Source organism: Bos indicus, chromosome 5 (genome assembly GCF_029378745.1).
Source record: "Bos indicus isolate NIAB-ARS_2022 breed Sahiwal x Tharparkar chromosome 5, NIAB-ARS_B.indTharparkar_mat_pri_1.0, whole genome shotgun sequence".
Taxonomy (NCBI): domain Eukaryota; kingdom Metazoa; phylum Chordata; class Mammalia; order Artiodactyla; family Bovidae; genus Bos; species Bos indicus.
The window spans coordinates 96,700,835-96,845,013 of NC_091764.1; the positions used below are offsets into that span (position 1 = coordinate 96,700,835).

Here is a 144,179-nt window from a genome sequence, read left to right on the forward strand (position 1 = left end):
GGAGCTGGTGATGGACAGGGAGGCCTGGCGTGCTGTGGTTCATGGGGTCGCAAAGAGTCGGACACAACTGAGCAACTGAACTGAACTGAACTGAACGTTTCAGTTTGGTAATCTTGGGGCATTTACAGGTTGAGATTCTGATCTCTTTACATAAGCCACCTCGACATTAGAGCCGCCTCAGTCTCACAACCTCTTTATTTAACCAATTTAATGTATTTATTAAACTTCTATTCCCATTTTAATTGAGTAACTTCAGATGATTCTAGGTTTAACAAAGTCTTCCTGGTTGTTATGTATAGGAAATAAAAAGTAGATAGCACCATCAGAGAGAAATATAATGTGACCCACTCATGTCATTTAGACAAAATAATTTTAAATATATTATGGTTAACACAATTTTCTAAAATATTATAATTTCTATACATCAGTTCAGTTCAGTTGCTCAATTCATGTCCGACTTTTTGCATCCCCATGGACTGCAGCTTGCCCGATTTCCCTGTCCATCACCAACTCCCAGAGCTTGTTGAAATTCATGTCCATCAAGTCAGTGATGCCATCCAACCATCTCATCCTCTGTGGTCCCCTTCTCCTCCTGCCTTCAGTCTTTGCCAGCAGCAGGGTCTTTTCCAATGAGTCGGTTCTTCACATGAGGTGGCCAAAGTATTGGAGTTTCAGCTTCAGCATCAGTCCTTCCAATGAACATTCAGGGCTGATCTCCTTTAGGATGGACTGGTTGGATCTCCTTGCAGTCCAAGGGACTCTCAAGAGTCTTCTCCAACACCACAGTTCAAAAGCATCAGTTCTTCGGTGCTCAGCTTTCCTTATAATCCAACTCTCACATCCATACATGACTACTGGAAAAACCATAGCTTTGATTAGACAGACCTTTGTTGGCAAAGTAATATCTCTGCTTTTTAATATGCTGTCTATACATTTGTATACATAATCAATACATAATCAATATAAAATTATTAGTAAATCTAATAATAAATCAATTTTACTAACTCTCCAAAATACAGCATGTATTTGACACTTAAAGCACTCCTCAATTTGGACTAACCTTATTTCAAGTATTATATAGCTCAGGTCTAGAAGAAAATGCATACAAAGTGGTTATGTATAATTGAGGGATTAGATGTGAGAAAATATTTTCATGATTAACATTTTTTAGACTTTGGCTTCAAGTATATCAGATTTTTAGCCTTCTTTTTTCTCTTACAAAGGTAGTATTTTTTCTACATCTCTCATTTATGGCTTTGATATTTAAACAATACATTTTTTTTCTGCTATTTTTTCCTAACGTTCTTCACTAGTTACATTTCATTTCCTACTTTGGCTTTTCTGGTTTTCTCAGCAAATTATTTCCATTTTTTTCCATCCTTTTCTCTGGTAGCCTGGCAAACTTCCACTTCTGAGATCATTTTACAGCAACCCTTGGCCACACCAAGTTAATTTCCTTCTACCCTTCCCTGCTTTCTCATGGGTCGAGATCTTTTTTTCATATGTTATTGAAACCATATTGTTTTCTTATGAAGCAAGCAGTTCTCTTACATGTCTATGTCTTTTTAAAAAACCCTTCCCAGGAGACTCTTTAAGCTACTGGAATTCACTTTGTTGATTTTCATTCTTTCTCTCCTTCAGGTTTCTTCCTGTCCTTCAGAACCATACATTTTAGAATGCATCAGCTAGGTTGCTAAATTAAAATCTCAAATACTTTATCCCTGAACACGAGTATCACATCAAAAGTCCTGTTTCCAATCCAGTGCTTTAACTTCTCCACATCTTGCCATAAAGGGCTATTTTTCGTTAAATGAGCCCGAGAACTCATTTTGTATCACTTCCACACTATCCCCTTTCACAGAGAGAGACACAGAAACTGCAGGGCTACACTATTGCATTCTGTATTGAACATTTTGGGGTAAGGCGTTCAAAGAAAAATGGAGCTTGATCAAGAGATGGTGTATCATTTTCTTGAGGGTAAATTTCACTTTTCTGATGTCCCTAAAATCTCTGAGTTAGATGAGAAAAGCACTGTCAATATACATATTGGGTTGGCCAGAAAGTTTCTTCAGGCTTTTCTGTAGCACCTTATAGAAAAATCCAAACAAACTTTCTGATCAACCCAACATAAGCAAAATAATGTTGAAATCTTCCTAATATATTAGGACATATATTTTTATGTAATATATTATTGATTGTACATTATGAATGATATATTCCTTACATATCATTAGAACTTTCCCTGTGGCTCAGAGGTAAAGAATCCGCCTGCAATGCAAAAGATTCAGGAGGCCCAGGTTCAATCCCTGGGTGGAGAAGATCCCCTGGAGGAGGAAATGGAAACAACTCCAGTATTCTTGCCTAAAAAATCCCATGGATGGAGGAATCTGGCAGGCTACAGACCACGGATGGGGATGCAAAAAGTCAGACACGACTGAGCACGTTCCTTACATACTATTACTGCAAGACACTACACACTCAGAATATAGAAGGTACTTGTGTGTGCTCAGTTTAAATAATAGAAAAGAACAGAAAGGGGGAAAATAACAGAGATGCTAGGGAGAGGTACTCAGGTAGCAGCTTACTGAATACTAATATATTCCTGAATACTAACAACTTACCAAAGTGATTCAGACACGACTGTAGAGACAAAATCTAATTCTCAAAACATCTGCTTGGAAACCCTCAGAGGCCACCCACAGAAAACAAGAAGATCCTTTTTCTCCCCTCGGGGCTGGGAGAGGAAGACTGTGAATAATAGCTTCTTAATGAAGGAAATGGAAAAATAAAATAGAACAAACACTTGAATTTGGGGTGGAATGAATTCATAATAATTTATATTTGATATGTGATGGTGCTCAGGTGCTCAGTATCGTCTGACTCTTTGTGACCCCATGGACTGTAGCCTGCCAGGTTCCTCTGTCCATGGGATTCTCCTGGCAAAGACACTGGAGTGGGTGGCCATTTTTTCCTCCAGGGTATCTTCCCAACCCAAGGATTGAATGCATGTCTCCTGCATTTCCTGCATTGGCGGGCAGATTCTTTACCACTAGCACCATCTGGGAAGCTCCATGTGATATGCATTGTGGGTAAAAGTGGTGAAACAGATCAAATGAGGTCATTTGAGAGAACCACATTATCTGTTTATTTTCTGCCCCTCTCTATTTAAGGCTTCAAAGGAGACAGGTAGTCATGCTAAAGATGGTAACATTTTGTACACATCACTAGTTAGGAGCAGGTGGGACTTCCCTGGTGGTTCAGTGGTTAAGCCTTCGCCTTCCAACGCAGGGAGTGTGGGTTCAATCCCAGGTTGGGGAGCTAAGATCCTGCATGCCTCACGGTCAAAAAATCAAGACATATAAAACAGAAATAATATTGTAGCAAATTCAATAAAAGATATTAAAAATGACCCCCATTCAAAAAAAAGAGGGGGGTAAAGTACAAACTTTAAAAAATATACTTAGGAAGAGGTAAGAAAGTCAGAAAAAAGAAAGAAAGAAGGGGAAGGAAGAGAGAAAGGAAGAAATTTCAGTTAAGTGTATTTCATTTGTGGAATTGGTTTCCTGAAGGGAGGGATAAAACAAGACAAAATATTGGTTACCATTTGATTAAGTTAAAAAAAAAACATTCATTGAGTACCTGCTCTGTCCTAGGGCTTCCCTGATAGCTCAGATGGTAAAGAATGCACCTGCAATGTGGGAGACCTGGGTTCTATCCCTGGATTGGGAAGATCCCCTGAAGAAGGGAATGGCTGCCCACTCCAGTATTCTGCCCTGGAGAATTCCATGGACTCTGTTGTCACAAAGAGTCAGACACAACTGAGCAACTTTCACTTTGCTCTGTCCTAACTCGCGCTGGGTGTCGAGGAGTGTCACGAGATAACCGGTATGAGAAGATCTCCGCGTAATGCATAAACATGTCTTCCTTCCCTCCATCACATGCTCACAGAGGATGGTTTAGTTTTTACCCCACCACAAGGCAGGAATCCACATTAGGATGGAGCCCAAACCAATGCCAGGTCCTTCTGGGCAAGACCCATCTGGGGGAGTCTCAGAAGGGAGGCATGATTCCAGAATCCATCTGAGTCTTGCAGAGTCAACTTTAATCCAGAATTATTGTCAGCTCATCCAACAGCCATCTCTGACCATTCCCAGGATTCTCTCTGTCTTCTTATTAACCTCTAAGCTGGCTAGAGAGGAGCTCTGGGGAATGACTCAGGCCAGAACAGAATATTTAGGGAAATGTATAAAGCATTATATATGACTAGTAGGTGCCACCTACTTGTGGCAGGTTACTCTCTTCCCCAAGAACAAAGGTGCTATAAGCTAAGGGAAACTGTGTAGTGCCAGGGCTGAAAAAAGGAAGAAGAGGGACTTCCTGGTGGTCCAGTGATTAAGAATCCACTTTCCAATGCTGGCATTGTGGGTTCTATCCCTGGGCGGGGAACTAACATCCCACATGCCATGGGGCAACTAAACTACAGGCACAACTAGAGAGCCTGTGTGCCACAACAAAAAAGCCCATGTGCCACAACCAAGATCTGAGACAGTGAAAAAATACATTTTTTTAAATTTTAATTAAAAAAATTTTTTTTTTAAAGAAAGGAGAGGTAGGGTCTGGGGAAAGCCAAGAACCCTGGATTTGGGAGCCAGTCACCAGCTGTGCACCCTTAAATAAACTACTCAACTTTTCATGTCTGTTTTCTCAAACTCCAAATGATAATATTACCTATATTACTGATGATTAAATGCGTGAAGAGACCTGAATATTCCAGAAATGTCTAACATAGATGTTAATTAATATTTGTGAAATTATGAAACAGATATCTGGGTGGGTGAAAGGATCGATTTCTTAACAGCAAAGGGAGTGAGCTGGAGAGACCAGAGTTCTAAGAGAGCCTCTGGAGACAAAAAAAAAAAAAAAAAAAAGTACTAGACTCAGAAAGTTGGAAGCAAGCACCTGGCTTAATGCATCCCAGATAGAAGCTGCCCAAATAATTAGATGCTGCTCTTTAATTTGGGAATCTGGGATTATATCTGTATAATCCTATTAGGCCTAAACTCTACATGCTGTCTGTGATAGAATTATGAGCAAAGGACATCAGAAGGGAGCCTAAAATCCACCTTTGTCAATGGCTTTACAGTCTGGGGAGTGTTGTATTCCAGAAATAGTAAACATGGGCGGGAGGGAGCTGCCTGCTGACAGCCACCTGGCTACAGTCCCACCACACCCTCATCCCCATCCTGTCTGAAACTGCCCTCCTGGGGCTGGCCTGAAGCTGGACCAGATTCCACGTAAGCTGGGATGCAAAGCACCTTTCCCTGGACAATCCAGGGAGACTCTGTATTTCTTCTTGGGTCCCAGTCCTGGGTTTCTTTCCTCCTTGTCCAGTTGTTTAATTTTGCCATTTACTCTGTTGCATATTTTCAGCCCACACAATAAAGCTGTGAGGAAACCAGTCCTGAGCTGACAAACAGGGCTGCAGAATTGAGCTAAAATGGTCCTTTGGATCCCACTCCTGGTAAATCCTAGAATGACCAGCTTTTCCCTTACATCTGTTTCCTCCTGTCAACTAAATGCCAACAAAGATACATAGCCTCTAAAACTTACTTCTATTTTGCAGACAGTTGCAGAATTCCAAGACACTGTAAGAATTTTGAGCAACATAAAGCAGGAATCATTAAAAAACAAACTGCATTTGGCTTTGGACAATTAATCCAGGTCAACAGGGACTTCACTGGTGATTTGGTGGCTAAGACTCTCGTGCCCCCAGTGCAGGGGGGCACAGGTTCAATCCCTGGTCAGAGAACTAGATTCCACATGCCTTAACTAAAGATCTCACATGTCACAAAGACCTGGTGCAACCTAATAAAAAAATGAATATTTTTAAAAATCTGGGTCTATAATAAGGTGATAATATTTAATGTTTAAATAGCAGGTTGAAGTTTATAAAATGTTTTATACCCATTGCCTCATTTGATGAAGGCTATATAGGTGATGCTATGCTATGCTAAGTCGCTTCAGTCGTGTCCGACTCTGTGCGACCCCATAGACGGCAGCCCCCCAGGCTCCCCCGTCCCTGGGAATCTCCAGGCAAGAACACTGGAGTGGGTTGCCATTTCCTTCTCCAATGCATGAAAGTGAAAAGTGAAAGGGAATTCGCTAGGCATGTGTTTATGGAAGGTACCCCCTGATGGCTCAGAGGGATTCTAGACTCCTGGCATTCTTGCACTTCTTTAGCCACTCCCACATTGAATAGAGCTGGCCACCATAAGAATGTTGCAGAAATGATGGAGTGTCACGCTTCATCAAGACATTGTAACTTTCACCTTACCCTACTCCTGGATCACTCTCTCTGGGAGAAGCCAGCTGCCATCTTGTGAGAACATTCAACAGCTCTGATGCCTAATTTTATGTTGTTAATTTGATGGGGCTAAAGGAATGCCCGGATAACTGGTAAAACATGATTGTGGGATATGTCTGTAAAAGTGATTCTGGAGGAGCTTAGCATTTGAATTAAAAGACCGAGGAAAGAAAATTGCCCTCACCAATGCAGGTGGGCATCACCCAATCCACTGAGGACTCGAATAAAACAAAAAGATAGAGGAAGGGCAAATTTGGTCTTTCTGCTTGAGCTGAGACATCCATTTCTCCTGCCTGTGGACAATGGCACTCCCCATTTTGGGGCTCTTAGGCTTAAACTGGGATTTATACCATTGGCCTCCTGAATTTTCAAGCCTTTGGGCTCTGAATAACATCACGGGCTTTCCTGGTTCTCCAGCTTACAGACAGCAGATATTGGGATTTCTCAGCCTTCATAAATGCATGAGTCAATTCCTATAATAAAATAAATATCTTTCTATGTCTGTGTAACTATTGGTTCTGGTTCTCTGGAGAATGCTGGTAATTCAGCAGCAATGAAGACGTCTACTCTACTTAACGAGGAACAAGGGCCTTCTGACAACAGCCAGGAGCAACTTGAAACTGGATTTTCCAGTCCCCATCAAGAATTCAGGTAATTACAGCCTCTCCCTACATTTTTTCTTAAATAACAGCTATATTGAAATATAATTTACATCTCATACAACTCACCCATTTAAAGTGTACAATTCATTTAAAGTGTACAGTGTCTCTTAAGTATATTCACATATATGTGTAACCATCACCACTGCCAGTTTTAGGACGTTATCATCACCTCAAAAGAAACTTTAGGTGTTACCTCCTATGACTCCATACTCCCCAGCCCTAAGTAACCTATATTCTATTTGGAGACATTTTATTTAAATGTAATTATATAGAATGTGGTCTTTTGTGACTGGTTTTCTTCACTTAGCATAATGCTTTCAAGATTCATCCATGTTGTAGCATGTATCATTACCTCAATCATTTTTATGGATGAATAATATTCCATTATATGGATATACCACATTTGTTTATCCATTCATCAGTTCATGGACATTTGGATTATTTTTAAATTTTGCCTACTATGAATAATGTTACTATAAATACTCATATATAACTTTTCATGTGGACATATGTTTTCATTTCTTTTTGGAAGAAATCCATCATATATATAGGAGTGGAATTCTTGGGTCATATGGTAACTTTGTGTTTAACCATTTGGGAAACTGGCAGACTGTTTTGCAAAGCAGTCAAATTATTTTATGTCCCTAATAGCAGTATATGAATATTCTGATTTCTCTACACACTCATCACTTTTTGGTTCTAGTTACCCTACTGAGTGTGAAGTGACATTTCACTGTAGTTTTGATCTGCAATTCCGTAATGACTAACAGAGTCAGACACAACTGAAGCAACTTAGCAGCAGCAGCAGCAACAGCAGCAATGACTAATTATGTTGAACATCTTTCCATGTGCTAAGTGGTCATTTATACATCTCCTTTAGTGATATGTCCATCTGTTCAGTTACTTTGCCCTTTTATTAGCTGAGTTATTTGTCTTTTAATAGTGAGCTGTAAGAGGTCTTTACATATTTTAGACACAAGTCTCTTAACAAATATGTAATTTGCAAATATTTTCCTCCATTCTGCGGTTTGTCCTTTTACTTTCTTGACAGTGTTTGTTGAAGCACAAAAAATTTAATTCTTATGAAATCCAACTTATTCATTCTTTTCTTTTATGGGTTGTGCTTTCAATGTCATATCTAGGAATCCATTGCCAAATTCAAGATCATGAAGATTTACCCTTGTGTTTTCCTCTAAGAGGCTCATAGTTTTAACTCTTACAGTTAAGTCTTTGATCTGTTTTTAGTTAATTTTTGTATGTGGTGTGAGATGAGTCCGATTTCATAACTTTTGTGAATATTCAATTGTCTCAGTAGTTGGTGTGTCACACACACACACAGCCATCTGAATAGAAGAGAAACTACACACTTACCTCTCCTTATAATGCCTATAGTGGAAGGTTCAATTGACTAGGGCAGACACGGGTAGTTTAAAAATAAGCAATAGCCCAGAAAGCTGAGATAATGCTTCCCAAAAAGCTTCCTCTTATTTCTCAATTAAACAACCAGAGCATACGCCCAGATGTCTCCAAGCAGCCATTCTCGGGGCCAGAAAGAGAGGCTCAGACTATGCTCCCCCGTGACCTGAAGATGAAGAGAAGGCTGAGAGAAGGACCATGGACCATAAACAACCTTTAGGGCAACTTGGCCTCTGAATCAGGAATGTCAGCTTCTTATTGCTATGATTCAACCAGGGAATTTCAGAAGGTGGAAGAGTTTGGGTCCATTTCAGAGCAACACATAGAAAGAACTGACTGACCACCCAAAACCTTATCTGAACCTACAATGTTCTGCAGAATTGGGCAACAAAGTTGAAAGAAACAGCCTTTTCCTTGCAGGCTGTTAGTGCCAAGACTCCTTCTGGTACACTTGTAACTGAGTGAATACAGGAGCCAAGAAAATTAAATGGAATTTTTGGAACTTGAGACTGGGTGTGCTGCAAGCTGAGGACAGAAATATTCAGGTTGATGAAAGTGGGGTGTAGGCTTGTTTGCTTTAGGGTCCTTCCCATCCTCTAGCACTCTGGCCAATGTTCATGGAATCAGGCTGACTTCCAGGCTTCCTCGCAATGACCAAAGTTCAAAGTAATATGTCCCCAAACGTCTCCACTTACAACACAGAATATTAACTGACAACCCCCTTTAAGACAGACTAGGTTCTGAAACTCCATATACCAGGAAAAATGGTTCAAAAAACTGAATTTGACACCATATCAAAGAAACAGATGCAAAAGTACTGATAAGATAGGGATATGGGCAGACGCAAGGGGTACTGCAGAAGGCAAAGAAAAGGCCAGGTGCAGGCCCTTCATCTCCCTTCAGCCAGAACACACAGCTTTCCCTCTTCATAAACCTGGGCTCAGGAAAAGATTTAATTTGAGGGGAAAAGATTCAGATAAGTGAAATGGATAGATGATAGATAGATAGATGGTAGACAGATATGAAATCCATAAAACATAAAAATCCCTGTGGTGTAGAAAGAACACTGCAGTGAGAGTTAAGAGACCAGGCTTCTAGTCCAGGCTGCCCCTAGGTGCCAGTTGACCTTCAGCAACTGATCGTAATGTCTAAGGCACCATTTCTTTTAGCTGATAAATGCCCAGTGTGTGCTAAAAGTTCTCTAACAGTCTTCAGGTCCAACTCCAGAGTTGATTTCTTGACTGCAAGAAAGCTCTCTCTGCCTTTAATGACCACAGTTTAAAACCTACCCTAGTCACCCCGTTTTGAGAAGATGGAGTTTTACATGGAGATAAGCCTGAGAACTGTTAAGTCATCTCTTGGCTTGGAAAACCCCTGTAATGGAGCACAAAATTCAGTTTACAGATGGAATCAGCACACTGTACTTTAAAGAGAACTATATGGTGCCCCGGGCCATAATAATACCCTCAATAATGGTAATAATAAAAGCATACTGTTATTGAGAACTCATCATGGGTCAAACATAGGTCCCAACATCTTATACTTATTGACTCCTTTAATCCCCACAACAGTCCTATAAAACTAGAACTATTAGCATTTCCATTTTACAGATGAGGAAACTAAGGCTCCAAGTAGTTAACTGGCTTATCCATGATCACAGTGCTGCTAATAGCAGGAGCAGACTTCAACACCAGCTAGGCTGATGTCAGTAATCTTGATGACTGCCCTGTTCAAAGTGGAAACCAAGATGGCGACCCTGTTGACATCTGAAGACTCATGAGAGAAGGGAGGAGAAATTGTAAAAGCAACAAAATACATTGTCTAGCAAAGAGGGAGCTACTCAATAAAAGTTGGAATCCAGGGGGATGCCTCAGAGATACTTCAGTATAGGCTGGCCGGACACACTGAGCTATTAAAGAGCGGTGGCTCCAAGGACAGAGGAAAGACAGAGTGAAAAGGAGTTCTCCAGAGAAATGATGAAATCAGATTACTGACTATTGGCAGAACAAGGGAAAGATAAATAGGCAGGCTCCAGCAGACAGGATGAGGGAGGCATTTTGGCAAGGGGAATTGCCAGAAATTCACACCAAGTATCCAGGAGTCTGTCTGCATTGCTTAATAGATCTAGGATGATCTGAATGGGACTTGTACACTACTGGATTCCTGGTTTAGATCTAAAACCAGGGTTGGTTCTGGATCAAGTGAGCTGATAGAGAGCTCTCTCTTCACCTGCTGAGGCAGCTTGTCTTCCATATTTGTGCTGAATTTTGGTGGAAGAGGAGAAAGGGATGTAACATGAGTTAACATTTAAGATATTCCCTCTGACACTGGACTGATTTTCTAAGACATTCCCTTCCCTGGACAACCGTCACCTTCTAGTCCAGAATTTCTACCATCCTAATCTTTCCCTCACTCTCCTTGAGGTTAAATGCATATTCCACATGGCTTATTTCTTTTGAAAAACTTTCATCCCTTGCTTCTTTCCAACCTTGGCAACAAGGAAGCATCGTTGTCTTTCTAGCTTTCTGGAAAAGCTAGTCTGCAGGACAGAGAGAAGAGTCCACCCCAGGGCTGAAACTAATCAGGAGCTGATGGCAGGCCTGGTGCCTCCCAGGTGCAAATGACTCAAGTTATATTTGTAGGAAGGAAGGAAGCAAGGAAGGAAAGGAGGAAAGGAGGGAGGAAGGGGAAAAGGGAGGAAGGAAAGAAGAGTTATTTTGATTACTAGTTATAGCTGATTTAAGGATTTGATGATCTCCAGACCATACTAAGGGACTGACCGAAGCCACTGAAAATTATAAAATGAATTATGTGCATGCATGATAAGCCCCTTCAATCATTTCCGACTCTTTGCAACCCTACGGACTGTAGCCCACCAGGCTCCTCTGTCGTTGGGATTTCCAGGCAAGAATACTGAAGTGGGTTACCATGCCCCTCTCAATGGGATCTTCCCAACCCAGGGATCAAACCCATGTCTCTTATGCCTTCTGCATTTGTAGGTGGTTTCTTTACCACTAGGACTTCCCTGGTGGCTCAGATGGTAAAGTGTCTGCCTACAATGTGGGAGACCCGGGTTCCATCCCTGGGTCAGGAAAATGCTCTGGAGAAGGAAATGGCAACCCACTCCAGTATTCTTGCCTGGAAAATCCCATGGACAGAGGAGTGTGGTAGGCTACAGTCCATGGGGTCGCAAAGGGTCGGACACGACTGAGCAACTTCACTTCACTTTTCACTTTCTTTACCACTAGAACCACCTGGGAAGCCCCAAAATGAGTTAGATAATACATTCTATTTACGACCTTGATGGCTGCTTTCTGTTTCTTCAACCCTAACTCTAGAAATTCTCCTAAAAACAACCTTCCTAATAACAATCTAACTTTATCTTCCTCAGCTCCTATAGGAAACCCTGTTCTCCAGCCAAGTCACTGGATTGGATCTGTCTTTTGAGAATTATTTACATACCAGTCTCCTGCACTAAAGTATAAGCTTCTAGAGGCCAATGTGCTAAAACATTTTCTATTCACCCCTCCAGGTCCACTTTTCACTGTTTTCCACCCTCTCCTGGAGAGGCTGAACTCTTCAGGCTATTACCTAGACTCCCTGCACCTTTGGCTTCCAGCAGGTTTGGCCAATGGGAGATACAGATGAGAGATTGGAGGGTGGGGAGTCACTCCCTCCTGCCGACCATGTTCATTCTGCACATCGCAGCCTCCCTTCCTGGTTCTCTGCCTCATCCCACAGCTTTGCAAACTGTCTATTCATGAAACCTCCATTCGCAATTTTATTCATCCCGGATCAGTCATGATGTGGAGCTGGAACTGCTGGGCACACCCCAGTCTGGCACCAAAAATGAAGCCCACTTTACTGCTCCCTTTGACCTACTAGGGCTCCAGAGCCCCCACCCTAGTCCCACAGCGGCTCCTCCTACCTAATTCCTTTCCCTTTACTGGGATTCTTTTGAAGGTGATTAATGTATCTTTCGGGCTTCCCTGGTGGCTCAGAGGTTAAAGTGTCCGCCTGCAATGTGGGAGACCTGGGTTCGATCCCTGCGTCGGGAAGATTCCCTGGAGAAGGAAATGGCAACCCACTCCAGTATCCTTGCCTGGAGAATCCCATGGACGGAGGAGCCTGGTGGACTATAGTCCATAGGGTAGCAAAGAGTCGGACACAACTAAGTGACTTCACAATGTATCTTTGAGTTCAAGCTTATAAATCTCTCTTACAATGTACACATGGCTTCTGGGAGGAGCACAGTCTTATCTTGATCATTCCGGAAGTGAGCAAGCTTATCAGACTCATAGGAGAGAGTGAATAACTATGACATATTTTGAAAGCCCATGATTATTGGCCATGATTTAAGTGCTATTGCTTATGGGAGTCCCTAAATATACAGTACAGAAGATGATGCTTTGGAGTGGGACAAAGGCAGGGAGAGACTGGTGAAGGCAGAGCTAAGGAGGACCTGAGGGTGGGTGACTAGAGGAGGGCGAGGACATGGGGAACAAGGAAAGGGGATCATGTCCAAGGATAGGGAAGGACCCTGGAAAGAAACTGGATTCATTCACATATTTGTACAGGGCTGGGTTGGCCCCACCCTTTCCTTCCTCCTCTCCACCCACCATCACTTCTCTGCTTGAACTGTTGCTTCCTCCCCCTCCTCTTTCCCTCCTGTGTCCTCAGTTGCCACTCATAGAACGTATTGTCTAGGTGACAGAGGAAATTCACATTCACAATTGCTCAGAAAGGTGCCCAGTACCTCTTGTGTGGCATTCAAACAGCTGAAGGTCTGGGAGGGGAAATTGGGAACAGTCACGCTGATGTTCTCAAGAAACCTGGAGGGCTAGGCTGGTAGCAAATGGGTTGGCCCCACCTTTCCCTGGCATTTAAATAAGCCCAGTGCTAAAATTATCACACTGATATGGGGGTTGGTGACTCTCTGGAGGGCCCCTACAGCTGCTACATGATTCTCTGAGGCACAAGTCTCTTTGTTAAGAAGCAGAGGAGAGAAGTAAGGGTGTGTTCACTCTGATCACATGTACAGTGCTTGTGGGATTTGCACCAGAGGCTGCTAGTTGCTTACTGGAGCATCTATTTTCACCTTGTCAACTAGAGAAATGACAGCATTTCCCAGGCTCCACTAAGTCCTGACCAATGCATTATAAGCAGAAGTGGTGAGTGGCAGCTTCCAGGAAATCTCTATAGGACAGTTGCCAGGTGCCATTCCCCTCACCTTTCCTAATTGTTCCTTCTTTCTGCTGTTGGGAGTGTGGATGTGATAGCTGGTGCTTGAGCAGCCACCCAGGGTCATGAGATGGAAACCACATGCTGAAGATAGCAGAGTATTAAGACCAAAGTCTGAGTTCCTGAGACTGTGTATGATTGTACCAACCTTAGACAGCTTACCCCTAGACATCTCATACTTAAAAGGAAAATAAATTTCTATTTTTTAAAAACACTGTTATTTTGGTTTCTTTGTTATACGTGTGACCTGATCTGATTCTAATTGATAAAGCCTCCTTTCAGGCTTTAACTAAAATACATAAGGTGCTCAGTTATGTCTGACTCTTTGCAACCGCATGGACTGTAACCCACCAAGCTCCTCTGTGCATGGACTTTTCCAGGCAAGAACACTGGTGTGGGTTGCCATGCTCTCCCACAGGGGATCTTCCCAACCCAGGGATCGAACTGATGCCTCTTGCGTCTCCTGCACTGGCAGGCAGATTTTTTTTACCACTAGCACCACCTGGGAAGCTCCAGAGAACACCTAAGTTATCTTTATAAACTCTTGTCCAAAAATTCCATTGTCATTTCCTTAATTTCTCCAAGGGTTCTAAATAGGAAAATCCACTTCCCTTTCTTTCCAGGGATATGAAAAAGGCCACATTTGCATGGTTCCGGAAGATGCTCATCTCACAGTCTGAAAGACAAAGCAGAAAATGGTGTATCATCTAGGCTCCCATCCAGGCCAAACTCTGGTCCACAGATTTCCAGAGAGCATCTGTGTTACAGTCTAACTACTAAATAAGCACATGAAACCCACCGACATTTAGAGCATGAGTGAGCTTAGTAGTGATTCAAAGTTCCCAGATGACTTGGTGACCCTTAGATGAAAAGAGGCTTAGGAAATAGAAACACATCCTTTTCGGCTAGAGAACACCACACAGTGAGTCAGAACTGGTACAGCAGGACTGAGGCAAAGAATGGTTTCTCTGGCCATTTCAGGAAGTAGTTAACCCTGGAGGGAAATGGTCAGTGATGAGAAGGGAGGGTGGAGGTTGGCAGGCTGGGATGGAGCGAACACAGTGTTCCTGATCTCTCTTCCCTCCAGCTATGTTAGCCACGTGGTGTGCTTTGGTCCTTAATGGTCTTGCCCTAATGAACCTCTCTTCTCCAGTAACTCTCCATCTTCTCCACTAACATCCCCTCTGTCCTAAACATAAACTCTAGATCTTTCCCTGAAGAAACTCAGTTCTCCCATAGCTACAGGTCTGTGCATGCTAGTCTCTGTGTTTAGAATGCTCTTAACCCTCCACCTGTTCGAATGACACCTCCTCAGGGCAGCCTTCCTAGACTTCCTATGGCAATGTTAGAACATTTTTCCTCTGTGCTTTCAGAGCACCTTGTATGTTCATACAAATTTCCATCTTAGGGATAACAAAGGGCTGTCTCATATGCACTATAACTTGCGAGGATCTAACTGCACATGCTCAGTAAACAGGAAGAAAGAAAAGAAAACAAAGAGAAAGACATCTTTTTTTTTTTTTTTATTCCCCACCCCCTGCAAAATATACCTTAGATTCATAGGATTAAAAAAAAGGAAGTTCTAGCTGAAATGCAAAGAAAAATGCAGGAAGTTTCTTAGAGTCAGTTTCAGGGATTTTTATGGGGTGACTTCCCCTGGTCATTTCACATTATGTGCTGACTTTGGACTTAATCTTTGAATAAGATGTGACACTTCTGTACAGCATCCTGTGGTGACTTCTCTCTGAGTGTCCCCAGACAGAGGGCTCCAGGCTGTGAGCTTCTGAAGGGCAGAGACTTGTGTTCTTCATTTTGGGGTCTCCTGGGCTTAGAACAGTGTCTGGTAGACAATTGATGCTCACTAAAGGTTTGTTGAAAGAAAAATTGAAGGATTCCAGCTTTTCCCATCAGTTACACTATTGTGTACTGAAGCTGCCACCCTCCCCTGTAACATTTGTGTCGGTGATCTCCCCAGCAACGGATGGGCCGTGGGATCCCATCTGCTGGCCTCCACAGATTGCCTAGTCCAGCGATACTCAAGATGAGGAACTCACACCAAAACGTCATCACAAACAGCTTCTTTCACATAAAGCAGAGATTGGCAAACTACTGTGTCTCCCCCATCCCAAGCCACATTCAACCCACTTTCCATTTCCTGCCTTTACCAACTTCTGTTTTTTGTTGTTGTTGTTTTTTATTGTATTGGAACACTGTCATACCCATATGAGGTGTGTCATCTATGGCCATTTTAGTAGCATTGACTAGTTGTGATAGAGACTGTTCAGCAAAGCCTGGAATTTTTTTTTTTTTTTTTTGGCCCCACTGCGGGACACGTGGGATCTCAGTTCCACTACCAGGGATCCAACCAGTGCCCCCCCATCCCCCTACCTCCCACCCCTGCAGTGGAATTGTGAAGTCTTAACCTCTGGACCACCAGGGAAGTCTTCCTAGAATATTTTTCTACCTGGCCCTTCACAGAAAAAGTTGGCCAAGCTTTGATCTAGAGGTCTTATTCTAAAATGTCAGTAGAACCTAGCAGTGTGCTTAGCGACATGGGTGGCTGGCATTTTTGGTGCAAGCCCCTTCCTTGGGGTAGGCAGACCCAGCCTACTAGGGGTTTGTGGACTGGCTGCCGTTGACACTTCCAGTCAACCGAGCAGTGGGGAAGGGTCGCTACTACCCATCTGTGGGTTCAAAGCTCAGGCTCCAAAAATGCAGAGCCACCACTCTACCCTCATAAGTGCAGTCACCCAGCACTACAGACGCCTAGAACACTCCGCCATCTTAGGCGCCATATTTAAAAGATAAAGGTGTTGAGAAGCCGCAAAGCAGAGGCCCTGCCTGCAGGTTATTTTGATGAGAGGAGCACTTACGTGTGTTTATGCTTGTTTATCTTCATTATAATTAGGCTGCTAACTCCTCAGGCTAAAACTTGTCTAACCATAAGCTTCTCAGTGTATACTTCATTACTAAGGGTAAATAAGTTAATAACAGGAAACCACCAAACTCTTTACTAGGAAAAAAGTTTTATTTTAATTCAATGCAAACTTTTGTGAAGTAATGGCCAATAATAATAATCTGGGTATAATTTGCCCAGTGTCTCCCAATTTTAGTATCTAATTAATTTCTTGTGAGAAGCTCTAGAAGAGATGGAATACTGTTTGCTTTGTTTCTTGGTGGATGTGTGTGTGTGTGTGTTTTAAATCAGAAGTGGCAAGTAGTTTCAGAAATGTAGATTGATTCTGAAAGTGAAAATGATAGCTGCTCAGTCATGTCTGACTGTGCAGCCCCATGGACTGTGTGTAGCCCACCAGGCTCCTCTGTTCATGGTATTCTCCAGGCAAGAATACTGGAGTGGGTTGTCATTCCCTTCCCCAGGGGATTGTCTGGATCCAGGGATTGAACCCAGGTATCCTGCATTGCAGGGGGATTCTTTACCCTCTGAGCCACCAGGGAAGCGCCAGATTGATTCTGGCTCTGGTTCTAATCCTGGCTCTGCACAAGCTGTTCAGTTCAATGCTCTCTGGCCTCCTGGGCCCACAGGCTTCCCTGACACAAGGATGACCTTGCCGGAATGCTGTCCTGTTTTGAACCAGTCCCTCTCTGCTTGGTCAGATTCACCTCCCTGTCCTGACACCCATGGTGTACTTGACTCACTCCCCCAGCCAGGCTGCAGCAGGGCATGAATGCCTGGAGGAGCTCTCTCACAGCCACACCTCCTACAGTCCTTCCAGAAAGGCCCCTCAAGGATTCCAGCAACCAGCCCTTCCAGTTGAGCAGAAATTTCCTGCCTGGGCAACTGAGAAGCATTATGTGTTGTTTTATTTTAAATGCACTGTACATCCCCAGGCAGCCCCGCCCTCTGTTCTAATTCCATTAAATCGATTCCTTTGGCCCTTTATTTTTATGCATTAGAAAGGGGCCTGGGAGAGAGGTGGGGCTTCCCTGATGCTCAAACAATAAAGAGTCCACCTGCAAAGCAGGAGACCTGGGTTCAATTCCTGGGTCAGGAAGAACTCCTGGAGAAGGAAAAGGCTACCCGCTCCAGTATTCTTGCCTGGAGAATCCCATGGACAGAGGAGCCTGGCAGGGTACAGTCCATGGGGTCCCAAAGAGACACGACGGAGTAACACCACTTTGGGAGAGAGGTAGGGAAAGAAGCTAAAAAAAGAAGATTCTCCATAAACAGATGAGCCTTGAGGGTCCCTTGTGCTCCTATGCTCTTTTCTTTCTCCTCTCTTGAATGTGTCACCACGTCTCATCAAACGGCAAGCTTGTATCTGGTCTCCTCACCCCGAGGAGGAAGGGGCTGCCTTAACTGAGCTGAAATATATAATGTCAAAAGAGTTGGCAATAATTAAAGGACAAAAAAGACATCTGTGTCTTCAGAAACTAACACATATGCATACTGCTTTTAATTTCAAACTAATAACAATGTCATGTTAATATAATTAATGTCTCATTTATTAGGTCTAGTGGGAAATGAACTGTTCTACATAATTGATTCTCCCAGATTCCTAGAGTCTAACATTTGGGGACTCAAATTCTTTCAACATTTTTCATCGGTATGGAACTCTTTCTAAATATATGGTATCATTCTGTATCTTTCTAAATAGAACTCACCCAATCATTTATTTATACTTTTCCCTGGTTGCTCAGTGGTAAAGAACGCACCTGCCAATGGGGGAGACTCGGGTTCAATCTCTGGGTTGGGAAGATTCCCTGGAGAAGGAAATGGCAACTCACTCCAGTATTATTGCTCGGGAAATCCCATGGACAGAGGAGCCTGGGGGGCTACAGTCCATGGGGTCACAAAGAGTCGAATGTGATTTAGCAACTAAACAACAAATAATAATATATTTACCCTCCATAAGTGAAAATGAAAGCCGCTCAGTCGTGTTCGACTCTTTGCAACCCCATGGACTGTGAATTCTCCAGGCCAGAATACTGAAGTGGGTGGCCATTCCCTTCTTCAGGGGATCTTCCCAACCAAGGGATCGAACCCAGTTCTCCCACACTGTTGGCGGATTCTTTATCAGCTGAGCCACCAGGGATAAGGACAGAACCATTCCTGTCATTATGTATCTCATACCTGGTGGCATACCCAGTCTTCCAGTATATGTTGGTAGAACAAATAAATGATTATAACCTCCAGTAGTGAACTTTGATGTTCAAAAATAATGAACTGTTGGGCCTGCAAATTATAGAGGGCTATTTGCTTTTACCTTGAATTATGTTTCTTGCATTTTTATTTGTGCTTTTATCATTCTTCTGTCTCCTCCCTTGCCATAAAGTTGCCAGCTTCTTGCTTCTGTTTCTAAAAATTTCTCCCTGCCCCATAAATGCACTGATTCTAATCTGCTGTACAGCAGAATTAGGCTTATTAGGTCATGCCTGAAATAAAACAAAATAGTCTCTGAAAGAGGAGGAATCACTCTATGGATTTTTGATGCCCCTATTGGCCACCCCAAGCCAAGCCCCCTTCCCCGCTTTTTTTTTTTTTTTTGCTTTCTTCCGGTTTCTCAGCTGTGTTTCATATGATTGCGTCTGTTGTATGAGTAACTCCCAGGTAAGTCAAGCATTACCAGAAAAGCGATGATAGAAACTCATGGTAAATGCATCTTTCATAGGTTAGAACCTCAAACCATCCAGGAAAAGAATGCTTCTGATCATAGGATCTGACATCTAAATTAACTGGTTCTTCCAGCTTTATGAACCAAAGCCAACAAAAGTCACACCCCAGACAATGAGGGGGCCCTGATAGGCTACACAAATCCTCAAAATTCAGAAGTAAACCCAATCTTCCATTTATTGGTGCTTTGAATCTACTAGGTTTTCCCTCCCTGCGTCCCAAAGATTCCACATTTATCGTGCCATCAATCCAGCAGTACTGGGCACTTCCCAAATTTCCATGGAATGGAGAGAATCTCTGTGCAAAAAGACAAAACAGATGAAAAGCACATGGGTGGAAATCCTGATTTTGAGCTCACCAAGAAATTATTTAGGCTTCAATCATACATTCTTTCACTCACAATAAGTTCAATGAAGACAGAAGAGAACTGGCCCAAAATAGTGAGGGAGGAAGTGAGGAGGTGAGCTTAGTATCAGCCTTGTTGGACGCTACCCTTGGTGTGCATCTTATATCATCTTGGTTCCAAAGCAGACTAGCTAAGGCATGAGTTTTCTGCCCCCTCAATGGTCTGGTTTAGGGCCAGAGAGTTCCTTGTTGATCAGAATAAGTGAGAGAAGGGCGAGGACACAGAACTCAGGCCTCAGCACTTTGTCAGTGACTGCCGTACCAGCTGACCCTGGGCTGGCTGTCCCAGCACTTTTGGAGTCCAATTCTCAGTCTGTAGAGGAAGTGATGACTGTATCCATCAGCTCCTAGGATGGTGGCGACTTTGTTCATTGGTGTTTGGAAAAGCTAACATCATTGGATGAAGGCGTTTACAAGTTTTGCGCGCTATTCTTAGCTCAGTCTCTGTACAGTTGGGTTTTCTTGGCTGTGGTAATGGGGCTTCTATAATTTCCCTTTGGAGAACTAATTCCATGACCCTAAGAGTGTCATGGTGAACTGATGCCTTTGTAAGCATCTTATGTTTTCCTCAGATTCATTGTTCATCCTATAGATGATCAACACCACTCCTTCAACTCTAAGAAAAATTCTTTGAAAACTTTTTATTTCTAAAAATGTGTGGTATAAACTAGATTTTTCTGGATTGAACACAGAAGTAACTATGCTTGCTTAAAATTTTAAATTTTGAATCTTTTAGAAATGATTATGTTTTTCTAAATGAATAGCTATCTTCTGCTATCATCTTTTTTAACAACCATATTGGGGTATAGTTGACATGTAATAAAATGCACTGTTTAAATTGTACAATTTGAAAAGTACAGACAGAGATATACATCCACTGAGCCATCACCCCAATCAAGATAATGAACATACCCATCACCCCCCCAAACTTTCCTTGTGCCCTTTGTAAGCCCTCACTGTCTTCCCGTCCCCCATAGTCTGCATTTTCTAGAATTTTATGTTAATAGGAACAAAAAACATGTGCTTTCTTTTGCCTAGACATTTTCATTCAGTATAACTATTTTGAGATTTATTCCATGTTGTCTGGTATACTACAGTGCACTCCTTTTTATTGCTAAATAATATTTCATTGTGTGGATAGACCACTTTTGTTTCTCTCTTTGAGTGTTATGGGCTTCCCAGGTGGTGCTAGCAGTAAAGAGCCCGCTTACCAATTCAGGAGACAGAAGAGATGTGGTTTCAATCCCTGAGTGGGGAAGATCCCCTGGAAGAGGAAATGACAACCCACTCTAGTATTCTTGCCTCGAAAATCCCACAGACAGAGGAGCCTGGCAGGCTACAGTCCATTGGGTCACACAGAGTCAGATACAACTGAAGCAACTTAGCAGGCTTGCTCATGGAGTGTTATAAAAATCTGGATTGTTTCCAGTTTGGGGATTTGAATAAAGCTGTTATGGACACTCATGTATAAGTCTTTGCATGGATGTATCCTTTCATTTTCTTGGGTAAGTACTTAGGAGGACAATGGCTAGGTCATATGGTATAATATTATGTTCTGAATAGATCCTAAATAAATAGAGACTGTGGGCTTCCCAGGCGGTGCTAGTGGTAAAGAACCCACCTGCCTGCAATGCAAGAGATACAAGAGACTATGGTTCAATCCCTGGATCAGGAAGTTCCCCTGGAGGAGGGCATGGCAACACATTCCAATGTTCTTGCCTGGAGAATCCCATGAACAGAGGAGCCTGGTGGGATACTGTCCATATGGTCACAAAAAGTCAGACAAGACTGAAATGACTTAGCATGCATGCATGAAAATAGAGATTGTGTTTGGAGAAAATCAGGAGCTCCTGAATATAGTTCTCTTGATTCCTGCCAGTGTTTACCATGAAATTTTAAAAAGTATACTTTCTTTTTCTTTCCTTATGATAATAATAGATTTTGCTTTTGTGTTACACAAAGCAATTTACAAAATGCCTTTGCATATGTTGTCTTAACATATCCTCACAAATAATTTCTTCTTCTGTTTCTCTGATTTACTCCCATTGATTATCTCTCCCTGCAAAACAATGACATCTCCAAGATTGAATAAAATATTCCAGATGTTTTCTCAGAAGAACTACATGTTCAAATTGCTTTTGCTACCTTTTTTCTCAAACCCTGGGTCATACCCCCTTGCCAAAATGTACAGTGTCTCTACCTCAAAAGTGACTCCACAAGGTGTAGATCAGACCCCCATTTGCCTGCTCTCAGCTGCTGTCTTCAGTCTCTCTCTCTCTCTCTCTCTCATTTCCATGGCTACAGACTCATTAATCAGTAACAATACAGGTTTTATCCTACAAACTTCATATTTGAGTTCTAACTCATTCACAGACATCACCACTAAAAAGTACAGATGCTGCAATTCCCAAACTCTGAATCATCTTACCATGTTGTTTAAGTTAGAAAACAGTATTATTTAGGAGATGCAACTAACCCAACTAACTCTGCATGTTCACTGTTCTATGCCAGGAATCATTCCATTCAGTTGTTGCAGAAAATTTTAGAGAGACCTTTAGAATCTCCATTCCAACAATCTTCTGCCTTTTCTCTCTTCATTCTTCCAACTATTCTATGATTTGGAGCAAACTCAGTCAAAGACTACAGCAGAGAATTCTAAAAAGAATGTTTGGCTTTGAGAAAACTGGTTTACACATGGCAAAAGCTAGATTGTATCCCTCCCTATACAAAAATTTAATTTAATGTGGATTTAAATTTTTCTACCTAACACTACCAAAGCACTGAAAATATGAAATGTAAAAAGTAGTACTAGAATGGGAGACATCCTCCTAAGCAAACACAGCCCTGAGAATGAATAAAGAAAATTTTTGATAGATTGACTATGTAAATTTTCCATTTCTGTGTGTGAAAGATATCATAACAAAGTTAAAAAGTAAGAAGCAGATTGGGAAAAAATACCTTATATATATGTGTGTGTGTGTATGTGTATATCAGATCAGATCAGTCGCTCAGTCGTGTCCAACTCTTTGCCACCCCATGAATCGCAGCATGCCAGGCCCCCCTGTCCATCACCAACTCCTGGAGTTCACTGAGACTCACGTCCATCAAGTCAATGATGCCATCCAGCCGTCTCATCCTCTGTCGTCCCCTTCTCTCCTGCCCCCAATCCCTCCCAGCATCAGAGTCTTTTCCAATGAGTCAACTCTTCACATGAGGTGGCCAAAGTACTGGAGTTTCAGCTTTAGCATCATTCCTTCCAAAGAAATCCCAGGGCTGATCTCTTTCAGAATGGACTGGTTGGATCTCCTTGAAGTCCAAGGGACTCTCAAGAGTCTTATCCAACACCACAGTTCAAAAGCATCAATTCCTCGGTGCTCAGCTTTCTTCACAGTCCAACTCTCACATCCATACATGACCACAGGAAAAACCATAGCCTTGACTACACGAACCTTTGTTGGCAAAGTAATGTCTCTGCTTTTGAATATGCTATCTAGGTTGGTCATGACTTTCCTTCCAAGGAGTAAGCATCTTTTAATTTCATGGCTGCAGTCACCATGTGCAGTGATTTTGGAGCCCAGAAAAATAAAGTCTGGCACTGTTTCCCCATCTATTTCCCATGAAGTGGTGGGACCGGATGCCATGATCTTCGTTTTCTGAATGTTGAGCTTTAAGCCAACTTTTTCACTCTCCTCTTTCACTTTCATCAAGAGGCTTTTGAGTTCCTCTTCACTTTCTGCCATAAGGGTGGTGTCATCTGCATATCTGAGCTTATTGATATTTCTCCCGGCAATCTTGATTCCAGCTTGTGTTTCTTCCAGTCCAGCGTTTCTCATGATGTACTCTGCATATAAGTTAAATAAGCAGGGTGACAATATACAGCCTTGATGTACTCCTTTTCCTATGTGGAACCAGTCTGTTGTTCCATGTCCAGTTCTAACTGTCGCTTCCTGACCTGCATACAAATTTCTCAAGAGGCAGATCAGGTGGTCTGGTATTCCCATCTCTTGAAGAATTTTCCACAGTTTATTGTGATCCACACAGTCAAAGGCTTTGGCATAGTCAATAAAGCTGAAGTAGATGCTTTTCTGAAACTCTCTTCCTTTTTCTATGATCCAGTGGATGTTGGCAATTTGATCTCTGGTTCCTCTGCCTTTTCTAAAACCAGCTTGAACATCTGGAAGTTCACGGTTCACATATTGCTGAAGCCTGGTTTGGAGAATTTTGAGCATTACTTTACTAGCGTGTGAGATGAGTGCAATTGTGCGGTAGTTTGAGCATTCTTTGGCACTGCCTTTCTTTGGGATTGGAATGAAAACTGACCTTTTCCAGTCCTGTGGCCACTGCTGAGTTTTCCAAATTTGCTGGCATATTGAATGCAGCACTTTCACAGCATCATCTTTCAGGATTTGGAATAGCTCAACTGAAATTCCATCACTTCCACTAGCTTTGTTCGTAGTGATGCTTTCTAAGGCCCACTCGACTTCACATTCCAGGATGTCTGGCTCTAGGTCAGTGATCACACCATCGTGATTATCTGGGTCGTGAAGATCTTTATGTACAGTTCTTCTGTGTATTCTTGCCATCTCTTCTTAATATCTTCTGCTTCTGTTAGGTCCATACCATTTCTGTCCTTTATCGAGCTCATCTTTGCATGAAATGTTCCTTTGGTATCTCTGATTTTCTTGAAGAGATCCCTAGTCTTTCTCATTCTGTTGTTTTCCTCTATTTCTTTGCATTGATTGCTGAAGAAGGCTTTCTTATCTCTTCTTGCTATTCTTTGGAATTCTGCATTCAGATGTTTATATCTTTCCTTTTCTCCTTTGCTTTTTGTTTCTCTTCTTTTCACAGCTATTTGTAAGGCCTCCCCAGACAGTCATTTTGCTTTTTTGCATTTCTTTTCTATGGGAATGGTCTTGATCCGTGTCTCCTGTACAATGTCATGAACCTCATTCCATAGTTCATCAGGCACTCTATCTATCAGATCTAGGCCCTTAAATCTATTTCTCACTTCCACTGTATAATCATAAGGGATTTGATTTAGGTCATACCTGAATGGTCTAGTGGTTTTCCCTACTTTCTTCAATTTTAGTCTGAATTTGGCAATAAGGAGTTCATGGTCTGAGCCACAGTCAGCTCCTGGTCTTGTGTGTGTGTATATATATATATATATATGTGTGTGTGTGTGTGTGTGTGTGTGTGTGTGTGTGTATTTAGAAAGATTGTTACTGTTAATATACAAAAAGCTCCCTGCACTAAACTGTACCCTTAAGATGTGTACATTAAAAAAAAAAAAAAAAGATGTGTACATTTTACTGTTTGTAAATTTTACTTCAAAAAGTAAGAAGGCCTGTAAACAAATATTAAAGTCTGTTATTGATAAACATCTAGAGTATTTAGAGTACAGATAGTGACAACTTATTTTGAAGTGCACAGAAATAAGGTGGCTTGATAAATGAATAAAAGGATTGATGGAAAGATAAGTGATAAAGTAAAAATAGCAAAATGTTAATGATGATTAAATTGATAAATTTTAAGTGGTGGGTTCATGGATGTCTGCTATACAGTTCTTTCTGTTTTTCAGCATGCTTGAAATTTTTCACAATAAATATTGGGAGAAAGCCCCTGAAAATAAGAATATGCATATAACTCCAAAGAACAGTAAACAAAGCAAATTAACAATTTGAAATAAAGAAAAGCAAATGGACCAAAAAAAAAAGGAGGGGAGATGTTTAATCTCAGTCAAAACAGCAACAAGTTATAAGGCTTGATAACATCCAACAGAAATACACATACATAGGAAAATATATGTGTAAGGACATTTATCGTTTTTTTTTGTTTAAAACAGAAAATATAAAAAGAAAAAAAAAAGGTGGAAGGGAAGGAAAGAAACAAGCCAAACACCCCTCCCTGGGGAAATGTTTAATTAGTGACATCTCCATGGTACAGAGGAGACTTAAGAGACACGGGTTCCATCCCTGAGTCAGGAAGATCCCTGGAAGAGGGCACAGCAATCCACTCTAGTACTCTTGCCTGGAGAAACCCATGGACAGAGGAGCCTGGTGGGCTACAGTTTGTGGGGTCACAAAGAGTCAGACATGACTGAACGACAAAATACATACTATGATAAACCAAAATGGAGCAGAACGACTAAAGGGGCTTAGCACTCCATGGTACAAAAACCTTGGCAGTACTGGAGATGAGTGAGGTAGTTCTGGGTGCGCTGACACGAGATTCCCAAGGTCTGTTGAAAACATGAACATCGCAGAGCGAATTGTATAAAATGATCATTTACATAAAACAATAATAGTAATAGAATTATGAACATATGCAGATGCACAGAAAAAAAATGTCCAAAAGGAAAGTCAATCTGTGATTCATCTTAGGAAAGAGTAAAATTGGAGGGAAGGGACGGAGAAGGCAATGGCACCCACTGCAGTACTCTTGCCTGGAAAATCCCACGGACGGAGGAGCCTGGTAGGCTACAGGCCATGAGGTCGCTAAGAGTCGGACACGACTGAGCGACTTCCCTTTCACTTTTCACTTTCATGCATTGGAGAAGGAAATGGCAACCCACTCCAGTGTTCTTGCCTGGAGAATCCCGGGGACGGGGGAGCCTGGTGGGCTTCCATCTATGGGGTCGCCCAGAGTCAGACACGACTGAAGCGACTTAGCAGCAGCAGCAGGAGGGAAGGGAGAAGAATCTAGAAGGACATGAAAGTTTCTACCTTGTAGACTCTCATCTTATTTGAATTTTTTACAAGTTGGAAAACTTTGGTAACTTTTTAAATTACCTAAATTGATCCAAAATGCTAATAATGACTATTCTCTAAATATCTCTAAAACACCCTGTGAAGTTGCAAAATTCTGTCAAGAATCCACACGTTTTCCCTGACTAACATCAAAAGCCTTAAGTCTCACAGACGAAACATCTGATGATCTTTCATGGGATTTTTCTTTACTTTTCCTCTGAATGTCTCTGCATTCATGTCGATTAAGTTAAAATGGTCACAAGCCTATAAACCATGTGAAAGTTCTTTCTTTTCCCAATTACTCTGCCCGAGGGCTGAACCCAACCCTGGATGCAGAGCCTGGTCTCAGAAGAAACTCCACTGAGAGAAAAAGATTCTGTATTCTGAGCTAAATGCCAAAGAGTAGATGGGTCAGGGAGGGGGCAGTTTTACAAAAACACTGCACGTCAAAGGAAAGAGAGGCAGAGATGAGAAGTGAGAAGAAACAGAAGGAAAAGGGAAGTAGAGACAGCAGAGAGGGAGGACAGGGTTTTGATTTTAAAGGGTGAAACATTTTGATCTGTGAAAGAAATTCAGGTGGAATTTCACAACCTTGGCTCCCATGTGCGCTTGTGCATACTGGCTCCATTCAGGAAACCAGAAGAGACTTTCTGGAGGTTTCAGTCGTGTCTGACTCTCTGGGACCTCACAAACTGTAGTCCACCAGGCTCCTCTGTCCATCGGATTCTCCAAGCAAGAATACTGGAATGGGTTGTCATGCTCTCCCAACTCAGGGATCAGCACTTACAGCTCATGTGTCTCCTGCCTTGCAGGTGGGTTCTTTACCACTAACGCCACCTGGGACCCCTTCTGGAGGCAGGTGGAATGGTAAATCAAAGTGAAGCTTCTGTCCATGCAAATATGCAGACATGGATAGAAGAGTAGAAAGATGAGCAGGGATACACTCTCTGAAAGATTATGTGTCCGTGATGAACAGGCTCTCTCTGCCCAGGGAGAACCTGAGCGTTTCACAAATATTTTGTCATGAGTGGGGAGGGCATTTAGTTTCTTGCCCCCCTGTGGCTTCTCTGGTGTGGATCGGATGGCTTGCATCTAGAACCTACCAAAAATACCTCTGTCTAAGTGAAGATGTGATGTAACCAGTACCAGAATGTCCGTCATTCCCAGAGCACATGTCTCTGCTGAAGGAGAGACTCCCCCTGTGCTTTTGAGGGAGGCAGGGGTTGCCCAGGTCAGCACGTCCTCATGTTACACTTTGGTTCAACACACATGTACTGAGTACCTAATTAATGCCAGACACTGCGCTTTGCTCTGGAAATGCAAAAATGAGTGGCATGACCCTCTCCTCAAGAATCTCACAGTCTGCCAGGTAAATATTTGCAATACGATGGATGTTTGCAAAAGGTGCAGTGTCAGTACAAAGTCAACAGAGATCAACTGCTGGGGAAGGGAAGAGACAGGCCAAATGTCACAGAAGGTAAGCGCTGAGCTACTCTTTAAAAATGAGTAGAAATTCAAGAGAATGAAAAGATAAGCCAAAGACTGCAAGAACATATTTGCCAAGGATGTGTCTGATGAAAGACCGTTATCCAAAATATACAAAGAACTCTTAAAACTCAACAATAAGAAAAGAACAACCTGATTAAAAAATGGGCAAAAAAATCTGATCTGACACCTCCCCTAAGAAGATATACTGATGGGTAATTAACATATGAAAAGACACCCCCCCCATCATATGTCATCAGGGGAATGCAAGTTAAAACAATGATGCCACTATGCACCTACTAGAATGGCACAAATCAAAAACACCGAATGCTGGTGAGGATGTGGACAGAAAGAACCTTCATTCATTGTTGGTGGGAATGCAAAAAGGTACAGCTACTTTTGACGACAGTTTGGTGGCTCCTTAAAAACTAAATATACTTTTTACAAAGTAATCCAGCAATCACAACCTTTGGTATTCACCCATAGGACTTGAAAATACATGTGCACCCAGAAGCCTGCACGTGGAAGTTTATAGCAGCTTTATTCATAATTGTCAAAAACAGGAAGCAACCAAGAGGCCCTTCAGTAGGTGAATGGATATACAAATCATGGTACATCCAGAAAATGGAATAGCATTCAGCACTAAAAAGAAATGAGCCATCAAACTATGAAAAGACATTGAGGAACTTTAAATCCATCAGTTCAGTTCAGTCGCTCAGTCGTGTCCGACTCTTTGCCACCCCATGAATCGCAGCATGCCAGGCCTCCCTGTCCATCACCATCTCCCAGAGTTCACTCAAACTCACGTCCATTGAGTCAGTGATGCCATCCAGCCATCTCATCCTCTGTCGTCCCCTTCTCCTCCTGCCCCCAATCCCTCCCAGCATCAGTCTTTTCCAATGAGTCAACGCTTCGCATGAGGTGGCCAAAGTACTGGAGTTTCAGCTTCAGCATCATTCCTTCCAAAGAAATCCCAGGGCTGATCTCTTTCAGAATGGACTGGTTGGATCTCCTTGCAGTCCAAGGGACTCTCAAGAGTCTTCTCCAACACCACAGTTCAAAAGCATCAATTCTTCAGCGCTCAGCTTTCTTCACAGTCCAACTCTCGCATCCATACATGACCACTGGAAAAACCATAGCCTTGACTAGATGGACTTTTGTTGGCAAAGTAATGTCTCTGCTTTTGAATGTGCTACCTAGGTTGGTCATAACTTTTCTTCCAAGGAGTAAGCATCTTTTAATTTCATGGCTGCAGTCACCATCTGCAGTGGTTTTGGAGCCCAAAAAAACAAAGTCTGACACTGTTTCCACTGTTTCCCCATCTATTTCCCATGAAGTGATGGGACCAGATGCCATGATCTTTGTTTTCTGGCTTCCCTAGTGGCTCAGATGGTAAAGCATCTGTCTGCAATGCAGGAGACCCAGGTTCGATCCCTGAGTTGGGAAGATCCTCTGGAGAAGGAAATGGCAGCCCACTCCAGTATTCTTGCATGGAAAATCCCATGGACCACGGAGCCTGGTAGGTTACCATCCATGGGGTTGCAAAGAGTCAGACACGACTGAGTGTATTACTTAACAGTTTAAATGCATACTACTAAATAAAAGCCAGTCTGAAAATTCTACATTGTATGATTACAACCATATGATATACCAGAAATGGTAAAACTATAGAGACAGTAAAAAGATCAATGGTTGCCAGGGGTTGGTAGGAAGGAAGGATGAAGAGACAAAGTGTTAGTTACTCAGTTGTATCCAACTGTTTGGAAACCCATAGACTGTAGCCCATCAGGCTCCTCTGTCCATGGCATTCTCCAGGCAAGAATACTTCCCAACCCAGGAATCGAACCCAGGTCTCCTGTATTGCAGGCAGATTCTTTACCATCTGAGCCATCAGGGAAGCACTCCAAAAAGGAATTTTTAGGGTAATGAAATTGTACTGTGTGATTCTCCATTGGTGGATGCATGTCACTATACATTTGTCAAAACTCATAGACTGTACAACACCAAGAATGAACCCTAATTTAAACTATGGACCTTGGATGATGATGGTATATCAAAGTTGGTTCATCAGTTTTAATAAATGTACCGTTCTGGTGTGGGCACTGATAGTGGGAGTAACCGCAAGGGAGAAGCATGGAGGGTACAGGAACCTTCTGTACGTTCCACTCAGTTTTGCTATAAATCAAAAACTGCTCTCAACAATAAAGTCTATTGGGAAAAAAAAAAAAAAAAACATGAGTAGCAGGTACAGCATAGTTATTACCACACATGCCAACATGGGCTCTTCCTGTAGGTAAGAGACCCAGGCAAAGTCAAGTCCCCTGGATTGTACATGAAGCACTCCCAATACGAAGATAGACCTTGCCGCTGCTAAGTTGCTTCAGTCGTGTCCGACTCTGTGTGATCCCATAGACGGCAGCCCACCAGGCTCCGCTGTCCCTGGGATTCTCCAGGCAAGAACACTGGAGTGGGTTGCCATTTCCTTCTCCAATGCATGAAAGTGAAAAGTGAAAGGGAAGTCGCTCAGTCGTGTCCGACTCTTAGCTACCCAATGGACTGCAGCCCACCAGGCTCCTCGGTCCATGGGATTTCCCAGGCAAGAGTACTGGAGTGGGGTGCTATTGCATTCTCCAAAGATAGACCTTAAAAGATGATAATTATATTAGAAATATCATATGATATCACTTATATGCAGAGTCTCAAAAAATATATACAAATGGACTTATTTATGAAACAGAAACCGACTCACAGACATAGAGAACAAATTTATGGTTACTGGGGGGAAAGGGTGACCGGGAGGGATAGTTAGGGAGTTTAGGATTGACATGTGCACATTGCTATATTTAAAACAGATAAACAACAAGGACCTGGTTCTCTCTATAGCATAGGGAACTCTGCTCAGTATTCTGTAACAAATTAAACAGGAAAAGAATTTGAATAACTGAACATATGCTGTACACCTGAAACTGACACGACATTGTAAACCATCTGTACCCCAATATAAAATTAAAAGTTGAAAAATGAAATAACTAGATAAATAAATTTCCTGAGATTACAAAAAATATATGACAGTTATGTTTGATGAGTTGGGGAAAGGCAGATCATGAATGTAAAACACTTAGTGTTGAGAACAGTACATGGCGGCTGGTATGCTTATTATCACCCTCCTCTGCTTCGTCATCCTCCTCCTTATTATGAACACCATTCAGAGAGGGGGGGACGTGTTTAAGGCACAGAAATAGAGCACCCCACAAATCTCTTGGGACTTCCCAGGCCATGTTGTATCTCTGGAACACAGGGATGGAGGTAGGAGCAGGAGGAGACAGGCCAGGTCTTGCTGAGCTAGAATCACTCCCAAAGACCTTGGAGCTTTATCCTCCACCTAAACAGAGACGGTCTTAAGCAAGAGAGTCCAAGAGATCAGATTTGTGTTTCTGAAAGACTGGGGGTGGGAGCCAGCCCCGGAGGGTGCTGCCATAGTCAAAGAGAGGAATTATGCTCTTCTGGGCCAAGTAGCAGAGGTGAGAGCAGAGTGGACGGAGGCTGAGCTGGTGATGCTGATAGACTTTCAAGACCACTCAGATGTCACAGGTGAGGGAGAAGAGAGGCAGCTAGGGGTTTCTGGTTTTAGTGAACAAGAATGATGGGGACCTTAGGGGAGGCACGGATCCGGACAGGGCAGTGAGGTGAGGGGAAGTGAGCAAAGGGCATAAGGGTTCTCAGTCCCTGAGCACCTCCTGGATGGCCGTGGGCATCACGGCCTCATCGATGATGAGCAGAGGCAGCATTTAGGAAGCTCTGAACATGATCCCATCACCCTGCAAGGCTTCTGCATGCATTATCACGTTTAATCCTTCCATCAACCTCATGAAAGGGGACACTGTGGTTATCCCTGTTTACAGAGAAGGATGTTGAGGCTTCCGTTGCCTAAAGTCATAAAAAGTAAGTGGTGGGGCAGAAATCTACACCCCTGTCTTCCTGACTGCAAAGCCTACATCTCCTAAACCAAGACACTCTACGGACTCCATGAATTATCATCACCTCCAGCCCTTTCTCCTCTGTGTGACCTAGAGACACGCGGCCTCGTCTTCCTAGCAGAGCCGGGCCCCATCTGGATGCATAGCTTGGTGAGGCAGCCCCCATCCTGAGCTGGGGACCCCTGGCAGGGGGCAGTCTGCACAGCTGGACTTGGGGTCCCCCAGCCCCATTTCCTAAGCATGGTTCCCTTGCTGACACCTGGAGCAGGATCAGGCCCCTGTGAGGACATCAGGAATCTATAAAGGGATTTCAGCGGCTACAGGGCATCAAGTTTCACTCTGGTTAAAGGACAGTTCCCAGAAGAGTGGTCCTTTTCTGGACTTGCTGCTTGCTACTTCCCTTGCCTGGGTGGTATGCACTGCCCCAGGAACTAAATAAGCCCCGCCAATGGGGTGGGGTTTTAATTTAAAAGCGAGAAGTAAAACTAGGGGATAAAAACTGGACCAAGAAGAAATAAAAGATAGCTGTATATTTGATACCTTGGTCAGGAAAACCTTTGGGACTGTGAAATTTGCTTTCCTCAGCAATGTGGAGCAATAAAAATTGCTCCAGTTAATTAATGGTTCTGACTTTTAGCATAGCAGTTTCTAAATGCCAGTCCTCAGGCCAAGTAAGTCCATGATGAAGTGTCATGGCAAGATGAAATGGGAAAAATAAGGGCAAAGCAAAATGCATATGTGTGTGCATGCGCGCACGTGCACGTGCATGTGTAGACTATAACATACAGATTACATACATGTATCCATGTCGGAGAAGGCAATGGCACCCCACTCCAGTACTTTTGCCTGGAAAATCCCATGGACGGAGGAGCCTGGTAGGCTGCAGTCCATGGGGTCGCTAGAGTTGGACACGACTGAGCGACTTTACTTTCTCTTTTCACTTTCATGCATTGGAGAAGGAAATGGCAACCCACTCCAGTGTTCTTGCCTGGAGAATCCCAGGGACAGGGAAGCCTGGTGGGCTGCCGTCTCTGGGGTCGCACAGAGTCGGACACGACTGAAGCGACTTAGCAGCAGTAGCAGCAGCATCCATGTCGGTATAAGTTTTCCAACTGCCTTTCTTGGAAAGAACTCTCCTTTATTCTAAGACTATTATCTTCCCATTTTTAGATGATTTTTTTACCTTCTAAGCAACAAGGCCAAGATTCTGGAACAACGATTACAGTTAGCAAATTTTATTTAATCAATTAGCCAACTCTCGTTAAACATCTACCATCTGCAGAGCTCTGGGGGTATCCCAGAAGGCAAGACCAACCAACTGCTGCACTCACAGAGGTTACCCAGTGAAAAAGCTGAGTGCTGGTGATGTCATCAGGAGCATAAGGAATATTGTGAAGGAGAACATGGGGCGTGACAGGAACAGTGACAGGCAGCTATGCCTCTCTGGGGCTCTGGGGAGGCTTCATGTAGAAAATGGCACTTAGGCTGAGCCCTGCAGGGTGGGGAGGAATTAGCTGGTTGTATTAACCCTAAGTGGCTGCAAAGAGTGAAGCAATGTTGGAATATTGCTCAGTAATAAAAAAGGAACAAAACTGGGTCATTTGTAGTGATGTGGATGAACATCTGAGTCTGTCATACCAAATAAGTCAGAAAGAGAAAAACAAATATTGTATACTAACGCATATACACGACTGAGTGACTTCATTTTCACTTTTCACTTTCATGCATTGGAGAAGGAAATGGCAACCCATTCCACTATTCTTGTCTGGAGAATCCCAGGGACGGGGGAGCCTGGTGGGCTGCCATCTATGGGGTCGCACAGAGTCGGATATGACTGAAGCAGCTTAGCAGCAGCAGCAGCAACGCATATATACGGAATCTGGAAAAATGGTATAGATGACCCTATGTGCAGGGCAGGAATAAAGACGCAGATATAGAGTACAGCGGCAGCTGAGGGAAGGGGTGGGTTAGATGAATTGGGAGATTGGTATGGACATACATACACTACCAGGTGTAAAATAGCTAGCTAGTGGGAAGCTGCTGAACAACACAGGGAGCTCAGCTCAGTGCTCCGTGATGACCTGGAGGGACGGGATGGAGGGGGGTGGGGGAGGGAGGCTCAAGATGGAGGGGATATGTGTGTGCACACAGTTGATTCACTATTTGTACAGAAGAAACTAACACAACATTGGGCAGCAGTTTTACTCCAATAATAAAGAAATAACAACTTTTTAAAGAGTGAGGCATTTTTTGAGGACTGGAGGAAATGGGGTGTGGCTCAAGTACCTGGAGGCTGGCTGTGCCACAGGGGCACTCTACTGGTTTCATCAGGGTTAGACCATATGAAGTACTATATATAAAATAGATAAGTAACAAGGACATACTGCAGAGCACAGGAATTATCTTGTAATAACCTGTGGTGGTGGTTTAGTCATTAATTCATGTCCAACTCTTGCAACCTCATGGACTGTAGCCTGCCAGGCTTCTTTGTCCATGGAGTTCTCCAGACAAGAATACTGGAGTGGGTTGCCATTTCCTTCTTCAGGGGATCTTCCTGACCCAGGAATCCAACCCAGGTCTCCTGTATTGCAGACAGATTCTTTACCGATTGAGCTATGAGGGAAGCCCTGTAATAACCTGTAATGAAGTATAATCTGCAAAAAATACTGAATCGCTGTGCTGCACACCTGAAACTAACACTACATTGTAAATCAACTGTACTTCAACATATAAATTAATTCATTTACTTAAATAAGAGGGTCGGGTTAAATAAGCTCTAAGGTCTACCCTGGGCAAACGTTCCATAAAGATAAATACATAACAGCTGCCATTTATCAAACATTTGAAAATTGAGGTCATGGTGGTAGGTGTATCATGTATGTTATCAACTGTCCACATCACAGCCCCATGAAACAGGTGTTGCTGCTACTGCTGCTAAGTTGCTTCAGTCGTGTCCGACTCTGTGCGACCCCATAGACGGCAGCCCACCAAGCTCCCCGGTCCCTGGGATTCTCCAGGCCAGAACACTGGAGTGAGTTGCCGTTTCCTTCTCCAATGCATGAAAGTGAAAAGTGAAAGTGAAGTCATTCAGTCATGTCCGACTCTTAGCGACCACATGGACTGCAGCCTACCAGGCTCCTCTGTCCACGGGATTTTCCAGGCAAGAGCACTGGAGTGGGTTGCCATTGCCTTCTCCGGAAACAGGTGTTATTACTACCATTTTACAGATGAGAAACTCTGAGACATAGAGCAAAATTTCCAATGTCATCCTCTAGTACCTAGCAGATCCAGGATTCAAACCCAGTTCTGCTTGATTCCCAAATTCATGCTCTTGCCACGAATTGCTGAGCACACTACCATCAAGTCTTACCATGCTCTATAATTTAGTGGTTGTCCCCTGGGTATTCTGCAACCTGGCATTCAGAGTCTCTTCTGTGACGCTCTTCCCCTGGCGCTAATCACCCTGGCCTCTGAGTTGGCCCAATATTGCCATGACCCTGCAGCACTCTGCTCATACTGTTCATCCTTCATCTCCCCATCACCTCCTCCCTCTCCCACTGGAATGAAATCAAGTAAGCAACTGAATGATGACCCAGAAACAAAACACATTTGACACAGTCATATAAGCACATGGAAGGAGATGTTACAGGAAAGGATATTTGAAGCCAACTGGTCTAAGTGGCCTTAGTAGAGGGAATGAGATGACAGTGCTCTTGGTGGGCAGGTCACTATCAGGAGCTCCTGCAACTGTGACCATTGGACCAAATACAGCGGGGTAGGAGACACCCAGAGTCAGGCATGATGCTGACCAAGCATGGGAAATGGAATTCCTGAGGCTGTGGAACTGGGTTGAGAACCAACGCAGGCATGTCTGCAATGAGGAACAAAGCAAGAAACATCACAAGAATGGAGCTAAAGATTAGGACCTGGCTCCAAGGAGCAAAGAAGGCACCCAGTCCTTGACGAGGGATGCCTCATATGGGCCAGACCAGCAGCATAACTCCCCAGGTAGGATGAGGGCTGGTTCTATGTGTTGGGAGAAATTTGAGTCTGATATCTTAGGGAACCAGGGAGACCGTTTCAGTGATCTTGGCTGCTTTGGTTCCAGTCTTAGCCCTGATACTAACTAGCTGGGTAACCTTGAGACAGTCATGAAAGACAGTTCTTCTTGGGTCTCTTGTAAGTTTGCACATCATATGAGAGAGGCACTGACAACTCTTTGTTCCAGATTTATCTTTTCAAAGACATTGGTATAATATACAGCCTTGGAAGATAAGTCTCCCTCTGGAACAAAAATCAAGTCTTAATCCCCATCATAAAAGATTTGGGTTCCCTAAGCTCAAGATTTCTCTTCTGTAATGAAACCCACTTTGTGTGAAGGTGCCATCCAGTCCACTTTGCATATTTACTCAACAAATTCTTTGCCTTCCTTTCACCATCTGTCTCAGAGAGACAATACAGAGATCGTAAAAAGAAGTTATTGTAAATACCAGTGGGCTCCATTATTATTATTAACAGCACAAATTCTACAACTTTTCCAAGTTCCAGCTCATTTCTTCATCTCCATGATGACCTTCCCCAGCCCTCCAGGACAGAGATTAGTCACACAATTTATTCATATCGTCAGACATTTTTATGCTTATTTCTTGAGTGTTATTTTTAACTCCTGGACTTTATTAGTGTTTGAGGGCAGAGATAATATCTCCCACCTCTTTTGAATTCAGCATTTGCACTTAGCTTTATGGTAAAGATGACCAGCAAACATTTGTAAATTGATGTCATCATTCTACATACCTATTACCAGGAGAAGCTTAAGAAAAGTCAATAAGAAAGAATGTTAATTGTTTTTAATCAGTTTTATTGTCTCTGTGATACAGGTTTTATAGCCCGGAGAGAGGGCAGGCTGTTAAAAACTGTTTGTGGGATAACAAGCCCATTGAACTTATCTGAAAGGCTGATTTAGCAGCTCGTGTGTTCATGGGATATTTACATCAAGGGTATTATTAGGCTCAGACTTAAGTATTTATATATGCAAAGCAGAATGCAATAATTCATATAAGTTCCTTTCAGCAACTCATCATGTGGAACAGACCATCTGCCCACCCACAGGAAACAGTCAGGGTCAAACCTCAGAAGCCACATCTTTACCCTGTTCCTGGGACCTCTGAGCCACAAAGTGTGTCATCTATTCAAAAACAATGTTAATGGAATTAAGTTCTTCGCTATTATGGTCAGCAAGCAATTACTCTTCTGAGAAAAAGCAAAACTAAGGCAATAAGAACCAAAATTAAGCTGATACTACAAATATTTATTATGCTATTGACATCATTATGCACGTTCAGGATACGCAGACAGTTTATTGTCTCTGAGATACTTGTCCTGCAAGGTGGGTAGAGGTACCCTGGTCATAGCCTCATCGTCTAACAGTCATGCATCTCAGACACATGATATACGAAATACTGAGAATGTTCTCTCAATGAATTGTGCAAAGATGTTAAATTATTTCTACAGAGTCACCAGGACAAATGCAAAATGCTACTACCATCAGGTGTGACAATCCACAAAGTAATATGAGTCTATCATTTCACAAACCTGCAAAGGAGGATTTGCACTCCCCCAGTGTTAGACTCGGAGAAGGCAATGGCACCCCACTCCAGTACTCTTGCCTGGAAAATCCCGTGGACGGAGGAGCCTGGTAGGCTGCAGTCCATGGGGTTGCTAAGAGTCGGACACGACTGAGCGACTTCACTTTGACTTTTCACTTCCATGCATTGGAGAAGGAAATGGCAACCCACTCCAGTGTTCTTGCCTGGAGAATCCCAGGGACGGGGGAGCCTGGTGGGCTGCCGTCTATGGGGTCGCACAGAGTTGGACACGACTGAAGCGACTTAGCAGTAGCAGCAGCAGCAGTGTTAGACTCTGACCACGTGGCAGCATCTCCCTCGCCTATGAGCAGAGAGAACTGAGGCGGTTCTACAGAGAGAATCTTCCTGTCCCTTTATCTCCTGTGTTCTGGTCTAAAGTGCATATCATCTCCTATGTACCTTAACTTGGATTTTCAAAAAATACCAAGATTCTCAGGCAACATCACAACCTGTGAAATTAAGTGAAATCATGTATGTAATATGTCTGATTCATTATAAGCACTCACCAAACGTTAATTCACTTCTCCCTGTTCTTATCCCTGAAGAAACCAGAAACTAGGAATAAGAATGTGCCACCAAGGTACTTGGGCTTCCCAGGTGACACAGTGGTAAAGAATCCTCATGCCAATGCAGGAGATGCAAGAGATACGGGTTCAATCCCTGGGTCAGGAAGATCCTCTAGAGAAGGAAATGGCAACCCATTTCAGTATTCTTATCTGGGAAATCTCATGGACAGAGGAGCCTGGCAGGCTACAGACCATGAAGTCACAAAGAATCAGACACAACTGAGCATGCACACACACACACACACACCAAGGGACTTCCCTGGGTGTCTAGCTGTGAGGACTCTATTCTTTCACTGCATGGGGCACAGGTTTGATTCCTGGTCAGGGAACTAAGATTCCACTTGCCATGTGGAACAGCCAAAAAAGAATAAATTACAATAAAAAAATTTAATTAAAAAACTAAAAAATGTGCCACCAAACCCAACAGAGCAGTGACAGAGACTACAGATCACTTCACCAAATGCTCCATCCCACCAGCCGCACGCAGGGCAGAGGGCAAGAGGAGACACAGGCATTTGTTGCCACTGAAGATGGGAACACATGGCTTTGAAAGTCTGCTGCCTGAAGAGATCCACCCAGATTAACAGAACCTTTCCTAGAGGGTCAGGTTATCTATCCCCAGGCAAACAGCAGATGACACATCCCACTGGGAGTGTTCACGTGAGCCATCAGGAAATGGAATTTTAGCATCTCTTTCTTTCACCAGATCATGAAGGATTTGCAATGTGATTGAATACAGCCTCTGACCATCACAGTTGTGCATGTGACAACCTCCAAATCCCACTAAGCTGTAGGGAAGCAAAATGTGCTCCCTCCCCCAAAATGTACCTCTTTGGCCTGAGGATTAATTTAGGCTGCTTATTTTTAGGAAACAGAAGACTCAGAAGATCTTCCCCATAACTGCCTAAAAGAATTTAGACAGAGGGAATTTCCTGGTGGCCTAGTGGTTAATACTCCAGGCTTCCACTGCATGGGGGTATGGGTTCCATCCCTCGTCAGAGAAATTAAGATCCCACATGCTGTGTGGAGCAAAAAAAAAAAAAAGATGAATTTAGATAAAAGGACTGTTCCTGGAATAGAGCTGTCACCAGAGGGATCTATGAAGAGTATGGGCTGAGTGGGATAAATTCTGCAGAGCCTGGAGAACAGAGTCTACTTTGGGTCCCATCATTTCTGAATGGCCCAGCAAACAATGGTTTACCAGGCATTTGCTTTTCTAACTCCATGTGAATTGCTTTCCTCCCCTTCAAAATCCCAAATCCCTACCCCTAACATTCTCTTTCATCTTTAGCTGAAGATGAAATCCCTCTTTCAGCTTCCCTGGTGGTTCAGACGGTAAAGAATCTGCCTTCAATGCAGGAGATCTGGGTTCCCTCCCTGGGTCAGGAAGATTCCCTGCAGAAGGGATGGCAGACCACTCCAGTATACTTGCCTGGAGAATTCCATGGACAGAGGAGCCTGGTAGGTTACAGTCCACAGTGTCGCAAGGGAAGGACCTTGGCCAACACTGTGGTGAGTTACCTTGTTTTCCTGGGTCTTTCCCATGTATACTTGTTATTAAACTTTTGTTTCGATTTCATTCTTGTCAACTTCATTCTTAGACCAACCAGAACTACCTAAGAAGGGTAGAGGAAAATTTCTACCTTCTCAACAGTGCAGTCACTTCCTTCCAACCATGCTTCCCAGAGCTGGGGCCAGAGCAAACCTCCAGCATTTCCTTGATTGAGGAACTTTGCAGAGTTAATTAAAAATCAGAAACAATGACTGATCTCACAAACCAATATATCATGCTGGTTGTTGTTTATGCCTAAGAGGTGAAATTCTAACCCTGGGTAAGTTAAAATACTCTCTCTATAAATTATGTGCAATTATGTCTGACAGCAGATAGAGCTATGTCAAGAATAAAGAGCTGTGAGATCTTAAGATGAAAGGACAGTTCTCTTTGCTGTCTGTGATGTTATTTTGCAGGAATCCCAAGTGACTACCTTTGTCCTCTTTTGTCCTGCACCTTCCTTTTCTCCTATCTGAGGAGATGGAGCTGAAGGGAGTGCTCAAAACCTTTGTCTCTGGTTTTCCAGAAGGGAAGGGGAAAAAAAAAAAAGACTCTGGATTGAGCTTCAAAATTTAAAAATTACTTAGAATAAGCTTTTAAAACCAAAACTTCAGATAACAAGCAATTACTACAGATAATAAGCTCTATCAGAAAGACTTCTTGTACCTGCCATGCAAATGTCCATGTTTTAATGAGTGTTTTGGCTTCATTTATTCAAGAGCCTTGGAATAATTCTTTAGCATGAAAGGCCCCAGGAGTCTGAAAGGGATTAATGACAGGCTTTTGGTGTTATTATTTTCCCACTAAGACACCAGCAATCTGAGGGGCAAAGGTGAGTCTCCAGCCTGAAGCACTCAGATGAGCTTTTTGCTTCTTCAGAAAAGCTCTCCAGCTCTCTTCTACCAACAGCATGAAGAAAAAAGAAGGGCAGAGACAGTAAGGTGAAGTGAAGTGTTAGTTACTCAGTTGTGTCTGACTCTATGACGCCATGGACTGTAGCCCACCAGGCTTCTCTATCCACGGGGATTCTCCAGGCAAGAATACTGGAGTGGACAATATCATAAAGTAATTAGCCTCCAATTAAAATAAATAAATTAAAAAAAAAAAAGAATACTGGAGTGGGTTGCCATGCCCTCCCCCAGGGGATCTTCCTGACCCAGGGATCGAACCTGTATCTCCCGCATTGCAGACAGTTTCTTTACCATCTGAGCAACCAGAGAGAGTAAAAACGCTTATAATAATAATAGCACCAGAGAGACTTCAGTGTCACCAGGTACTGTCTTCAGCATCTTCAATTTCATCCTGACAACAGCAGTAAGACTTTACATTTTCCAGATGGAGAAACTGAGGCACAGAGAGAGTAAGTAACTTGCTCGAGTTTAAACATCTTATAAATGGTGCAAGACAGGATTTGAATCTAAGTTGGCTGAGTCTGAAAGCTAAGCCCTTGACCAAAAAAAATCAGTCAAGGCTATTTAATTCTGTCCATTTCATAAATGGCTTCACCAGCTCAATTCAGTTCAATTCAGTCACTCAGTCGTGTCCAACTCTTTGCAACCCCATGGACTGCAGCACACCAGGTTTCCCTGTCCGTCAACAACTTCCAGAGCTTGCTCAAACTCCTATACATCAAGTCAGTGATGTTTGACCAGCTCAGGTGGTCTTTAAGCCTTTGTTCCTCTCTCTGCACCTCTGTTCTCATCACTGATGTACACCAATCCTGCCTACCATGTCCAAGAAAGCATGTGAATGTGCTGCTTCACATGCTTGGCTCTCTCTTGCAACAAAAGGAAGCTCAAGAAAATAAGAGGGTAAGGAAGCTCAAGAAAATAAGAGGGTATCTGCTGAGCCTGTTCTCAGGTCTGTATAAGAAGCTGCTGTGTCAGGTCAAGGTGGGAGATCTAATAGCTGAAGGCTAAAGGAGGACTGCTTTTACTTCCAGGCAAGCACTTTCAAATACAGACAAAGTGAAGCTCTTTCAGAAGAGCGGCCCAGGTGGCAAAAGACCAGGAGACTACACCAAATAAGAAATTGCCAAAGGAACTAGAATGATCTAGCTTGATGAAGAAAAGACTCAGCAGGACGGGAGAACTATCTTCTAACACCAGAGCTGTTTCTGTGGGAAGAAGGTTGAGGTCCTGCCTGATGGCTCAGTGGAGAAAACCCACCCAGAGGCAAAGAAGTTGATTTCAGCTAATGCTCAGAGCTGTCCAGAGATGATTGCACTGCCAAAACTGGGCAGGACCCTATGGGGCCTTCCCAGGTACAAAAGACTTTCCGTGTCTCAGTTTCTTATCCATAGGGAAAAAGCTTCTGTCTCCTAGACCTTCTCTGAGTTCTGAAGGGCAGATTCAAACAGTTACTATTTAGGGAAGGGAAAGAATGAAGAAACAAAGGAGAAGTAGTCAAGAAACAATAATGCAATGATGGAGTAGAGTCTTGGCCCTCCTCCAGGGATGTGCACAACAGTATCTATGAGTTCTTCTGCAGGACCTAAGGCCCCCACTCGGGTGGAGGATGGTAACTTCAGGCTGGGCACATGATTCCTGGCGCACTGCCTGGTTACCTCACCACCAACTAATCAGAAGAAAATGACATAGCCTGCAGCCCTCACTCCAAACGTTGCCTTTAAAAACTTCAAAAACCATCAGAGAGTTTGGGGGTTTTTTAAGCATCAGTTGCCTATTCTCTTGTTTGGCCCTGCAATCAATCTATCTCCGCTCCAAACTCTGATGTTTCAGTTTGTTGGTTGGGCCTCACTGTGCATCAGGCACACGAACTTGAGTTCAACACCACCACCTAGTCTTGTATTTAAGTACATACTAGAAGACCACTGGCATCGTCGATAGCAATGCATTCTTTCAGCTGGGTTGGGTCTAAACTGTTACCAAAGGGAAACCCCTTCCAGAGCCCGAGAGTGGAGTCTTGTCTAACACTCAGAAATGAATTATCCAAGAAGGCAGATGTACTGACAAAGCGAAAGGCTTTACTGGGGAGGGGCACCCAGGCAGAGGGCAGCAGGGCAAGAGAACCCAGAAGAACTGCTCTGCCATGTGGCTCACAGTCACAGATTTTATGATGATGAGGTTAGCTTTCTGGGTTTTCTCCGGCCACTCATCTTGACTGTGCCCACATTTGGTCCAATTCAAGGCCCTTCCTGCTGGCACACACATCTCTCAGTCAAGATGTTTCCCAGCACGAGCGTTTTAGGGAGGTTGGCAGAACATCTTATGGGTTGGCCTCTCCTCCCTCCTTTTGGCCCCTCCCAAGTTTTCCTGGTTAGTTTTCCAGTGGCAGCCTCATGTCCCTTATCAGAACAACTCATGCAAGTGGTTATTTTCATGCCTGGCCAAGGCGGGCAGTTTCGGTCAATGGTTCCCTAACAAAATTACTGGTCACCAGAGCGAGAGAACACAGCCCTTTGGCTCCCGGATAACTTGGGTAGGTTGCAAAACATTTCCAAGCATGTAATTTTTTAATTTGGATGTACCAAACTTTTTGAGATAATAATCCTATGAATGATTTGTAACTATAAGGAGTATACTCCATATCGACTTTTCCATCGTTTCCATTGCGGTAGCTGAGCCTTCACAGGCTTGCTCCGTTTTCCTCTATTTGTGAGCTCCCTGCCAGCAGAGAGAGGAAACAGCCCTGGAATGTTGTGCTGGATGGAAAAGGCAGGAAAGCACTGTTTGACTTGGAATTCCACGCCATGTGGCAGGCAGGGTGGAGGAGAGACCAGGCTCACTGAACAGGGTGTTCTTTGGGGTCTGGGGAACTTGGTGAAAGAATCTAAGTTCAAAACAAATGGGAGGGACGAGCAGAAGGGATGAGCAGGGACCAGCCTGGTGTCCTGACATGCCTGTCGGAAAACAGCACTTGGGATGAAGTTGCCTTGCCACATGGCTGCACAGCTTTGTTTTGCTTCATGCTTTTTTTTTTTTTAAAGAAAATACATCATAAACCTAGGGACTGGAATAGTTATATTTAATTACAGTGTATAGGGAGGGAGGAATTAAGAGTAAAAGCAAGCAAAAAAGAGAAACAGTGAAAGATAGACTTATAAGAGACCTCACTGACAAAACATCATTTAGGAAGATGAAGTAAATAGATTTGCACCCAGTCTGGGTACCAGGTCGATGCTGCCTCAATCCAGAGGTATAGCCGAAGCTCTCTCAGGTTCCCTTCTAGTGTAAGTAACATGCTTTGATTATTGCAAGGAGGAATTTCAGCCACTCACAATGTGAGAGAGCAAGGAGTGTATGGCGGGGAGCCACTTCATCCCCTGCTTTGTTATGAGGCTTTAACTGAATCCCCTCATCTCTTTGAGGCTTTGAATCCATATGTGTCCACATAAAACTTTTAGGACAGCTGTTTGCAAGGCCCTTTCTAATTCTGAAGTTCAGCAAGTCAAACTTTAAGGAAATTATAATTTTTTCAAAATCATGTCCCCATTTTTTTTTCTTTTGAAAAGTCTTTGTTGAATCTGTTGCAATATTGCTTCTGTCTTATGTTTTGGTTTTTTGGCCATGAGGCGTGTGAGATCTTAGCTCCCTGACCAGAAATCGAATCAGCATCCCCTACATTGAAAGAGGAAGTCCCAACCACAGGACAGCCAGGGAAGTCCCTAGAGGAAGTTATAATGGCCCTGGAAATATCTTTCTCCAGGTAAAATGAGGAAATGGAGAGAGTAGCAGGAAGGGAATTTGTCTCATGAGCATCTTGGTGTATTTGTGAAAAGGAACAGAGTCGATGAAAAATATAAGCAAAAAAGTCTCTAGACTTCTCCAGGGGATCAATTACCTCTGTCTACCTTTTTCTTGGGCTTCCCAGATGCCTCAGTGCCAAAGAATCCACCTGCCAATGCAGGAGACACGGGTTCAATCCCTGGGCTGGGAAGATCCCCTAGAGTAAGAAATGGCAACCCGCTCCAGTATTCTCACCTGGGAAATCCCATGGACAGAGAAACCTGGCAGGCTACAGCCCAAGGGGTCACAAAAAGTCAGACACGACTTAGTGACTAAACAACAACAACAATCTTTGTCTTATATGTCCAGTGGGAGGGGCAAAAGCAACCTCAGATATCCCCTTCTTTTTTGGAAATGTCCTTGAAAAATGAGGTGATGGGTGATAATAGTGGCAACCAATAGTGTCCCTTCTTCTGAGGGACCTGGGAAGACATAATTGACCCACAACACATCAGTCACCAATTTTGTCATTGGCCAGGTCAGGGGTCATACTCCAAGCACCAGGTGTGCAAGTGGGTCACCCAAACCAAGAGTGAAAGCAAAGAATCTGGAAGAAGTCTGAGGAAATGTGGAATGGCCTGGGGGTGGGTAGGGTAGAAACACTCATAGAAGCATGTGGAAGACCAGGAAGACAGAACAATGAGGGAACGGTTACCCTCCCACAAGGAAATTCTGCTCTGGACTCCTCAACTGCACCCCCAAATACAGCCAGGTGCTGCCTAAATGCTTGCCCTTGGCTGCAGGCATCACTAAGCAGAACAGTGACCGATCAGTGCCGAAACACAAGGTTTGGGTCTGCACTGCTTTGGAAAAATTGATAGCACAGTCTGCGAGCTGGAGAGAGCACAGCCCTGAAGCCCTCTGGATAGCAGCCCCTCCTGGGAAGCAGTGGAGTCCTCGATGCTTCAGAAGTAGCTGATTATCATCTCTGGGCAAGAAGCCACCAAAAAGAGCCATGCCCATAGGGGTGGATGACATCATAACACACCTTTGTGGACCCCATCCTGTGTATCAGTGTGCATAGCTTTTATGGATGCCTTCTCAATGGTACTTGGGACAACCCCGGGAAGCAAATAGAACTGATATTATCACCCCTGTTTTAAAAATAAGAAGATGGAGGCTCAAAATGACTTAATGACACACTCCAGCTCCCACAGTTAGGGAGTGTCAGAGCCTCGACTTCAGTCTCTAAATTAATGAAAGGCACTACTTCAAAAAAGAAAGAAAGGAGGCATACCTAGTCCTTCGGACTTCGCTTCAGAATTGCTTTCCTTCACACCGCTGTGGATGCAACCCTAGGGAGAGAAGTGCATCCTTTCCCATATAAGAGGCTCCCAAACAGGGAAGCCTGGTCTGCTACAGTGCATGGGGTCCCAAAGAGTCAGACACTACTGAGTGAGTGAACGGCAACAATCCTGGCAGGTCTTTGGCATCTCCCTTGCTGACTCCCCTACACACAACTCCCCAGAATCACACTTGGTAGAAAAGTGAACAGTCTCTGCTCTCTGCTCTGCTCTGGCACCAGTGAGTTATTAATAGATTGAACACCCATGCCATTCTCACCAAGCCCCACCTGGCTCAGTGGCCACCAAGGAAATGTTGTCTTTATTCTCAAGGAATTTGCAGTCTTAGCAAGTAGAAGATGCATATCAAGTTACACACAGAGCAAAATGCTTCACAAAGTGTAAGGATTAGTAGGCATATGCGAAGTCGAAATACAGATGGACAATGTCTCAGTTAGGGTTTTGGTCGTACTTCTACGTCTAAAGCTAACTGACCGAACAAGCACCTTCGCTTTGCTCACTGTCAATAACTGATAAAAATGTGTTAGCATGTTTCACAGGCTTGCTTAGATATTGCTGGCCTTGTACCTACTACTACTGCGACTGTTACAGAAAGGTGGGATCCAGCTGCTCGCCTCCAAAAGCCAATAAACGGGCTGGATTGGTGGAAAGGAAAGTTTGTTTTATTTCAGACACTGGCAACCGGAATGGGAAGGGCAGTCATCGGTCCAAAGGCTGACTCCCCCTTCCCTGCTAAGCAGAGGGTGAGAGCTTTTATAGGTTAAGGGAGGGGCTACATGCAGAAACAGCATGTCAGCTCTGACAGTCATCTTCAGATTGGTCATTGGTGGTCTGATCAGCGTCATCTTCATTATTTGGGGTACAGTTAGCCTTCAGTTTCAGGGTCGGTTTGCTTTCATTTCTTTGAGGCCAATTCTTGGAATTGTGGCAGCTTATGTCACAGCTACATTCTGGTCACCGTGCAGTTAACTCCTCCAACTAGTGGGAGTTTCAGTATCTATAAGACAGCTAACAAGATATAGCTCAGACCCTTAAGAAGGAACTAAAGGGCCTTGACTATGCTTAATGACTACATTATTATTACTTGGTCTCCTTGGACTGTTTTCCTTTGTTCCTGCATGTCTTATTTCTTTGATTAAACTTATTCTTTGACTAATGTTTTCCACAGACAAAAGGCAGGCATAGGGCATGGAGGGGAAGGATCATAGGGTCCTGCTTGGTTTTACTATCATCAGTAAGATGCTGCACAATTCCTTTTAAGCATTTAAATTCCTTGTATATCAATTATGACTCAATAATAATAGCTTTCATGAATGAGATGTTTATGCCTGACACTATTAAATGCTTTGTATGAGTTATCTCATTTCATTGCCTCTAAGATCCTAGGATCTCCACTGTTTAGACACAGAAACTAGACTAGAGAGATTTTGAATAAACCAGCTCCAAGTGCTGTAAGTGGACCAAATAGATTAGAACCTAGATCAGTCTAAATCCAAAGCTCTTAAGAAGTTCACATTTCCTCATCTTAGCTTTACAACATACTCATGAAATAAGTAGGAAAGATTTTAGTAACCTCATTTTAAAGACAAGGAAACAGATTTAGTCAAAGTTTCAATGACTTAACCTAAGAGTTTTGGCACTAACCCTATAATTCCATTCTACCTACAATCTATTCCATCATCTTTATACAGTGCCAGCAACTACTTATATCAAGAGGGAAGGACAGGCTATTATAATTGACTTGGAGACTGAAGTATCAGCTGCATTTTAAAAAATTGTTTTTTCACTGATTTATTTATTTGGCTGTGAGGGGTCTTAGTTGCTGTACACATAATCTTTGACCTTCACTGCAGCATGTGGGATGTTTAGTTGTAGCATTTGAACACTTAGTTGTAGGATCGGGTTCCCTAACAGGGATTGAACCCCGGCCCCCTGCATTGGGAGCACGAAGTCTTAGCCACTGGACCAGGGATGTCCTCAGCTGCATTTTTTAGCCATGCCTTTTTTTTTTTAAACTGTTCTTTGCTACATGGCTAATATCACCTCCAAATGTCTAAATTCTACCCTTTACTCAACAGAGAATGTAGATGGTTTAGAATCTTCAAATCCAAACTAGAAATGACCTACATTTGAGAAAACTCCTCTCCTGGCTTCTCTCAAAGCCACATGATGCCAGAGATGGTTGGAACCCTGAGCAGACTTTCTTGAGCCCTTATCCACTTAAAACTGGTTATTTTGAAATCACTGATGACTCAACCGACTCCAAATTCCACTGGAATTCCTCTCCGCAAGCCCTGTCCACTCTCAGTTTGCCTCCATGGAGAGTCACCTTCTCTGAACTTCTGCCAAATCTTTTAATCACCCAGCTAAGCCGGGCAAAATGTGTGTCCAGGTCATGCTTGCATAGCCCTCCACCTAGATCTGCAACCCTACAGTAACTTATCAGAAAGGCGTGAGTCATCCTCACGGCCACATCCTCAAGGTCACCCACACCAGTAAAACAATATTAATAAGCCTACCTGGCTGCTGCGTGGGGATTAAATGAGACAATGAGCCAAATTAATGATGAGGAGCTTAAGTATATTAACTTTTATTAAGGAGAGTATGACTAATAAGTACATGCAATCAGATTCTTCTTTTAAATTCTGAATTGGAGCCCTTCTCAGCCAAATAATAATTTAAGAAAGAAAAGGACAGGATGTAGAATTATTCACAGAATCAATTTGGATCACCTTGAGCCCCTGATGTCTGGATGGATCAGAGAGAGAAGGCAAGGTTGGGAACTACCTAACCTTCTGTATTAGAGGGAGGAAAGGTTGGCATGAAGAGGTTGTATTTTGCAGACCTTTGCATGTCCCTACATATTCTGTTTTCCTATGTTATAAATTACAAGCAGTAAGGCACAGGGCCTTCCCTGGTGGTCCAGTGGCTAAGACTCTGAGCTCCCAGTGCAGGGGGGGCTGGGTTCAGTCCCTCGTCAGGGAACTAGATCCCGCATGTTGCAACTAAGAGCTCACATGCCGTAACAAAAGATCCTGCATAAAAGACCCAGTAAGACTTAGTGCAGTCAAATAAACAAATGAATAAATGTGCTGTTCAGTCACTAAGTTGTGTCTGACTCTTTGTGATCCCATGAACTGCAACGTGCCAGACTTCCCTGTCCTTCACTATCTCCCAGAATTTGCTCAAACTAATGAATAAATAAATAAGCAATAAAGCATAAGAGAGGACACACCTTCCTGAAAGAATGTGTATAAGATGGGAGGGTAAGGATGGATGTTGAAGTCATTTCACTGTGTTAGCTTCTGAAGGCTCCTCTAACAAATGAATACAAAACTTGAAAACCTAAAACAGCAGAAATTTACTTTCTCAGATTTCTGGAGGCCACGAGTCTGAAAGTTGTTTCACTAGACCAAAATCAGGATGTCAGGGGGGCCGTGAGAATCCTTCCCTGCCTCTTCCAGCTCCAAGGGTGTGGCTGCCAGCATTCCTTGGAACATCACTCCAGTCTCTGCCTCCATGGTCTTGTCATCCCCTTTTCTGTGTGTGTCTAATTACCCTCTACTCCTTTTTTTTCTCTCTCTCTTTTATTAATCTATTTTTATTTGTATTTAGATACAACTGACATGTAGCATTATATTCATTTCAGGTGTATAACATAATGATTTGATATTTGTATATATTGCAAAATGACCACCATAGTAAATCTAGTTAACATTCATCACTATACATAGTTACAAATTTTTCTTGTGAAGAAAACTTTCAAGTTCTATTCTCTTAGCAACTTTCAAATATACAATACAGAATTATTAGCTATAGCAACTTTCAAATATACAATACAGTATTATTAACTGTAGTCCCCAAGTTGTACATTATATATCTACAACTTATTTATTTTGTAACTGTGGATTTCCACTCTTTAATCCCTTCACCCATTTCACCCACTTCCCACACCACCTCCCACTTCTCCTCCCCACCTCTGGTAACCAGCAATCTGTTCTCTATATCCATGAACTCAGTTTGTTTGTTCATACTTTGGTTTGTTTTGTTTTAGATACCACATATAAGTGAGATCATACAATATTCTTATATTCTTATAAGGAGTCGTGTGATTGCATTTGGGGTTCACCTGATGATCCAAGGTCATCTCCCTATCTCAAGATTCTTAACTTCACCGTATCTGCAAAATCTTTTTATAGGATATTAGGTGACATTTATAGGTTCCAGAGATTACCATGTAACTATCCTCTTTTGGGGGGAGGGGTGCATTTTGAGGCTACCACAACCACTTTATCTGCTAAACACTGCACCCAGCACTATTTACACCATTTTCGCCAGATCCAAAGGGGAGATCTTGGAGCTGCTGCTGACTAGACAACTCTGCTCGACCTTCAGGAGGTTTCTCTCCAGACCACCCCACAAAATTGTCAGATACTAATACTACTGGGTTGGCCAACAAGTCTGTTCAGACTTTCCTTAAGATGTTATAGAAACACCCAAACGAACTTTTTGGCTAGCTCAATAGGCCAGTCTGGGCTCATTCAATTAATTTCAAGTCAGCAAATGATAATTGAGTAAGTACACTGTGGGGATTTCAGAGACAACTAAGGTTTTGTTCTTTGCCCCCAAGAAGGCAAACTAGGAGGTAAGCCAGGTAAACTAGAGGAAACCATGGTTCCACTTTCCTTTGAACAATAACATGACAAATGAGAGATCAATAAGGATGAAGACCAGGAGTCACGGAGGGACAGATGCCCTTGCTCCAAAGAGATCTAATGGCAACTCTGGATGTATTCACGCCAATTCCCGAAGCATAGCCAAGAACTGTTTAGGAGTCTCTAGAACTTTTAATGTTTTTTGGAGGAGTGAGAGGGGGACAGAAATAATTTAAAATTCATGGGGAAATTGCAATATAAATAATACAAAGAATAGTCATCTTTCTCCAAATTTATCTATTGGTATAATTTATCATGTGTCCTCTCTCTCATTGATAAATAAATTCTCTCTCTCATAGATAAATAAATTTTTCTAAACCTTCTGGTAATAAATTGCTTACATCAGGACCCGTTCCTCCTGAATACTTTATTGTTTACTTTGGAAGAATAGGAATATTTTTTCACACACTGTAATGCAATTAATAACTTTAGTACATTGAGCATTAATATAATACTTGTATTTAATCACTTATCAGATTTTTCAATTAAACTATTGGCTCAATAAAGTTGTTTATCATTAGTTTTTTTTTTTTCCTCCTTCAGAACAGAATCCAGCCTAGGATCAGAGATTGCATTTGATTGTCATGTCTCTTTAAGTCCCCTAATCTGAAATATTTCCCTAGATTTTCTTTCTTTTTTGTTGACTGAAGTTTTTAAGGAACATAGTCCAACTTTTTAAAATAGAATGTTCTTTTTTTTTGGCCATGTCTTGCATCACATGGGATGTTAGTTCCCCAACCAGGAATTGAACCTATCCCCTACATTGGAAGGCAAAGTCTTAACCACTGGACTGCCAAGGAAGTTCAAAAATAGAATGTCATTTATTTATCTATCTGCCTATGCTTTTATCAGTGGGCACTTATTAATTTCTGTTTTTTCAATGGTTTATCATGCAATGCTATGCTTAAATTATTTTGGCCTCAAATTGTACCAGATTTAACTGGTAAGAATCCCTTCAAGGTGCTTCCTGTATCCTTGTGAATACCCCTCATCATTTTTTGTTTTTCAAGAATTTCTTTGCTTTCTGGAAAAATGCTCCAAGTTCATCATGTACCTACCTTGTCCCAGCTCTGGAATTGGCCATTTCTTTGAAGAACTCTTGGAATTAGAGACCAAGGTTTGAGTGTCAGGTGCTCGTTACTGGGGAGTCTTTGCTCCTAGGACCTTTCAGTAGACAAAGCTAGAAAATAAACGTGTATTTATATACATACATGGGCTTCCCTGGTGGCTCAGAAGTAAAGAATCTGCCTGCCAATGAAGGAGACATGGGTTGGATCACTGGGTCGGGAAGATCCCCTAGAGAAGGAAATGGCAACCCATTCCAGTATTCTTGCCTGGAAAATCCCATGGACAGAGAAGAATGCTCATGAGAAGGCTCACTGGATAGGCTACAGTCCATGGGGCCACAAAAGAGTTGGACAAGACTTGACGACTAAACAACAACAAATATACATACATGCAAACACAATACCCATACACCTAGTATATATACATACATATGTGTGCATGTTCAGTCGCTTAGTTGTGTCCAGCTCTTTGCAATCCCATGGACTGTAAGCCTTCCAGGCTCCTCTGTCCATGGAATTTTTCAGGCAAGAATACTGTAGTGCTTGCCATTTTCTCCTCCAGGAGATCTTCCCAACCCAGAGTTGGAACCTGCATTCCCTGCATTAGCAGTGGATGCTTTACCACTGCTGCTGCTGCTAAGTCGCTTCAGTCGTGTCCGATTCTGTGCGACCCCATAGATGGCAGCCCACCAGGCTCCCCCATCCTTGGGATTCTCCAGGCAAGAACACTGGAGTGGGTTGTCATTTCCTTCTCCAATGCATGAAAGTGAAAAGTGAAAGTGAAGTCGCTCAGTGTCCGACTCTTCGAAACCCCATGGACTGCCAGGCTCCTCCGTCCATGGGATTTTCCAGGCAAGAGTACTGGAGTGGGGTGCCATTCACCACCTGACAAGCCTATATATCCATGTACAGAAATACATATACATGTGTATATATTCATGTGCACATGTGTATATACATGTATATGTATACATATGTGTGCATGTGTGTATGTATGCATAAAATCATGAGTTAACCTGATGTCTCTAATTTCAATCCACCTCCATAGGGTTGCTTCCTGCCTTTCCCAGTTCACATTTTGATGTCTGTTGACTGAGCAGCATCCCTGGTAACTCAGATGGTAAAGTGTTTGCCTAAAATGTGGGAGACCCGGGTTTGATCCCTGGGTCGGGAAGATCCCCTGGAGAAGGAAATGGGAACCCACTCCAGTATTCTTGCTTGGAGAATCCCCATGGACAGAGGAGCCTGGTGGGCTACAGTCCATGGGGTCGCAAAGAGTCGGACACAACTGAGTGACTTCACTTTTACCATACAGAATTTCTCACTCCCAACTACATTAGCACATTCCTTCATTTGCCCAACACCACAGTACATCTAAAATAGTTTGAAAATTGCTTGACATACCTTACCCCGAGATAATTAAGAATATATACTAAAACAAGTTCAAGAGTTGTTTGCAGTTCTACCCTCCTCAACCTCAGTCAAGACAGAAGGTAAATAGTCAAGCAACCTTTTCATGAATTACTAAATTCTTTCTTTCTTTTGCTTTTTTTCCCCTCAGTGTGATTGAAATACAACTGGATTCATTCGTTTTCGGTTTAGATTCTCTTTCCCTTCCCGTCTTGCTTTAACCTTATTTTTGAATATGTAGAAGATTAACATGCTTCCAGAAGTCAAACTATACAAACAACATTATTCACAGAGAAGTGTCACTCCCTCCTGAATCACTTCCAACCCCTCCCTCCAGTAAGTAATCAAGTTGATTGTTTTCTGATTTATCTTTCCTGTGTTTCTTTTGGTAACAATAAGGTATACGTATGTTTTATTTCCGTTCCCTTTTTACACAAAAGATGGTGTACTATGTATCCTCTTTTGTACTTTCCATGCTCTCAGTTAGTATTTCCTAGAAATCATTTGATATTAATAGTTCAGAGTAATTGCCCTTATTTTGTGGGGTTTTTTTTCAAATACAGATCACAGTATTTCATTGTGTGTATATACCATAGTTTATTCAACCCATCTCCTGTGCTTGGAGATATAGGTAGTTTCCAGTATTTTACAATTACAAATAACACTGTAGTGAACAACTTTGTGTATATTTATTTTCATACCATTGAGGTGCAACTTCAACGGGAAATTCCTAGTTGAATTTCTGTGATCAAGGGAGCAAGCACTTATCAGTTCAGTTCAGTTCAGTTGCTCAGTCGTGTCCAACTCTTTGCGACCCCGTGAATCGAAGCACGCCAGGCCTCTCTGTCCATCACCAACTCCCGGAGTTCACTCAAACTCATGTCCATCGAGTCGGTGATGCCATCCAGCCATATCATCCTCTGTCGCCCCCTTCTCCTCCTGTCCCCAATCCCTCCCAGCATCAGGGTCTTTTCCAATGAGTCAACTCTTCCCATAAGGTGGCCAAAGTACTGGAGTTTCAGCTTCAGCATCAGTCCTTCCAATGAACACCCAGGACTGATCTCCTTTAGGATGGACTGGTTGGATGTCCTTGCAGTCCAGGGGACTCTCAAGAGTCTTCCCAACACCAAAGTTCAAAAGCATCAATTCTTTGGCACTCAGCTTTCTTCACAGTCCAGCTCTCACATCCATACATGGCCACTGGAAAAACCATAGCCTTGACTAGACGGACCTTTGTTGGCAAAGTAATGTCTCTGCTTTTCAATATGCTATCTAGGTTGGTCATAACTTTCCTTCCAAGGAGTAAGCGTCTTTTAATTTCATGGCTGCAGTCACCATCTGCAGTGATTTAGGAGCCCCCAAAAATAAAGTCTGACACTGTTTCCACTGTTTCCCCATCCATTTCCCATGAAGTGATGGGACCAGATGCCATGATCTTCGTTTTCTGAATGTTGAGCTTCAAGCCAACTTTTTAACTCTCCTCTTTCACTTTCATCAAGAGGCTTTTTAGTTCCTCTTCACTTTCTGTCATAAGGGTGGTGTCATCTGCATATCTGAGGTTATTGATATTTCTCCTGGCAATCTTGACTCCAGCTTGTGCTTCTTCCAACCCATCATTACTCATGATGTACTCTGCATATAAATTAAATAAACAGGGTGACAGTATACAGCCTTGATGTACTCCTTTTCCTATTTGGAACAAGTCTGTTGTTCCATGTCTAGTTCTAACTATTGCTTCCTGACCTGCATATAGGTTTCTCAAGAGGCAGGTCAGGTGGTCTGGTATTCCCATCTCTTTCAGAATTTTCCACAGTTTATTGTGATCCACACAGTCAAAGGCTTTGGCATAGTCAATAAAGCAGAAATAGATGTTTTTCTGGAACTCTCTTGCTTTTTCCATGATCCAGCAGATGTTGACAATTTGCTCTCTGGTTCCTCTGCCTTTTCTAAAACCAGCTTGAACATCTGGAAGTTCACGGTTCATGTATTGCTGAAGCCTAGCTTGGAGAATTTTGAGCATTATTTTACTAGCGTGTGAGATGAGTGCAATTGTGTGGTAGTTTGAGCATTCTTTGGCATTGCCTTTCGTTGGGATTGGAATGAAAACTGACCTTTTCCAGTCTTGTAGCCACTGCTGAGTTTTCCAAATTTGCTGGCATATTGAGTGCAGCACTTTCACAGCATCATCTTTCAGGATTTGGAATAGCTCAACTGGAATTCGATCACCTCCACTAGCTTTGTTCGTAGTGATTCTTTCTAAGGCCCACTTGACTTCACATTCCAGGATGTCTGGCTCTAGGTAAGCGATCACACCATCATGATTACCTGGGCCATGAAGACCTTTTTTGTACAGTTCTGTGTATTCTTGCCACCTCTTCTTAATATCTTCTGCTTCTGTTAGGTCTATACCATTTCTGTCCTTTATGGAGCCCATCTTTGCATGAAATGTTCCCTTGGTATCTCTAATTTTCTTGAAGAGATCTCCAGTCTTTCCCATTCTGTTGTTTTCCTCTATGTCTTTGCATTGATTGCTGAGGAAGGCTTTCTCATCTCTCCTTGCTATTCTTTGGAACTCTGCATTTAGATGCTTATATCTTTCCTTTTCTCCTTTGCTTTTTGCTTCTCTTCTTTTCACAGCTATTTGCAAGGCCTCCCCAGACAGCCATTTTGCTTTTTTGCATTTCTTTTCCATGGGAATGGTCTAGATCCCTGTCTCCTGTACAATGTCATGAACCTCCATCCTTAGTTCATCAGGCACTCTATCTATTGGATCTAGTCCCTTAAATCTATTTCTCACTTCCACTGTATAATCATAGGGGATTTATTGTCCGACTTTTCAGTTTTGCCAATCTGACAAATAAGAAATGATTTTCTTGTAGTTTTAATCGACCTGACTCTTACAATAAATGAAGTTGAACATCTTTTCATGTATTTAGGGCCATTTATATGTCTCTTTTTGTGCCTTGCCTGTTTCTGAATTTTGCCAGTTTTTCTATAGGAATTTTGGCCATTTTCCTTCCTTAATTTTTATAATTGCTTCTATATATTAGGGTTATTAATCTTTTATCTGTCATATGTATTACAGATATCTTCTCCCAGTTTGTTTTTTATTTTGTTTATGGTGATTTTTGCCATGAAGTTTGTTTTGTTTTTCAGTGTAGTCAAATCCATCTTTTATCTACTAGCTATATTTTTAGGCATAGTTAGAAAGCCTGGTAGCTCAGGCAGTAAAGAATCTGCATGTAACACGGGAGACCCAGGTTAGATCCCTGGGTCAAGAAGATCCCCTGGAGGAGGAAATGGTAACCCACTCCAGTATTCTTGCCCACAGAATCCATGGACAGAAGAGCCCGCTGGGCTCGCAAAGTCCATGGGGTCACAAAGAGTCAGACAGGACTGAGCAACTAACACTTTCACTTTTCAGAAAGCCTTTATTTACATCTAAGTTGTAGAGAAATTTACCCATGCTTTCTTCTGGTATTTGTATAATTCATTTTTGCATTCAGATCTCTAGTTCATTTGGAGTTTGTTTTTATATATGGCATAAAAATGGATATACTTTATATTTTTCTAAATGGCTATCAGTTTGTGGCAACACTATTTGTTAGAAGATCATCTTTGCCCTGATGATTACAGACATCAGCCTTGTCAGATGCTGGGTGTTTATTTGTAGCTGTGCTTATTTCTGGACTTTCTCTTCTCTTCCACTGGTCTGTTTATCTAGCCAGGCACCAGTCAGTACCACGTTATTTTAAGTGTAGAAGCTTTGTAGCATGCCATATGTTCGGGCTAATCCCCCTCTGACATATTAAAGCATGCTATAAAGTCTAATGGCAAGGTAGTAGAGAATCTGCCTGCCAGTGCAATTCAGGAGATGCAGAAGACATAGGCTCAGTCCCTGGGTCAGGAAAATCCCCTGGAGGAGGAAATGGCAGCCCACCCCCATATTCTTGCCTGGAGAACTCCATGGACAGAGGAGGCTGGCAGGCTACAGTCTAAGGAGTCACAAAAAGTTGGTGCGACTGAGCACACACACACAATCCCCCCTCTGAGCTCTTTCTTTCCAGTGTTTTCCTAGCTAGTCTCGTGCATTTATTTTCCCATAGGAATTTAATATCAATCTGTCTTGCTCTTTTTAAATGCTCCTTGGTATTTGTATCAGGGTTCCATTAAATTTATAAATTAACTTAGGGAGACCTGACATCTTGATCAAATTGATATGTGCCAAGAACAAGGCGTATTATTCCTTTTGTTCAAGTTATTGCTACTTTTAGATCTGATGTTTTATCTTGGACATTCCCTTAGCTATCAGTCCATTCAACAAAATAATATGTTGAGCAGCTATTACACCCTTAGCACTATATTAAGCACAATAGAAATAAAGAAGTAGGTTCTGTCCTCCAGCAGCTTAGAATTTCATAAGCGAGATGGGCTAACATTCCTGAAACAAAGCAAGCAGTGTGAGAGCCTGTGGAAGAAAGCCCCCTATAGCACAGTGAGACCATCCATGCAATGCAGGCTCTGAGGGTGGGCAGAGAAATGATGGCTAGAATAACAGGGCAAGACTCTGGATGGAATTTAGGGTGGGATCATACGCCCTGAAGGTCATGTAGGACTTAGGTGGGGTGACAGGAAGAAGAAGGAATCTCAGTGAGGGATACCAATCTCAGAGGTGGACCAAGCTGGACACTGCACAGGGCAGAAAGCCCCCAGCCGGACCCTTAGTCGGAAAACACTCTTCAAGCCTCAGTGTTAACAGCTCCAATCCTCATTATGTACTTATTAAAATAACATTAGTGAATATCTACTAGTTTCTTAGTTCTTTTGAGTGCTAATTTCTGTCCATCATGACCTTCTCTGGGGATACTCCAGAGCTGAGCTATCCAGTAGCTACCAAGCTCTTTAAGCCCTTGGAGGAGTGCAACTGCGGCACTGGATTTCTAATTTTATTTCATTTCAATTTACATTTTAAAAATGGAAGCAGGATTTCCATGGTGGTCCAGTGGTTAAGAATCTGCTTGCCAATGGAGGGGACACAGTTTCCATCCCTGGTCCCAGAAGATCCCACATGGCGCAGAGCAACTAAGCCTGTGCACCACAGCTACTGAGCCCGAGCTCTGGAACCCACGAGCCACAACTGCTAAGCCATGTGCCCGAGAGCCTGTGCTCTGCCACAAGAGAAGCCATGGCAATGAGAAGCCCACGTACTGCAACTAGAGAGCAGCCCCCACTTGCCACAACTCGAGAAAGCCCACCAGCAGCAACGAAGCCCCAACACAACCATAAATAAAATAATATTTTTTAATAGAAGCTCCTAAATCCTCGTTATGTACTTATTAAAATAGCAAACTAGTCTAAATGAACTAGAACATTTACTAGCGTACTTTTTCCATTGGACTCAACTTTATTGTTTGAGGGAGGCCTGCCTTTGACATCAACAACAGCACTGCATAAAATATCATTGTTAGATTGTAGTGTGTGTCTCAATTTTACTTTTTTTTTTAATGTGGCTACTGGGAAAATTTAAATTACATCTGTGGCTCATATCGCATTTCTCTTGGACAGCACTGGTCTAAGGTCTTACAGCCCTGTGAGGGCTGGTCAGTGTCCCATGGGAGCCATTCCCAACTTTCAGAAGCTGATAGTTTACTAAGATGCCCAGGTGATTCTTATGCACAGCAATAAAAGCATAAGATCTGGAGGACACAAGAGACATGCTGGCCTCTGGGCGGTAACCCCAGAGTGGCCCCAGTCCTTCTGAGGGTGGGGGCAGGAGGCAGAGTGAGCGGCAGGGAGACCCCTGCCTGCCACTGTGATGTCACAGAGGCAGCCTCCTGGGTCAGCCAGCCCCACCCCAGCGTGTCCTGGTTATGAGAGGACACCCTCTCCAGCCTACCTCATACCACCTGACCCCTCTGCTGGCAAGAGGGGCTCTGATTCATCTTCACACTCAAGGTTCATCCCATGCAACCAATTAAGACATAACAGAAGAAACACTGAAACCCCTCTGCCTCATAACTTCAAAAGTGAATGAGCAATTCCTCTCAGCTGATTCAAAATGTTTGTCTCACCCAGAAGGTAGGTACCTTAAATTTTGAAATCTCATGACTATCTCATGTGTAGTCCCCTTACTATTGGATGTGTAATATGGGTTATACAAACTCATCGTAAGGAGCTTGAGAACACTCGGTAGGATTATCTGAAATGGAGTAAAAATGTGTTACTTGAGCCCAGTTTTTATTGATAAACCCAGTGATGGCCCTACCTTGGCCTCTTGTTCTTTCATCATCTATTAAAACTTCCATTTCTTCCTCCTTTGTCTCTTATCACACCTTTCCTCTGCTCCCAGGGCAGCTTAATGCCTTCTAGGTCTTTTTTCCCTCTCCATCTGTATGATTTCTACTACAAAATCTAGTCCCTGGCAAAGGCCCAGTGGCACGGAAGTGATAGCAGTGATAAACTATCACTCCAGTGAACTGAAAGAGATGCTGAGGCATTCCCATGACCAGCTCCAATCCAAAATCTGCTGGAACTAAGAAAGGACGGCACAATCTTGGGCTCTTCCCGGTCTCAGAATCTGCAGAGACACTTCCAGACCCAGAAAGACACTCACAGCCAACAAAGATATCTTGGCTTGTTTAGTGGAGAAGGCACATCTGGAAGTGACTTGCCTTCCATTTTGAGAAAGTTGGCAACTCCCAACTTGCAGCTCACAGGGTTACTAAAAACAAACAAACAAAAAAAATGATGTTCACTCTCCTATATCTTACCTTTCGCAGGGGAGAAAAATGAAACTTACAATTAGCTTGAGAAATAAAATACACACACACAGAGCAATGTGGTGCGCTGTTTATGGGCTGGAAGTGAGAGATATCTGAAGAAAAGGAGTTTCTTAAAAAAAAAAAAAAAAAAGACACTTCTGGAGCCTCAGAAAAGAGCTCACAGTTCTGAAGAACCACCAGATTATTGGGCTCAGCCCACTTCCCTGGTTCAGAATCTCCCTAAGCGATTATATCATGAATAGGCCAACCCTCAGAAGTGAATACAGCTAGGACTAGCCGTAGTGGAAAAAAAAAATTTATTGGTTTACGAGGAGAGATACAGAGGAAATGATGGGAGAGTCCGTTTATCAGTATACACCTGTGAAGTTTAAAGGAGGCAATCTGTTGCCTCATTCTGAGTGCGCTTTCATAACTGGGCCACGGGTAAGGGTGACCAGGCTTCGCCTTGACCGAGGGGCGGCCTGGCCTTGACTCAGGTGGTTTCCAAGTTGACTCTGCGATTACGAGCGTGTGGCCTTGAGACACTGGGGTTCTGACTTCTCCGGGTAGTGAGGATTAAAGGTCCGTGGCTGCTAAGTCGCTTCAGTCGTATCCGACTCTGTGCGACCCCATAGACGGCAGCCTACCAGGCTCCGCCGTCCCTGGGATTCTCCAGGCAAGAACTGCCAAACCGTCTAGGAGAGGGACGGCGTAACCGAGGAGGACAACTCTCTTTAATTCGCCTCCGAGAAAACAGTCGCTCAGGGAGGTTAGGAAACTTGGCCAAAATCTTTAGAGTCATGGGGTGGGGCAGGGACTAGAATTCAGATCTGCTGTGGGTTGGTGGCCTCGAAGTTCCGTCTCTCGGACCCACGAAATGAGGCAGAGACAAGGCCTTTCTGCAGAACAGGAGCCGGGGCGTACCTTTAGGGGGAGGGGGCAGGGTGCGCGGAGACCTTAGACTTGGGTTTCAGCTCCTCCCGACCCTCTGCCCACCGGCTCGTGAGCGGAATTCAGGGGGATGAACGGGGATCTCCGCACTCCCTCTGCCCACCCCGCCTGGGAGGACCCTCGGGACGCCGTCCCCGTCCCCCCAGGAAGATAGAGAGGCCCCGGGCGGGGAGCCCCACCCGCTCGGGACATCCCGGCGCTCCGCCGCTGGGCTGGGCCTAGCCAAACGATTCAAAACAGGCTCCAAGCGTCACCTTGGCAACGCTCTCCCGTTGCTAGGCGACCGGGCGCCGTAGTAAACCGAGGGCGGGCGTGTTACTAGCGGATGGGAGGAGGCCCGCGGGAACTAACCCGACGTTCCGGCTCTGCGACTGCCGGGGGAAGTCGGGGGAGAGGGCAGAGAAGGAAGGGACGGGGTGGGGCGCGCATGCCGGATGCAAACGGGGCACCCCTTGAGAGGCCACTCCCGTTAGGCCCCTGCCCCGCCAGTCTGTGCCCGACACCCCACCACCCCCGCCCCGCCCCAGCAGTCCCCCGAGAGCTCCGTCACCCCCGCGTGAGCGATTGCCCCACAGGATGCCCAGATGGGACTACCCCTCTGATTCACTCCAGCTGCTGGAGGCATGAAAGAAGGCGGCTTCCTCTCCTGGAAATGACTGCATTCGCAAAAGCCCTCAAACAATTCCATTAAAAAGAGGAACGGGAAAAGCCACAGAGAGGAGAGCCCCCGCAAATGATTTTCTTTGGCCCTCCCCACTGCACAGAAGTAGGTGTTCCCAGAACTCGGGACCCGTATTAGGAAAACTGGAGTCCTTTTCTTATTCTGTGAGTGTCTGGGCCCATGTGAACATAAAGCATGATTACATTAGGAATTAACCTGAAGCTGGGAAACCCCAGAGCTCAATGTCCTGTAGTGGCTTTAGTATTTTGGACACTCGGCATGGGCATTTTAGTGATGTTAGACTTCCCATTAGGGCTGGGAAGCGGATATCAAAATGTCCTGAGCCAACGTTGCTAATCATCCTTAGTAAATGTGTCATGTGTGAGGCATTGAAGTAATAATTGTAATAAAGGCTACAGAACCTCAGAACTTTGGACATTCGCGATCTACCATCCGAAAGGGCTCCAACCAGGAGGGAATCACAGGGCTTGGGAAAGGACATAACATTTCCAGACTGTCACTGGCTTGTGAACAATCTGATTGTACCCCGGTCTCTGTGAACTGAAGATAATACTTGCTTGTGAGATCACTGCTGTTTTCTGGGCTTGGCGCGTCAAACAGCAGGAATGTTTCCACAGGTGGGAGGAAGCGTATTGGCACAGGGTCTGTTTGATGAAACTCAGGGTGCTCCTGTGTAGAAAGGCCTAGGGTGTGTCTGTGGACCCTCTTTGCAACTTCTCCCTGCTCTTTCGTATGTGAAGCAGGAGGATCCCTGTCCCTTTCACCATAGAAGGCTGTTTGGACACTTCTTTAAGATCTTATCTTCAGCCATGGTCTTCCTAATTGTATTTGTGAGCCAGGTTTCCATTATGCACTTCATTCATTCATTCCATTCATTTGTGGCTGTTAGGGCTAGGCTCTGAGGATCAACAATGAATAAGACATAGTTGCCACTGTATCTAGAAAGTTAGTCAAGTGAACAGACCAGCCAAGTAAACCATGTGATGAGTTACAGGAGAAGGCACACAGAATAGAGCAGTGTAGACCAGAGCCAATAACAACTGAAACCTTTACACTGTATTGCAACCTTTCGTCTACTTAGTAACAGAAAAGAATTAGTTAATAGGGCCTGAGTCAGAAATCTGACTCCTGGGAGGACAGAGAGTATACTATCTATGTCCCAAAATAATGGAAATTAACTCTGAATATCATTGGAAGGACTAATGCTGAAGCTGATTCTCCAATTCTCTGGCCACCTGATGTGATGAGCCAATTAGCTGGAAAAGACCCTGATGCTGGGAAAGATTGAGGGCAAGAGAAGAAGGGGACAACAGAGGATGAGATGGTTGGATAGCACCACCCACTCAATGGACATGAGTTTAGCAAACTCCAGGAGATAGTGAAGGACAGGGAAGCCTGGTGTAATGCAGTCCATGGGGTGGCAAAGAGTCGGACACGAGTGAGTGAGTGAACAACTGTTCCAAACAAACCTTTCTCGGGACAAGATGCCAAAATGGATATGTGTGAGAATTAAAAAAAAAAAAAAAACAAAACAAAACCTGGAATCCATAGCCCAGGCTTGGACCTGAGGGAAGGGCTGTGCTTTACAATCTTCCCTGGTTCAGGGAAGCCTGGCCTGCAGTCTGTGGGGTCCCAAAGAGTCAGACATAACTGAGCGACTGAACTGAACTGAACTGGTTCAGCACCTCAGCATTCTAACCCATTGTTTTAATCACTTCAAATCGCCAGAGTAGTCACAAACCAAATTGAATTCCTGTTTACAAAGTATGTGTGGGTGTCCCAAGATCAATTTCTCTTTTTTTCATACCTAGTAAATGTGGTTTTGGACAGTGCAGGGCACAGTAACTGAGGACCTTAGCAGGGATAGGTTGGTCCCAGCCCTTGGCTTTGTGATGTCACAAATGTTCAGTTGCACGTACATCCCTGTGGAGGTATCCTGAGGGGGTCAGGGTCCAACACGCCAAAGTTCAGGAATGTTCTGAGACACGGAATCTTCTCATCTGTGTTGAGTCAGGAGCTTCTGAGCCTACTCAAATTATATTTATGTGGCATTGACTAGCAATTACTTTAAGAGAAGAAAGAGAAGGAACAAAAACCTAACATGCTCAAATTACAATGAAAAGACGTGAGTGGGATACTCGACTCTGATTTTTGTGGTCAGGCAGGCAAACTCATGCTTTGTCAAAAAGAGGAAATTGAACATTGTGGCCCAGGGTTCTTGGGGAGGGCATGGGGGTGGGGGGCACAGTCAAACAAGCATGTACCCTAACTGCACAGCTTCCTACAGGTATGTGCATGTTAAGTCACTCATGTCCGACTTTTTATAATCCCATGGCCTGTAGCCCGCCAGGCCCCTCTCCCAGACCTAGGCCTTAGTGTTAATCTCTCAGTCGTGTCCAACTCTTTGCGACCCCATGGACTGTAGCCCGCCAGGCTCCTCTGTCCATGGATTTCCCAGGCAAGAATACTGGATTGCATTGCCATTTCCTTCTCCAGGGGATCTTCCCTATCCGGGGATTAAACCCAGGTCTCCTGCATTGTAGGCCGATTCTTTACTGTCTGAGCCACTAGAAAAGCCCAGAGCTAGGCTTTGGGAAGGCTAAAATAATATAATTTGGAAGGCCCTCTTTAAAAAAATAGTATAAAATGACAAGTAGAAATTAAATAATAAGCATCTTGGAAGGGGCCTGAGTAAGTGGGGGACCACAGAGCTGAAGTTTCATCAGCTCCACTCTCTAAATCTACCTCTAGACTTCCTCACATAACCCATCTGAGACTCTGCTGCTCCCATCTCCTTTTCCCTGGAGAGGGCATATTTTGGGCTATTAAGGTACAGGAGGTGCAGTTTATGAGCAGAGGTAATAAAAACCAAAGACAGGACTATGCCAAAGGGTGACTCAAGCGGGATATGAGAAGTGTCTCCAAGTATTTGCAGGGTGGAAGCAGAGAGAAGGGAAAAGAATTGGTCACTCTTCTGGGGTGGAAAGGGAATGAGGATACGATTAAGTCAAGAAAAATGTGCACAAAACTCATCAGAAAACATTGTTGAACAGTATTTTCTGATACCTCGGAGTTGTATTTCCCATGGGAAGTATTTGAGGACCTATTGAGTCACTGAAAACTAAAACTGGCCACAGAAAAATGTGCCACAGGAAACAATCTTACAAGATGTTCTCGAGGGAGCAGCTGGATGGCTCCAGAGTTCATTGTGAGCCCTGAATTCCAGAAAGCTGACGCATGGCTTCTATAGATTACTGTGTGGGAAGGAGGCCAAGGCAAGAAAAGAGAGTGCGAGCCTGTGGGGTGGGGCAGCCACCTCCACCCACCTTTGCTGCTGGTGTGGGGAAGCATGCGATTGAAGAAGGAAAATATGGGAAGATAGTGCCACCCAGCGTTGAGATGAAAACTGCAGCCAGAAACCAACAGCCAATTCAATGGCGAACAGGAATCAGAAATTCTCCGCTCCCTTTTCTTAAAGGAGAGGAGGGAAATAAAGGGTCTTTGGGTAATACAGACATCACCCCTGGACTGAAGCACACAGGTGTCAAACAGGGTGTTAAATAAGGCTGACAAATAAGGAGAAATACGGTATGATATCCCTATATGTGGAATCGTATAGTGAGTGAGTGAAAGACAATCAGTCATGTCTGACTCTTCGCTACCCCACAGACTATACAGTCCATGGAATTCTCCAGGCCAGAATACTGGAGTGGGTAGCCTTTCCCTTCTTCAGGGAATCTTCCCAACCCAGGGATAGAACCCAGATCTCCTGCATTGCGGTTGGATTCTTTACCAGCTGAGCCACCAGGGAAGCCCAAGAATACTGGAGTACTAGCCTATCCGTTCTCCAGCAGATCTTCCTGACCTAGGAGGAATCATATATGTGGAATCTAAAAAGAAATTATACAAATGAACTTATTTACAAAGCAGATACAGATTCACAGACCTTATGGTGGATGGGGGAATGGAAGGATCAGGGGAAGGGATAGTTGGGAAGTTTGGGATCTACATGTACACATTGCTATATTTAAATAGATAATCAACAAAACCATACTGTACAGCACAGGGAACTCTGCTCAATGTTACCTGGCAGCCTGGACGGAAGGGGAGTTTAGGAGGAAATGGATACAAGTATGCCTGAGTCCCTTTGCTGTCCACCTGAAACTATCACAGCCTTGTTAATCGGCTATACCCCAATATGAAATTAAAAGTTTTTAAAAAATAGAGTACAGAATATATCGGGTGACAGGATCGAGATCAAAGACTAATTTGGCAGAATGTGGACTAATTCAAATGCTCCAAGGGGAGCCTGCCTTTGAGTCCCCAAACCAACTGCACAAACACAGGATGTGAGCATCATGACTCAGTTGGTGGCAGATCTGGTCGACGTGGCGGAAGGGCAGGGCAGGGCAGGGCAGAGAGGCTTTCGCTAAATGTCAGCCCAAAGTGAGTCAAACAGGTGTGATTTTTATGGCACGTTAATTCCCTATTATATAGTTTTCAGTCTGTTCAGTTTTTTTACTTGTGTGGTCAGAGTGGTGACTCCCAAGTTCCTCGCATGTGGAACTGGAAATTCAGAACTCCATCCCTGGGTGTATGCAAAAAGTTTTCTAAAATTATAGGTTCCTGGGCATCACCCCAGAACCACTATGGCAGCTCAGGATGGAGCCTAGGAATCTGCATATCTTCCAAAGTTGCAAAGATGGTTCTGATGCTGATCAGAATTGACCCCTACTGCTCTCAAATATGGAGCCGACTTTGAGGACTTTACAATCAAGACAAACAGCTGGAATATAGAAAGCACCATGGGAGCGGACAAGGACAGAGAGGAGGGAATGGTCCTTAGGAAGAAGCATTTTCAAAAATGAGTGACTTGAGTTCATCTTGACAAGAGGCAGATCCTTGGGTAAGAAGAGAAGACATTCCAGGAAGAAGGAAGGAAGAGCATCTGCCAGGATGAGGAGGATGAGGTCCTTGGGTATTCAGGGGAACACAGCAGTCTCCCCACCTTCTCAACCCCAATTAATTGGCACAGTTTTTGAGGACAGAAAGCACCATTTGTATTCCTAGGGGACTGACAACAAAAGATATGCAATCAAACCCTTATTGATTTGCCAGGTTTGTTTGCTTTTTGTTTAAGTTTTAGAAATGTACTTTAAAAAACAAATTTATCCCTTTGCCCAAAGATTGGGAGAGACATGGTAGATAGCCACAGCTTTGCTAACCCAGGGATTTATTTCTCTCCAATCCTCCTCCCTCTGCAGGCTTACCCCCAACACTACCTAACACACAGATGGTCTCAGGATGTTATAATTCTTACTAATGTCACTCACTGGAGAGTGGAGACCACCCGTGACACCAGGAAGCCTTTCCATACCCATGGCTCTATGAGGCCCCTGACATTGCAGATCACAGGGCTTATGAAGGGGATGGAAAACCCGACACAAGGGAATGGGAACTGACAAAAGTTACTACAAAGCAATGGTGACTCTGTGATGTTTTGTCTGCCATAAAATCAAGCCCAATCCATTCCCACCAGGTTCCTAGGGAGTGGCAGTGTGATGGACACTCAATCACTGTGCACTTTTTTAATTTATTTTTTAATTGAAAGATAATTGCTTTACAGAATTTTGTTGTTTCTTCACTCTGCACATGTAGGTCCTTGCGTCTTTGTGCTGAATCCCCAATGGCAAGCTCTTCTGTGTAATCGCTCAGGACAACTGGACCATGAGTGCCTTGTCAATTTTTAAATGCCCAAGTTCCCCACAAGGCAGCGTTTAATCATGAAGCACTCCAAAATATATGACAGAGGGGAGGGGTGGGAGGAGGTGGGAGGGAAATGGAAAGGGAGTTTTCTTTCTACCAACACTAAACCAAAGGGATTTGGAGCACAGATGGCATCTGCAGTCATTCTGGACAAGCTGTGAGACAAGGACCATGGTCAAGGTAACCAGCTTCCCTCTCTTATTGTTTGGAACATGCATTTCATAGCTGTTTTGCTCCTGATTTCTTTTAAGAGATGTGCCAGTCTCATCCATTTGTTGTCCTTACTAGTCTGTGTTAATCCTGAGGTTTTGCCATTAACTTATGTTGATGGAAGCATCACTGAAAATTGGTAGAAACTAATTATTGAAAAGTATAGATTTTCGATCTATATTTCCTAGTGGTCTGAGCCTGTGTCTGAAGCCACACACTGTCCCTTTTTTAGAGACTGAAGAGTCCCCTCGGCTTGGGGCTTGTCAGTACATGCAAAGATAGAACGTGTCTGTGGCCGCTATTTCTTCTCCATGATCCCCTGAAGGAAACCAACTGCCAAATTAGATTGTTCTTCTAAATCAAGAGAAAGGCATTTTTAGGGGGAAGAATAAAATATGTTGTGAAGGGTATGGCAGTGTGGGTGTTGAAGACAATTCTTGAAGATTCTTGAACGGATTCTCATTCAGTTATCAAGATAATCGTTGAATGAGTTTCCTTGAGTCTGTCCTTGGTAGACACTCCTGGGAACAGCGTCTTTGGACTTCATTCCAAGCTCTTTTTCTTCTCTTTTCAAAACTTTTTACTTTATATTCGAGTATAACTGATTAACAATGCTCTGATAGTTTCAAGTGCACGGCAGAGCGACCCAGCCATCGTATACGTGTATCCATTCTCCCCCAAACTCCTCTGCCGTGAAGGCTGCCGCAAAACATGAAGCAGAGTTTCTTGTGCTATACAGTAGGTCCTTGTTGGTTATCCATTTTAAATATAGCAGCGTGTACATGTCCATCCCAAACTCCCTAACTATCCCTTCCCCCTGGTAACCATAAGTTCATTCTCCCAAGCTCTTTTTCATTCTCTTTCTCAACTTCTTAAATTGGTTGTCACCTTAGAGCTGCTACAAAGTGGTTGTACTGTGATGAGGGGATTCATGACTCTTATTTCGGAATAACCTGATGAATAATTTGTGAATAGGTATGATTTTAAATGGATTGAGGGTAAAATTTTAAAATCTGATGGGATAGTGGCTAAATCTCCAAGTAATATGGGGTTGAAAATAAAGTTATCAAAAACGTAGAATTGCCTGAATCCTTAGTTCCATCTTTATACAGAATAATGGATGAAAATGTTGTACCTTGAAGTCTGTTTCCTATTCAAGCAATGGATATAAAAATAGAAAAGGTAAGTAATTAAGAGGAGCAGAACAACGACAAAAACCAATAGGATTTTCAAAACTAAAAAACAAGATGAAAACATTCTTTTGGGAGAAGAAAAGGGGCTTATAATGACTTCCATATCTGGCAATATAAGACCACCCCCCCTTCCAGGTATCATGGCTTTTGAGTCCTCACCAAGGTCACCCAGAGTCTTGAACCAACAATTCTTGCTGGAGTTAATTTGTTGAGTGCTTTTAAAAAAAAAAATCTTATTAGCAAATTGCTTTACAGAAGCTGTTTTATCATACATTTTCCTTATTGGCTTATATCTACATATGAATCTGGTATATTTCTTATTGCCATAAAAAAGTGCACTTTGTCTGTGGCATGTACTGTTTTAGCCCCTAAAAATTATAAAGAACAAACTATTATGATTCTAAGATAAAGTTGCCTGTTTAATGTAGAAAATGTTCAGCTGGAGATGATGAGAGAGGCAGATTTATGGGCCTGTCTTATTTAGCTATGGTTTTATTTACATCTCTTAAACTAAGCAGATTTGGGTCTGATTAATTCTGATGTAAGTGATTCCCCTTAGAAAGCTCAAGATGGTTTACTTTAAGAAGTGTCTGTCAGCAACTAAGTATGGGCTTCTTTTCCGTTCAGTATATATTAATATAACAGTACAAACTGCTTCGTAATGCAAAGTGTGAGACCTGTCAGATCTCTTTATTTTTATTAATAAATCAAATTCAATCTGGCTCCACGCCACCACTCCCCAGCACTGAAACATCTAACATTGGACATTTTCATCTCACCCTTCTTTTAGGTTAAAAATGACAAGGCCGAGGGCTCCAGCCAAAGCCACGGGGGCTGCCTTCATTCTGCAGCCACCCACCGGGTCGCCCCCGGGCACTGCAACCACACTGGGCTGTGGAGCTGCACCTGCAGGTTCCTTGTCCACCCGCCAAGGACACCCTCCTATGGCTCCAAGGCCAGGGCGCTCAGTGCCCAGCCTCCATGAGTACCACGCAGCCACCTTGCATTTGAGATTCTCTCAGTTCAGGCATTGTGGGTGGAAGCTGCACTCAGATCTCCACCTCTCTCAAAACCCACCACTCTATTTCCTCTCCAAGGGTTGCAGCATCCCATTGGTCCTCTGCCCTCCCACCCTCAAGAGCCCGGTGCCTCTATCTGCTCCCCTAGGGAGCATCCTCTTTAACATTCATTAATAGGATAAATGGGCTTTCCTGGTGGCTCAGATGGTAAAGAATCTTCCTGCAATGTGGGAGACCCAGATTCGATCCTTGGGTCTGGAAGATCCCATGGAGAAGGAAATGGCTACCCATTCCGCTATTCTTGCCTGGAGAATCCCATGGATATATGCCCCCTTACTCTTCTCAGAGGAATCTAGCACAGGAAAAGTGAAAGCGTTAGTCACTCACTCATGTCTGAATCTTTGAGACCCCATGGACTGTAGCCTGCCAGGGTCCTCTCTCCATGGAATTCTCTAGGTATGAATACTGGACTGGGTTGCCATTCCCTTCACCAGAGGATCTTCCTGACCCAGGGGTTGAACCTGGGTCTCCTGCATTGCAGGTGGATTCTTTACCATCTGAGCTACCAGGGAGGAAGACATCAAAACCTTATATAGGATAGTCGTAAATTAAAACCCATTTATAACTAAAAGGAGTATAAATATTTTTTGTTAGATTGGAGGAATGGAGAATTTAACATGTGAGCCATTATTATATGTCAGATAAGTGCCCAACATTTTGTTTGTATTATTTAAGTAAATCCTCGTAACAACAACAACAACAAATACCTCCCCACTACTTTTCCCTGAAGACAAAACCAAAGATTACCAGCAGGAACATCTGGTGATCGCCCAATCCTTTTTCTCAACCAGATGCACACTAGCTCAGTGGCTTAATCACATTACTATCTGATGCTTGTTCAGATTATCCCCAATAAGCGTTTTAATATAATAAGGTCCGTCTGAAATAAACATCATCGCTTCAGCGCCTGCTCTAGGCCACTCCTGGAGCCGAGCTCGCCCAAGGCTACTTGGAGAAAACTCCTAAGGGCTGGTCGCGCCCACTGTGTTGGAGGAAAGCAGCTCCATGGAGTTTAGGGACCCTCGGGGGAGGGTGCTGATCTCAGATCTCAGATGAGGCTCTAACATCAGGCTCCGCGTGTGTGTGTCTTATTACAGATGGGGCTCCCGAAGGGCTTCTCTAGCCAACGGACACGCCTATCTGCCGTCCTCAACATGCTATCACTCAGCCTCTCCACAGCATCCCTGCTCAGCAACTACTGGTTTGTGGGCACACAGAAGGTGCCCAAGCCCCTGTGCGGGAAAGGTCTACCAGCCAAGTGCTTTGACGTGCCGGTGCCCCTGGATGGGGGCGGCACCAACGCATCTTCCCCGGAGGTGGTGCACTACAGTTGGGAGACCGGGGATGATCGGTTCACCTTCCATGCCTTCCGGAGCGGCATGTGGCTATCCTGTGCGGAGATCATGGAAGAACCAGGTAGCTGCCTCGCCCCCAGCCGCCTGATTTCTTGTCCTCCCTCACAGAGGGAAGTGGCCCTCCCTCGTTCACACCTGCAGGGCTCACCCCTAGCCTCAGCATCTCCCCCCTCTCCATTGTATCCCTTCCACATCAGACTCCTTTGTCATAAGGTCGAAATTCCATCCATCCAGCATTTCACCTCCAGACAGTCGCTGGTTTCAAACAGCATCCCCCTTCAACAGTCTCACGCAGACTTTGAAGGTTATGAGACTTCCCATTCCTGCCAGCTAGAGTTGCCATTTAGAGACAAAACAAGGAGACTATCGTAGAAAAAGCCTGGGCTCTGACCAGCTGTAACCTTACAGGAACAACTTCACTCCTACAGGCATTGATTTTCTCATTTTTGAGATGCAGGCATCAGAGTAGATGGCCCTTAAAGCATCCTAGAAGCATGTTCTCATTCTAAGTGTTATTGTTGCCACTGAAAAGGCAGGGCAAGTGAAGCCCAGGGAGGATAAATACATCGTGGAAGTTCTCCCCAGAGGAGCCGCAGACAGACCCTCTCAGGTCTCAGGTCGCGGGGCGTACACTCTCAAAGCAGGCGCTATGCCAGCATGTTAGGTGGGGGCTTGTCCTTGGGCGAATAGCAGAGAACGCGCCCTCATCCCTGCTCAAAGCTTACAAAGACCCCCTTTGGTGAAATTTTCCTAAAGCCCAGAACTGTGTACAATTTGCAGTCTACAGCTTCTCCCAGTTTGGGCTAAGGCGAAAAGGAGATGGGAAAGGATTATAAACTCTTGGGTATATCCATTTATTTTTACATTTTTAATTTATTTATTTTAATTGGAAGATAATTACTTTACAATATTGTGATGGCTTTGGCCATACATCAATATGAATCAGTCACAGGCATACATGTGTCCCCCCATCCTGAAGCCCCCACCTTCCTCCTCACCCCATCCCTCCAGGTTGTCACAGTGTTGGCTTTGGGTGCCCTGCATCATATGTCAAACTCCCACTAGCTATCTATTTTACATGTGGTAATGTGTACGTTTACACATACATGTAAAGTACAGACTTTTGGACTCAGTGGGAGAAGGAGGGGGTGAGATGATTTGAGAGAATTCCATTTATATTTATTATTGTGCCATTTAGCACTGCTGTGACTCCAGTCCGGGAAACAATTTAGAGCCACTCAAGCAGCAGGAGCAGAAGGAGCTGGTGAACCAACGCTGGAAACACCCCCTGGGTGACTCGGGGAGTGTCCTCTTCAAAATCAGGACTTGAGGCAGAAATTAATCTTGGATGGCTCTGGCCTATTTTGTTCATCCATCCTTGCATCCTTCCCTGCTTCCAAAGAGACATTTATGGCCTGCCTCCCATGTGCTGGGCAGGCCCCCAGGATGCAATTAGGAAAAGCCTGTGTCCCTCAACCAGGGCAGTACCTCACCACCTTGTACCTTGTCTATTTCAGGGGAGAGGTGCCGAAGTTTCCTTGAACTCACACCACCAACCGAGAGAGGTGAGAAAGGACTACTGGAATTTGCCACGTTGCAAGGCCCACGTCACCCCACTCTCAGATTTGGAGGGAAGCGGTTGATGGAGAAGGCTTCCCTCTCCCACCCTCCCTTGGGGCTTGTGGCAAGTATGTGGGTTTGATGATAAATTTAGTTACCATTGAGTTGGGCCTCTGGGGATCTAAACTGTACTGTGATCTCCTGCTTTTCTTTTCTTCTGAGTCTCACAGGGTGACACTAACTCCCACTAGGCTGATTCAAACTCCCACCTGGCTGACACTCATTCCCAGGCAGGAACACAAAAAAGCATCAGCAGGGACAAATAAAGTTCCCAAACAGAAATCTAATCTACTCTGCTCTAATCTACTTCTGTTGCCAAGTAACCATGTAGAAAGCTTGAATTTTTCCTTTTCCAATTTTTTTTTTTTTTTTGCATTTCAGTAGCTTTATTGAAATGTGTATATCCCTTAGTACCAAAACATAATGATAGTTGGTTAGGTTATCTCTACCAATGCAAAATTAACACTGATGTAATACATTTTTTTGTAACATAGAAAGGAAGGAGTCAAGGCCGGAGGGGAGGAAGAAGAGAAACAAAATAGATGGTTCCAGAATTAAAATTTTTTAAGAAAAGAAACAAATAAGTAGCAAAAGTTACATCCCTAAAAGATTTGGTGGAAACTGGATGATTTCTTCTGCAGTCTCCCTAAGAGTATTTACATTGAGTTAAGCATGGTTGTGTATGGGATACTGCGTAGAGTGAGAGCTGATAGCCAAGAGCCCCCTGGTCAAGGACTGTCGCAGCTGCTTTCAACTCTGTCTTCTCCTCTGGTGCTAATGAGGCTCTCCACTTCTCATGGGCAGCATTTGTTCACCGCTCGTTCAGTTATTTAATTGTCAGGGTGAGGGTTCTTCTTCCTCTGGTTTCTGACAGAGATCCTCTGGTTATCACTGGGAGCCCAGTTTGCCTACATTGGACTTGAACTCATCAGTTTCATCCTGCTACTGACGGACTTGCTGTTCACGGGGAACCCTGGCTGCAGCCTCAAGCTGAGCGCCTTTGCTGCCATCTCCTCTGTCTTGTCGGGTGAGCAGGGTCTCAGGAGCTACAGAGCGGGTGGGTGTCCCCTGTTGCCTTTGAAGCCTAGCCGGCAGCTGGAATCTCTGTCCTAAGGGAAGGAAGGAGCCCCGAAGAAAGCTAAAGAATGGAGCCAGGAGATACAGCACAGGCGTCTTTAATTTTTTTTTTTTTTTAATTTAATTTTATTTTTAAACTTTACAATATTGTATTGGTTTTGCCAAATATCGAAATGAGTCCGCCACAGGTATACATGTGTTCCCCATCCTGAACCCTCCTCCCTCCTCCCTCCCCATACCATCCCTCTGGGTCATCCCAGTGCACCAGCCCCAAGCATCCAGTATCGTGCATCAAACCTGGACTGGCATCTCGTTTCATACATGATAGTATACATGTTTCAATGCCATTCTCCCAAATCTTCCCACCCTCTCCCTCTCCCACAGAGTCCATAAGACTGTTCTATATATCAGTGTCTCTTTTGCTGTCTCGTATACAGGGTTATTGTTACCATCTTTCTAAATTCCATATATATGTGTTAGTATACTGTATTGGTGTTTTTCTTTCTGGCTTACTTCAATCTGTATAATAGGCTCCAGTTTCATCCATCTCATTAGAACTGATTCAAATGAATTCTTTTTAATGGCTGAGTAATACTCCATTGTTTATATGTACCATAGCTTTCTTATCCATTCATCTGCTGATGGACATCTAGGTTGCTTCCATGTCCTGGCTATTATAAACAGTGCTGCGATGAACATTGGGGTACACGTGTCTCTTTCCCTTCTGGTTTCCTCAGTGTGTATGCCCAGCAGTTAAACCGAAACAGCATGCAAAATGCTAGATTACGTCATTACATACTTTGCAAAATGATTTCTCTCTGGGTTCTTTCTACTTGCAAGTTTTCTCATTATGTACAATACGGTTTGGTTTATTACTTCTGAGTCGTGACATGCATACAGCTTTGCCAGACTCTGTTGGATCAAGCAAGAGATGCCTGTAAATCAGTGGTCCCCAAGCTTTTTGGCACCAGGGACCGTTTTTTATGGAAGACAATTTTTCTGCAGACTGGGGGCAGGGGATGGTTTGGGGATGATTCAAGTGCATTACATTTATTGTGCGCTTTGTTTCTTTTATTATTATATCAGATCCACCTCAGATCATCAAGCATTAGACCCCAGAGGTTGGAGCCCCTAGTGTAGATGATGAAGGAGAAGGTTCACGTTGGGGATGCAGATGGGAAAGACCTAAGAGGGAGGAGAGCCCAGCGTGCAGCATTGACTAGAAATGTTCCCATAGCTCAAAACAGAACATCTGGGGAACCAACAGTAAACATGCCTTCAAGGAGGAGCCCCCAGTGCAGGGTAGCCCTGATGCCAGATAGGGAATATGATTTGCTCCCAAATCGTAGTCTCTATAGGTAGATGGCAGTGCCAGCCTTTCTCTAAGGGTGCTGCCTCCCTGTTTCTTTTGCAGGCCTTCTGGGGATGGTGGGCCATATGATGTACTCACAGGTTTTCCAGGCAACGGCCAACTTGGGTCCAGAAGACTGGAGGCCACACGCTTGGAACTATGGCTGGGCTTTCTAGTAAGTGCTTATCACCTCCGCCATCTTTCTCTTCTTCCCCGGTCCACCTCCATTTAATGGCAGCCCTCAGCTTAGGCACTTGCTCTCTGTCCTCCTTCCTTCTCTCCATCCCTCATCCCAGACACCTGTCAATCATCCAGAGGGCTGGACCAGCAGGCCATACCCATTCTCTCCCCACCTTCCAAGGAGAGGTACAGAGTGGATTCCTCCGGCTTATTTTTCGTGAGGACATTGTCAAGTTTTTCTGCTGATAAAGCTGTTAAGAAGTGCTTCTACACCTGACATGTAGGACGTCCTAGGGAAATGAGACTGATTTTGCATGGTTTATGGAAATGAGGCTCTACATTTTATATATTCTGTTGCCCACAAAGTTCATTCAGATTTTTCCATAAAAGCTTACAGAGAACCCTGAACAAACTTTTTGGCCAACCCAATATTTTATGATTCAAAATACTTGGGAGACAGAGAAATGAAGAAATAGCCTTGAAATCTGGATTCCATTTCTGTGAATGGCTGCCCACTCTCCTCCTATAATGAATAAGTTCATCCTGTCTCCATTCTTATTCCACCAAACTGTGTTAGAAATGAAACAGTCTCCCCGTAACCCTTAAAGAACTAAGGGCTCAGTTAGTTTGCTGCTGCTGCTGCTAAGTCGCCTCAGTCGTGTTCAACTCTGTGCGACCCCATAGACGGCAGCCCACCAGGCTCCCCCGTCCCTGGGATTCTCCAGGCAAGAACACTGGAGTGGGTTGCCATTTCCTTCTCCAATGCATGAAAGTGAAAAGTGAAAAGTGAAGTCGCTCAGTTGTGTCCGACTCTTAGCGACCCCATGGACTGCAGCCTATCAGGCTCCTCCATCCATGGGATTTTCCAGGCAAGAGTACCGGAGTGGGGTGCCATCGCCTTCTCCTCAGTTAGTTTAGACTTATCTTATTATAAAGAAGGAAGCAGAGACCATGATGAAACACATACATTCAAGGGTAACATCCCCTTTATGTGGGTTTCTTACCTTCTCCCTTGAGGGACACTCTCCATTCAATACACAGATGCCGACTTAGGTCTTTATGAACCATCTGGGCTGAGTGCTAAGCACTTACCAGTGCTGGAAAGACAGTGCCAGGCTTGAGTTTCTGTGCCGAAGAGGCACATGGAAGCCTATACCTGTCTGTCACAGGATCCCATCCCCTTTCCTCATGGTATAAATGGGCTATTGGATTTGGGGGTCTCTGATCTTTCCATCAGCCACCCTACCACAGTTTAGCTCATCTCCAGACTCATCATTTCTCAGCTGTTGTCCATTTTTCGAGCCATTCTTGGCATTTCAACTGCAGGGCTCAGACTTCAAAACTCCCACCAAAGCATCTTAGTCCGTCACAGGCAGCAGAGGGGAACGCACAGCAGCGGCGCGTGGCCTTCCACTGTCACAGCCTCGTGAAATCCACCCCCCAACAATGCCCCCCCAACTCCTGGTGTCCTGGGCTTCCCACGATGGTGAGGCACTTAGGGGTTTGACTTTCCCGGTTCTTAGGAGTGTGTTTGATATGGTTCCCTGGTGTCTTTTTCTCTTTGTTGAATCTATCCAGCTTCTGTTCCATCTTTTACAAATTTCTTTGGGCCAAGAACCACACTGTTTGCACTGTAGGCCTTGTTTCCACTAGAGAAGTCTATACTAATGCCTCTGGATATGTACTCAGGGCTTCCTGAATGCCTCCCAGAGGCTCAACTCTGGAGACCCTACGACAGCTAGGCTGAAAACCAAGGAAGATGGAAGAGGTATCTGAGTGCAGGAAAATCTTTGGCAGGAAATATGTGTGTGTCAGGCTTCCCTGGTGGCTCAGAGGGTAAAGAATCTGCCTGCAATGCAGGAGACCCAGGTTCAATCTCTGGGTCAAGAAGATTCCCCTAGAGAAGGGAATAGCCGGCTACCCACTCCAGTAGACTGGCAGACTATAGTCCATGGGGTTGGACACAACTGAGTGACTCACACACACACGCACACACGTCAGGGAAAGGAAAGAGGTAGTGCGTTGGGCTGCATGTACTGTGTCAGATGAGCTACAGGTCTGTGGAATTGTTGAGATTATATGAGGGTAACTGCAGCTTGGGAAACTGCAGTAGTCCAAAAAATTGTGTGTGGCGGGGCAGGAGTGAGTGTGTGTATGTGTGTGTGTATACACATATACACAGAGCTTCCCTGGTGGTTCAGATGGTAAAGAATCTGCCTGCCAATGCAGGAGATGCATGTTTGATCGCTAAGTGGGGAAGATCCTCTGGAGGAGGGAAATGGCAACCTACTCCAGTATTCTTGCCTTGAAAATCCCATGGACAGAGGACCCTGGCAGGTTACAGTTCATGGGATTGAAAAAGAGACAGACACAACTTAGTGACTAAACAACAACACACACAAACATACACACGTATAAAATAGGCCACCAGGTATGAAAGAACACAGCACTTACAACGAATCAGTGCAGTGAAAATGAATGTTAAACTCCTGACTTTAACCCCATATAAATCATGGTTTTTTACTACAAAACATTCAGAACTTACCCTAGGACAGACCAAATTCAGACCTCTGCTCTTTATCTATATGTGAAAGGTGACACCCTCATGTTCCTAAATCCCTAAGAGGCATCCCCTAGTTGACTAGTAGGAAGGGACCTTGATATTTTTCTTTCAAACCCATGAGAAAACATCTTACTTTCCCATTTTGTGTGTGTGTGTCCCTAGCACGGCCTGGGTCTCCTTTACCTGTTGCATGGCATCGGCGGTCACCACCTTCAACACCTACACCCGGCTGGTGCTGGAGTTCAAGTGCAGGCACAGCAAGAGCTTCCGAGGAGCCCCAGGCTGCCAACCACATCACCACCAATGCTTCCTGCAGCAGCTGGCGTGCACAGCCCACCCGGGGGGCCCCGTGACCAGCTACCCCCAGTTCCACTGTCAGCCCATCCGTTCCATCTCCGAAGGGGTAGACTTCTACTCAGAACTACATGACAAGGAACTTCAACAAGGCAGCAGCCAGGAGCCTGAGACCAAAGCAGCTGGCTCATCTGTAGAAGAGTGTTAGGAGTTAGGGGGTTTGGAGAGCAGACCGAAGCCCCACCTTACACGTTGCTCTGTGACCAACACGTGCTCAAGCCACAGTCTGTTTCCTGAGTGTGACTTTCGGAGGTTAAGAACAAGGGTATTGAAAGTCTAAGTCCAAGGGCTGCATGCCCAGGTGCCCAGCGCCCTGGCTCCCTTTTCCATCACAGCTCAGTCTCACTGCCCCCACTCCACCGCCCCCCACCCCACATCTCACTCATTCAGAAGTTCTTCTCAATTCGATTGTTCATTATGTGCTGGGTTCTGGGAGATAAAAAAAGGAGTAAAATAGAGATCCTGCCCTTTAGGGGCAATCAGGCTGGTCAGGAGAACAGAGATGGGTGGTTGATAGGGCTCAGCTCAGCCGTGGTGCACTTGACTTTAAAGCCACACACGGGGAGGCAGTACTAGGAGCTATGCCATGTAGAGCGGGTGCCTGCCACAGCGTCCTGCACCCATTGGTAGGGACCACATCACACCATGTTAATTACTATGTTAATTACACATTATCCTTGGAGAGACCAGGAGAGTAGGACACGTGAGAAGGCTCCCACAGCCTGCAGGGACAGGCCACCCCCAAAACAGCCCCCCTGAAGTCCCCTGGCGGCCTAATGCTTAGGATGCCAGGCTTTCAGTGCCATGGCCTAGGTTCAGTCTCTGGTCAGGGAACTGAGATATCCGACAAGCAGTGGGTGCAGCAAAACAAAAACAAAAAACCAGCCCACCGAGACCATGAGGACAGGACAGCGGTTCCCCAGTGGAGAAACCAAGGGACGCTTCCCCAGAGATCAGGCTGCAGCTGACACTCCTCTCTGAGCCTCCGGCTCACATCCACCGACTCGCCCCTTCCCTCTTCCATCAAGGAGAACACACCATCCTTGACGGCTGGAAAAAATGTGAGCGGCACACACGTATGCTCCTATACACAGTGTTTATTTGTTCTGTAACAATTCACATTTTAAATAGTGCTTCCTGACAACGTACCAGCCGGCTCTCCTTAAACACGGGTACTAAGGATGGCCATTCACATTCGAAGGGGCGGGGGTGGGGAGGGGAAGCCACTGGACCACACGAGGAAAGGTGGCAGAGACCCTCTGGAAGGGGGATGGTGGGGAAGATGTTATCTAGGGTGGAGGGTTCATAAGGGATGTAAAAAGGAGGTGCTGGGAGAAGGAACAGCCTTGTGTTCTCAGAAGTCAGTACCGTTTCTAAGTAGTGGTTGATGGGCTCTGCTGGCACCCCAAGTGGAGCTCAGGGGAGGAGAGGAGCCCTTCCTGTCTTAGACGTCTGGTCAGGGGGTTGCCTGAGAAGAGAGGGAAGTTCAGGGACATGTTTGACAACAGCCCAGCACCCACACCGGTCAGATGAAGCTTCCTCGATCTTTATCCACCATGTACACCCCACTGTACTGGCTGCAAGAGAAAGAGGAAACCTGTGTCCTGCTGTTTTAGCCAGAGAGAGATTCAAAATGATCAGGGTCAAAACAGTGTATGTTAATTAAGTTGGTTTGCAAACACACCACAAAGAATTTAGGGACTTTTTTTCCCCTGACTGCTACTGATGTGTTTCTGGGACACGCCCAACATAAATACAGTCTTCTGCCCTCAGCAGTCCCTCTCAAACCAGATCCTCAGTAAACAACTCTGCATTTGACTCTTGCCTAAAGTGGGTGGCTTCCCAGTAAGCCTTCATGGGGCAGGGCACCAGGTGGCCCAGCCCCGGGCCATAGGATGGGCACTCAGGCTTTAGGTATTCAGCTGACTGAATTAGTCCTTAGGATTCTCTCCTAGACCAAACTTGATCCTACACCCTTCTAGCCAGGCAGATTCAAACCCTAGAAGTGAATCTGGAATCAATCCCATGCTCCTGGATGTCTTCTAATTGTTCCCCTAAGTTTACAATAAGCTGGACCCACACATGCCTTTCAAAGAGGTAGAACCAAATTTGCTTTCAGGGACTTAAGGCAGAGGGGATGAGAGGGCAGAAACCTGGTTAAAAGACCAGTCTACAGGCTGGGCACCATGGTTGCTTAGAGCTCTGGCTACCAACTTCTGTTAGGTCACAATGCCTACCAGTGGGCAATTCAGACATATCCCTTTAAATCTGGCATCCCAATTTTCTGTAATCTCTAAAGTTGAGTAATCTATTAACACAAGCTAAAAAGACACAGGTTTAAGTCACGAGAGAACCTGAGTGTACTCAGGGATGACTTATCAAAATTATTCCAGAACAAAAGTGGCTCTCCTCCGGCTCATGTGGGACTCCCTGCTGTATGAACAATGGTCTAGACGTTTAACAGAGAACCTGATAAAGTAACGTATTCATACAGAAGGAGGAAGAGGAAGCGCTAGAGATAACTCTAAAGAATTTCACCACTTATAAAAGCTATAGTATTTACAGAGACATTTTCTCAAAATACTCTGCTTCAAGGGCTCTGCAAGGAGGAGGAGTGTACACGGCAGAATGGTTGCATGCTGGGCTCAAGGAGCCAGAGTCAAAGTCCAGAAACAGCTTGGCTCTCGTGCAAGCAGAGCAGAAATTTCCCTGAATAAAAGAGCAGAAAGGAAGATGCCCATGAGGAGAAGATGCTGAGGAAGCAGAGTGGAGATGAAGGGGGCTGAGGCTGCCTGCCTCAGTCGTTCCTGACTTGAGTTTTCCTCTAAGCTGAGGATGGCATACACATAAGCACATCTGAAGTAAACATGATAACAATGACCATGACTGGCAGAGCAATATCAACTGAGACGTAACCTCTGGGCCTTGATGGTGGAGGGGGTGGGGGGAAGGGGAGGGGGTATTTAAACCACTTTTGCTCCCCTTCCGATAGTCAGAATGGGAGAAAATTATTGCAAACAAAGCAACTGACAAAGGATTAATCTCCAAAATCTATAAGCAGCTCACACAGCTCAACAGCACAAAAACAACCCAATCAAAAAACGGGCAGAAGACCCAGACATTTCTTCAAAGAAGATATGTTATTGTTGTTCAGTTGCTAAGTCGTGTCTGACTCTCTGCAATCCCATGGATTACAGCACACCAGTCTTCTCTGTCCTCCACTATCTCCTTGCTCAAATTCATGTCCATTGAGTCGGTGATGCTATCTAACCATCTCATCCTTTGCCGTCCCCTTCTCCTTTTGCCTTCAGTCTTTCCCAGGAAGAAGACATACAGATGGCCAATAAACACGTGAAAAGATGCTCAACAACCTCTGAGCCACTGGGGAAGCCCTCACTCATTATTAGAGAAATGCAAACCAAAACTACAATGAGGTATCACCTCACACCAATCAGGGTTAATTGTTATGGTCACTACATCTAGAGAGAAGGAATATGTGAGGAGACAAGATAGGAAGCGTAAGACGAGGAAGAAATGAGAATTCTGGCTGGCTCGTGCTATCCCCACGTCAGTCTTTCTTGCTGCTGCCAAGGTCAGGGGGCAGGCGAGGTACCAGCCGGGGGAGAATAGGGGAGAGAGGCTGAGGGGCCCTCCAAGTCAGAGGTCGGCGACCTGTCTCAAGAGGACCCAAACCAACAAGATGTGTTTCAGACGGATGAAAACCTGGGTCCCTGGGAGCTTAGGATGTGCGTATCTAGAGAAGACTTCATCACCACACGAACACACAAATGCACGCTCAGGGCGTTAGGCACAGCAAAACGTTCCAGGAAGAACTTCCCTGGAATTTCCCAGCTAGGGTTCATAAATTAGACATACAAAAAATAAAACAGTAAGATTCACAGTTCCCAACTATCCACACAGAGTGCCCAGGAGAAGGGGTTAATCCAGGGGTCGGGCACGCAGGTAAGACACCCCAGCCGAACGGGTGGTGCTGTTACCAAAGAACTCCAAGTGCCTTTCCAAGTGCCTGGCGATGGTCACGCAGAGGAGGTGGAAAGGGGTGACAGAAGTCCTCCTCTCCAAAGAATTATGTTTACACCCGCTGGGGAGGGACAGTGACACTCCGTTCACTTCTTCTGGAACTGCAGAGTCCAGCAGCCTAGATCTAGGGAGAAAAGGGCACGAATCAGTGACTTTAATTTTTTTCATGGTAGAGACATGGAAGGGCTCTCAAGGTCAGAATATCCCTCTATTTCCCTATCCTTTTGTCTTAGCCTCCAGAGTTTACAAGTATCCCTCCAGAAAGGCCCAGAGACCTTATCTTTTTCCACGATACATTCTTGAACACTGAACTAGGCTGTCGTATTGAGGAGGGCAGGAGGTGCATTTTGAGCAAAATAACCAGTCAGTCCTATAGGAAATCAACCCTGAATATTCATTGGAAGGGCTGATGCTGAAGGTGAAGCTCCAATACTCTGGCCACATGATGTGAAGAGCTAACTCATTGGAAAAGACCCTGATGCTGGGAAAGACTTCAGGGCAGGAGGAGAAGAAGCCAGCAGAGGATGAGATGGTTGGATGGCATCGTTGACTCAATGGACATGAGTTTGAACAAACTCCAGGAGATGGTGAAGGCCAGGGAAGCCTGGCATGCTGCAGTTCATGTGGTCAAAGAGACACAACTTAGCAATTCAACAACAACAATAAGAGTTCTTCACAGTAGGTAACTGCCACAAGCCCTGCACAAGGCTGGCATCACCAGCCTTACCCAGGAAAGACCCGGAGTAACAGTAAAAGCCATGACCCCCCACTTCCAAATGTCTCCTTTAAGAGAGAGGGTACCATTTCCAGCTCAGAACAACCAAGCAATATAGTTCAAGGTCATCACTCACCCCTACAAAATAATGCTGGTCTAAAACAGCTGTTTCCTGATACCCAGCAATTCAAGAAGGTGCCCACCCGCACACTTGACCTTCTAAAGAGCAGACTTGGAGTTGGCTGTGTTTGCCCTTCACCCTCAAGAGTAACCACACAATTTCTTTCCCAAGCTTGTCACCTGGTAGGGAGAGTCGACGAACTTTATCCTCGAGAGGAATCTGCGCAGCTCTCCGCGGCCAATTTTGGGGGTGGTCTCCTCCAGCTGGACCATTTGGCCTTCCATCAGCGCCCACCGCAGACTGAGCTTGCTGACCACCAGGGGTGCCGGGTGCCCTTCAGAGCTGGGCCCTGCGGTCCTGGTAACGTAAAAGGCATCTTTCCACAGGTCGTTGATCCCAACTGAGGAAGGATACAAAGGAGAGCAGTCAATGAGGACAGAAGACTTGGACTCACAGGAGAGTGGCTGGGCTCAAGACTCATTCGCTCATTTCCTTCTCTGCTGATTCATACAAGACGTTTACGGAGCGCTAATCAACACAAGGTACCGACTAGACAATGGGTGCATGCTGGTGAGCAGCTGCTGGCCAGCAGAGCGGCAAACTCTCTGTCTCTGTACCTGGCTTCTCCAAAGTGGCTACCTTTTTTTACTTAGTAATTTATTTATTTTGGCTGCGTTGGATCTTCATTGCGTCTCGTGGGATCTTTCACTGCAGCACACAGACTCTCCAGTTGTGGCCCATGGACTCTCTAGTTGTGGCGCACAGACTTCAGTAGTCGTGGCACACAGGCTTAGCTGCTCTGTGGCATGTGGAATCTTAGTTCCCTGACCAGGGGTCGAACCCATGTCCCTTGCATTTCAAGGTGGATTCTTTACACTGAGCTACCAGGTAAGTCCCAAAGCTACTTCTGAGAAAGCCCAAGATCAGGAAGTGAGGGGACTGGCCAACTGTGGTAGAAAAGGGAGCACAACAAACTAGAAATTCTGGTAACTCCTAGACTGTCAGTACCTCGTGGCCTAAGCTATGTACCAAGTTAGTGTTTATTCTGCCTCTATAAACCAGGTGTTGCAATAAAAATGGTCTTGATTCTTAATTACCAGTATGTAATGTTCACTGGAACAATGATTGGTTCAAAATTGGGAAAGGAGTACAGTAAGGCTGTATACTGTCACCCTACTTATTTAACTTATATGCAGAGTACATTATACAAAATACCAGGCTGGATGAATCATAATCTGTAATCAAGACCGCTGGGAGGAATATCAATAACCTGAGATATGCAGATGACACCCTAATGGCAAAAAGCAAAGAAGAGCTAAAGAGCCTCTTGATGAGGCTGAAAGAGGAGAGTGAAAAAGTTGGCTTGAAACTCAACATTAAAAAAAGTAAGATCATGGCATCTGGTCCCATCACTTCATGGCAAAAAGAAGGGGAAAAAGTGGAAGCAGTGACAGATTTTATTTTCCTGGGCTCCCAAATTACTGTGGACAGTGACTGCAGCCATGAAATTAAAAAATCCTTGCTCCTTGGAAGGAAAGCTATGACAAACCTAGACAGTGTATTAAAAAGCAGTGACATCACTTTGCTGACAAAGGTCAGCACTGTCAAAGCTATGGTTTTTCCAGTAGTCACGTATGAATGTGAGAACTGGACCATAAAGGTGTGAACACCAAAGAACTGATGCTTTTCAATTGTATTGGAGAAGACTCTTGAGAGTCCCTTGGACTCCAAGGAGATCAAACCAATCAATCCTAAATGAAATCAGTTCTCAATATTCATTGGAAGGACTGATGCTGAAGCTGAAGCTCCTATACTTTGACCACCTGATGCCAAGAGCTGACTAACTGGAAAAGACCCTGATGCTGGGAAAGATTGAGGGTAGAAGAGGGCAGCAGAGGATGAAATGGTTGCATAGCATCACTGATTCAGTGGGCATGAATTTGAGCAAACTCTGGGAGTTGGTGATGGACAGGGAGGCCTGGTGTGCTGTATGCCATGGGGTCGCAAAGAGTTGGACACAACTCAGCAACTGAACAACATGAAATAGAACACTTGCAAATGTTAGTGGTTATGAGTGGTCAGATTGAAGGTGATTTTTCTTCCCTTTTCCTCTTGGCTCCAGTTTCCATGCACTGGGCATGTGCAGTAAGAAAGTCTCTACTGAGCCTAACCCACTCCAGTATTCTTCCCTGGCAAATCTCATAGACAGAGGAGCCTGGAGGGCTACAATCCATGAGGTCGCAAAGAATCGGACATGACTGAGCATGCACTGAGCCTAAACAAAGGCCCTGAGGAAATATCCTGCCTCTGTTTTATCCTTTGCAGTGAGTTCTGGCTCCTAAGCTCCTACAGGGTTGAGAAACTACTCTGATTTGTATTCCCAGCACTGGGCGCAGTGTCTAGCCCACAGCTGATGATTGGTAAACGGCTGCTGAAACATTAGCTCCCTGAACCCTTGGGGATGGGATAGCACTGCCCCATAGCTTCTAGCATTCTAGCATGTTTGGGGACCGTGGGTCCTCACCCTGTGAGCCAGGTACAACCCCAGAGGGCGCTCTTGGACGGTGGCCCCAGGCACCATGGTACCAAGGGAAATGCAGGGAGCCGCTCAATGCAGGGAGCCGCTCAGGGCACACCGAGTCAAACCAGTGAGATCAAACCAGGAGATCAAACCAGTCAATCCTAAATGAAATCAGTCCTCAATATTCACTGGAAGGACTGATGCTGAAGCCGAAGCTCTAATACTTTGACCACTTGATGCCAAGAGCCGACTCACTGGAAAAGACCCTGATGCTGGGAAAGATTGAGGGTAGAAGAAGAGGGCAGCAGAGGATGAAATGGTTGCAAAGCATCACTGACTCAGTGGGCATGAATTTGAGTAAACTCGGAGTTGGTGATGGACAGGGAGGCCTGGTGTGCTGCAGTCCATGGGGTCGCAAAGAGTTGGACACAACTTAGCAACTGAACAACTTAGAGTCCTGCTCTCATCCACAGCACACACCCTCATCCCCCTCACCTGGCCAGCACCTCCCCTCCCCTCCTCTGCATCACCCCCAGGGACTTACCCTCTGAAGCGGTCACAGTGCCTGTGGCATTGGCCAGATCCAGGAGGATGGAGGGGAAGGTGGGATGCAGGAGGTAGAGGTGGTGAAGGCTGGGTGGCTCGGTTCCCAGGACGACATCCTGACAATGAGAAGCAGGGAGAGCAAAGGTCAGTCCACTCTCCCTCGTACAACGTTGCTCAGATGAAAGGACGGCAGAGACGGTGGGGGTTACTCATCCCCTACGAGGCCAAGACCGGATCCCACACCAAGGTGTGTGTGAGAGAAACTCCACGTACGAGAGACATGTCATTTCAAATCTCAAAACACTGACTAAACACTAACTTCATCAAACCACCTATGCTTTCTCCCTCATAGGAAAAAGAAAGGAAGAAAGAAAATAGGCATGCCCCAGGAGAGAAAATGATGGCGCCCTCAGTCTGGTGCCTCTGGGAGTATCAGGAACGGTTCTTCCCTGGCAGCAGGAGGGGCTTTGTCAAGGGAAAGCCTGCTTATAAAAACACGGTGAACCAAAGACTCCTGCTTTCACAGGATAGCAAAGCCAACTGCAAGTGTCAAGCTAAAAAAAAAAAAAAAAATCCTAAAAATCTTATCTATTCCTGAAATAATTAAGACATGGATCAGACACTCATTAATTACAAAAACAAAGATCCCAAGGTCTCAGTGTCAGTCTCCTGACACCCTAAGGCAGAAGCAATGCACATCGGAACTTTCTTCACCATCTGACTCCATGCAAGGTTGATATTCTGCAGACACAAGGCCGTAGAGCACAGGAACCCCCTGAATGGGTTACCCAGTGCCTCCCCTTGTCAGCCCTGCTCCTCCACTATCAGCAGGCGGGGGTCATTTGGGCGGGAAGCTCACAACCCCGCTCCCACCAGTACCCACAAAGTGTAAGAGGGATTTCCCGTATCCAGAATCCCACACCATGGACAGCTCACATGACAAGAAAATAGCCTATTCACGTCACAGACACCTAAGTTACCAGGGGAGAAGGCTGGGGGGAAGGGATAGTTAGGGAGTTTGGGACTGACAGGTGCACACTGCCATATTTAAAATGGATAACATGTGTGGCGGAGTCCCTTTGCGGTCCACCTGAAACTATCACAACACTGGTAACTGGCTATACGCCAATATAAAAAGTTATTAAAAAAAAAAGGATAACCAACAAGGGTGTACAGTATAGCACAGGGAACTCTTCAACATTCTGTAACAACCTAAATGGGAAGAGAATTTGAAAAAGACGAGATACATGTATATATATAACTGAATCTCTCTGTTGTACACCTGATACCAACACATTAATCAACTATGTGAAAGTGAAAGTGTTAGCTGCTCAGTCGAATCCTACTCTCTGCATCCCCATGGACTGTAGTCCGCCAGGCTCCTCTCTGTCCATGGGACTCTCCAAGCAAGAATACTGGAGTGGGTTGCTGTGCCCTTCTCCAGCAGGGATCAAACCCGGGTCTCGCATCTCCTGCATTAGCAGGTGGGCTCTTTATATTATACTATATTTATTTATATTAGCGCCACTCCAATATAAAATTAGAAGTTTAAAAAAAAAGAAAGAAAGTCCCTCCTCACTGCCTACAGAATGGAGCCCAAACTCCTTCATGTGAAAACCAAGGTCTTACACCATGTAACCTAAATCAGCCTTTCCCAGCCTCCTATGATTATGTGCCTGCACATCCATGCTCCAAGAAGGTCTGTGAAACAAGCTCACACTTCACAGGTTTTACCTGTCCTTGGCCAATTTCATTTCCCTTTGGACATCATCCTCAAGAGCCACTTCCACATTAAAACACTTGTCACGAGGTCTCCAACTCGATGTCATCTCTTGTGCGAAAAGCTCCCTAATCGCCGACCCCCTCCACGAAACGAAGACCCTCCTCCTTTTGTGCTTCCATCTAAACTTTGTAGCTGCATCCCCTTAGAGCATTTGTAGCCTGCTTTTGTTTTGTGCTTATTTGTAGACGCTTACATTTGAGAGTCATCTAGTCTGAGTCCCTCATTTTATTAAGTGAGGAAACCAGGAAGTTAAATGTTAAGTAGAATGTCCATGGTCATCCGTCAGGGAACTTCAAAGTTAGGACAATCATCAATGGAAATCTGATCCTAAAGCGAGGGACTATATTAGCATCTGCATTAACGGATAAAGAGCGTGAGACTCAGAAAAGGTTAAGTTCTAGAGTGCATGGCTGATGAATGCAGGACTCCCCCTCCGTCAGGCTCCCCATCACCCACGATCATCTGCTCGTCCTTCAGAAGGCCACACTGTCCCCAGTCTACCCTGAGGTCCCTGGCACACAGTAGGTGCTGGTCAACTTGGGTTTAACTGAACTAAATCAGAGTGAGTCTTACTCAAAACCCCCTGGCACCTGGCAGAGGCAGCACCCCCATCTCCTCAACCCCATTAAAGCCCCTCAGGATAGTACTGAAGATGTTCTCAGGGCTTCCCTGGTGGCTCAGAAGTGAAGAATGTGCCTGCCAGTGTAGGAGATGTGGGTTCGATCCCTAGTCTGGGAAGATCCCACGTGCCAGAGTGCAGTAACTACTGAGCCCATGCACCACATCTACTGAATTTGTGCTCTCGAGCCCGGGAACCACAACTACTGAGTCCACGTGCTGCAGCTACTAAAGCCCGTACACCTTAGAGCCCATGCCCTGCAAGAAGAGGAGCCACTGCAGCGAGAGAGTAGCGCCCACTCGCTCCAACTGGACAAAAGCCCGCACAGAAACAAAGACCTGGCACAGCCAAAAATTAAGTAAGTAACTGAATCAAAAAGAAACCTGTTCTCAAATCTGCCTTCTGCACATCAGAACGTCTCTCCCGTGAACCCCCAGGGGAACCTTCATCTTCAGCCGATGGAGAGAGTCAGCGATGACTTAGCGACTAGAAACAACAACGTGGTTTCCTCACAACAGTGAGATGGTTTCTGCTGCACAGTGAAGCGAATCAGCCTCATGCACACACACACGCCCTCCCTTCTGGGCTTCCCACCCATCCAGGCCACTGTCTCTACCCACAACCGCTCGGAAGACAGCAGGTCTAATAAGACCTCCAGACCCAGTCAGCTTCAAGAGCAGGTGCCATCTGACATTAGGCTCACTCACGGGATTGGGCGATGCAGCTGACAGCCCTTCAGCCCAGAAGAGGAAGACAGATTTCTGCTCCACAGTGGCTGCTGATGTGGCGGGAGTTTCTTTCATGTGACACGGGATGCTGTAACTCCACGTGACCAGGCCAGAGTCTCCATCCACCACCATCACCTGCAGAAGAGAAGGCGATGAGTACGACCCATCCTCAGACAGACAGCAAAACGCACAGACACAAAACCAGACAAAAACCCACAGACACGCAAACACCACATACATTAACGGAGCTTAAACCAGATGCAAACAATGGGGTGTTCAGGGAGCATTACGTAACTAGGTCCAGGAGTCTGGACAAGGACATGAACTTGGGCAAACTCTGGAAGACAGAGAGGGACATGGAGTCCTGATGTGCTGCAGTCCATGGGGTCACAAAGATTCGGACATGACTTAGCAACTGAACAACAACAACCAGAAGTCTAGACGGAGCCCAAAGGACTGCAGGATTCCCGGTGGGAAGGGACATTATAAATCATCAAGGCCTCCTCTAGTCGTCAGATGAGGAAACGGAGGCTCAGAGACAGGAAGTGACACCGATTACTCTGTACTTGGGGAGGTCCTGGGCAGAGCAGCTATTCTGCTGTGGAGGAGCTAAAACCCAGGCCTCGTCTCTGTCCCTTCCTGCTGGTGACCATGGCCAACCACAGTTAGGAGAACACGATCAGGTGACAGCTCATCCTATCCCCTGACTCTGCCACGTGCATCCTGGCAGGTGCAGCTCAGACCAAGGGGAGCCTCAAATTTAAAAGAGCAAACTCTGAACAGGCAAAAAATAAATAAGAGAAAACTCACTCAGTTGTATCTCTCAAAAGATAATTAAGGGGAATTCAAAATTCCTGGCTGCATGTATATTTGCTCATCACCCCAAATCCCTCATCCCTCATATCTCACAGTTCTAGAACAAAACAGCTTCTCATTTGCCAAAATCTCAGGGACTTCCCTGATGGCTGAGCAGGCAAAGAATCTGCCTACAATGCAGGAGCCACAGGAGACTTGGGTTTGATCCCTGGGTCGGGAAGACCCCCTACAGGAAAACAAGGCTACCCACTCCAGTATTCTTGACTGGGAGATCCTATGTATAGAGGAGCCTGGCAGGCTACAGTCCATGGGGTCACAGAGAGTCAGACACGACTTAGTGACCAAACAACAACAACATTGGTGACCTTGGAATACACGCCACCATCCATCTCAGGGCCTCTGGAGCTCCTGAGTGGATCTGCCCCTCTTCTAGAAACGCAATTCAACTGCCAGGCCCTGATCACCTTTCCCTCCTTCATGAAGTCCTCCATGACAACCCACCTCCCCAGCTGGCCCACCTTCTCTGAAATCTCAGTATATAAACTGAAGTGGTACATTTATTGATACCAGCCTTTCCCCAGCAAGAGACTTCAGAAAGCACATGGACACTGAGAATCCACAAGGAACTGCTACACAAGGAGCAGGGCAGCGAGAAAAGCTTCTGCTGCTGTAGATGTTAGCACTGCATTGTGACTGCTCATTTCACCCACGCAGCTACACTTGGAGTTCTTGGAAGGAAGGGACCGTGTTTTCAGGTTCTTTCTATCTTTCATGATGCCAAGTGCAGGCCTGGACACCAAGTTCATCCTGGATATATGTTCTGACTTGATCTTCATCCCCAGGTTTTACCTTTTTCATCCCAACTCCATTCGGTATCTGCAGAAGGAAATCTATCGTCTCATCATCCGTGAAATACCCCGGAGTAGGCTGGCTGCAAGTGAGAGCAATGTGAGTGATGGGAAGTGAAGGACCAGAAGGGGAGAATGGGACCCCCCTCCCCTTGCACCAGCTCCAGATATTAACATCAAGCAATGGTTCCAGGCGGTTTTGAGTGAATAGGAGTACATCACTAACCTGTGCAGGCCTTGGAGGCCCAAGACCCAGGAAGGGGTGAGGTTCTGCCCCCGAAGCAGGACGAGGCCTTGTGTGGTTGTGATCAGGAGGTTGCTGCTGTTGGAATCCGGCGCCTTCACCATCTGGAGGAGCTCCACCCCATCGCTGAGTTAAACGAGAGACCCCGACAGTCTCAGGCTGGGGTGAAATTCCTGCCCACATATTCTGGCTAATCCTCTAAGTCCAGATGTCTGTACAGACCCTTGCATTAGTCTCCTAGCAGTATCTTGTCTTGGGACCTTCCTGGTGGTCCAGTGCTTTAGACTCCATGCTTAAAATGCAGGCAACATGTGTTCACTCCCTGAGAGGGGGAGTGAGATCCCACATGCTACATGGTGTAGCCAAAAAAAATTTTTTTTTAAAAGAGGGGCACTCTTGCTGTTTCAGTTGAATCTCTTTTTCCTGGCTTCTTTAGAAATCAAGGAGCCCTAGAAAATTTACGCAATTTCAGAAGGAAAAGACAAGAAAAGTGCCCCTCACATTGCATGTTCTGGAAAGATAACAGAGCTGAGAACAATCACAGGGAAGGAGCCAGAGGTCGGGACAGGATGCCTGAAACTGTCATTAAGCTTGGACAGCAGCTCATACTCTCGTCATTGTTGTTGTTCAGTCACTAAGTTGTATCCGACTCTGTGATCCCATGGATTGCAGCATGCCAGGCTTCCCTGTCTTTCAGCATCTCCTGGAGTTTGCTCAAACTCATGTCCACTGAGTCAGTGATGGTATCTAACCATTTCATTCTCTGTCACCCCCTTCTCCTCCTGCCCTCAATCTCTCCCAGCATCAGGGTCTTTTCTAATGAGCTGGTTTCTCCTGTCAAGGGGCCAGAATATTGGAGTTTCAGCACCAGCTCACACTTGACACTTCATCAAATTATTGGGTTGGTCAAAAAGTTCATTTGGGTTTTTCTGTAAGATCTTAAGGGGAAACTCAAATGAACTGTTTGACCAGCCCAATATTTCTTCCTTTGTACAACTAGGACCACTCTATTTAACATCTGTCAAATACACTGACACAATATGATGCTGCCTAAGAAAATGCTGGGTTTCCCCAGTGGCTCAGCAGTGAAAAACCCACGTGCAATGCAAGAGACATGGGTTCAACCCCTGGGTCGAGAAGATGCCCTGGAGAAGAAAATGGCAACCCACTCCAGTATTCTTACCTGGGAAATCCCATGGACAGAGAAGCCTGGTGGGCTACAGTCCATGGGGTTTCAAGGAGTTGGATAGGACTGAGTCAGACACAACTTAGCACTAAACAACAAAGAAAATGCTAGAAGGCGATCTGAAGCTTCTGGTAGAAAAATAACAAAGATAATTATTACACAAGCCCAGGGTGAAATGGATAACATCCACTGCATATGACAAATAACATGCTTTTAGTTAGGAAAAAAATGAGGGACAAAAAAAAAAAAGATTTCATGGCTGTTATTTTTGCCTCTGCCACAATGATTCTTTAAGAGAAAAACTCAGGAATGCAGCAGGGCTGATCCTTCAGCAGAGTTTTACAAGCAGTTCTGTTAAATAAATCCATTTCCCTACCTGAGGTTCCCCAGTCTCAACTGCCCTGCTCTGACTCCCACTGCAAACAAATACCCTTTTCTGCCCGCTGTATGCAAAGTGATCACCCACACACAGACATCAACACATTAGGTCGCCAGGAGAAGAGCACTTCTAACTCCCTGCAACCAGATTGGGAGGTGGTCCATGAAGGCCAGGCACCATTTTTATCCCCAAACCTGTGCCCACGTGTCTGCCAGCCCTCCAGACACCGAGATTCCAGGCATGCATGGGCTCAGGTCTCACCATGGCAGGACCAGGCGGCTGCCCACCTGTAAACATCAATGAGCTCACCTGTAAACATCAATGAGCTCAGAGAGGTTGACGGATCTCCGCTTCTCCCACTCAGGTTCCTCTATCTGCAGGGAAGGTGGTAAGCTGTCTCGATTTTGGGCCTGAACGAAAATATCCCGCAGGGCGACAGCCTGGATATTACCTAACAGCACAGAAGAACCAACGTGGAGAAGCTGAACTCAACAGAACTTTCCCAGGGGGAGGACAGGAGTGGGAGACCCAGAGCCTGGGTGGAGGGATGGATTCACACAGGGAGCCAGTAGGGAGGTGGCTAAGCAGATGCTGGGCAGTCTTCTCATTGGAGAAGGCGGCCAGGGACAACAGAGTGAATACCCTGTGGCAGGGGGTCCCCAGCAGAGGAGGTGACAGAGGGCTGGTGTCAGAGACTCCAGGCTTTCTCCCCATCGCCCAGGGAGACCTCACCACACACCCATGGGGAGAGCAGCAAAAATGAGCCTCGCTTCTTACCAAAGCCAAACAGGATGTAGGCGGCCCCGCTGGTGGTAATGTAAACCTGAGGGCCAATCAGGTTGCCCACTCCCACGATGTTGTACTTCACAGGTCGGCCCACGGGGCTCCCTGTCCGGCCAGACACCAGCAGAAAACACAGATCTGGCTGATGAAGTGAAAGACCGGGGTTGAGTCCACAGAAACCCTGTTGTTACCGAATCAAGTCATGTCTCCACAGTCATTCCTTCCCGTTAGCTAAGGGGTCAGAAACACCTCCCAAAGTTGAAAAGCCCAAGGCCACACCTGCCCTGCTGTATTTCCCAGGAAGTTAGAAAGTGAAACAAATGCCCCATTCCCTTGTTAGATACAAGCCAGGGGCACCTGCATGGTGATTTGGGCAATTTCTCCAAAGTACAGCTATTGCTGAGGAGCAGTCTCCTGAAGAATAGAACTCTAGCCTAGAGCTACATACAGGACCAACCAGTCACTACCCACCCCTATACCCATAAATTCCCAGCGATATTTGGTCCCACAAGAATCAGTGCAAAAAAAAAAGAATCAGTGCAGGCCAAGTGCTCCCATTATAACATACATGTCTGGCCTGGCCACTATCAACCTCACTCTCAAGCAGAGATCAGCAAACCTTTTCTGGGAAGGGCAAGACAGTAAACATTTTATGTTTTTCCAGCCAGGTAATTTCTGCAGCAACTACTCTACTCCACCACTCTAGTGTAAAAGCAGCCATAGACAATATGTGAATGAATAGGCATGACAATAAAACTTTATTTACAAAAACAAACAGTGGGCCAAACTTGGCCTGCATGCCATGGTTTGCCAACCCCTGCACGAGAGGGTTTTCTTTTGGGAATAGAGGCACTGGTTGAGAAATACAAGGACTACATTGCTGTCTTGATTTCAGTAAAGCTTTTCACTGAGTTTATTGTCATGAATACTTATGGACAAGATAAAGAGATATGGTTACCCCAAGAAGGGGCCAACGCCAACCCAGAGGGAGTTTTAGTGGAATGTCACCTCACCCAGCTATTATCTTACTCCTATTATTCATTCTTTTATCAAAGACATGAATGAACAGAATTCAGGTTTATCACAAAGCTGAGAGAGATAGCTAGTATGCTGTATGACAAACTGAAAATTCCAAAAAGTCTTAGGCTGGAAGGTGGGTCAAAATCTGGAAGAAAAAAATTGGCCCGTTAATTAAAAGACATGGATATTTCATGGTAACAAGACTTACTGTGGTGATCATTTTGAAATATATAGAAATATCAAATCAGTATGATGTACACCAGGAATGAACATAGTATTGCAGGTTAATTATATACAAATTCTTAGAAAAAGAAATCAGATTCATGGTTACTAGAGGCAGGCGATGGGAGGAGCGGGCATTGAAGGAAGGTGGTCGAAACTGACAAACTCCAGGAATAAGATAAATAAGTACTAGAGATGTAATGTACAACATAATAAATATAATTTACAGTTTAAGTCATATATGAAAGTTAAGAGAATAAATCCTAAGAGTTTTCATCACAAGGAAAAATTTTTTCTATTTCTTTAATTTTGCATCAGTATGATAACGGATGTTCACTAGATTTCTTGTGGTCATCATTTCATGATGTATGTAAGTCAATTCATTTTGCTGTAACACCTTAAACAGTGCTACGTATCAGTTATACAGTGCTATTGTGTCAGCTATATCTCAATAAAACTGGAAGGAAAAAAGAATGAAAGAAGTAATGTGAAAGATATGGGTGTTTTAACTGATTATAAACAAAAGCAGGAAGGCTATCACCATCTTTGGCTGCATTTATAGATATATGGAGTCAATATCAGAAGAAGTAACAATTTCTTTATTTCATATAACTGGTTATATTACAAACAGAATACTGTTTTCATTTATGGGTACCACATAAAAGAGATATGGACAAAGTGGAGTGAAAAATGAAAGAAATCAAGAAAGAAGGGGTCTGGATCATGTTACATGAGGAACAGTACGAGAAACTAGCTATCTAGGCTTCCCTGGTGGCTCAGACAGTAAAGAACTTGCCTGCCAACGTAGGAGACACAAAAGATGCAGGTTCGATCCCTGGGTCAGGAAGGATCCCCTAGAGGAGGGAATGGCTGTCCACTCCAGTATCCTTGCCAGAAGAATTCCACGGACAGACGACCCTGGTGGGCTACAGTCCATGGGGTCACAAAGAGTCAGACACGACTGAGCAACTAACACTTCCTCTTTTTTTTTCAGCCTTGACAGTAGCAGGCTTTAGAGGAACCAGGCTTCCAGCAAAACAGCGTTCATGTAGAAGAGGATTAGATTCATTCAGAGTGTTCTACGGGGCTGATGTGGGCACAATGAATGGAAGCTAGGAGAAAGCAGATTTCTCACCCATAAGACAGAATTTTCTAGAGTGAACCAAGAATGAAATAAACTATGTCACAAATCAGTGCTATTGCCATCAGCCTGAGGACTCAGAGGGTATGGCTGCCCACGTGTCTGGAACAGTGTATCAGTGACTACAGCGCAGTGTGAGAGCGTTAATGTCATGGCTTCCAAGGTCCACTCCCTTTGACGTGCTAGCCCAGATGCGCTCTCTAACCCCAGCCGGTCCAGACGTCCCAAGGCCGCCTCACTCTAAGCCCAGATCTAAGAATGCCGCCCCTCGAAGTCAAAGACCTGACACGCCTCATTCCCCCTTCCACGTCTACAGCGGACAGCAAGCGTGTTCCTCGGGTTCTTTGTCGCTGGTACAGAAGTCAGAAAGGTCAGTATGAAGACAAAGCGACGGCTCTGAACCCACCACTCCTCCAAGATTTTGCTGCTCCTGCCTATCACTTTCCAGACAGAATGGAGACTGGTCCACATCCACACCCCTACCCCCACCACCAAAAAAAAACCAGGCACAGAGTAGGACCAGGTGAGAAGTCAAGTCTTCTAACAGAGCCTCCTCAGCATGGAGGGCCCCTCAGTCAGGTCTGAACCATCGTCCTGTCCCCTGCTGCTGGCCAGCAAGAAGCCAGACGGAGGAGTCAAGGCCAAGATTTATAACCTTGTTCGGGACATGTAAATCTGTCTGAGGTTTCGCTGTGCTTCTGCTAACAACCACAGTTCCTTAAAAAAAACAAAAAAAACAAAAACTAAACTCCCCATACTTCCCACTCCCTGACAGATGAACCTTCTGAGACTCACTCCCTGATGAATGGAATTGTTAAAATGTTCCCGACTCCCCAGTCTCTTTATTCACAGAGACCAGAATGAAAAAAGATTATGTGCAGAATTCTAGACATTTTGGTTCAATCTTCTCTGAGACCAACTGGCCAACTGAAGAAAAACAAACAGAAAGGACCCCTAAAAGTGACTCATCTTTGGAAATTTCCCTCACGATCTCTCTTCTTTTCTCTCATCTCATGAACATAAAGTATCATCTGAGGTACCAGCGCACGGCTCCTCAAACTTGTGACTGGTAGGGCACTCTTGACAAAAAACCATAAAGTACTGACAAATTCAATTCCATTCTAAATAATCTCACTTGCATATTTTGTACTAATAACTCTATTCCATGTATGCATTACAAAAATCATGAGGTCTAGTCAAATTACAATAAGCCACAATGTTCTATAGACACATTTGTCCACAAATATTCTTGGCCAATACTTCAATTCTTTTGTCCATGAGACTTTTCTGGCAGATTCAGGCTAGACAGTCCAAGAAAAAGTCTAAGAGAAAGTCTGACAGAAGTTCCGAGAAAAGCTTCAGGAACAAAAACTTAAAACTGAGACAATTCTGGCCATTAATATATTCCTTCCTGTGATTTAGGGAACATACTATTATTTTATCTGTGCAGAGAATAACTAGTTGCCGGGCACTGGAATTCCAACAAAGCAAAAATTGAGGAGCAAAATTTAGGGATTACTGTACCAGAATCAGTCTGCAGTCACAGCCTAAACAACAACTCTTTTTTTTTTCTGGTCCCTGTTGTTATTACTTGTTTCACTTACAATTTTATATATGTATATATATATCCTATGGACTTTCTATCAGTCTGTCTCACTGATTTATAGTTGCAATAAAAGTTAAACATATTAATATATTCTCATTCCTTTTGTCACTTATGTCAAATGTGATAAGATGATAAGAGGCCAAACCAACGTGCCTCCACAAACCTTAGTTTCTTCACTGTCACATTTTTAACTGGTTAATGCCCAAGTTCACATGTCAACCCTTGTATGTTGAATACAAAGAGACAAAGCTCCACTGCAAAATCAACAATACAATACATACTCTTGGTGAAAAATAGGCACCACTCCAGGCATTTGAAATATGTTAGTTCTAATTTTCATAACAATCCTGCAAGTAGAATAACATCCCCACTTTACATACGATGTAACCAGAGCTAGGACAGGCTCTGTGGTTTACCAAGAGCACAGAGCAGTAGAGCGGGAATTCAAACACAGACCTATTTGGCTCCACGTCAATGGAACCAGGTGAATGGGTTCATACCAGCAATTTATTCACCTGATCTCACAAAGAGAATTTACTGAAAGCTAAGCCCTTACAATGAGGCGGTTTCAAGCAGCGTTTCTAATAATGATACTAGGAAGTGACCAAAGTTGCCTTCCCTGTAAGAGACAAGGACCACTGAGCATGGCACATACCTGCAACTCCCCAATAGCCAGAACCGCGAGGTCTCTAACACCATCTTCATCCACGTCCGGCAGTACCACGGCTGGGGCGGCCAGGGTCCCATTGGATAAGTAGTTTGGGTTTAAAGTCCACATGGCTTTCCCTGGGGAAGGATCAATATGCTGATCACAATGAGCGCTTTCTGCCTCTGCAAAAGGCAGATGCTAGGCTCCCAGGCCAGAAAAGAGACTCCACGAGCTGAGCAACAGACAGAAACTCCTACACATTTTTCTCTTTAGTTTGTACCTTGCTGGGGAGAAAGGCAGGGAGTGTGAACCGAAATCTGCAAGCATCTGGCTATCAAGCCCATATAATAACCCAACACCTGGGTTTTTTAGGTAATATGGACATGATGAAGTTTGTTCAAGAAAGAAAAGCCCCCTTGTCTGGAATGGAGGAATTGATCTGTTAAAGATGATTCCAACTACTAAGGAACTATCCAAGGACAGCCAAACAGAAGCCCAACCCACTCCTTCTGGCACATGTTCAGAGGAGTAGAGAAACCATAAAAGATGACTTCAGTTCTGGAGTTAACTCACATGCAAAATGTTTTTTTTCACTCAGAAGAACCCCATTCCCAGACTCCAATCTTTACATCTAGGAGAGAGGCTACTTATCCAGCTTTATTTGAGTCCAAGGTTAAGAGCACGTTGGAAGTGAGTCATTTCCTAGGCAGGTTGATAGGGAGTCTAGGGGTCCCCAAGGAGAGCGGGGTCTGGAATTCTCAAGGAGGAAGAAAAGACAAACTTTTTTTCTTTCTCCACATTCCTTAGGATTATATACCAATAATGTATCCTGCCTAAGGACAGTCTTTGGATTCAACCTTCTATTATCTTAAAATGTTAATTATGGGAGTAGACCTGGTCTTTACAAGGATGTATCTTGCCTGAGGACCGTGTTATCTTAAAATGTACATTATGGGAGCAGGTCTGATGAGGTCTTTACAACCTCCAGATATTCTTTGGATTATATAACTTCATTGTTAACACTAGCAAGCAGGTACTCTTTCTGCCCCCTTCTGATGCCTATGTCAGAAGCTTTCTCTATCTCCTTTATACTTTAATAAAACTTTATTACACAAAAGCTCTGAGCGATCAAGCCTCGTCTCTGGCCCCGGATTGAATTCTTCTCCTCCGGGGGCCAAGAATCCCGGTGTATTCGCGTGATTCAACAACAACCTTTCAGAAGTATAAGACTCTGTAAGGAGCCTTCATAATACTTGACTTTTTTCTATCTCTTTTGTCACATATGTCTGAATCCAATAAGATGAGAAGAGGCCAAACCAACACGCCTCCACAAACCTTAAGTTTTTTCACTGGCCTATTTTTAACTGGTTAATGCCCAAGTTCACATGTGAACCCTTATATATCAAATACAAAAGAGACAAAGCTCCACTGTCTTCTGTACAAAGAACACAGTAGGGAGATTATTTCAAAACCGAAAGCCCTGGGGCAGTTTCTGTTTGGATAACTCAATTTAGCCCTATCCTATCACCAAACAGGTTGAACCATGGATGTGATACTCTACTTAAACCCTTTCTCTTATTTCCCTTAATATCCACCTTCCAGAGCAGGAGATCAGACCTCCCACCATGGGTGAGTGGAACGGTCCCTTCCCTACCGGACTGTTCTAATCGAAGACGAGGGCTCCCAGGGCCCTCTCGTGGCCAACGATCTTTACCTGATGTCCCGTTGAATGCACTGAGCATCTTGTGTGTCCCTGTCACCATGCAGACAGTTTTGGCCATGTTCCCTGGTGTCAGATCCAAACAGGTAATATCTCGGGCTTCCTCGGGGAGGGGACTAGACCACAGTGTGCTGCCGTTCATCCCCGAAAGGCACACGAGGACAGCAGGGGGTCTTGAGACACCTAAAAGCACACAAGAGACAGCAAAGGGAGGAAGCCAAGGAGATGAGAAGGAGATATGAGCAGGGGACCAGAAAACCTAAAGGACCTGTGTGCTCAGCTCCCTCCCGTATTTCTGGGGAAAAGGTCTGCGAACGGGGCACCTGTCACATCTGTGCAACACATCTCTCATGTAAGGTGAGCTGCCGTGACCTCCTCCAAGGACCTGTGCGCGCCTTCACTCTCACAACATGTCTATTGACATGTCTGTCACCTTGGTCCTGCTAAGCAGGGGTATCCTTAAGGCTAAAGCCTGTCATATTCATTTTTGCATCCTCAGTGCTTTGCAAAGCACCTGGCACAAAAAGCAGCCAACTGCTTTCTGAATAAAAGGAGCAAAATCAAGAACATGAAAAAGGAGTGGTTGGAAACAAAACAAACAAAAAACCCAGAAGGCAAGGTTATGCTCAAAAATTCAAGACTGATCGAGGGACTTCCCTTGTGCCCCAGTGGTTAAGACTCCGAACTTTCAATGCAGGTGGTGCAGGTTCGATCCCTGGTTGGTCAACTAAGATCCCACATGCTGCATGGTGTGGCCAAAAAACACGAAAATTAAGACCAATGTAGAATATGTGGAGAGAAGGGAGCAAAGTGCCTGAATTGTAATCACTGCTAGCAAATGCTGAGAGCAGAAAAAAATCTTTTTTAAAACTAAACCAGAAGATGACACATAGCGATATCAGGAGGTCCCCTGGTCTAGAGTTCCATGGACTCAGCTGATTTGGTCCCAGCAGGCAAGAATACTTGGGCAAACTTAGTACTGAGGTCCAAGGACAGCTGATAAAGGATAAACGCAGCTCACTTCTTTAACAAACAATCCTCTACATTAGGCAGCAACCCTATCAGAAGCATCGTGTTCTCTCTTGCCAGTTTCACATTCACTTTCAGGACGGGCAGACGGCCCAACTCACTTCCCCATTTCTGGCAACAGCTAATAAGGACTGGACATGTAAGTTTTACAGCTTCACTGTACCTAGTCCTTGAAACTGTTAATTAAATATATACAACCAAGGGGACTTACTGGGGGCGTGGAGTGGTTAAGACTCCAAGCTTCCACTACAGAGGATACGGGTTCAATGCCTGGTTAGGGAACGAAGATCCCACATGCCACATAATGTGGTCAAAAAATTGAAATAAACAAACAAGCTAAAAGCAAGTAACAAACTGGCTCACTCTTTCAGAACTTGTTGCTAGAAGCAGCAATTTACATGGTAAATTGTGGCAATACATGTTATCTCCCAGACTTCCCAGAGATTCTCTCATTAACAGACTTGGCTGTCCTTCCCTCTTCACGTCCCTACCAACTCCACATCAACTGTGACTCATCTTTTTCTGGGTGGTGATGGGTAAGCCCTTCTCTACCAGACCACGACTCCTTGAAGCAGAGACCACTCTCCTTGTTAGCTCAACAGAACCAGTGCAGCTCTATGTAAGGAGCACAGCAGGTCATATAAGAAACACAGTCCTCCTCACATCCAGTGGCACAGATCTTTGAACCCACTGGCTGGGGTTACACGCACAGCAGTCTGACATAAGGGTCAAGGTCATGAACTCCCCAGAATCTCCAGGCTGTACAATTTGGATCCCAGTTCTACCACTGCCAGCTGTGGGGCTTCAGGCAAGCTCCTTCACCTTACTATGCCTCAGTTTTCCCCATCTGCAAATAGGGATAATAACATTAGTCTGACTTACAGGAACACTGAGGGACAAATCTATTCATAGTATGTATATACAACAGTACATAGCACATACAAAGTACCATGTGTTCACTTTATTATTATTTTTTATAATCTATAACCAAATCAGGCTGGTCCATCTTATGTCCAAACTCATGGCCTTACCACTGACTGAGTCCTGATATATAGCAAACCGTGCAAAATACCAAATGACTAAAAATAAAAAAAATCTCCAAAAAGTGAATGGGGCAAGTTTTTACTTCAAAAGCTGATCAATCATAAGCATAAAAAATATATAATTAAAGTTCAACCATATAAGTCAATTTCTAGGCTAGAGGTTCTTCCCATAAAAAAAAAAAAAAATTATACCCAAATTGCTTCTACATATTGCACAAGCCCTGGGAAGATATTTCTAATGCTCTCTACAATGTACCTAAACTTTTAATTATTTATGAATGATTAAAAAGTAGCTAGGAGGTTGTGCATACATGCTCAGTCACTCAGTTGTGTCCAACTCTTTGTGATCCCATGGACTATAGTGGGGCCAAGCTCCTCTGCCATGGAATTTTCCAGGCAAGAGAAAATTTCTAGGCAATTTTCTCCTACTGAAGAGGGTTGCCATTTCCTCCTCCAGGGGATCTTCCCAACCCAGGGATCGAACCAGCATCTCCTAAACTGGCATCTCCTGTGTCTCGTGCATTAGTAGGCAGACTCCTGGGAAGTCCTAGGAGGGCGTTCTCTGCCTCCAACCATAGCTACTGTATCAGTTTACAGACTGCAGTTCAAATCCACTTAAATGAAGACGGCAGGACAAACCCAAAGGCCCCATGTACCTATACTGAAAATGTAACTTTTTTGTTTCTGCAGTTGACATGCATCAGCTGGGGTCCCCCCAAAAAACAGCCCACTCAAGTAGGGTAAGTTGTGAAGGTTTAATAAAGACATAAAGATGTGGTCAGGGTGTAGAGAAATCACAAGAGACAATACAGTCCCTCAGAACTGTGACCACTCCCAGGGCCCAAGAGATAGGGGAGGAAGGGAGTCTCAGAAGCCAGAAAAGGAAGGTCCGTAGGAGGACCACCTTGAGATAGACTGTGACCTCTGATCAAGGAGACCCAGCGGGGAAAGCCCAGGAAATAAATACCCTCTTGTTACTCTGCCTCTCCTCCAGCTTATGGCCTGTGCTCCCCACTGGCCAAACCTAATGGAAGCCTGCAGACTGGGGAACCTGCTGACTTAATGCATACGGGTCCACTTCTCATCCCTCAGGGAGTAGGACGGGGAGCAGAGACAGAGGAGCAAACAGATGGGGTTAGAGGAAAACACCCAGGCAAGACGTACATGCGTAAGGATATGTTAGAACACCAGTAAAAGCTTTCTTCCAGGGATGAGAGCCTATGTTTATTATCATCTAAGAGGCCTGGTAGAACTGACTCAGGGAAAATTCAAGCAACCTAAGCGCTGGTGCTATTCACGGCAGGCGTGTGGCCAAGAAACCTTGTCTCTGGATCTCAGGGTCGTCGCTGAACAGGGAGGCCACTGAAAGTGCCCTGCAGCTCTCACCTGCCATGACTTCTTCCAACAGGCATTATGTACAAGCTCCTGCGTGAACTTGGCTTATGTTTAATGCCCAGGGTTTCTAGCTGCCCTTAGTGAGAGGCACAGGCAGAAGTGGGTCTGTGTATCATATCATATCTAGGGATGACCAGTTTCATTGGGTACGAGGGATCGCCAAGGGCTTTCTCCTCACTGTAGACCCATCAGCTCACAATCCCAATGCCTCTCTTATCTCACACCCTCCAATCAACCAGCTCTTCCCACCCAGGCCTCCAAAATCCACCCTCTTACCGGCCGCGCTCCCGTTCCCTGCTGGTACGAAGGAGAGGAGCACATCTCGCAGGCCGTCTCCATTTACATCCGCCAGGTCCAACGGCGACAGGTCCCCACCTGATGGACACAAGAGGCACAGAGCCCTCAGCAAGTGACACAGGCCAGCGCCCTGTGCCAGGCTGGACAGGGAATGCGCCATAAAAACCAGGCAGATCTCAGCTCCTGGATGAGATACACAGACCCAGTTCTGCCTGTGCCTCTCACTAAGGACAGCTAGAATTTCTGGGCATTAAACGTAAGTCAAACATGAGAAGATTCTGGAAGGTGGAGAGAAGGCAGATCAGCTGGGGATGGTAAGCCCCGAGTAAGGACAATCTGGGGGTTCCCCTGGGCTTTCTTTGACCTCACATATCCCAGGCAGGGTGCTGCAGAAACTGGCACCCCAGAAATGCCAACAGGGACACATAGGAAGGCCCCAGAAAAGCTGGTCTCCAGCCAAAGGACAGGAAAGGTGCAGCCCAGCAAGACGAAGAAGTTTTCAACAATAACCATTCTACTCCAGGCAAAAACCACAGATAAAACTGTGGCCCCACCCAGGCCCACAGGACAGGCCAAATGGAAACCCTTTCTAAGTAACAAGGCCCCTCTCGCCCCAGGGTCATGTCAGAGAAGTCGGGTGAGGAGGCTGGACTCTCATCCTCGCCCAGCAGCACTCAGGCTTCCACACACAAGGGAAACCTAGAGTCCTTCCTCCACCAAGCATTCACGGGGCAGCCCCCCACCCCTGGTGTCCTCAGAGGCCTGGACTTCCTCGTCCACCGAGCAGTGACAAGGTAGGCAGCATCACCCCTCCACACACACACACACAGTGTGAGTCAGAGGCTGACTGTCAAATTCGGAGAGAATTCACACGTGGCTGGTGGAAGTGCAAACTGGTACAACCACTATGGAAAATGATTTAATATAAACTCCTAGATGTGTGGGCTTCCCGGGTGGCTCAGTGGTAAAGAATCTGCCTGCAAAGCAGGAGACACAGGTTTGATCCCTGGGTCAGGAAGATCCCCTAGAAAAAGGAATGGCTACCGACTCCAGTATTTTTTTTTTTTTTCACTCCAGTATTCTTGCCTAGAGAATCCCATGGACAGGGAAGACTGGCAGGCTATAGTCCATAGAGCTGCGAAAGAGTCTGACACAACTAAAGCAACTTAGCACGCACGCATGCCTAGACATACAACACACCCTGCCAACCAGCAATTTCACTCCCAGGTTTATGCTCAAAGGAAATCCTTACATACTCCATCAGGAAACACATTCTGGAATCTTCTTAGTGGTACTGCTGCTGCTGCTTAGCTGCTAAGTCGTGTCCGACCTCTTTTGTGACCCCATGGACTGTAGCCCGCCAGACTCCTCTGTCCATGGGATATCCCAGGCAAGAATACTGCAGTGGGTTACCATTTCCTTCTCCAGGGTAGTGGTATTAATTTTTTTTTTTTTTTTTTGGTATTACTTACTTTTAAAAAATAGAAACCACCTAAATGCTCGCCAACAGTAGAATGGATCACTAAATCACAGGATATTCACACCACGGAAAATTAGTGGTGAAAATAAAGAAATTCTAGTGACAGTACATTGATAACAGATAAACCTCAAACATTTTCTTTAAATATGCTGAACAAAAAAGCAAGTCACAGAAGACTGCATGATTATATTTATATGACATTCAAAAACAAGCAAAATTAAAGGATGGATCATTTAGGGATACAAATCTATGTGGCAAAACTTTAAACACAAGGAAAGGAATACTTACAGGAAACTCAGGACAGCAGAACCCTTTGGTGGACAGAGGGGATAAGGTGAGGAGGTGAAGGACACATGGGGAATTATAAGGTCTATGTGCACAGACTTTTCTCGGCCTCAACCTCAGGTGATAAGATTGTTCTTTTCTCCTGCTATACAGAGAGCATCTTTCTTTCACCTGGGAGTTTCATCTCCTGCTTTTAGGAAGGCTCGAAGATCAGTGGCCCTCTTGCACCTGTTGCTGTTCAGACACCTTCAACATACAACAGCCAATCCGCCAAAGTGCCACAGTTGGGCTTGTGTGTTCTGAGCCCCTTCCGCCTGGTTCAGTTTACAAGAGACAGGACCACTCAATACTAACAGTTAGATGGGATCTCCAGACTTGATTCAGAGTAAGTTGTATTAAAGAAACCTGCTTTACCACCTAAGTGTCCATCGACAGCAATGGATAAAGTTAAGATGTGGTACACTGCTATATTCAAAGTGCATAACCAACAAGGATCTCAATAAAGATACAGCACATGGAACTCTACTCAAATTATGTGGCAGCCTGGATGGGAGGAGGGTGTGGGAGAGAATGGATACATCTGTAGATATGGCTGAGTCCCTTGGCTGTTCACCTGAAACTATTACAACACGTTAATTGGTTATATATCCTGATACACAACAAAAAGTTTAAAAAGAAAAGATATATACCCTGTATACAAATATGCATGCTGCTACTGCTAAGTCACTTCAGTCGTGTCCGACTCTGTGTGACCCCATAGATGGCAGCCCACCAGGCTCCCCCATCCCTGAGATTCTCCAGGCAAGAACACTGGAGTGGGTTGCCATTTCCTTCTCCAATGCATGAAAGTGAAAAGTGAAAGTGAAGTCGCTCAGTCGTGTCTGACCCTCTGCGACCCCATGGACTGCAGCCCACCAGGCTCCTCCGTCCATGGGATTTTCCAGGCAGGAGTACTGGAGTGGGGTGCCATTGCCTTCTCCGATTACAAATATGCATACATATATACAATGGAATGCTACTCAGTCATAAAAAAAATGAAATTTGCTATTTGCAGCAACATGGATGGACCTGGAGGGTATTATGCTAAATGAAATAAGGCAGACAAAAGACAAATACTGTTCAGGATCACTTATATGTAGAATCTGAAAAATACAACAAAACAGTGACTATAACAAAAAAAGAAGCAGACTCACAGCTACAGGGAACAAACCAATGGTTACCAGTAGAAGGGCAGAGCAACACAGATTTTTTTAAAAGAGGTTATTATGGGATTATAAGAAACTACAGGTGAGAAACTTCTGAAAACTGTAGAGCACCATAAAATTTAAAGACTCTTTCCTTCAATAAAAAATATAATTAAAATAAAAAGTAAAGAAACCTGCTCCAAAATGAGTCAAATAGCCAGAATTACTTGGGTAGCACCATTCCAACCATTAAGAGCAGGAAAAAAAAGTTACCACAAGAAAGCAACCCTCTTTTTCTGGAAAAGAAATTATTTCATAAACAACAGTGTCCTACTGCAAAGCACAGGGAACTATACTCAATACCCTATGACAGCCCACAGTGGAAAGAATCTGAAAAAGAAGCTATAGATATAGATACAGCTGGGTCACTTTGCTGTAGGGCAGGAACTAATGCAACATTGTAAGTCAACTATGAAAGTGAAACTGTTATTCCTTCTGTCATGCCCAACTCTTTGTGACCCCATGAACTGTAGCCCACCAGGCTCCTCTGTCCGTGGGATTCTCCAGGCAAGAATACTGGAGTGGGCTGCCATTTCCTCCTCCAGGGAATCTTCCCCACCCAGGGATTGATCCCAGGTCTCCTGCACTGCAAGCAGATTCTTTACCCTCTGAGCCACCAAGGAAGCCCCCCAAATCAACTATATTTCAATAAAAAACTAAATTTTAAAAAAGTATTCGAAAATTCAATTGAGACTGGGCTTCCACAATCAGCGACCGCCCAAGTGCCCTACAGGAGCCCTACAAGGCCTCTGGCCTGGCCAGGACGGGAGCTTTACTTTGTGAATCCTCCTTCCCCCGGCTCTGCCCTCCCCTGATCGAGCCTCAGCTGCACATCTGGAGCCCAGCAAACCAGGGCTTTCTCCTCTCTGTGTCCAAATAAGACCTTCCCCCAGTAGAAACACAGCCAGCCATCCTCCCAAGATTTTGGAACCATAGCGATCCATCTTTTTGTCTCATGTCCAACCTTAATTTCCAAACCGTCTCTGCACACAGCAAGAGAAATGGTAGGTGACAACGCGTTAACATGTAAAGACTTGAAAGAAATTTTCAGTGTCATCAGGCACTTTCCAGAATGACACGTGAAGGAGTTTTACAGACTGAAACCCCCCCACCCTACCCCCTCCAGCCGCTTACCTCCCTGGGGACCCAGGTGGCGGCTCCACGTGCTGTGCAGGTCTCGGGGGGGACAGGGGATCAGGAAAGCACACACGAGCACTAGGACCATGGAGACCACCAGCATCAGCAGAAAGACGGATGTGCGCACACAGGACACGACGGAGGAGGCTGCCTTCTGCTCCAGGGCCCCCAAGGGCTCCAAGGGGTACCCCTCGGGGGTAACCTCGGAGAGACGTGGCTTCCCAGCCCCTGCAACCTCGGCATCCGAGTCGGGCTCCGGTGCCTCCCCCAGTGGGCTCTTCCCGTTCTTGACCCCTCCGTTCTTCTGCTGCAGGTTAAGCACCAGATCATCTTCACTCTCATCGCTGTCGGCCTGTGTGAGGGGGTCATACTCCCCCAGGTCCGGGCTTTTCTTCCCTGAAAAGACAGAAACCCAGACGGTCAAGGGGGACTTGCAAGGAAGACCCCTCAGTCAACACATGGAAACTGGAAACACCTAGGAGAACACACAGAACAGAACAGGTCTAGGCTGATAAGCCTGGACCGCGGAGCCATCTATAAAAACAGATGCCAGTGAAAGGGGGAAAGGATGGGGGAGAAAAAGAAAGAAAATCACAGTGTTCTGGAACAGGGCTCCCCAACAGAGAACTGGGTCACACAGCAGGAGGCAAGAGGTGGGTGAGCAAGTAAAGCTCCATCTGTATTTATAGCCATTCCCCATCACTCAGCTTCCCCTGTGGCTCAGCTGGTAAAGAACCCCCCTGTCAATGCAAGGGATGTGGAATCCCTGGGTTACGAAGATCCCCTGGAGAAGGGAATGGCAACCTGCTCTAGTGCTCTTGCCTGGGAAATCCCATGGACAGAGGAGCCTGGCAGGCTACAGTCCATGGGGTTGCAAAGAGTCAGACGTGACTGGGCGCTCGTGCACACGCGCACATACACACTCCGTCACTCAAATCACTGTCTGAGCTCTGCCTTCTGTCAAATCAGTGGCGGCATTAGATTCTTATAAGAGTGTGAACCCTACTGTAAACAGCCCATGAGAGGGATCTAGTATTCCACCAGACCAGTCCCTGGTGCCAAAAAGGTTGGGCACTGCTGTTCTAAAGTTATCACTTTCATGAATTTAAGAACATTCAAAAAGAAATAGAAAATAGCTAACTTCAAATACTAGTTTTTTTTTAAAAGTTCTGTTAGTTTGTGTGATTCTCAGTAACGAAACGACCATGGCTCTTCCATGGATCTTGCATACACCTAATGTGTATATTTCCTTTGATTTTCATAGAGTGGTAATGTTCCAATCTGTCCCATGACTCCTCTAAACTTTTAGAACCATTGTTCTCTGCACACCGCTCCTCACAGGCCAATATGTGTGACTTCCCAGTAGTTTCTGGGCTTCGCAGGTGGCGCTAGTGTTAAAGAACCCTCCTGCCAATGCAGGAGACATAAGAGACTCGGGTTCAATCCCTGAGTCGGGAAGATACCCTCTAGGAGGAAATGGCAACCCACTCCAGTATTCTTGCCTCTGTCCGTGGACAGAGGAGCCTGGTGGGCTACAGTTCATAGGGTCCCAAAGAGTCAGACACAACTGAAGCGACTTAGCACAAAATTGTTTCTACAGAAACCACGAAGAAAGTCAAATGCTGAAAGTCACCTGGAGACATCTTACCAAAAAAGTTTTGAGAATCTTCCTGAGAGTCTAACACCCTTTCAGTGCATGTTTCAGTAAACAGTGGTTACCTGAAAATTGCTATTCTGATCCTGCAGGCTGGGAGTGGTGGAATCTAGCAGGCATGTGGAGATGGAGGACTTGTCTTGACACTAGTTTACACAATAAGCACCCCAGTTTTATTTAGACCGTGTCTTTGCTGGGGTGGCAGGAGGCGGACATTTATGAGGGTAGAGGGGGTTAAACCTTCCTCCTCCCAAGCCGCCCCCTGCTCTAAGTGCCAGCAACTGGAGGAGTTTATGCCTTTATTTCAGGCTTATTATGGTTGTTTAGTCACTAAGTCGTGTCCAATTCTTTTGCAACCCTATGGACTGTAGCCCACCAGGCTCCTCTGTCCATGGAATTTCCAAAGCAAGAATACTGGAGTGGGTTGCCATTTCCTTCTCCAAGGGATCTTTCCAACCCAGGGATTGAAACTGTGTCTCCTGCATTGCGTCTCCTGCATTGGCAGGCAGATTCTTTACCAATGAGCCACTGTTATGAGGATTAAATAATACATGCATGGTTCTCGGTGCTGACGTGAGAGTCAAGCTCAATAAATTTCAGCTTCTGTTATTACTGTTGGTATTCTATCTCTCCTCTGCCCTCACCCCATCTCCTCATCCCCAGGTTAAATATCTCTACCTCTTCAACCCATTACTTGAAGAAGCATTATTTCAGGTGTCCATGACACCCCGGTCCCTCTCCTCTGGACACAACATGTCCATGCTCTTCAAAGGACAGTTCCCAGACCTGAATATGGTCCCAGGGGTGCAGTCTGACCAGGGGAGGGCAGAGGGGCCACTACAATTCAAAACCTGTAACTAGGATCAAACCAGTCAATCCTAAAGGAAATCTACCCTAAATATTCATTGGAAAGACTGACACTGAAGCTGAAGTTCCAATACTTAGGCCACCTGATGCAAAGAGCTGACTCACCGGAAAAGACCCTGATGCTGGGAAAGACTGAAGGCAGGAGGATAAGGGGGCGACAGAGGATGAGATGGTTAGATAGAATCACTGACTCAATGGACATGAATCTGAGCAAACTCCGGACATAGTGGAAAACAGGGAAGGCTCACATACTGTAGTCCATGGGGTCACAAAGAGTTACAACTTAGCAACTGAACAGCAACCACCACCACCTAGGATCAGGCCAGCTTTCTTGGTCATCCCATCACTGATTCAGCTAAAACTGATTCAACAACTGATTCAACTAAAACTCCAAAGCACTTTCTACATATGCTCAAGCCATCCTACAATTACATGATTTTTAGCATCAAGTGAAAAATGCAGCATGAACACTAACTGAATTCCATTTTCCTAGTCAGTTTCCAGCATGCAACAAATACGGCCTAAAACAGCATCTCTGCCAAAGTGAAATTATGACTGTAATACTAGTGAAAAAAACAGTTTAAAGGAAATCCATTTTCATTTTATGATATACTATCACAGGGAAGAAGAGAACTTGACTGCAAATGCTGCAGAGACTTGTACAAATTCTTTAATAAATCTATAAATTACAAGCATTGTTTGAAAATCAAAGCCTCTGTCGAACTGGTCCCTCTAAAAAGATTATGTGCTGCTAGTTAACGATGGCAAAGGATGACCTTTCTGTCAGTCTCTCCCTAAAACCAGAGGGGAAGAAAAAGAAACAAAAATAGAAAAAGAATAAAAAAGGAAACAGCCACATCCCCAAACTGTAATTTATGAAAAGTCGTTGCCAAAGGCAGTGAAACTTGCATCCAACTGAGGAAGTATATTAAGAATAGGGACATACATCTCAGGTCTCCAGCAAGGAGCCGAGTTCACGCAATTAATAATAGTGATGACATGGAGGACCAGTGGAAATGTACTAAGAGCTACTATGCCAGGCACTGGTCCATGCGCTTACAGGGGTTAACGCATTTAATCCTCACAACCACCCCAGGAGGTAGGTGCCATTATTATCCCCACTTTATCAACAAGAAGATTAAAATATAAAGAGGTCAGTTGCCTGAGATCACAGAATTAACAAGAAAAGCCAGGATTCAACATCAGGCAATTTGATTAGAATCCACGGCTCTAACCAATCAGTTGTGCTGCCTCCCTCGTTCCCCAGATATAAAGCCAAACCAAATAATCTTTTGCTCAGAAAGACAAAGCGTGGGGGTCCCAGAAGCATCAATGAGCCTCATTCAACACCACAGTGTGAACAGCCAAGATAAGACTGAAGAAGAAAGAGAACGAGCTTTTCTCTTTACAAGAAGCAGGCTGGCAGTGCAGCAGGTTAGAAAAGGTAACATTGGCAGTTCTCAAGGGGCGGATTTTTTTGGACAGTGTGGGTCCAATCAGGAGACAGAAACCAGCCACTAATTCAAACAGGACAGTTTCATGCAGAGACTGATTAAACAGTGAAAGGAAAGTAAATATAAACCTGGGAAGAGAAATCCAAAAGGTATCCTGGAATGGGGAGACTGTAGCCCAGAAGAAGAATTGGAATTTAAAGGGTCCAGATCCACGTTTACAGATCAGACAACAAAAGCGAACGTGGAGCTCAGGGTCAATAAACTGACAACTGGCACAAGTAACAAGGGACTTCCCCAAGGGCTTACAGTGTAAAGAATCGGCCTGCAATGCAGGAGACACAGGAGAGTCAGGAAGATCTCCTGGAGGAGAGAATGGCAACCCACTCCACTATTCTTGCCTGAAAAACCCATGGACAGAGGAGGCTGGTGGGCTACATCCATGGGGTCGCAGAATCGGACATGACTGATCATGCACGCACAATAAGAAACAAAGAAGTAAATGCTAAACCAGCATTCTGAGGCCCTGCGACAGATGCCAGCCTGTGACGAAAGCAACATCCACAAAGGAAGAGCGCTGGTGGGAAAGGGATTTGAGTTGACAGCCTAGCTTAGGTTCCAGCCTCAGCTGCCCAAATTCATTCGGCCTCTGCCCACCAGTCAGCCAATAGCTGGCTGTAAAACAGCCGCCCATCCAAATACGAATAGAAATCAGAACACAGCCATCATTAGTACTCAGTCCATAAGCTACTGCAAAGTTCTACAAACACTCAAGAAAGAAATTACAACAAAACCCAGCAAACAAAAACCCAGCTACAGAACAAATGCTGGACAAGTGATACCACGAAATGGAAGAAATAGTGAACAGATACTTCCCCCTAGAATCCAAGAAATTGAAGCAATTGCCTTCTCTGAAATAAGGGCTCATGGAAAAACAGAACATTTCTAAGAAGAAATGATGATTCAACAGAGAAGATGTAAAGTAAACAAGGAGGACTCAAGAAAATGATGGAAGGAAAGAATAAAACAATCTTACAAAGGATATCCTTATTGGGATTGGCAAAAAGAGCTGAAAGGCTGAAAAGAGCATCAGAGATGTAAAGGTTAGACTGTGAAAATCAAGCAAGATGAAACAGAAATAACAAGGGCTCAAAGTTTTGAGCACTTACTATACTCTCTTTCAAGCCTTTTAACTGCCTTAGCTCAGTAAATTATCATAGCAACTCTTTGAGGCAGACACAATTTTATCTCCATTTTAAAGACGAGGAAACTGAGGTTTGGAAGTTTAAGGCCCATAGTTAAACAGCAAATAAGCAATAGTACAAGGATTCAGTCCCAGGCAGTGTGGCTTGAAGGCTGTACTATCTCGGCACTTCATAAGAAAAACAGCAAGGTATTTAAAAGGACTAGAAAGAAAAGGACAGATACAGAGGATAAAAGTGATCCAATCACGTAACTGAAGAAGAAAATAGAAAAGAGAATGGAACCAAAAATTATTTAAAAGACATACGAATAAAGCTCCTGCAGTTAAGGGTTAGTTGCTCAGTCATGTCCAACTCTCTGGGATCCCATGGACTGTAGCCCACCAGCTTCCTCTGTCCATGGGATTCTCCAGGCAAGAATAGTAGAGTGGGTTGCTGTGCCCTTCTCCAGGAGATCCTCCCAACCCAGGGATCGAACCCAGGTCTCCTGCATTGCAGGTGGATTCTTTATAATTTGAGCCAGCAAGGAAGCCCATACGAAAAAGGTTCCTACAGGAGAGCAAGACCTGAAACTGCAGAATAAGGTGTCCACTGAGTCTCAAGAAAAACTGATACAGAGCAATCAATACTGAAATATATCCTAGTAAAGGCAAAGAACGTCAAGGACAAAGACAGAATCCTATGAGCAGCCAGTCAGTCCAAGAGAAAAAAAGCAAGTCACGAATGGTGGGAACAAAAATCAGGCTGACTTCTCCACAGCAAAACACATTACTAAATGACAGTGTGGCAATATGGAAAAATCCTCAAAGAAAGAAAATGAGACCGCAAAATCCAAGAACTGACCCAGACATGATATTTCTGAAGTACAGAGGCAAGCACAAAAGATCACACACGCTTTCTTTAAGGGATCACAGATTACAACCAGTGCTTGGCTAAATTACAGAGGAAAATAAATATTGACTTTTTTACTATTAATATGTATTTTTCCAGAACGTGCAAAAACAACCTTCCACTTAATTACAGCAAGTTTCAATTACAGAAGTCCTAAGTAAAATATTTTTTCTATCTATTCACAGAAAAAGAGTGAAATATATAGTACATCACTTGCCTAAAGTTACACTCAGGCTGAGGAGTAACATCCAATCCATGCTTCAAAGCTCAGGGAACTTTACCAACATCTTGTCTGCTGATTTCAGCCACCACCCACATTTTTAGTCAATGAAAGGTTTTCAGAAAATAAAGAGAGGACACTGATTTCAGAATGTGCTTAGACTCTCAGTTGTGTCCAACTCTTTGCAACCCCTGGACTGTGGCCTGCCAGGCTCCTCTGTCCAAGTGGGTTGCCATTTCCTTCTCCAAGGAATCTTCCTGACCCAGGAATAAAACCTGTGTCTCTTACATCTCCTGCATTGCCAGGTGGATTCTTTACCACTAGTCTCACCTGGGAAGCCCAATTTCAGAATGCTGCTGCTGCTGCTGCTAAGTCACTTCAGTCGTGTCCAACTCGTGCGACCCCATAGATGGGAAGCCCACCAGGCTCCCCTGTCCCTGGGATTCTCCAGGCAAGAACACTGGAGTGGGTTGCCATTTCCTTCTCCAATGCATGAAAGTGAAAAGTGAAAGTGAAGTCGCTCAGTCGTGTCTGACTCTTAGCGACCCCATGGACTGCAGCCCACCAGGCTCCGCCGTCCATGGGGTTTTCCAGGCAAGAGTACTGGAGTGGGGTGCCATTGCCTTCTCCGAATTTCAGAATACATCAGTGTAAATAAGCTTCCCACGACTGTCACTTTTAGAAAGACAGAGGATGCTGGGCAAATAGCAATCCAAAAACGAGACAGAGGAAAATATCAATAGGAAAGAGATGCAACTGTACCAGCCCCAAGTGTTTTCAGGAAAACATACTATAGTGTGTCCTACTCTGTGACATGCACTATACTTTACACAGACTTTCGCCTACACTCTACTGTAGCTAAAGGTAAATCACTTCCATCATGAATTAGTTTATCCAAGGGCACAGAATCATTCCATGTTACACATAATAAAGCAAACCATTACAATAACATTATGCTCTTCTATTCCCTTCAGTGTTTGACCTTTAAACTTTTAAATGGACTAAAAATATATATTCTTAAGAGATAAGATGCCCCACCAGCTGCTTTATGAATCTCACATTGTCCTTCTGTTACTAATTAACTGCATTCTATGCATGTCGGCCAAACGTCTTTCCATCTTGAGCTTGATGAAAGGATATGCAACTGAAAACATCCCAGGGACTGCTCTTTCTTCACCAGGTTGATGGACACTGGCCATGAGCACATTACATCAAGCCTCCCTCCAGTTACCACATTTGTAAAGATCATACTGCTGCTGCTGCTGCTAAGTCGCTTCAGTCGTGTCCAACCTTGTGCGACCCCATAGACGGCAGCCCACCAGGCTCCCCTGTCCCTGGGATTCTCCAGGCAAGAACACTGGAGTGGGTTGCCATTTCCTTCTCCAATGCATGAAAGTAAAAAGTGAAAGTGAAGTCGCTCAGTCAGGTCTGACTCTTGGCAACCCCATGCACTGCAGCCCACCAGGCTCCTCCGTCCATGCGATTTTCCAGGCAAAAGTACCGGAGTGGGGTGCCATTGCCTTCTCCGGATCATGGTGCTAATGATGAAGATAATAATGCCTGACACTTACTGAATAATTAACATATATCAAAGGTCAACAAACTTCTTAAGCACATCCATCTCTTTTACTATCCCAAATAACCCTACTGTATGGCTAACAGTGAAAGGTTCCATAATAATATTATTAGTACATATGAAGAAACTAAAGGTTAAAGAGAATCTGATAAAGAGTGGATTAATCCAAGTCGGTCTCATGCTCTTCACCACCATTCTGTTCTGCCTCCTTACACGTAAAAATAGTAAGGATGTCATTGTGGTGATTTTGCAATATCTACAAATATCAAATTATTCGTATACCTGAAACTAATACATCAATGATATTATACATTGATTATACATCAATGATACTCAATGTAAAAAAAGAAAAAAACAGTGAGGATGTTAACTAAAGTAACATGATACAGTAGCCAAAACAGGATAACAGCTTCACAGACCCAACTATAGAGTACCCAAAAAGGGCTTTCAGAAAGCAACTTCCATCTAATATAAAAGCTAACAGTTGTATTTGTGGTAGAAGGGAGAAAGGGTAAGGGGGAGAAAAGCAAAAGCATGAGAAAAAACCCCCTAAGACCCACATCACCTAAAAAAACATACAGCCTTTGTACCTGGGCCTAGACTCAACATTCGAAAAAGGAACATCATGGTATCTGGTCCCATCACTTCATGGTAAACAGATGTGGAAAAAGCGGAAATGGTGTTAGATTTCATTTGGGGCTCCAAAATCACTGTGGACAGTGACTGTAGCCATGGAATTAAAAGACACTTGCTCCTTGGAAGAAAAACTATGACAGCGTGTTAAAAAGTTGAGACACCACTTTGCCGACAAACATCTGTGTGGTCAAAGGTATGGTTTTTCCAGTAGTCATGTATGGATGTGAGAGTTGAGCCATAAAGAGGGCTGAGCACCGCAGAATTGATGCTTTTGAACTGTGGTGTTTGAGAAGACTCTTGAGAGTCCCTTGGACAGCCAACAGATCAAACCAGTCAATCCTAAAGGAAATCAATCCTGAATATTCATTGGAAAGACTGATGCTGATCCAGTACTATGGCCGCCTGATCGAAGAACTGACTCATTGGAAAAGACCCTGATGCTGAGAAAGATTGAAGGCAGGAGGAGAAAGGCAACGACAGAGGATGAGACAGTTGGACCCATCACCAACTCAATGAACATGAGTTTGGGTAAGTTCCGGGAGTTGGGATGGACAGGGAAGCCTGGCGTGCTGCAGTCCATGGGTCACAAAGAGCTGGACACGACTTAGCGACTGAACAACAACAGCCTGGACCTCAAAGTGTCGAGAGTACCTGAGTGCTCAGGGCCCTACTGCCGTCCACACACACAGGTCCAGGACCAGACTGTGCTTCCCCCACCTGGTCAGCTGACACACTTACTGCATCTGAATACTCCAGGAGCAACGATGAAGCCTCAGCATGCAAAACAGCTCAAGAGTTTCAAAAGCAAGATTTTTTGTTTTGCATTTCCAGCCTTTGAGAATGACAATTAGCTATATGAGAGGGGGCGAGGGGCTTCCCTTGTGGCTCAGCTGGTAGAGAATCTGCCTGCAATACAGGAGACCTGGGTTCGATCCCTGTGTTGGGAAGATCCCCTAGAGGAAGGAAAGGCTACCCACTCCAGTATTCTGGCCTGGAGAATTCCATGGACTGTACAGTCCATGGGGTCGAAAAGAGTTGGACACTACTGAGCAACTTTCACTTCACTTCACTTCAGAGGGGGCGCGAGGGGGGAAAAGAATCTAAAAGAAAAGGAGAAACAAAGCTAAATATGTCTGACATCCCATTACCCCTTAGGAGGATATCTATGCTATGCTATGTAGGCGTGCTCAGCCATGTCTGACTCTTTGTGACCCCATGGACTACAGCCTGCCAGGTGCCTCTGTCCATGGGATTCTCCAGGCAAGAATACTGGAGTGGGTTCTCATTTCCTCCTCCAGGGGATCTTCCCAACACAGGGATCGAAGCCGAGTCTCCTGAGTGGAGTCTTTATCACTGCATCACCTGAGAAGCCCATGGGAGGACACTACCCTACACTAAGGATATACACGGCTACTCTCTTCAAAATAAATCCTGCAGGTTAAGGGTTATCCCCATTCTATTCCAGTGTTACATACACACTCCAACAGAGAGATCAACGTTCCTTCCAAAGTTATAATGAGACCATGTGCAAAGAAAAAGTGTCTGAAGTCATGAAATCTGGGGACAGAAATGCAAATTCATATCAAATTCACAACCAACCCAGTGTCAGCTGTGGCACAGTATAGCAGACTGGAAACTCCTTGAGAACAGGGACCCTCCACTGGGTATCCGCCAGACACCCAACCAGCCCTTTCTACCCATGCTGGGCAAGCAGCTGCGTTTCTCACTAACAACTTACCAGCAAACAAACAGTTTATAGTTTAATGTTTAAAATGTATTTAGGTGGGACTTCCTTGATAGTCCAGTGGTTAAGACTTTGCCTTCCAACGCAGGGGGTGTAGGTTTGATCCCTGGTCGGGGAGCTAAGATCCCCCATGCCTCACAGCCGAAAGAAAAAAAAAAAAACCAAAACATAAAACAGAAGCAATACTGTAACAAATTCAATAAAGACTTTAAAAATGGTCCACATCAAAATAACAACAAACATATTTAGATAAAAGCATAAATTTTTCTAAAGCCTTAAAATCTAAAATGTATTTGAGCAGAATAAATATACTTTTATTAAAATAGCAAGTTTCTAGCAGGACAGTTCCATTCTGGAGGTTTAAAAGGAAAACCAAAACCTTGGAGCTGTTGCCCCCAAGTACTGAATTAGCTCTGACTTCACCACTAGTGCCTCCTTAAAAGAATATTCCATCCATTATCTGCAACTTACCGGTGCAAATAAATTATCCTCATAAATGCTCAGGCTTGAGAGCCTGAGGCTGAACAAGTGGAACCCAAGGCCCAGAATCTAAAGTCAGAAGACCCCCCATGTTCAAGTCCAGGCTTTTCCTATGCTGTTTGTGCGACCCTGGACAAGTCAATTTGACAGATAATTAATTTTTTAGAAGGGGAAATACCTGTTCCACCTACCTCACCGCAGCATCAATGTTGTCATTAAATGGAGAGGCTGCTCCAAAGGCGTCATTCGCCATCCTGCCGCCCTCTTGCCCCCAACCCCCAGTCCAGCCCAAGACGGAGAGTTGGAGACACTCCCGTAGGTCCTTCGCGGCGCTTGGGAAAGGATGCTAACCTCATCGCCCTCCCCTGGGGACGGCGGCGACGCGCGCCCTGACATCCGCCGCCGCCGCAGCGCCAGGCCACCATCCCGGCGCGCCTTCAGGGTCCTTCCCCCAGCGTTTCCCAGGTTCGCCCCGCGCCGGCAACCTCCGACCCGCCAGGCGCCTCTTTTGCCCCCTGGTGGCGCGTGGACCCCAGCCCACGGGGGGCTGCGCCGTCTCGCCTCCGCGCGCCTGCAGCTCCGCTCGGGCTGGGGCCAGACTCCGATAGGCTTCGCCCCCGGGAGCCTGGAGTCCCCACCCCCCCAAGTCCGGCGTGGGCGGGGTGGTCGCGAGGTTGCAGCTTACCGGGGAGCTTGAGCGCCCTGGACAGCACGGTCGCCATGGTGGAGGCCCCGGTGCGCGTGCGCGCGCTCGCGTCCTGCCGGGAAGTGTAGTTCGCAGTCGAGGTGCGCGGGGCCGGGACCTGAAAAGGTGGGAGCCGGGCGGCGTGGCAGGGCCTGGAGGAGGCGTCCGCTGCCGCCTCCGCGCCCACGTGCGCGCTCCTGCCCCTCCACCCCGCCCCCTCCGGGACAGATGCCTTACTGGGCAGGTCACGTCACCGCGCTGAGCCTCACTCTCCTCCTCCGTGAAATGGGGATCTGATACAGCCCACTGCTTGCAGTGAGCACGGAATGAGATAATAGATAGGAGGCAAGGGTTGTGAAATACGCCTGGGCTTTGGAGTCAGACGGGTTTGAATTCCGCCCACATCCCTCGCAGGGCAAGTCACTTGTATGACTAAGCTTCAGCTTGGATATGGAGATAATAGCACCTACTTCAGGAGCATATTGTGAGGATGATATTACATAATCTATTTAAAACACGTAGCACACAGCAGGCACCTAGTAAGTGTTTCTCTACGTTTCTCAGGTTAAAGGCGAGGTTTCCCCTGGAGCTCTAAGCTTCATCTCTGGTTACCAGTTCTTTACAGGGATCCACTCAGCACCCTACCCCGCAGCTTCCAGCTTGAAAGGTCTAAGAACGCAAGATCAGACCTGTTTCTTCCCCTCAGGCACCAAGAGGTAGGCATTTTAGTCCAGGAATGCTGAAGACATTATTTATCTTAGAACTGAAGCAGACCTTAGAGACTTCATGTTTTACTAAAGAGAAAACTGAGATCTATAAAGGTGATGTGACTTGCTGCTGCTGCTGATAAGTCACTTCAGTCGTGTCCGATTCTGTGCGACCCCATAGAGGCAGCACACCAGGCTCCCCCCATCCCTGGGATTCTCCAGGCAAGAACACTGGACTGGGTTGCAATTTCCTTCTCCAATGGATGAAAGTGAAAAGTGAAAGGGAAGTCGTTCAGTCTGTCCGACTCTTTGCGACCCCATGAATCGCAGCACGCCATGCCTCCCTGTCCATCACAAACTCCCGGAGTTCACTCAGACTCACATCCATCGAGTCAGTGATGCCATCCAGCCATCTCATCCTCTGTCATCCCCTTCTCTCCTGCCCCCAATCCCTCCTAGCATCAGAGTCTTTTCCAATGAGCCAACTCTTCGCATGAGGTGGCCAAAGTACTGGAGTTTCAGCTTCAGCATCGTTCCCTCCAAAGAAATCCCAGAGCTGATTTCCTTCAGAATGGACTGGTTGGATCTCCTTGCAATCCAAGGGACTCTCAAGAGTCTTCTCCAACACCACAGTTCAAAGGAATCAATTCTTCGGCGCTCAGCCTTCTTCACAGTCCAACTCTCACATCCACACATGACCACAGGAAAAACCATAGCCTTGACTAGATGGACCTTTGTTGGCAAAGTAATGTTTCTGCTTTTCAATATGCTATCTAGGTTGGTCATAACTTTCCTTCCAAGGAGTAAGCATCTTTTAATTTCATGGCTGCAGTCACCATCTGCAGTGATTTTGGAGCCCAGAAAAATAAAGTCTGGCACTGTTTCCACTGTTTCCCCATCTATTTCCCATGAAGTGATGGGACCAGATGCCATGATCTTAGTTTTCTGAATGGTGAGCTTTAAGCCAACTTTTTCACTCTCCTCTTCCACTTTCATCAAGAGGCTTTTTAGTTCCTCTTCACTTTCTGCCACAAGGGTGGTGTCATCTGCATATCTGAAGTTATTGATATTTCTCCCGGCAATCTTGATTCCAGCTTGTGTTTCTTCCAGTCCAGCGTTTCTCTTGATGTACTCTGCATATAAGTTAAATAAGCAGGGTGACAATATACAACCTTGACATACTCCTATTCCTATTCGGAACCAGTCTGTTGTTCCATGTCCAGTTCTAACTGTTGCTTCCTGACCTGTATACAGATTTCTCAAGAGGCAGATCAGGTGGTCTGGTATTCCCATCTCTTTCAGAATTTTCCACAGTTTCTTGTGATCCACACAGTCAAAGGCTTTGGCATAGTCAATAAAGCAGAAATAGATGTTTTTCTGGAACTCTCTTGCTTTTTCTATGATCCAGCGGATGTTGGCAATTTGCTCTCTGGTTCCTCTGCCTTTTCTAAAACCAGCTTGAACATCAGGAAGTTCACGGTTCACGTATTGCTGAAGCCTGGCTTGAAGAATTTTGAGCATTACTTTACTAGCATGTGAGATGAGTGCAATTGTGCAGTAGTTTGAACATTCTTTGGCATTGCCTTTCTTTGGGATTGGAATGAAAACTGATCTTTTCCAGTCCTGTGGCCACTGCTGAGTTTTCCAAATTTGCTGGCATATTGAGTACAGCACTTTCACAGCATCATCTTTCAGGATTTGAAATAGCTCAACTGGACAGCTTTGTTCATAGTGATGCTTTCTAAGGCCCACTTGACTTCACATTCCAGGATGTCTGGCTCTAGGTCAGTGATCACACCATCATGATTATCTGGGTCATGAACATCTTTTTTGTACAGTTCTTCTGTGTATTCTTGCCACCTCTTCTTAATATCTTCTGCTTCTGTTAGGTCCATACCATTTCTGTCCTTTATCGAGCCCATCTTTGCATGAAATGTTCCCTTGGTATCTCTAATTTTCTTGAAGAGATCTCTAGTCTTTCCTATTTTGTTGTTTTCCTCTATTTCTTTGCATTAATCGCTGAGGAAGGCTTTCTTATCTCTTCTTGCTATTCTTTGGAACTCTGCATTCAGCTGCTTATATCTTTCCTTTTCTCCTTTGCTTTTTGCTTCTCTTCTTTTCACAGCTATTTGTAAGGACTCCCCAGACAGCCATTTCGCTTTTTTGCATTTCTTTTCCATGGGGATGGTCTTGATCCCTGTCTCCTGTACAATGTCACGAACCTCATTCCATAGCTCATCAGGCACTCTATCTATCAGATCTAGGCCCTTAAATCTATTTCTCACTTCCACTGTATAATCATAAGGGATTTTATTTAGGTCATACCTGAATGGTCTAGTGGTTTTCCCTACTTTCTTCAATTTCAGTCTGAATTTGGCAATAAGGAGTTCATGGTCTGAGCCACAGTCAGCTCCTGGTCTTGTTTTTGTTGACTGTATAGAGCTTCTCCATCTTTGGCTGCAAAGAATATAATCAATCTGATTTTGGTGTTGACCATCTGGTGATGTCCATGTGTAGAGTCTTCTCTTGTGTTGTTGGAAGAGGGTGTTTGCTATGACCAGTGCATTTTCTTGGCAAAACTCTATTAGTCTTTGCCCTGCTTCATTCCGTATTCCAAGGCCAAATTTGCCTGTTACTCCAGGTGTTTCTTGATTTCCTACTTTTGCATTCCAGTCCCCTATAATGAAAAGGACATCTTTTTTGGGTGTTAGTTGTAAAAGGTCTTATAGGTCTTCATAGAACCGTTCAACTTCAGCTTCTTCAGTGTTACTGGTTGGGGCATAGACTTGGATTACTGTGATATTGAATGGTTTGCCTTGGAAACGAACAGAGATCATTCTGTCGTTTTTGAGACTGCATCCAAGTACTGCATTTCGGACTCTTTTGTTGACCATGATGGCTACTCCATTTCTTCTGAGGGATTCCTGCCCGCAGTAGTAGATGGCAAACAAAAGTTCTAAGAGATCTCTCACTTGGACTGCCTCATTTGCATGAGAAACAGTCCTAGGACTGTCCTGTGGGGGTAGTCCCAGCATTCTAACAGTTATCCCCACTGCACTTTACCCCACACAAAAATATAATATCACTCATGTCAACAGAGGGAAGATTCTGGAGCCAGGCCATGTTTGCATGAGCATGCATGGTGAGTCGCTTCAATCTTGTTCCATGCTTTTTGACCCCATGGACTATAGCCCAGCAGACTCCTCTAACCATGAGATTCTCCAGGCAAGAATAGTGGAGTGGGTTGCCATGCCCTTCTTCGGGGTATCTTCCCCACCCAGGGATCAAACCTGGGTCCTCCATATTACAGGTGGAGTCTTTACCTTCTGAGCCAACAAGGAAGCCCTTGAGAATTAAATGGACGCGTGCAAAGCACACAGAACCATGTGTGCCACTGCGTGTTTTGTGTTAGCTCTCCTTTTTATTAATAATTTACTACTTTTTGACAATGTAATTACTTAATAATAAATTTAATAGTACTTTAGTTAGTTAGTTAAGTCGCTCAGTGGTGTCCAACTCTTTGTGACCCCATGGACTATAGCCCACCAGGCTCCTCCATCCATGGGATTCTCCAGGCAAGAATACTGGAGTGGGTTGCCATTTCCTTCTCCAGGGGATCTTCCTGACCCAGGGATCAAACCCAGGTCTCCCACAATGCAGGCAGACGCTTTCATCTCTGAGCCACCAGGGAAGCCCCCTAATTAACTTAGTAATAAATTTAATAATACTTTAAGAGATTAGTAAAATTAGTTGTTTATTCTTTGTGTGTACTACCATTCCCGAAACGTCCACTGACACTTCTCTGGAGGTATGATTAAAAACCACGTTTGACATCTATGTGGGTCATCTAAGAAAAGCACCATGACAGGTCACAGTAAACCAGTAGAGGCTTACCTGATATTAGATTAGCTAACTGGAACACATTCTTGAGATATAAAGACTGAGAAAAATAACCTTTAAGCTGAGTAGAATCAGTTTCTGCTGTAGGATAGGAACTTGAGTTTCTGGGAGACGATGCCTGTGAACTGAAATAGCCAGAAATACAGGAGAGCAGGGAAGGAGAAAATCTGTCCATTTTTCTTAGTGAAAGTCCCTTTTTATGTGATGAAAGTAAAATAAATTGTACAAGGGAATTTCCTGGTGGTCCAGTGGTGAAGACTCAGGCTTTCATTGCCTTGGACCGAGGTTCAGTCCCCGGCCAGGTAACTAAGATCCCAAAAGCCGCACAGTATGGCCAAATTTTTTTTTAATTTTTAATTAAATTGTACAAAGTTTCATTAAAACTTTGCTTAAAACTGTACTGTTGGGACATCCCTGGTGGTCTAGTGGCTAAGAATCCACACTTGCATTGCAGGGGGCACAGATTTGATCCCTGGGTCAGGGACCGAAGGGTAAACACTCTGCCTGCAATGCAGAAGACCTAGGTTCGATCCCTGGGTGGGGAAGATGCCCTGGAGAAGGAAACGGCAATCCACTCCAGTATTCTGGCCTGGAGAATCCCATGGACAGAGGAGCCTGGCAGGCTGCAGTCCATGCAGAGGCACTGAGCCACGAACACCTTCACTTTCACTTTTCAGGAAACTAAGGTCTTACAGGTGTGGTCCCCCAAATAAATCAAATAAATAAAAATAAAATTCTGAAAAAGAAAAGAGAATAATAGCATGCATTAAAAAAAAAACCAACTATCATCACCCACAGCACTTACATTTGTGCAGCACATAAGTGTGTGTAATTGTATATGCATCCCACAGATACAGCATCTCTAGCCCTTTTTATGCCCAATCTTTTGGGCATTCCCCCTTTCCCCATCATCACCCCAGCTCTCCCAAAATGATTTTCAGGGGGACACAGATGCCAAGGAGTCCCTCCCTCATGGCTCCCTGACCTTACCTCCTCTTTGGCTCTCTTAACTCCAGAAATCTCTCCCATCCCCTGCACTTTTTCCCCCCATTTTAACACAGGAACCACAGCTTTAAAAAGCGTTTCTCACATTTAATGTACTTTCGTTCAATTACAAGAAAAAATTCAAAGCAGCCACTGAACAAATCAGAATCCTCAACTTTTACCTAAAGAAAACGTGTGACATGCTCTCTGTCACCTGGCGTTCTTAAGTGCCTTGCTGTGCAAACCGCCCCCCACCCCACCCCCCACACTGAGGGCACCCTGGAAAATGCAAACACCTGGGCTTCCTGGTTTTCTTAACTGATCTCTCTAGGAGGAGTGAAACAAGGGGGGCTGGGGAGACAAGCCTGAAGACAGCCCCCCCTCTGACCACTGTGCCTGCCATGAAGAAAAGAAATTCTATATCTGACAGTCACAGCTGAAGCCACGGAACCTATTCTGGTCTCCCTACAAGCATCTGCAGTGGGATTATTCTTCCTCAACCGCCTAAGCTTCCAATACTTTGTGGTGGAAAACCGTATTTGCTGATTTTTATGACCATTGTGATGCCCAGTGTGTTAGTCCCTCAGTCATGTCCAACTCCATGACCCCATGGACTGTAGCCCACTAGGCTCCTCTGTCCAGGGAATTCTCCAGGCAAGATTACGGGAGTGGGTAGCCATTCCCTTCTCCAGGGAATCTTCCCGACCCAGGGATTGAACCAGGGTCTCGAACATTGCATGCAGATTCTTTACCGTCAGAGCCACCAGGGAAGCCCTCAGTTCAGTCAGTTCAGTCGCTCAGTCGTGTCCGACTCTTTGTGACCCCATGAATCACAGCACACCAGGCCTCTCTGTCCATCACCAATTCCCGGAGTTCACTCAAACTCACGTCCATCAAGTCGGTAATGCCATCCAGCCATCTCATCCTCTGTCATCCCCTTCTCTCCTGCCCCCAATCCCTCCCAGCATCAGAGTCTTTTCCAATGAGCCAACTCTTCGCATGAGGTGGCCAAAGTATTGGAGTTTCAGCTTTAGCAACAGTCCTTCTAAAGAACACCCAGGGTTGATCTCCTTTAGAATGGACTGGTTGGATCTCCTCGCAGTCCAAGGGACTCTCAAGAGTCTTCTCCAACACCACAGTTCAAAAGCATCAATTCTTTGGCACTCAGCTTTCTTCACAGTCCAAATCTCACATCCACACATGACCACTGGAAAAACCATAGCCTTGCCTAGACGGACTTTTGTTGGCAAAGTAATGTCTCTGCTTTTGAATATGCTATCTAGGTTGGTCATAACTTTCCTTCCAAGGAGTAAGCATCTTTTAATTTCATGGCTGCAGTCACCATCTGCAGTGATTTTGGAGCCCAAAAAAATAAAGTCTGACACTGTTTCCACTGTTTCCCCATCTATTTCCCATGAAGTGATGGGACCAGATGCCATGATCTTAGTTTTCTGAACGTTGAGCTTTAAGCCAACTTTTTCACTCTCCTCTTTCACTTTCATCAAGATGCTTTTTAGTTCCTCTTCACTTTCTGCCATAAGGGTGGTGTCATCTGAATATCTGAAGTTATTGATATTTCTCCCGGCAATCTTGATTCCAGCTTGTGCTTCTTCCAGTCCGACATTTCACATGATGTACTCTGCATATAAGTTAAATAAGCAGGGTGACAATATGCAGCCTTGACGTACTCCTTTTCCTATTTGGAACCAGTCTGTTGTTCCATGTCCAGTTCTAACTGTTGCTTCCTGACCTGCATACAGGTTTCTCAAGAGGCAGGTCAGGTGGTCTGGTATTCCCATCTCTTTCAGAATTTTCCACAGTTTCTTGTGATCCACACAGTCAAAGGCTTTGGCATAGTCAATAAAGCAGAAATAGATGTTTTTCTGGAACTCTCTTGCTTTTTCGATGATCCAGCAGATGTTGGCAATTTGCTCTCTGGTTCCTCTGCCTTTTCTAAAACCAGCTTGAACATCTGGAAGTTCATGGTTCATGTATTGCTGAAGCCTGGCTTGGAGAATTTTGAGCATTACTTTACTAGCGTGTGAGATGAATGCAATTGTGCAGTAGTTTGAATATTCTTTGGCATTGCCTTTCTTTGAGATTGGAATGAAAACTGACCTTTTCCAGTCCTGTGGCCACTGCTTATTGCTCAAAAATCTCTGAGCGTCCTCCATGGGCTCATAAGCAAATCTGATCATCTGGTACTTCCCATTCTCTAGACAATATGTTCCGTTTTACTGATCATGACTCTCCTACAAGCTTTCACCACTTCCTCTTGAAATCAGTACCTCTGTGTCCACAGCAGCTGCCACCCCTCCCTCCTGGCACCACTGGAGCCACCCCAAGCCTCATGGCCATTTCTGCCTCCTTTCAGAAACTGTTACTTCTTCCTGTATCTCCCACCAGCCAGTGCCACCTCATATTTGAGCGCTGTTGAAATGTCAAAGCTGTTCAGGGCAGAGGCAGGTGGGAAAGACTGTACTCTTCTTTCTGTGTTACACTTGATTAGAAAAACAAATGCCATGCTGCCTTTCTTCAAGGTCAAATGTAGTATTTTCATTAAACAGTGCTATTTGTTTTTACCCAGTGAGTCAGTTGGAGCAAGATTATTGCCATTATCAACAATCTCAAAACTTCAGTGGTTTTCAAGAATCAGGTCATTTCTGCTCATGGCAAGGTCAAGGTGAAGGTGGGGATAATCAGCCCTGAGACTCTATTCCTCCAGGTCATTCAGGGAACCAGCTTCTTCTGCCTAGTGCTTCTTCCTCCCTAGGGCCTTCGAGTCCCCCACTGGATCATCTGTTATCTTCTGATCATGCGGGAAGCTTTATGGGCCAGGACTGGAGGTGATATATGTGACCTCTGCCCACATTTATTTAGCCAGAGTTTAGAAACAAAATGGGCTTCCCTGGTGGTGCAGATGCTAAAAAATCTGCCTGCAATGCAGGTTTGATCCCTGGGTTTGGAAGATCCCCTGGAAGAAGAGATGGCTACCCACTCCAGTATTCTTGCCTGGAGAATCCCATGGACAGAGGAGCCCGGCAGGCTACAGTCGATGGAGTTGCAAAAGAGTCAACACAAGTGAGCAACTAACTAGATGCAAAATAGGTTTGCCAGGGAGGGTATGGGTATAGGAAGAAAAGGAAACAGTTTGGTGAGCTTCGAGCTAGTCTCTGCAACCCTAGTCACCCCCTGTCTATACAGGATACAGACCTGAGTTCTCGGTTTTGGGGAGGGTCTTCAGGCTCTGCTCTACTTAGAACAATTCTTCTTTTCTAGGGACTAAAGCTTCACTCTGGAACTGAGCTTGTTGTCCTGAGTTAGGACTTGCTGCTGCATCTAAGGACAAGCTCTCCTGGGAGGCTCCTCAGCCTCTCCACAGATGACCATTCCTCCATCTGTCAGCAGGGCCAGGACCAGTCTGAATTCTCTGGCAGACATGCCTCAGGCTCAGAGTATTGTCCCCGCTGCTACAGGGGTGCCAAAGAGACTGAATCAGGGAGCAATACCTATAAGATCAAAAAGAAAAATACTATGGGCTTTCCTGATAGCTCAGTTGGTAAAGAATCCGCCTGCAATGCAGGAGACCCCGGGTTCATTCCTGGGTCAGGAAGATCCCCTGGAGAAGGGATAGGCTACCCACTCCAGTATTCTGGCCTGAAGAATTCCATGGACTGTATAGTCCATGGGGCCGCAAACAGTCAGACACAACTGAGAGAGTTTCACTTTCTTTCTTTCACTATAGCAAATAACAGTGATAGCATGGGGACTACGTTGGTGGCAGAGAGGATAAGAATCCACTTCCCAATGCAAGGGACACGGGTTCGATCCCTGGTCAGGGAAGATCCCACATGCCAAGCAGCAGCTAAGTCCAAGCTGCAACTACTGACCCCGAGCTCTAGAGCCCACACACCACAAGAAAGAGTAGCCCCCACTCTCCATAACTAGAGAAAAGCATGCCAGCAGTAACAAACACCTAGCATAACCACAAATTTAAAAATAAGTTATTTTTAAAAACAGCTCACTCTCCCTCTAATGTTTAAGAAATGACAGCAGGGAGATGGAGAAAAGAAAAGGAAGTGCTCAGCAAAAATCTGGGGATGAGATGCAAATGCCAAGGACCCTATGATACCAGCCTTGCATTTAGAGCAGGAAGTTTGAAAAGGGGAGGTACAAGTGGCATATTTACTTCTCATCACAGAGAACCTCACTCTCTAATCAGGAGTTGCATGGCTTATCACGAAGACAAACAGGTTTATGTTCTGAGTTTAGTTCAGTTCACTCACTGAGTCTCGTCTGACTTTTTGAGACGCCACGGACTGCAGCACTCCAGGTTTCCTTATCTGTCACCAACACCCAGAGCCTGCTCAAACTCATGTCCATTGAGTCGGTGATGCCATCCAACCATCTCATCCTCTGTTGCCCCTTCTCCTCCTGCCTTCAATCTTTCCCAGCATCAGGGTCTTTTCCAATGAGTCAGCTCTTCACATCAGGTGGCCAAAGTATTGGACCTTCAGCTTCAGCACCAGTCCTTCTAATGAATATTCAGGACTGATTTCTTTTACAATTGACTGGTTTGATCTCCCTGCTATTCAAAGGACTCTCAAAAATCTTCTCCAACACCACAGTTCAAAAGCATCAATTCTTCAGTGCTCAGCTTTCTTCATGGTTCCACTCACACACATACATGACTACTGGAAAAACCATAGCTTTGACTAGATGGACCTTTGTCGGCAAAGTAATGTCTCTGCTTTTGAATATGCTATCTAGGTTGGTCATAGCTTTCTTCCAAGGAGCAAGTATCTTTTAATTTCATGGCTGCAATCACCATCTGCAGTGATTTTGGAGACCAAAAAAATAAAGCCTCTCACTGTTTCCATTGTTTCCCCATCTATTTGCCATGAAGTGATGGGATCAGATGCCATGATCTTAGTTTTCTTAATGTTGAATTTTAAGCCAACTTTTCACTCTCCTCTTTCAGTTTCATCAAGAGACTCTTTAGTTCTTCTTCGCTTTCTGCCATAGGGTGGTGTCACCTGCATATCTGAGGTTATTAATATTTCTCCCAGCAATCTTGATTCCAGCTTGTGCTTCACCCAGCTGGGCATTGCGCATGATGTACTCTGCACAGAAGTTAATTAAGCAAGGTGACAATATACAGCCTTGACATACTCCTTTCCAATTTGGAACCAGTCCATTGTTTCATGTCCAGTTCTGTTGCTTCTTGACCTACATACAGGTTTCTCAGGAGGTAGGTAAGATGGTCTAGTATTCCTGTCTCTTCAAGAATTTTCCACATATTGATGTGATCCACACATTCAAAGGCTTTAGTGTAGTCAATGAAGCAGAAGTAGGTGTTTTTCTGGAATTCTCTTGCTTTTCTGTGATCCAATGGATGTTGGCAGTTTGATCTCTGGTTCCTCTGCCTTTTCTAAATCCAGCTTGAACATCTGGAAGTTCTCGGTTCATGTACTGTTGAAGCCTGGCTTGGGGAATTTTCAGCATTACTTTGCTAGTGTGTGAGATGAGTGCAACTGTGTGGTAGTTTGAACATTCTTTGGCATTGCCTTTCTTTGGGATTGGAATGAAAAGTGACCTTTTCCAGCCCTGTGGCCACTGCTGAATTTTCTCAGCTGGCATATTAAGTGCAGCACTTTCGCATCATCTTTTAGGATTTGAAATAGCTCAACTGGAATTCCATCACCTCCACTAGCTTTGTTCCTAGTGATGCTTCCTAAGGTCCACTTGACTTCACACTCCAGGATGTCTGGCTCTGGGTGGTTATCTAGGTCATTAAGATCTTTTTTGTGTAATTCTTCTGTGTATTCTTGCCACTTCTTCTTAGTATCTTCTGTTTCTGTTAAGTCCATACAGTTTCTGTTCTTTATTGTGTCCATCTTTGCATGAAATGTTCCCTTGGTATCTGTAATTTTCTTGAAGAGATCTCTGTTGCTGCTGCTAAGTACCCTCAGTCGTGTGGGGCTCTGTGCGACCCCATAGACGGCAGCCCACCAGGCTTCTCCATCCCTGGGACTCTCCAGGCAAGAATACTGGAAAGGGTTGCCATTTCCTTCTCCAATGCATGCATGCATGGTAAGTCACTTCAGTCGTGTCTGACTCTATGCGACCCCATAGATGGCAGCCCACCAGGCTCCTCTGTCCACAGGATTCTCTAAGCAAGAATACTGGTGTGGGTTGCCGTTTCCTTCTCCAGAGAAGAGATCTCTAGTCTTTCCCATTCTATTGTTTTCCTCTATTTCTTTGCATTGATCACTGAGGAAGGCTTTCTTACCTCTCCTCGCTTTTCTTTGGAATTCTGCATTCAGATGGATATATCTTGACTTTTCTCCTTTGCCTTTCGCTTTTCTTCTTTTGTAAGGCCTCCTTAGACAACCATTTTGCCTTTTTGCATTTCTTCTTCTTGGGGATGGTTTTGATCACCGCCTCCTGTACAATATTATGAACCTTCGTCCATAGTTCTTCAGGCACTCTATCTATCAGATATAATCTCCTGAATCTATTTGTCACTTCCACTGTATAATCGTAAAGGATTTGATTTAGGTCATACTTGAATGATCTTGTGGTTTTCCCTACTTTCTTCAACTTAAGTCTGAATTTTGCAATAAGGAGTTCATGATCTGAGCCACAGTTAGCTCCCGGTCTTGTTTTTGCTTACTGTGTAGAGCTTCTCCATCTTCAGTTGCAAAGAATATAATCAATCTGATTTCAGTATTGACCATCTGGTGATATCCATGCATAGAGTCGTCTCTTTTGTTGTTGGAAAAGGGTGTTTGCTATGACCAGTGCGTTCTCTTGGTGAAACTCTGTTAACCTTTGACCTGCTTCATATTGTACTCCAAGGCCAAACTTGCCTTCTTGACTTCCTCCTTTTGCATTCCAGTCCCCCATAATGAAAAGGACATCTTTTTTTGGTGTTAGTTCTCAAAGGTCTTGTAGGTCATCATTCAGTTCACTTCAGTTGCTCAGTCATGTCTGACTCTTTGCGACCCCATGAACCACAGCATGCCAGGCTTCCCTGTCCATCACCAACTCCTGGAGTCCACCCAAACCCTTGTCCATTGAGTCGGTGATGCCATCCAGCCATCTCATCCAATGTTGTTCCCTTCTCTTCCTGCCCTCAATCATTCCCAGCATCAGGGTCTTTTCAAATGAGTCAGCTCTTTGCATCATGTGGCCAAAGTACTGGGAGTTTCAGCTTCAACATCAGTCCTTCCAATGAACACCCAGGACTGATCTCCTTTAGGATGGACTGGTTGGATCTCCTTGCAGTCCAAGGGACTCTCAAGAGTTTTCTCCAACACCACAGTTCAAAAGCATCAATTCTTCGATGCTCAGGTTTCCTTATAGTCCAACTCTCACATCCATACATGACCACTGGAAAAACCATAGCCTTGACTAGATGGACCTTTGTTGACAAAGTAATGTCTCTGCTTTTTAATATGCTATCTAAGTTGGTCATAGCTTTCCTCCCAAGGAGTAAGCATCTTTTAATTTCATGGCTGCAATCACCATCTGCAGTGATTTTGGAGCCCAGAAAAATAAAGTCTGACACTGTTTCCACCGTTTCCCCATCTATTTCCCATGAAGTGATGGGACCGGATGCCATGATCTTAGTTTTCTGAATGGTGAGCTTTAAGCCAATTTTTTCACTCTCCTTTTTCACTTTCATCAAGAGGCTCTTTAGTTCATCTTCATTTTCTGCTATAAGGGTGGTGTCATCTGCATATCTGAGGTTATTGATATTTCTCCCGGAAATCTTGATTCCAGCTTGTGCTTCTTCCAGCCCAGTGTTTCTCTGATGTACTCTGCATATAAGTTAAATAAGCAGGGTGACAATATGCAGCCTTGACGTACTCCTTTTCCTATTTGGAACCAGTCTGTTGTTCCGTGTCTAGTTCTAACTGTATGCTAACCTGCATACAGGTTTCTCAAGAGGCAGGTCAGGTGGTCTGGTATTCCCATCTCTTTCAGAATTTTCCACAGTTTCTTGTGATCCACACAGTCAAAGGCTTTGGCATAGTCAATAAGGCAGAAATAGATGATTTTCTGGAACTCTCTTGCTTTTTCAATGATCCAGCGGATGTTGACAATTCGAGCTCTGGTTCCTCTGCCTTTTCTAAAACCAGCTTGAACATCTGGAAGTTCACAGTTCACGTATTGCTGAAGCCTGGCTTGGAGAATTTTAAGCATCACTTTACTAGCATATGAGATGAGTGCAATTGTGTGGTAGTTTGAGCATTCTTTGGCATTGCCTTCTTTGGGACTGGAATGAAAACTAACCTTTTCCAGTCTTATGGCCACTGCTGAGTTTTCCAAATTTGCTGGCATATTGAGTAGGTTATCACAGAACTGTTCAACTTCGGCTTCTTTGGCACTAGTAGTTAGGGCATAGACTTGGATTACTGTGATACTGAATGGTTTGCCTTGGAAACAAACAGAGATCATTCTGTCTTTTTTCAGACTCTGCCCAAGTACTACATTTTGGACTGTTTTGTTGACTATGAGAGCTAATCCATTTCTTCTAAGGGATTTTTCCCCACAGCAGTAGATATAATGGTCATCTGAATTAATTTCACCCATTCCAGTCCATTTTAGTTCACTGATTCCTAAAATGTTCACTCTTGCCATCTCCTGTTTGACCACTTTCAATTTACCTTGATTTGTGGACCTAACATTCCAGGTTCCTATGCAATATTGTTTACAGCGTCGGACTTTACTTCCATCACCAGTCACATCCACAACTGGGAGTTGTTTTTGCTTTGACTCCATCTCTTCATTCTTTCTGGTGTTATTTCTCCACTGTTCTCCAGTAGCATATTGGGCACCTACCAACCTGGGGAGTTCATCTTTCAGTATCATATCTTTTTGTATTTTCATACCATTCATGGGGTTCTCAAGGCAAGAATACTTTCCATTCCCTTCTCAGTGGACCACGTTTTGTCAGAACTCTCCACCATGACTTGTTCATCTTGGGTGGCCCTACACAGCATGGCTCATAGTTTCATTGAGTTAGACAAGGCTGTGATCGAAGTGATCAGTTCGGTTAGTTTTCTGTAATTGTGGTTTCCATTCTGTCTGCCCTCTGATGGATAAGAACAGGAGGCTTGTGGAAGCTTCCTGATGGGAGGAATTGGCTGTGGGGGAATCTGGGTCTTGCTCTGATGGGCAGGGCCATGCTCAGTAAATCTTTAATTCAATTTTCTGTTGATGGATATTCCCAGAGCATCCCTTAATAAAACATAGGGGCTCAAGGTCATCCTACAATTTGTTCTTACTCTGATATGGAGAAGGAACAATTTAACTCAGTAATCACTGGACACGTGGTATTGCCGTAAGTACTGGGGACAAAGAGGGGATTGTCTTCTCCTCTATTTGACTTCTAATTACTGGAATATTTCATTGCTCAATCCTGGGATCTTTCTTCTTGTCTCAGAAACTGTATGTCCATTTCTTTACATCTATTATTACACATTTTTTCTCCACCTAAACGTCTCCATAGACTTCCAAGCTTGTGTGTACCAACTGGCTACTTGAAATATGTATTTGGTAATGTAATAGATATCATAATTAATATGTTCAAAATAAAACTGTTGTTTCCCCACTCATCAAAAATAAACAAACATAAAACAATAGGGCTCATCCAGCTTCAACTCATATAGACTTCTAATCAATAGAACTTTCTAGACTAGTCTAGCGTAACCTAGACTATAAAATGTTTCCTGGGCCCTGAGATTTAAACAAAGTCTTAACAAGTCCCTAGCTGGCACATATGTTGAAGAGTGACAATTGTAAAAAGGATAACCAACAAGGACCTACTGTATAGCACATTGAACTCTACTCAATATTCTGTAACAGCCTAATCAGGAAAAGAATTTGAAAAACAATAGATACATATATGTGTATAACTGAATCACTCTGTCATCACACCTGAAACTAACACATTGTTAGCCAACTGCTGTCCAATATAAAATAAAAAGTTTACAAAAAAATAGAAAGACAGTAATTAAAGACAGATCCACCAGAATTGACGCTTTCGAACTGCAGTGCTGGAGAAGATTTTTGAGACTGCCTTGGACTCCAAGGAGATCAAACTAGTCAGTCCTAAAGGAAATCAACCCTGAATATTCATTGGAAGGACTGACGCTGAAGCTGAAGCTCCAAAAGTCTGGCCACCAGATGCGAAGAGCTGACTCACTGGAAAAGACCCTGATACTGGGAAAGATTGAGGGCAAGAGGATAAGGAGGAGACAGAGGATGAGATGGTCAGATGGCACCACTGACTCAATGGACATGAGTTTGAACAAACCCTGGGAGACAGTGAAGGACAGGGAAGCCTGGTATACTGCAGTCTATGGGGTCGTAAAGAGTCGGACATGGCTGATCAACTAAATAACAACAAAAAATGGAAAACTATTTGCTTCATTTATAGCATACTAGCCAAAGTAAAAACCCCTTCAAAATGGTACCTGATTCTTGATAGGTATTCAGTGTTGAAAGTGACTGATATTTGGCCAACATTTGTTCTAATTGGTTGGGAATTCCTAGCTGATTAGTCAGACATGTTCTGATTTGTCAGGACATGTACTGATTTGTTAATATTTATATTAGACCTTGGTTAAGTCTTTTTAGTTCTACACTTCCTGTTCACTGATTGACTCCTGAGTAATGCTCTCAAAGTCAGTAAGTTAGAGTGCTGCTGATTGTATAACTAACATACTAGAAGACTTCATTTTTCTTCCCTTCTCAGAGGATTTATCATAAGCAGCAGTGTTGTAATGATTTGAATATCTGTCTACCACAAAACGTTGAGTTGTTTAAGAAAAGAAGTGAGATTTTTTTTCATCTTTTTTAGCCCTACACAATGCAAAGCACATTGTCTCAGCTGTCTGTTGGATAAATTGGAATTCATGAATGAATATCACATTATTGAGAAGAATAAAGTCAAGTTAGAAAAAAATCAATTTTTAATCAGGGGATACCACTTTTTATAAATGTTTTCTTCTTAAGTTCACATTCCTTGATTCCTGTAATCCAGATATTCTCAAATTCTTTCACTGCACCTCTTCATATCAGTGCCATGTCCAAGCACCCATCTTGTTTGATTTCAGGAAACCCAGTCCCACTGCAAATGTAACCCTCAAAAATGCTTATACACTCCATACATGCCTCATGACTTCCAACTGGCCCTCCAGTTAGGTGGACTCAGCTTTTCTAATAATCACCTCTGGTCATCTCTGCATCTCCACAAGACATCATAATAGAGAATAAGCAACACTGACACTTGGAATCAAGGGCCCTAGAGTCCACTAGTTATAGCCTTCTCAAGGGCCATGCCTGGCCAATTCTTTCCCCAGAGTTGGATATGAAGTAGGGAACAAATTCTGCAAGACCCTTCCCTTCAAAGACCTAGCAATCTAGTAAGGGAGGCAGACATTAAGCAACTTATAAATAGTCTTATCATTTTGAATGGTGATAAACACTATGACTGAGAGGAACCTAGTACCACTAGTCAGTTACACGGGAAACACAGCTTAAGTGGGGGGTGGGGGCGAAGAAATGACTCTCTGAGAACTTAAGACCTAGAGAATGGGTAAAAGTTGACTGTGCCCAGGTCAGAACAGAGCTTGGTTTTCTGGAGGAAAGCAGTGGGCCTGGAGGACAGTTGTGCAAAGAACTGGTGGTAAGAAGTAAGAGGTAACAGGAGCCAGATCATACCAATGACCTCAAGGCCTTGACCCTGAAAGACTTTTATCAATAAAAGTGGTATCATCTTGTTGTTGTTCAGCCACTCAGTCGTGTCCAACTCTTTGCGACCCCATGGACTGCAGTATACCAGACCCCATGGACTGCTTTCCTGTCCTTCACCATTTCCAGGAGTTTGCTCAAACTCATGTCCGTTGAGTCGATGATGCCGTCCTACCTTCTCATCCTCTGTTGCCCTCTTCTCCTGCCCTCAATATTTCCCAGCATCTGGGTCTTTTCCAAAGAGTCGGCTCTTTGCATCAGGTGACCAAAGTATTGGAGCTTCAGCATCAATCCTTCCAATGAATATTCAGGGTTGATTTCCCTTAGGATTGACTGGTTTGATCTCCTTGCTGTCAAAGGGACTCTCAAGAGTCTTCTCCAGCACCACAGTTCAAAGGTATCAATTCTTCGGTGCTCAGCCTTTTTTATTGTCCATATAGCATCTAGCTGGCTCTTATGTGGAGAAAATAGAGGAAACCAGAAGTGGAGACCAGGCACAAATTCTGACTCTTTACCTGCTTTTCTGTTTTAGCAAGAAGGAAGTGTGGACACTGTTTATCTTTTTAGTACACAACCTGTTAACACTTAAAAAACTCACATTCCTTCTCCCGGGAGCCTGGCTGTAAATGCGAGTTATCTACTCCCAGCCTGACACATGCCTGCCACTCCAGCAGCCAAGCACCCGCAGGACTGAACTATCTGAAAAGTGAAAGTGAAAGTGAAGTCGCTCAGTCTTGTCTGACTCTTTGTGACCCCATGGACTGTAGCCTACCAGGCTCCTCTGTCCATGGGCCCTCTGTCCATGGGATTCTCCAGGCAAGAATACTGGAGCGGGTTGCCATTTCCTTCTGCAGGGGATCTTCCCAACCCAGGGATCGAACCTGCATTTCCGGAATTGCAGGCAGATTCTTTACCCTCTGAGCCATCAGGGAAGCACCATCTGAGGACTGAACCAAATCACATACAGACACCACGGCTCCCTGGATCTCTCTGCCCTGAGTGATGCCCCAGGCATCACTATTGCCTTAGATGACAGCCCAACACACACGTATGGAAATAAACTCTTTCCTTCTATATTGATCTGTTACAAGGAAAAGTAAATGGCCATCATATGAGGTATAGTATATAAAAAGTAAGTTCTCCTTAACATACAATCATACTGAATACTAGCCATCATTCACATGCTGCATGCTGTTGCTTCGGTCGTGTCCAACTCTATGAGACCCTAGGGACTATAGCCCGCCAAGCTCCTCTGACCATGGGATTCTTCAGGCAATAATACTGGAGTGGCTTGCCATGCCCTCCTCCAGGGGATCTTTCCGACCCAGGGACAGAACCCACATCTTTTATGTCTCCTGCATTGGTGGGTTCTTTACCTAGCGCCACCTGGGAAGCCCCAGCCATTTTCACTCCTATACAATTAACAGTTTCAGCTTTCCTTATTTGAAGCATATTATAATAATGTAGGTGTTAGTTGCTCATTCATGTTGGATTCTTTGAGACCCCATGGACAGTAGCCCCCCAAGTTCCCTTTGTCCATGGAATTCTCCAGGCAAGAACATTAGAGCGGATTGCCATTCCCTTCTCCAGGGGACCTTTGAGACTCAGGGATCCAACCCGAGTCTCCTGCATTGCAGGCAGATTTGTTACTATCTGAGCCACCAGGGAAGCCTATATAATAAGGTAACTTCTGAATTACACTAAACCTAAAAATTATTTCTCAAATATTTGTCATAAAAATTATTTTGTAAATATTTTTCATCACCTTATTATTCCTTAAATATTTTATTATAATCTGTCTCTAATATAATCTGATAAAACCTGATTGCCATGTATAATACTTGTGGCCATTCTTCTGGGTTTGGCAACAAGCTTAGTTTATCAGCCTGGGGTTTGTCATTTCCAGGGTGTTATCTGAGGTTCTGAGAGGAAAAATGGCAGAGGCGGGAGGATGTAAGTAGTCATAGACTATGCAGATGTTGTGAAACAAATGAATCTCCTCCACCATTGCCACCACAAATATTTTTATTCATTCTTTTTTCTTTTATTTTGGTTTCCTTCCAAGCACTTGTCCTTAAAGAGCTAAAGGCTCTGAGAAAATTTTCTAGAAACTATGTGTATAAAGCTGCCTTTTATGTATCCAGTTCTTCAAATCTCATTCTACTTCTTCCTTATCATAAATCTTCTTTTTTATTTTAGTCATCAAAACCTCTACATTTTATTCTTTCATCTAAGTAATTACTTTTTTATTCCCTTACCCCATTCTTAGAGACCACAGGTGGGGACTTACAGATGAAATTTTGCATAAAGGTATTCTCTCCTTCCCAACACAACTGGGTCATCTATTTCTTTGTATGAGTCGGTCTTAAATATTTTTATTTATTTATTCAGCTTCATTAGGTCTTAGTTGTGGCAAGCAGGATATCCTGTGGCATGTGGAATCTAGTTCCCTGACCAGGGATCAAACCCAGATCCCTGAATTGGGAGCATGGAGTCTTAGCCACTGGACCACCAGGGAAGTCCTTGTATGAGATAATCATGAAAACCTGAGTTTTATTCTTCACTTGGACAACTTTGCATGAAGCCAATCTTTCCTCTGCTTCAGCAGTCTTAAAATCCAGCACTGGTCTTATTTGAGGAGATACTTTGATATGGGTTTTTATATTTCTCTCCATCACTTTTTGGAGGAACACTTATTCCCAATTCCAGATTTCCATACAGCAGCATTTCCGCTAGAGCACCATGGAAGAAGTGTTTTCTGATTGGTGAGGTCAGCAAAAAGGAAGGAAAGCACATTAGCATGGCTGCTTCCCCTTTGGTACATATTCATTCATTCACTTTTTAAATTATTCATTCAACAAATATTTGAGTGACTGCTACTTTCTGGGCTCTATTCTAGACCCACAAACAAAATAATGGAGCCAGATCAGGGACAAGATAGGTAAATAAACAAAATATACAATGTATCAGATGGTGATAAATGTCATGGATAAAAATAGAATAGGGAAGGGGAAAGGAAGTGTTGAAGTGACTGGCAATGGGGGAGGAGATTTCCAATTTTGAATTTGATGGTTAGAGAAGACCTCAGTAAGAGGGCGACATTTGAACCTGGATTTCAACATGGAGATGGCAGGAATAGCAGGTGAAAAGCCCAAGGCATACCTGGACTATTTCAGGACCAGCAAGAATGTGGCTAGAAAGGATGGTTCTCGGGGGAAATTAGCAAAAGATGAGCTCAGATACGGCCCGAGCAGAAACAGGTTATGTGGACTTTGCAGGTATGAACAAAAACTGGCTTTTAGTGTATATTAAACAGGGAATGATTTAAAGTTTAGGGGCACAGAAGTGTTGATTTTAAAAGACTTGGATTTTATCACTTCTATGTGGAACCTAAAAAAAAATGGTAGAAATGAACCTATTTACAAAGCAGAAATCAAGTCACAGATGCAGAAAGCAAACTTATGGTTACCAAGGAGGAGAGGGGCAGGGAGAGGGATAAATTGGGAGATTGAAATTGACATACACACACTAATATATGCAAAAATGCTACGTATTAAGGACCTCCTGTATAGCACAGGGAATTCTATTTAATACTCTGTAATGTCTGGAGAATCGCAGGGACGGGGGAGCCTGGTGGGCTGCCATCTATGGGGTCGCACAGAGTCGGACACGACTGAATCGAGTTAGCAGCAGCAGCAGCAGGAATGACCTATATGGGGAAAGAATCAAAAAAGTGGATATATTTATATGAATAACTGACTCATTTTGCTGCATAGCAGAAACTAACACAATGTTGTAAATCAACTAGGCTTCAATAAAAATAAATAAGTAAATAAAACTTGTTTTAAAGGGATTCTTTTGGGTCAGTTTGCTGTTCTGAGAATAGACTATGAGGATGGTAGGAGTGATGAACAACTTTTGGCCACAGCAATCATTCAGCCAAGAACTGATGGTGGCTCAGACTAGGGTGGTGGTCCCAGAGGTGAGAAGTAGTGTTAAGATTCTTAATTTATTTTGAAGGTAGACCCCTGGGGAATTGCTGACAGATTGAATGTGAGGTATGAGAGAGAGAGGAACCAAGGAGGCTTTGGAGCTTTGGCCTGAGCAACTGGAAAAGGGGATCAGAGGAGAAGCAGGCTGGAAAGGGAAGGTCAGAGGTTTGTGCTGGGATGTGCTAAACTGGACATCCAATCAGACGTGCAAGTGGAAATGGGGACTAGGCAGCTGATATAAGGATCTGGAGTTCAGAGAGACGCCCTCGGGCTTCACAGGTGGCGCGAGTGGTAAAGAACCCGCCTACCAGTGCAGGAGACCAAAGAGACGCAGGTTCAATCCCTGGGTGGGAAAGATCGCCTGGAGGAGGGCATGGCAACCCACTCCATTATTCTTGCCTGGAGAATCCCCACGGACAGAGGAGCCTGGTGGACTATAGTTCATGGGTCACAAACAGTCAGACAGGACTGAAGCTACTTAGCACGCATACCTAAGGGAGGATGTAAATTTGGGAGGCATTAGCATATAGCTTGTTATTGAATGAGGTCACTAAACAAGTGAGTATAAAGCAGAGAGGAGTGGAAGCGAAGGGAGGAGACAGTGGGCCCTGCAGCATTTCAGCATCATAGTTCATAGAAAACAGGTTGAACCAGCCAGGAAACCAGTGGGAGTAGCCAGTGAGATCAAAGGATGGCCAAGGGAATTTGGTGGGAGGCAGTGATTGGGGGTGAAATGCTGCAGAGAAACCAAGGAAGGGAAGACTAGGAGAGATCTGCCTGCTTTGTGAGAGTGCATTTTTGTTCTCCTCTCTGCTGTCTGTGGCTTAAGGAACCTGCAGTTTTCCTGCTATGCCAGACTAAGCAAGCCTCTCAAATTCAAAGAAAGAATGTGCAAGCCCTTTTGGCCACAGATCTAAGCTGTGTCATTCAGTTTAGCTTTCTTTCCACAGTGAAGCTGATATTTTAATCTCCATCTGCCCATCTCTTTGGTCTCTTCTCCCTTGAATCAGAACTCTGCAGGGAACATGGGTATGAATTTACTGGCCCCCAAAACCTTCAATAACCTCAAATAATCTTTTTGTGTGTCTTGGTTTGATAGATGTTAAGTTTTGTTCTCTTATATTAAATACAATCGGTTTCCCCAGTATTATTTTCTCTTCTTCCTGTTCTTAGAAAGATTCTTCCCCAAACTACTTTCTCCTTCTCTAGTCCAATTTTTAACAATCAATGTAGGAGGTACAGATAGGGTTTCTTAGGTGGCTCAGTGGTAAAGAATTCACCTGTCAATGCAGGAGACGCCAGAGACACAGGTTCAATCCCTGGGTGGGGAAGATCCCCTGGAGGAGGAAATGAAACCCACTCCAGTATTCTTGCCGAGAATCCCATGGACAGAGGAACCTGGTGGGCCACAGTCCATGGGGTTGCACAGAGTAGGACACAACTGAGCGACTGAGCACATAAGAGGTACAGATACCTCAGTGTGGAGCCAAGGACCATAATCCAGCCATACAGTGATTCTTTCTTCTCAAGGGAAGCAGATGAGATTAAGAAACTATTCCTAATTATCATTCTTAACTAACACTTTCACTTTGGGCTTCCCTGTTAGCTCAGACGGTAAAGAATCTGCCTGTAATGCAGGAGACCCAGATTCGATCCCTGGGTCGGGAAGATCACTTGGAGAAGGAAATGGCTACCCACTCTAATATTCTTGCCTGGGAAATCCCATGGACAGAGGAGCCTGGTGGGCTAACAGTCCAAGGGGTCGCAAAGACTTGGACATGACTGAGCTACTAACATTAACACTTTTCTAATTATTGTACTTAAGCAAGGTGTGCTTAAAACTTCTTCCCAGAAGCCAGGCTGAACAGCAAACCCAAGTGTCATGATTTTCTTATACCGTTAAAAGCTGCTCTTTCCAGAAAACACCGAGCTGTATGTTTTCATGTTTCTAAAAGGACAGGACTAAACTTGCCCTTTGGTGACCCAAATGAAGTAGAGGATGTCGTGGCACATCTCCATGAACCCACAGTATCTGCTCTACCACGTGGAGTAAAAAACAATCCAAGTCCTTGGACATGTCACCAGGTCACACCTGCAGACACTCAACTGCCCTCTCGCCTCCATGTCCTTATGGACAAAGACACTGAGTCTGGGCGGAGGACCGAGGGGAACTTTTTTAATTTTTAAAATGTATCTGTTTTTCATTTTTGGCTGTGCTGGGTCCGTTGCTGTGAGCTGGCTTTCTCTAGGTGCAGTGCCTGGGCTTCTCATTGCAGTGGCGTCTCTTGTTGCAAAGCACAGGCTCGAGAGAACGTGGCGTTCAGCAGTTGTGGTGCGCAGGCTTGGCTGCTCCACAGCATGTGGGACCTTCCCTGAACTGGCAGGATAATTCTTTTCTTTCCTTTTTTTTTTTTTGTTTTTAATGGTAAATTCTTAACCACCGGACCACCAGGGAAGTCCCTGGACCACTGGGAACTTTAAGGAAACAACATCAAGCAGAGGACAGGAGTCATAAAGGTCACAATGATCAGAAATCCTCTGATGGCCTCTAGCTCTGGGGCTCTGAAATTTCCATCTCAGGATCAAAAAGCATCAACGTATAGTTGAACTGAGAAAGGACACTTGCCCTAATTTGGGAAGAATCTAAAAATAAAACCAAGGAGGATTATTTAGAGAGAAGGTATGGCATGGGGTTACTCATCCATGACATTAGACATATTTCTTCTTCACTCTGTCTCCTTAACGACCTCAGGGGTTTTGGTGTTGTTTATGCCTCATCAGTATTTAATAGCTTTAAAGACTATTAGTAGGATTCTTGGGCTTCCCTTGTGGCTTAGTAGGTAAAGAATCCATCTGCAATGCGGGAGGCCTGGGTTCGATCCCTAGGTTGGGAAGATCCCCTGGAGAATACTCCCACTCCAGTATTCTAGCCTGGAGAATTCCATGGGCTATAGTAGGATTCTTAGATTTACATGAAGCTATTTTCTTATGGGCTTCCCTGATGGTTCAGCAGTAAAGAATCCACCTGCAACACAGGAGATGCAAGTTTGATCCCTGGGTTGGGAAGATCCCCTGGAGTAGGAAATGGCAACCCACTCCAGTACTCTTGCCTGGAAAATTTCATGGACAAAGGAGTCTGGTGGGCTATAGATCATAGGGTCACAAAGAGTCAGACACAACTGAGTACTTATTATCATCACATTTACTTCATTTTCATTCAACCACCCTAAGAGATAAGATTTTATTCTTTTATACTTCCTCATTCCCGTGAAACATGTTTATGTTTATGTTTCTCTTTAGTACCTTGACCTTAAAGTAGTGAAACTCTGCTGTCTTGTTGCAGAGATTTTTATTTACAGACAACCACTCTCTCCTTCAGTAATAAAATCTTTTAAGACAAGTAGATTTCTGATAGAGACATTTCACATAATGTTAACTTGCTCTTTCAGAATACAGATTTCTTTTCAGCCTTCAATACTGAAAGTTGACTTCTCTTTTGAGAAAAATCTGTGTACCTTGTTTCTCTTTCACCTTGAAACTAGGGCCAGAAATGTTACACATTGAAGAATTTCACTTCATTGCCTTTTGGCTTTATCTTATATAATTCTTTCCAAGTGAAATTCCTGAGTTGGGAAGAGCCCCTGGAGAAGGGAATGACGACCCACTCCAGTATTCTTGCCTGGAGAATTCCATGGACATAGGAACCTGGCGGGATACAGTCCATGGGGTCACAGAGAGCTGGACAT

At 44.5% G+C, this 144,179-nt stretch overlaps 2 protein-coding genes across 8 annotated transcripts; one reads left to right on the top strand and one right to left on the bottom strand.

Annotated features, from left to right (window-relative positions):
- Window positions 1-58,788: 58,788 nt before the first annotated feature.
- Window positions 58,789-78,441, top strand: GSG1 (germ cell associated 1). Of its 5 annotated transcripts, none has more exons than XM_070790057.1 (6): window positions 58,789-59,016; window positions 70,678-70,996; window positions 72,453-72,500; window positions 73,459-73,582; window positions 75,047-75,158; window positions 77,889-78,441. In XM_070790057.1, exons 1-6 carry the CDS (start codon window positions 58,997-58,999, stop codon window positions 78,226-78,228), a joined length of 963 nt encoding a protein of 320 aa, XP_070646158.1. In that variant the 5' UTR covers window positions 58,789-58,996; the 3' UTR covers window positions 78,229-78,441. The 5 variants fall into 5 exon arrangements, with proteins under 5 accessions (XP_070646158.1, XP_070646156.1, XP_070646159.1 ...); XM_070790055.1 differs by having other exon boundaries at window positions 58,790-59,016; window positions 73,430-73,582; window positions 77,889-78,436; XM_019961527.2 differs by having other exon boundaries at window positions 58,791-59,016; window positions 72,453-72,623; window positions 73,430-73,582; window positions 77,889-78,429.
- A 718-nt stretch (window positions 78,442-79,159) lies between these two features.
- On the bottom strand, window positions 79,160-119,340 carry FAM234B (family with sequence similarity 234 member B). Of its 3 annotated transcripts, none has more exons than XR_011566730.1 (14): window positions 119,085-119,313; window positions 107,676-108,074; window positions 103,512-103,610; window positions 99,763-99,951; window positions 98,055-98,185; window positions 93,405-93,552; window positions 92,937-93,078; window positions 91,045-91,188; window positions 90,820-90,901; window positions 89,134-89,289; window positions 86,023-86,140; window positions 83,137-83,357; window positions 82,079-82,245; window positions 79,160-79,548 (listed from the first exon to the last, which is right to left on the bottom strand). XR_011566730.1 is itself a non-coding variant. In XM_070790053.1 (14 exons), exons 2-14 carry the CDS (start codon window positions 119,119-119,121, stop codon window positions 79,537-79,539), a joined length of 1,878 nt encoding a protein of 625 aa, XP_070646154.1. In that variant the 5' UTR covers window positions 119,122-119,202; window positions 119,322-119,340; the 3' UTR covers window positions 79,160-79,536. The 3 variants fall into 3 exon arrangements, 2 of the variants coding, with proteins under 2 accessions (XP_070646154.1, XP_070646155.1); XM_070790053.1 differs by lacking the exon at window positions 82,079-82,245 and adding an exon at window positions 119,322-119,340 and having other exon boundaries at window positions 119,085-119,202; XM_070790054.1 differs by having other exon boundaries at window positions 79,160-82,245.
- Window positions 119,341-144,179: the final 24,839 nt, after the last annotated feature.

What these genes read in the sequence shown, in the direction of transcription:
- GSG1 (XM_019961527.2), top strand. Translation starts at nt 58,969, where the DNA reads ATGAGCAATTCCTCTCAGCTGATTCAAAATGTTTGTCTCACCCAGAAG. An exon ending in GGAGATCATGGAAGAACCAG is followed by an intron (nt 70,997 to 72,452) that starts GTAGCTGCCTCG and finishes TGTCTATTTCAG; the next exon opens with GGGAGAGGTGCCGAAGTTTC. An exon ending in TCCCTTGGGGCTTGTGGCAA is followed by an intron (nt 72,624 to 73,429) that starts GTATGTGGGTTT and finishes GGTTTCTGACAG; the next exon opens with AGATCCTCTGGTTATCACTG.
- FAM234B (XM_070790053.1), bottom strand. Translation starts at nt 119,121, where the DNA reads ATGGCGACCGTGCTGTCCAGGGCGCTCAAGCTCCCCG. An exon ending in CAGGGCGCTCAAGCTCCCCG is followed by an intron (nt 108,075 to 119,084) that starts GTAAGCTGCAAC and finishes CTGTCTTTTCAG; the next exon opens with GGAAGAAAAGCCCGGACCTG. An exon ending in TGGCTATTGGGGAGTTGCAG is followed by an intron (nt 93,553 to 98,054) that starts GTATGTGCCATG and finishes TCACTTCATCAG; the next exon opens with CCAGATCTGTGTTTTCTGCT.